Source organism: Pogona vitticeps, chromosome 5, assembly GCF_051106095.1.
Source record: "Pogona vitticeps strain Pit_001003342236 chromosome 5, PviZW2.1, whole genome shotgun sequence".
In the NCBI taxonomy this organism is placed as follows: Eukaryota; Metazoa; Chordata; class Lepidosauria; order Squamata; family Agamidae; genus Pogona; species Pogona vitticeps.
This window is the reverse complement of record NC_135787.1, coordinates 62218663-62340619: the sequence shown is the minus strand read 5'-3', so window position 1 is coordinate 62340619 and position 121957 is coordinate 62218663. Positions and strand designations below refer to the sequence as shown.

Here is a 121957-nt window from a genome sequence, read left to right as displayed (position 1 = left end):
CTTAATAAGTTTGTTTTATGAAGGGAAACCCATCAGTTTGCTCTCATAAACAATCAGCTAAGTACATGCAAACTTAACAATAACTTACCAATACTTATACATACCTTATAAGACAATTTTCTCTCTACAGTGTATTACCATGTTTAGTAAATAAAACTTACCACTTTAAACAGTTAAGACAATTGATAGTTAAAATATTTGCATTTAACATGTTTTTTCCCCCTCTAATCATTAGGTCTTCAGGACAAAGTGTCCGCAACCACATTCAGGGACCTTTTGATGCTTCTGCTTTCAAAATCAGTGTCCTGTAGAATCAGGGCGCATCGGGTCAATTTACTACTGTTAGATTGCATAGTCCTCATCCATTTTAAAGGTGTGATAAGTGCAGAGAATGAATTTCCATCTCCATATGTAGGGCTTTAGTTTCTGCAGTGTCCAAACAATGGGTAAACATTCCCTCTCAATGGTCGATGAATGAATTTCACTAAGTTGGAGCTTTTTGCTCACATACATTACCAGATGTAAAGTCGCACTGTCATCTGATTGGCACAGTACAGCTCCAAGTCCGACGTTGAACGCATCAGTGTAGATGAATTCCTTGGTGAAGTTCAGTGCAACAAGAACAAATTTTGATGTCAGCCCTGTCTTAAGATGGTCGAAGGCATCCTGGAACTCTGGAGTCCACGAGATGTTTTCCACTTCTTTTTTGTTAAATTGGACAATGGTGCAGTGATTTTGCTAAAATTTGGTACAAAGCGCCTATAATATCCGACTAGTCCAAGGAAAGCTCAGATTTTCTTTTTGGAATTTGGGATGAGCCATGTATCAATAGCCTCTATCTTTCCATCTAGGGGTTTGATCGTCCCTTGTCCCACTAAATGTCTTTCAGTTAACAGAAGCTTATTCCTTTTTATAAGTCTTAACTTTAATACTTCCTCTCCAGGATTGAAAGTTCCTCCAGCATTTCTGTCATCCAAAGTTTTCTTGGATCCAAAGTTTTTTGGACACCCTTCAAATTTTCCCCTGCTATTTCTAGGGATCTTTGTATGGTATTCATCAGATTGTCCCAATCATTAGGGTTTTCTACCACATATGCCCGTATCATCCTCATTAAAGTTCCATTGAACTTTTCTATTAGCCTATTTGCTTATGGATGGTAAGGGGACGATGTTACATGAGAAATACCACAGACTTGTCACAACCCCTTCATTAATTTAAAGGTGAAGGAGGTTCCTAGATCCATAACTATCTCGGATGCAAATCCCATTCTACACATGTAACTGATCAAAGTGTCTGCCACTGTCTCAGTCTCAATGTTACGTGAAGGGTACCTAGTGGCAAAATCAATAATGGACAGAATACTTGTTTCCCCTTTTGGTGGCTCGTAGTAAGGGTCCTACTAGATCCAAACCTAAATGTTGAAACGGGGTTCAAATAATGGGTAATGGGCACAGCTTAGCTTTAGTTTTGTCATTTCTGGTACATCTCCTTTGGCACATATCACATGTCTGACAGTACTGCCTAATTTGCTGCCACATTCCTGGCCAATAAAAGTTTTGTGCAACCCTTTGTTTCATGTGGGAGGCACCCATGTGTGCTCCAAACACATCTTTATGAGTTTTCTCTAAGATCTTCTCTCTATACTTTATAGGGACAAGTAATTGTTTGAGTTGTCTATCTCCACTCCTATGAGGTGCTAGTAAAACGTGTCTATATATCAGGTTTTTATCAACTATAAATTTCATTAAGTGTTCAGGTGTCAACGGGAAGGGAGATTCCATGGCTTTTTCCAAACACGGAATCAGGGTGGTATCTTCCTTCTGTTCTATAATAAAGGAGGTGTTACTAGGATTTTTCAACAATACTACTTCAGCCATTTCTGTCACATCAGGGTTTCCCTCTAAACTGGGACATTCCAGGTTAGTTTCAGAGGTCAGGGATCCCAGTTCTTCCTCAGAGACTATAAATTGCTTGCCCTGGGAGTGGGTTACCACTAAAACACTCTGCACATTCTTGGAGAGATCTAAAGTGATCAAACAAGGAACAGGGGTTTGGTCTGACACTGCTACCTTCCGTGTATCAGACCACCCCTGGTATTTCACTGCCACTCTAGCCATTGGCAGAACCACTGTGTCTGAGCTAATGCCTTTGAGGGTGATGTTTTGTTTCAACATATTCTCTTTAGAAATTTTGTCTAAGTGACAAATAGTCTAGGAACAAGTATATTTTAAACCCAAATACTTTACATTGTCAATAGAAATAGACTCTCTAGAGTTATTCAATAAATCCTGATCACACTTGATAGGAAACATTGTAACACTATCACTTCAGGAATGTCTGGGCTCTCTTAACAACCGTGCTGTGGCGGGAAGAGTCCTCGGCTTCAACTGCTGATTGCTGTGCCTTATTATGCTGCACGCAAAATACCTTTTTAGGCTGAATGTAATTTCCACCTTTAGGTTAACTAAAATCCCTTTTCTTTTGAGTTTCACACTGTGCTCAAAAATGGCCTTTCTCCCCACACACATATTATTTACTGGCCTTGGGTTTAAAATAAAGGGCCTTATTAACCTTTCCCTCAGGACTATTAGGTTTCAGGGGACTGTGCTCTGGGTATGAGGGTTTATCTCCAAAATGGCTTCCATTAGCTTTGGTATTTCTGAGGTAATCTCTACTGGATGGGGGCACTCTCCTCCTGTCATCTCAACCTTTTCTACCAATTTTACCTCAGAGAATCGAGGATCTCTGACCTCACTAATGGAATCAGCATATTCAGATGCCTGCAGCACATTTTTAGGATCCTTGTCTTTGACCAAATAACGTAATGTTTTTGGTTTTATTGTTTTTAAATTTGTAAACAGCCCAGAGTAGACCTTTGGTCTAGATGGGTGGGATAGAAATCCAATAAATAAATAAGCACATTTTTCATTTGGTCTAAGGAGGTGACACATTCCTGTTCCAGCCATTTATTGAAAAATTACATCAAACGTGCTCCAAGCTGGGCAAAAGACTCCTCAGCTTTCTTGCAAATGGATCTAAACTTCCTTCTGAGGTGCTCTGAATTAATTCTAAATATGGAATACACCATTTTTCCATATGCCTCAACATCTCTAGCTTGCTCCAGAGGCATCTGAGCTCAGCCAAAACTCCACTTATTTGTGATCTCAAATTGATCCATCTTCTCATCATCTTTGATCTCAAAATCCCAACAAGCTCTCTCAAATGAAATCAGGAAAGATTCAGGACAGTCTCCATTCCTATATTAGGAAATTTCTTTAGGTCGATTTTTCAGAGACTTCCCACACTATAATTGTTGTTGTCATTTTGAGTAGCTAATTCCAGTTTCTTCATCTCTATTTGAAATTGCATTTTCCTTTCTCTTTGCCTGTTTTCCTGCTCAAATTCCTTAGCTCTCTCTTCAGCTCTGGCTTTAATTTCTAGTTCCCTTGCTCTTTTATTTCTAGTTCCTTTTCCTTAAGTTTAAATTTTTGCTCTAGTTTCCATCTTTCAAAGTCTTGGGAACTTTGAATATATTCTCCTTTTGAAGCAATCACTACAGGTCCCTCAGTTTCTTCCTCACTCTGAATTTGAGGGCTTCCATTCCTCTCAGCCTTCTGAAGTTCAACTCCATCCATAGCTGATTATTTTGTTCTTTTGGATGGCATATTAGAGTTAAAGTGGACTTTCTTATACTATTTTTAAAAGGGCCTTCTTTCAGCTGTATTTCCCAGTAATTCTGTTGTGCTTTACTCAGCAGCTCTCTTCAGCTCTCTAGCTCACAACCTCTGTTACTGAGTTTCTTTGTCTAAGCAATTCCTGCGTCCAGACACCAGAATAAATTTCTTTTTAACTTATTATTTACCTATCCCCTTGGATCTGTTTTGACCCTGATTTCTACTCTTATCCACTGAGGCTCCCTTTCTCTCAGAGCCTTGGATTTCGAGCCAGCCCACTGGCTCAAATCCTGAGGTAAAATAAATTTTCTTTAGAGTCGGTTCCCTATCTTAAGTTTCTCCAGACCTGGGTTCAGAAACCCCGCCACTAAGCCTTTCCATAAAACCTCTATCAGGTAACCCACTTCTTCACCGCAGATCCTAACTAAAAAGGTACCAATGGCTCCAGAAAATTCATTTTTAAACTTTGGCTTCACTGGATTTCTTCATATCCTGCCACTGTACAACAATTCTGATGGGCCCCTCACGTGTCCCCAAATTATTTCATTAGCCTGAGGCCCACAACACATTCTCTCCTTTACGCTGCCACCAGTTGACCTCTGTCAACACCCTTTAATTAGAAAGATTGAGGTCCATGCTGAGTATAAAGTTGAACAAAACAGGTTTATTGGTTACAGTTCGCTTAAATAGGTTCTTCACAGACTTTAAAGTATTAATTAGATTAGTACATGCAAATAATCTCCTACATGAGCCAAAGCAGGGTGATCACCACGGCTAGGAAAAGTTGAAGGCAGCATTATTCAACCACTCCATGCAGTGGATCTACTGTTTCCTTGTTCGTTCTCTTACCTCAAGCATATTTGAAACTCCCTTTGTTCTTTTTAACCTTTCTTGCAAGTCTGAATAAGATATGTATTTTTAAAAATGACAGCAAAGCATGTGGAAAACTATTGTTTTTTCATATTCTACCCTCACAATTCCTTCAGAGTACAGATTATGCATCAGGACAGTCATATTTTGTGGCACACCCATTTCATTTATGGGTGTATGACCACCACCACACTATTCCATGTGGGGGCAGCAGGAATTATCTCCTTCACCATGGGTTACATGAAATCAAAACTTTCATTGCTTGAACTGGTTTTATTAATGTAGGGGAACCAGGTATTTAAAAAAAGTTTGGGCACTTGATGAAGCCTATTCTAGCAGTCCACATGGAGGCTGAGTTGGTTCCACTAGCCCTCTGCCTCATCATTCTTTGCCCAACTCCAGGTTCCATTTACTAGGCTAGAACTATCTGTAGTTCATGACTGGGATAGGGTTCTCAACACTGACCCCAGCCAGTTAACTCTCCTTAGGGAGGGTTTATATTGAAGGACACAGACTGGCTGCTACATCCCCAAAGTTTTTCTTGCTGCCACTACAGGTGCTTATTTTAGTGCTTCCTTCTCTAGTGTCTTCATCAGGTTGACGTGGTTCCTGGGTACTTAGCCAGCCTCTGTGGCCTCCAGGAAGTTGATCATGGCAGCACGCTGAAGGTCGGCACCTCTCCCACACCTTCATCCTTCAACGACCTCAACCTGATACCATACGGTGGTCCAGAAGTTTTCAACAGGCAGCACAGTCTTCTCCCTGGTAGCAAAATATGGGATCCAACTTCTCTGTTGTCAACTCCTCTTCGTCTAACTCTCCTGAGGACACCAAATCCTCTCTTCCTCCTTCTCCTCCTCTAAACTGGGTTCCTGCTGACTGGGCTTGGCCTTTGCCCCCTCACCCAACTGTGGCCCCTCTGCTTTAAGCTCACTCTCTCCACTGGAACCTACAACTCCCTTTCTGCACCCTCCTAGCACCCAGCTGCTAGTATCAGATGCTATTATTATTATTATTATTATTATTATTATTATTATTATTATTATTATTATTATTATTATTATTATTATTATTATTATTATTATTATTATTATTATTATTATTATTATTATTATTATTATTATAGCTTTGTGTAAGGACCTTGCAACGCAGATAGGAATAGCTCCATTTTTGGGACTACAATTCTAGCCAGCATGGATATCAGCAAATGTTATAATCCAAAGTAAATTTTCATATCTCACATGCACAGATGCATGCACACACAGGCTGAAGGGAATGGACTTAATCCTGCAAACCTGAGCCTGTGGTGTTAACCACACCAATAAAAAGGCAAGATGGGCCAGGTGTGGCCTGCGGGCCGTGGTTTGGAGACCGCCGCTCTAGACCACTGGTTCTCAACCTTGGCTTACTCAGGAGTTGTGGACTGCAACTCCCAGAAGCCTTCACCACCAACTGTGTTGGCTGGGGTTTCTGGGAGTTGCAGTTCAAAAACATCCGAGTAACAAAGGTTGGGAACCTAGGTTCTAGACCATGGAAGGAAGCTCAGAATTTTTGTAAGGAGCAAAATTTTATCTGCTCAATTTCTCTTAGGTGGTTGTTAAACCTAAAGAAAGAAGCCCACCTGAAGAAAATGTGACAGTGGTATTGTTGCCACACTTATAAAATGTAATCTGTCCAGTATTACATAACTCCCCTTCTTTTTGTATAAATCATTTCAACATTGTTAGCACCATCTCAGTTCCAGGAAGCAAGCAGAGGATGTGCTGCCAATATTACTCAAATACAAAGTCTCTTTGAGATCTTATCTGTGCATAAGACTTAATCTCTATCGTAAGGTTTTCTTCTATGATACTGGGCCAAAGTATTGACCTACATCAAAGTGAGACTGTAAAGACTAGTACTAATTAAAGTAAATCCATAGCACGCAGAATTTGTTGCTGTTGTAATACTACAGCTGTTTTGTGTGAAGCACTACTCCAAACAGGCAGGAATCATGTTAGCTGCTCTATGACATCAGAGCAGCTAGCCCCTTAAGCACCATCCAAAACATAAGACAAAAGAAGAACACAGACCGGCAAATTTTCATATGCTAATCTACACATATAGGTGCAATATTTAGAAACTATCACTGTAATCTACAAAAATAAAAACAAATTATATCTTACTTAAGTAGGGAAGACTGTGACCAGCTGACTTATATTCCTGCCATTCCTCTGTCCCGATGCTAAAGGCTAATGACCTGATGTCAGTTCTTATGGTTCTCTGTCCTTAAGCAGTTTTGGTGAAAGACTGAGACAGCTTTTCAGACAGAGGACACATTCAAAATACAGAGTGTACTCTGTCAAGTTAACCTCAGGTCAGGGAGGCCCACACTAACCACTCCACCACAATACCCTGACTTTCCTTGTGCAAGTAAAATCTAGGAGAGAAAATGTGCTGGTGTCTGAAGAAAATCTTCATGTCTTGCACCCTCCCAGCATCTTAGTCCACCCTGACTAAGCAGTGCTTCCAGGGAGTTACCAAAAATCCAGAAGAATAAACACTGACTTTTAGACCAATCCTGCAAGGTAGGGATACAAAATATACCCATAAAACACAGGTTCCTAACAAATAGTCAAGGCAAACCTGGTTTCAGCACCACCAATCCTTTCACTCCAAAATGCCTAAACTGTTGTAAAAAATTTAGTTTATTAAAGGTGGTGAAAAAGTCAAAAGGGCAAAACTCCAAAAGCAGTTCCAACAATTACAGAATAGTCAAAGAACTGTGGAGCAAAATTTAAGCAATTGAAAGGCTTTAGGTATGAACAATTATGAATGAAACCCAAAAGAAAATAAGAAAACTACCTAACCTAGATTAAAATTTACATCCTAGCATAGCTTATACCCTTCATGGATTGCTGCCTTGTCATGGCGAAGGGGCTTAAGTAATTCAGAGAAGCTATGGGCTATGCCATTCAGGGACAGCCAAGATGGACAGGTCATAGTGGAGAGTTCTGACTAAATGCGATCCACCTGGAGCAGGAACTGGCAAGTCACTCCAGTATCTTTGCCAAGAAAACTCCATGAACAGAAACAAAAGGCTAAAAGATATGACGCTGGAAGATGAGCCCCTCAGGTCGGAAGGCGACCAACATACTACTGAGGAAGAGTGGAAGACAAGTATAAGTAGCTCGGGAGCTAATAAAGTGGTTGGGCCAAAGCCGAAAGGACGCTCAGCTGTGGACAGGCCTGGCAGTGAAAGGAAAGTCTGATGCTGCAAAGAAAAATACTGCATAGGAACCTGGAATGTAAGATCTATGAACCTTGGGAAGCTGGATGTGGTCAAACAAGAGATGGCAAGAATAAACATTGACATCCTGGGCATCATTGAACTAAAATGGACAGGAATGGGCAAATTCAATTCAGACGACTATCATATCTACTATTGTGGGCAAGAATCCCGTAGAAGAAATGGAGTAGCCCTCGTAGTCAACAAAAGAGTGGGAAAAGCTGTACTGGGATACAATCTCAAAAATGATAGAATGATTTCAATACGAATCCAAGGCAGATCTTTTGATATCACAGTAATCCAACTTCATGCACCAACCACCGATGCTGAAGAAACTGAAATTAACCAATTCTATGAAGACGTACAACACCTTCTAGAACTGACACCAAAGAAAGATGTTCTCTTCATAGGGGATTGGAATGCTAAAGTAGGGAGTCAAGAGATAAAAGGAATAACAGGTAAGTTTGGCCTTGGAGTTCAAAACGAAGCAGGGCAAAGGCTAACAGAGTTTTATCAAGAGAACAAGCTGGTCATCACAAACACTCTTTTTGAACAGCACAAGAGGTGACTCTACACATGGACATCACCAGATGGGCAATACCGGAATCAGATTGATTATATTCTTTGCAGCCAAAGATGGAGAAGCTCTATACAGTCAGCCAAAAAAAACCTGGAGCTTATTGTGGCTCTGATCATCAGCTTCTCGTAGCAAAATTCAAGCTTAAACAGAAGAGAGTAGGAAAAACTACTGGGTTAGTCCGGTATAATCTAAACCAAATCCCTTATGAATACACAGTGTAAGTGATGAACAGATTTAAGGAACTAGATTTGGTGGACAGAGTGCCTGAAGGACTTTAGGTATAGGCTCGTAACACTGTACAGGAGGCAACAACAAAAACCATCCTATAGCAAAAGAAATGTGAGAAAACAAAGTGGCTGTCCAATGAGGCCTTACAAATAGCAGAGAAGAGAAGGGAAACAAAATGCAAGAGAAATAGTGAAAATTACAGAAAACTGAATGCAGACTTCCAAAGAATAGCAAGGAGTGACAAGAGGGCCTTCTTAAATGAACAGTGCAAAGATACTGAGGAAAAGAATAGAAAGGACAAAACCTGAGATCTGTTCAAGAAAACTGGAGATATTAAAGGAACATCTGTGCAAAGATGGGCATGATAAAGGACAAAAATGGCAGGGGCCTCACAGAAGCTGAAAACATCAAAAAGAGGTGGCAAGAATACACAAAGGAATTATACCAAAAAGATCTGGATGTCCCGGACAACCCAGATAGTGTGGTTGCTGACCTTGAGCCAGACATCTTGGAGAACGAAGTCAAGTGGGCCTTAGAAAGCATGGGTAACAACAAGACCAGTGGAGGTGATGGCATTCCACTCAAACTATTTAAAATCTTACAAGATTAAGCTGTTAAGGTGCTACGCTCAATATGCCAGCAGTAGCCAGAGGACTGGAAAAGATCAGTCTACATCCCAATCCCAGAGAAGAGCAGTACCAAAGAATGCACCAACTACCGTACAATTGCACTCATTTCACACGCTAGCACAATTATGCTCAAAATCCTACAAGGTAGGCTTCAGCAGTATGTGGAACAAGAACTCCCAGAAGTACAAGCTGGATTTCAAAGGGGTAGAGGAACTAGAGACCACATTGCTAACATGTGCTGGATTATGGAGAAAGCCAGAGAGTTCCAGAAAAACATCTACTTCTGCTTCATTGACTACACAAAAGCCTTTGACTGTGGGGACCACAGCAAACTATGGTAAGATCTTAAAGAAATGGGAGTGCCTGACCACCTTATCTACCTCCTGAGAAATCTCTATGTGGGACAGGAAACAACAGTCAGAATGAATAAGGAACAAGTGAATGGTTCAAACTTGGGAAAGGAGTACAACAAGGCTGTATATTGTCTCCCTGAAATTTAACTTATATGCAGAATACATCATGCGATAGGCAGGACTGGAGCGCAAAAAATGGTCTGAAGCTCAGCACCAAAAAAACTAAGATCATAGCCGCTATCCCATCACCTCCTGGCAAATAGAAGAAGATATGGAGGCAGTGACAGATTTTACCTTTTTGGGCTCTATGATCCCTGCAGATGGTGACAGCAGCCACGAAATTAAAAGACGCCTTCTTCTTGGGAAGAAAGTGACGACAAACTTAGATGGCATCTTAAAAAGCAGAGACATCACCTTGCCAACAAAGGTCTGCATAGTTAAAGCTATGGTTTTTCCAGTAGCGATGTATGGAAGTGAGAGCTGGACCATAAAGAAGGCGGACCACCGCAGAAATGATGCTTTTGAATTGTGGTGCTGGAGGAGATTCTTGAGAGTCCCCTGGACTGCAAGGAGAACAAACCTATCCATTCTGAAGGAAATCAAGCCTGAGTGCTCACTGGAAGGACAGATGCTGAAGCTGAGGCTCCAATACTTTGTCCATCTAATGAGAAGACTCCCTGGAAAAGACCCTGATGTTGGAAAAGTGTGAAAGCAAGAGAAGAAGGGGATGACAGAGGACAAGATAGAGGGACAGTGTCATTGAAGCTACCAACATGAATTTGACCCAACTCTGGGAGAGAGTGGAAGACAGGAGGGCCTGGCGTGCTCTGGTCCATGGGTTCACAAAGAGTAGGACATGACTTAAAGACTAAACAAGTCTACATATGCAATGTGCAAGTCATGTAGCAGAGCAGCATATGAGCACAGTGTTCTCCTAAGAGGTACCTAAGCTAATAAAGTAACTCATGTCCTCATTTTTGTACCCCAAATTTCAGTTTCCAGACTATTCCAGAAAATCCATCAATCAGGCATAGAATTTACCCAAACTTTCATGAAGGGAGTAATTTCTCCCCACCTCCCCTCTTTCAGCTGAAACCATTCTAATGAACTCTGTAACAAGAAGCGAGTGCAGTCTTGAAGTTTCCTTTCTCACAAAGGTAAGATGCAGGTGTTAGTTGCCTTTCAATTACCAGTGGGCACCTTCTCCCCCTCCTCTCAGTCACCTAATCCCAGAAACAAACTACAAGGTCTGATTTTCTAGAAGAGCAACAGAAACTGTGACCTCTTGTTTCACAATCTCTTCACATCCTTTTCAACAGAGGAATGTCCTCTGCAAACTTCTTTACATACACATGCAGACTATAATAGGGGAGGAGGCTCATTGGTGCAATTGATGGTGAATGTGGGTAGAACATGTTGGAGCTTTAAACCTCCCCTAGATTTTCATCTGAATTAGGCAGCTGCATGAGCTGAGTGATCAGTGGGCTGAAAGGGGCACTAAGCTGAGCCCAAAGGTTATCTACTGTCTGCAGTAACCTAACGGAATGTCTCCCCCCCCACAAAAAATTACTCCAGAATGCCCGAGAAATAGATTTCATGGTCATTTCTCCTAGAAAGCAGAAACCTAGCCTTTTGCATACAGGAATGATTTATTGAGAAATAAAACCTAAAGACACTCTGGCACCAAGGGTAGTGGGGGCAGAGAACGTGATTTCTCCTGATTGGGATTGCCATGGGTTTCCTAAGGGAGGGGGCTGCGGTGAGAGCAAAGCCTATAAATGATTTCTCAATGACCAAGGAAATCAAGAAGGCACAGACACCAGATGCATCGTTTATTTCCAACTGAAAGATGGGCAGAGTGGCTTATAAATCATGAGCATTTGCTCTTAGGATAAGCTCTGGTACAAACCTGCACTGCAGCATTTTCTTCTGTGTTGTTTTCTGACCCGTCAGCTTGCACTGATATTTTCTACATCTCATTGTACATTTTTTACTTAATATAGTTAGGAATAAGATTTAGGATTAGTAGATTCACAATACATTATAAATCAACAGGTTAAAAAAACAGTAGGTTTACACTCCTTTGGGGTATATCAGACAGGAGAATAATTTTTGTTCTCTATAGATAACATATATTAACTTTCTGTGTGTGAGAGAGAGTGAGTGAGAGATAGACAGAAAGAAAGATTTTCATTGGAAGGGTTTGTGTTCTGCTGTAGCAGAATCAGATACTGTTCTTCTTTGGGTAGAATCCACGAGCAGTATGAAATGGGGGGTGTGGTAGAAGTAGGCACTGGTGGGAGGTTGCCTAAATGTTTGCCTGCATTGATTACAGCAGCTTCTACTGAGAGGAGTGGCAGAGGGAGAGGAAAAAGGCAGCCTACAACTGCTATTATAAGCCCTCAAACAAAATCTGCCACCCAGCTACCTTGTTCATCACTGATACAATGAAAGAGTGGTAGGCAGCAATAGAGAGTGTGTGTGGGTCTCTGCCAAGAAGGTGGCAGAGAAGGCTCTGGATCAAGGTAGCACAGATATGAATGGACCTCAGACATCTTCCTGTGGAATTGCCCCTGCCCCTCCAGCTGCACTTGCCGGAATTAGCAGTAAAGACAAGTTAGCAATCCCTGTTAGGAACATGCAGTAGAAAACGAGCTCCCAAGGAGTCTATAATCTGAAAGCATTTTTACCAGTGTACAGCAGTGCTTGCATGGCTGAAGGGATGCACTACAAAAAGGTGCTCCAAGCTTGAGCCACTTCTCCAGTAGCGCATCCTCAGCCACCTGAAGACTCAGCATGGACTTTGCTGCTGGCAAATGAAGTGGGTATTGCTTTCCACCTTCCAAAGGTTTTGGGCTACAACTCCCATAATCCCTTGTCACTTGCCATCTGGGGTAGGGCTGCTGGGGGTTATGGGGTGAAATATCTAGAACATTGAAACTTCCCACAGGAATGTGTGTCTAGGGCAGTGGTTCTTAACCTTTTTGAAAGAAACGCCCCCTTGAGCCATTGAGGAAGTTATCATCGCCCCCCTCCCCGCGGTGACGATATCTTTATTTATTTATTTATTTATTTATTTATTTATTTATTTATTTATTTATTTATTTATTTATTTATTTATTTAAGACAGTTAAATCCAATGACCCCTGAAAACAAAATTAAATTCCAAGAAAATGAAATGCCCCCCCCAAAAAGTAACATTTAATGATTTAGTTGCAAGTGAATTTTAAGACGCAAAAAGAAATATAAAAAGGGCATAAAAACAAATGCAGGAACTAAAAATTTCAAGACAAAAAGTCTGAAACTAAATTAAAATTGGAGGAAAATATATATTCATGCACACTGTAAAAAGGCTGCAGCCATCTTCACAGGTTTGGCTTGCTCCAGCGCCCCCCTACCGCCCCCTTCTGCTCCAGCGCCCCCATGCCGCCCCTTTTTGTTCTACCGCCCCCCTGAAAAATGAAATCGCCCACTGGGGGGCATTATCGCCCACGTTAAGAACCGCTGGTCTAGGGTACACTAGTTCATTTCATTTGTATAAAAGCCACAAAATACAACCACAGAGGTTGCTTCCCATCTGCATAGCCTAGACAGGAAGGAGGAAATGGCAAGATGTGTGATGCAGTCTTTGCTATCAGAAGGCTGGAATTGGTAATGAGAGAAAAAATTGTTTTGTTTTTTCTCACCATAGCGTATCCAGCTCATACCTCCCAACACCAAATACAGATCTGCTTGCAGGTTGCAATTGGAAATCCATGCTAATCAGCTTAGAATTCTATTCACAGATCCAAAAATGTGTGTTTGATAAATGTGTATATATGAAAAATGTACAAACTCCATTTAGTCACTGGAAGAAAAATAAATAACTTCAAAAATACACATAAAATGCATATATGTTTAGAAAATAATGCATAGAAATCCATATTTTGATATTATGGGTTGGGGAAAGCTTGCATTCTCATGTGCACCCACTTCAGAATCAGCTTCAAAGTGGAAACATAAGACTTATCAATGAAGTCAAATGTTGCTCATTTGTTACTCACTTCTAGATTCCCACCAGTAGTATTTTCATGTCTTTTCCTCCTCTCACCACTATACCTTGTCCAAAAGTATTTACTTTGTGTTGGAAGGCTATAAAAACAGTCAACTTATAACCAATCATTTGTCCAGGTAACTGAGTTTACCTGACTATGGAGCCACAGATCAGGGGTTTGATTTCTCCAACTGTGCTTCTATAGGCTCTATAGTCTGCAAGGTGAACAGTCCGCAAGTGCTCCTGGCAGAACGGAATGGTAAACCACTTCTGAATACTCTATATTTAGAAAATCCTCGAACGGGTCACCTTATGTCAGAATTGACTTGATAGCACACAATAGTTATGATAACCAGCCAGGAGCAGACCAAGCAGCACATAGCCCTGAACATTTGGATTTCCAATGTGAAATTTATATCTAAGTCAAATCACAGTCTCCAAATCAGTTTAAGTAAAACTGGTCTATCTTCTGAAAAATTGAACTGGGGTCTGCATTTAATATTGTGATTAGGGCACATCTCTAGTGTATACTTACAGGTTTGTGTATATTTAAGGATGAAGACATTCAATAGCACCCCTTAGAAAAGAAGACTAAAGAAAACTCCACACCACAATACACAAGGACTGTGAATGGTAAAATTATTTTCCTCACTTCCAGTTTGAAAACTTTAATGCTCAGGATTTACCTAGTGAAACTTACTGGCAACCTGGGTCTGTTTGTCTCCCTCTCATTTTTCATATACTGTAGTAGTTGTCATAACCCAAAATACAAGAGCATACGATAATGGAGAACAAGCCCCTGAATACCTTCGGTATCTAAAAATGAAAAGACCATGTTGAGAGTTTGTGGACTTCACTATTTATCTTTAAATAGTAAAAACAGGGAAAAGATAGTAAAAACAGGGGAAAAAACATTGGAGCAAAAACTTATGTTGTGCAGATTTATGCTTATGCAAGCTGATGATGAAATTAGCTGTGGATTTTTATTGCTCTTTGAAAGTTTCTTCAGAATTTGAGGGTGGTGGAATAATAAACATTTTATGAGCTTTAAAAGCCCTTGGTTGATGATGCCATCAGATTGCATGGGTTTAAACTTATGCAATAGGATGCTGACCACAGTTGTGACAACAACAAATTATTCCTCAAACAAGAATGGATAATGGGGATAAATTATATCTATAAAGTAACATTCCAAGCTCTGAACTTTGTCTCTGAAATCTAACCCAGGGATCATGGATGGGAGGGAAAAGATTAAATCTCTTGTATATGTGCACTGTGAATCAAATAAGACATCTATTTATTCTGATTTTTACCCTGCCCATCTAGGTAAAGGTTCCCCTTAACAAATAGTCCAGTAGTGTCCGACTCCAGGGTGCGGTGCTTATCCCCATTTCCAAGCCGTAGAGCTAGCATTTTGTTCATAGATATTTTCCGTGGTCACGTGGCGAGTGCGACCAGACACAGAACACCATTACCTTCTGAGGTGATACCTATTTATCTGCTTGCATTTTACATGCTTTCAAACTGCTAGGTTGGCATGTGGATTTGAACAGCTGATCTTTTGACCTTGCAGCCAAGGCTTTGTGGTTTAACTTGCACTGCCACCCCCGTCCCCTGCCCATTTAGTGGCCTGTTATGTAGTACACTGTGTGTCAAGTTACTTGAAAACAGAGGGTTCCATATAGGTCTGAGAAATATCTTTTGTAGATCCTTGAATTTTGTAGATCCATATAATTTATCCCCATTATGATGTTCTCAGTGAAGTATATATTTAAACACTGATAACCAGTCAAAAAAATTAATTTAAAATACAGTGGTGCCTCGCACAACGATTGCTTCATACAACGATGAATTCACACAGCGATGGGTTTTTTTGAGGAATTTCCCCCATCATTTAACGATGTTCTCTATGGGGGAATTTCACTTAACGATGTCCCTTTTTGCTCATTTAAAAGTGTCTTAAAATGTTTGAAACCTGTTTTAAATGCTTGGATTCCATAGTGCACCTTGTGAAACATGTGCAAACTTAATTTGGTTTTGTTCTGAGTCTTCATTAATTTTTGGTGATTTTTTTATTTTCCCCATTTAAATCAATTGAATGGACAGTTCAATGCATTTAAATAGGGAAAACAAAAAATCACCAAAAATTAAGGACGACTCAGAACAACACCAAATTAAGTTTGCATGGGGTTCACGAGGTGGGCTAACGATTGCAAGCATTTAAAACCTGTTCCAAACATTGTAAGACACTTAAAAATGAACGATAAGTGACATCCCAAAAGACTTCAAAAGCACTGAAGCCGGCTTCAGTGCTTTTTAAGCTCTTCCGTTTTCGCTCATTTTTAAGGGTCTTACAATGTTTGGAACAGGTTTTAAATGCTTGCAATCGTTATCCCATCTCCTGAACCCTATGCAAACTTAATTTGGTGTTGTTCTGAGTCGTCCTTAATTTTTAGTGATTTTTTGAATTTTCTCTCATTGGAATGTATTGAACTTTCCGTCCAATGCATTCCAATGAGAGAAAATTCAAAAAATCACCAAAAATTAAAGACGACTCAGAACAACACCAAATAAAGTTTGCATAGGGTTCAGGAGGTGGGCTAACGATTGCAAGCATTTAAAACCTGTTCCAAACATTGTAAGGCACTTTTAAATGAGCGAAAACGGACATCGGAAACAGCTTCAAAGGCAGGGAAACGGAGATCAAAGATCCCTTTCCAATGTCCGTTTTCGCTCATTTAAAAGTGCCTTACAATGTTTGGAACAGGTTTTAAATGCTTGCAATCGTTAGCCCACCTCCTGAACCCTATGCAAACTTTATTTGGTGTTGTTCTGAGTCGTCCTTAATTTTTGGTGATTTTTTGAATTTTCTCTCATTGAAATGCATTGGACGGAAAGTTCAATACATTCCAATGAGAGAAAAATAAAAAAATCACTAAAAATTAAGGACGACTCAGAACAACATCAAATTAAGTTTGCATAGGGTTCAGGAGGTGGGCTAACGATTGCAAGCATTTAAAACCTGTTCCAAACACTGTAAGGCACTTTTACAGGAGCGAAAAAGGACTTCGCAAAGCCATTGAAATGTATTGAGTCGGCTTCAATACATTCCAATGGAGGAAACATTGTTTCACTCAACGATGTTTCCTATGGGTTTTTTCACTTAAAGACGGCAATCTGTTCCAATTGGAACAGATTAACCGGTTTTCAATTCATTCCTATGGGAAATGGTGTTTCACAGAACGATGTTTCACACAACGTTGATTTTTTTGGAACCAATTAACATCGTTGTGTGAGGCACCACTGTAAATACTTATCATGGTTCAAGAGCTCCTCTTTGAATCAACGAACTGAGAGCATTATGGTAACATTCCTCTGGACAAGGTTCTGAACATATCCTAGATTCGAATCTCTACTTAGCAACAAAGCTCTTTGATGGCCAGCTATTATTCCTTAGCCCACACTTTCTCACTGTGTTGGTATAAGGACAGAAGGGGACAATCCCTAAGTACAGCACTTGGAAATCTCGGGATGAAGTGCTGGATACAGATGTGAGGAACCAATAATTTTCTTGCTGGTCGTCATCCACAAATTTCTTGGTTTCCAACAACCTTTCTTATGCATCTGTATACCTGTCCTGTGGAGTTAGTGGAGCTTGTACAGGAGAAATCTTAAGAAAGAGTTTTCCATGGATGTACAGTGCAACAAAATCCATGCCCTTGGTTTTGGCTGTCTACTCTGAAATCTGCCTTTAAAAATATAGCAAACAAAATAATTATGCACATATTTCTCATATTCCATTGACTTATGGAGTAAATTTTATTTGTTCATATGAATTCTTAATTAAAATAATTGATTTTACATTAGCATGTGATGTTTTAAAAGTTTTAGGAATTTTAAAAATCCTAGTAAACAGTTTATTATTCAATGTCCAGTAAGCAGGCTGAGTTCTTGAGGGCCTATTTATAGGATAGGGTATGTTCTGGATACCATGATTCTGTCTTTCTGGGACAAAATATTCTTCCATAGCTATTTATAAGAATAATTATATGCCATCAAGTCAATTCTGACTTATAGCAACCCCTTTAAGGTTTTTTTTAGATACAGATTACTCGGAAGTGTTTCACAATTCCCTTCTGTCAGGGACACTTTGGGGCTATGCAGGTTGCCCAAAGCTACACAGGCCACCCTTTTTTTTTTTTTTTTTTTTTGGTGGCACAGTGGGGAATCAAATTCCCAACCTCTGGCACTGTAACCAGATTCCTAGTTCACTGAGCCCGCCAGCCAGCTGGCTGCTTGGCTATCAATTACTGGCAATAAGAGAATATTAGCAATCTAGTCATATCTCAAGGTCTGACATGCCAAACTAATGACAAAGAAAAGCTATGGAGAAGAAACAAAACCTACTTCAGTAGGAAGAGCTGTTACAGTAAATAAAAGTATTTTACATATGTAGTATATAGTCAGGAATAGAGATGGGCACAAATTAAAAAAACAAACAGCAAAATTAATCAAAAAGGGCTAATTCATTGATTCGTATTCATCCGAATCAATAGCCCCCAACAAATATGAACAGATTAATTTTTAACAATTTTTGATTTGTTGATTCATTAGGCTATAAAACAGCTCCCCAGGCACCTAGGGACACCAAAATAGCAGAGAGGTTTTCCCTGGCTCTCTTTGGTGAAGATTGGATTTCCTCCAAGTCAGCTGCTAAAGGGTACTTTCCTGGGGGGGGGGGGTTAACTTTGTGGCCATATAACTCAGGTGTCCAAACCTCAATTTTCACCAGATTTGGAGGGTTTGTAGAGGAGTCAGGGGAAGCTTCTATTTGATTCTGGTGTCTCCCAGTGCTTGGGGAGAACTTTCCAGGGGGGTGCTTTTTGTGGATGTATACCTTGGATGTCCAAAACTCAAACTTCACCAAATTTACAGGGCCTGTAGACAACTCAGGGAAAGTTTCTCTGCAATTTTGGTGTCTCTCGGTGGACATTTCATTGGGCTTTAAATGCAAAACAAATCAATAAATCAATTTGCAAAATCATCAGAAAAAATCGTTAATTTGTTATTCATTATTCGTTGACCTTGTTGAATCACAAACTGAAATGAATTGCCATTTTCTCAATTCATGCCCATCTCTAGGCAGGAATATTTTGCAGACATGTACCATGGAAACTTTATGCACCTCTCATACCCCAATTTTGAAGTTCTTGTTTACAAAATGGCACCATTTGAGATCTGCTCTGCTTTCATCCCCTCCCCCCATTGGTTCAGACCTCTCCACATTCCAGGTTTCTCCAAACATATGTAGGCACAGTAGTGAATATTTGCATTGATTAAGTCATAATGTTTCATAAACACATACTCTCTATTTGTACACACTGATGACAAGTAATGGGAGAAGGGGAGTGACAACAAAATTGGTCACATCCCAGTCCAAAATTATGACACAGTCCAGGTTAAGCTACAAAACCAGTAGGGCATAATGGGAGATGTATTTGATCCATGAAACTTTTCACAAAATGTAATGTAGTGTGGAACATCTCCTCATTTCTAGCATGAACTCCAAAGATAGACGGCAGTCTTCAGAGCAGCTGAGTTGAAATCATTTGTGTCAAAATGTGGTGTAATTTTCCCCCCTGTAAATTTAAGTACTCTCTAAAATGTCATCTATACTTCAGCGCAAGTACTGGACCCTGGCAAGATGTGAGTGAAACTTTCCAAAGGTTCTATGCTCCAGAAGCTTTAGGAACAAGAGAGCTCTCTGACCAACCTCAGGGATGCTTCTCTCCAGGAAAAAGATAAAAGCTTAGCTCATGGTGGGGAATATTTGGCTCTCAAAATGTTTTGACTTACAATTCCCATCAATCCCAACAACCATGATCAATTTTAAAGGGTTATGGGAATTGTACTCCAAACTTGTTGGTGGGCCCATAGTTCTCCACTCCTGCCTTATCTAAAGGCTCTTTAAATATCTACAAAGGAGCATTGTAACTCCCAAAATCTTGCAGTCTTATGGATTAGTTCTCAGACTGCATAGATAATGCTACAATAATGAGCCTTTTGAGACTCTTATACAGTGGTTTCGTTGTGTCCTAAACTTGGTTTAGAAGCAGGGGGAGACATTCAATTTTCTTAACTGTTTGAGGAAGGTCCTCCATTCATCACAAAACAAATGGATACAGCTTTTGGCAATTTGGCTTAACTCCAGTTGTCATCTGAACACAATGAAGAGAGAGAATCAGGATGGGATTTTCCTACTGAACCGAATAGATATCTTTATAAAACAAATGGCACTAATTCTTGCTCTACATTTTAGATGTACAGCTTTGATATCCTTAATGACAATCCTTCTTTCCAACAAGTCTCCAGTGAAAACAACTTTCAAGCAGGCCATGTACAGAGAAACAGAACACTTAGCCACTAACTTCAATACTGTTATGTCATCTGATGAGAGGTGGAGTGCTGTGGCTTCCCATCATGTATAAATCATAATTTTGTTTTTAGGTTTTGCCTTCTGTGCAGCATTATGAAGCAACTTGAAATCTTCTTCTAGAGATAGATGTATTATTTCTCTGGAATGATTTGATGTGGAATTGTGAACCTATAAACAAAAACAATATCAGGAATGCAAAATACAAAACAATACAAAACAAAATGACCTAATTTCAAATCATTTGAATGTATGACTTTTCTTCTGGCCTCAGCTTCCTTCTAAAATGGGAACAGCAGTGTCTTACATCACAGAAAGAAGAACACTTAAGAACCTTTAGATAAACAATGCTACGTACACTGCATGCTATATAAAGTAGTTTCACCTCATGGATCCAACTAGGATATTAAATTTAATCCTCCACCCATCCAGATGCAATGTACTCTCAACTCCAAAGCATTCCTACTGCTTCCACTCCCTTTTTAATTCTTGTCAGAAGGCCTTTTTCAGAGCTGGTCCCTTCTTAACCCACTGATTTTCTCATTTCCGCATAACCTTACTGGCCACTCCTCCAGTAGCATTTTCTCTACTGTGCAGGTGTAACTCTTCACTTATTTGGTTGCTGCAAGTGAAAATGAAAAGCTTCAGAAGCCTCTCCCTTCTGGGCAAGGTAATAAGGAGCTTTTATGCCAGTTTTGCATTTCACTACTACTCCCCTCCTCCAAATTTGCAGCTGTATTTTAGTAACAAACGAAGCAAAATACTGTATTTTTAATACCAAATAGAACATCTGTAATTTATTTGCTAATGTCATTCCTCTCTCTCTCTCTCTCTCTCTCTCTCTCTCTCTCTCTCTCTCTCACACACACACACACACACACACACACACCTCTAACCTTCTTTGAAGCAGTGAAAAATGTTGCAGTGGCTGCCCATTTTTTCAATGGAATATCTCAATGTGTCAATATAGGAGCAAATTGCAAGTATTCATTACATTCTTACTCTAGGTCTTTGGTGATCTTTTCCTTGTAATTCTGTTCTAGTGAGCCTGCTGCCTAGTGAGCCTGCCAATGTACACCCACCCCCACGAACTTCCTTGAAATTATCCTCTGGATCTACTCTATTGCTTTCTAGAATCTTACCCTTGGACTCACTTTCCAGTTTTCAGCATCTTTGCCTATCCACACAAATCCCTCTCAGACTATGTGTGAGAGATTCCCCCCCAAACCTACAAAATATATACACAGACAACACTCAGTAAAATTATTACTACTAGTATTTTGCTATTGAAAACAATTTTTGGAACCATATCTACACCTCTGACAGAATAGGTCATTTCATTTCTCCTTAATTATTTTTGCCAACTCATCCAAGTGAAAGAAATTATATAGTCTATGCTAGATAACTGGAGAGGATGAACTGAAAGTGGCCTGGTTGTCTGTGACTGTCCTTGAGAATGTGATTCATGGTTCAGAAGTGGTTTATTTAGACATTTATTTCACAATGCCTCATCAGACAAACAAAATTACAGAAGAAATTTTCCAGGTCATTCACTTCTCTGATGGATAAACAGTTTTCATTGTATGCAGTTCACCATCAGTAGAACAACAGTGGGGAATACATATGCTTGGACTATGAAGTATTATAAGTGGCTATGAACAGTCATGCTTCACTGACACATGACTGAGTTTATGAGATCTTAAAATAGCAATAAGCAGTCTGAGAGAAGAAACAGCGGGGAAGGGAGGAATGGTTCATCCTTGCTTTCCAATGTGGCCCTCTGTTGGTTCTTCAGTAATACTGCAGGACTATGTCTACAGCTCCACAAGCACTAAAGATAATTCATTTAACTGTCTGCTGTCAAGTATAGTGACCCCTCCTTGGGTGTTCTAGGTATAAAATTCTCAGAAGTAGTTTACAGTATCTTCTTCTGGGGATGCTCTGCAAACTATATAGCTTGCCCAAGGCCACCCACATTGGTTCTTCTCCCATGAGGTACAGTGGAAAATCAAACTCCCCAAACTTTGGCTCCTCTGGTAAGTGCCCAACTCTTTGAGCTGTCAAGCTAGCTACTACTATTATTAGATCTGCCCAAATTATACATGGATACAAAAATCAGCTGAGTACAATCCTCAGAATGATAACTTAGAACACCTCTTGAGAAAGGAGGTTTGCTCTCCAGCAAATGGGTTTAGGAATTCAGCCTAGGTGGATCATGAGTTTCCATAAGTGGTTAATTCAGTGACAATCATTTATACAATCTACCTTAAATCCATGTTCCAGTGGAAAATACACTCAGATTATTTTAGAACTGAAGGAATGATGGTAAGCATGAAGCCTGTGAAGGATACATCATACCTGCTGCTCCTTCTCTTTCATACAGAGACAATTTAGTATGCAATGCTTTGCACAAGTTTTTATTTGAGCTTAGCATAGATGTGGAATTAAAAAACAACGTTTCCTCATTTTACTCCAACTTCCCCCAAATGTCATCATGTGGAAACTAAGAATCTCCACTTTGAGAAAGTGGTATTTTGTTGTTTCTTCTTCTTTTCTTAATAAAATGGGCACCTTACCTGTCAATATCCCTGGGCCCATCCACAGGTTGTTAGCAAAATCCACAGAAGTCAATGATCGTTTCTGCGGCGTGTCTGACTGAAAGAGATATATAGATTTCTATGTGCTACAGGCTCTCATCCCACCCTCAATACCTCAAGGGTAAACTGTGATTCTAAAGCTAAACCCTGGTATAGCAAGGAGAGGCAGCCATGGAGAGTCTGGGATCTCATCTGCACCACTTAAAACAACCCCAAACTATTCAGTGCTGGATCCACCCCTTCTGTCAAATCCTGTGACTGGAGGAAGTGTAGTTTTGCTGCCCATTAAGCTACATATAAGTTAGCCTTGGAAGAACTACTCTTCCCACAACATCCTAAGCCTCCTAGGAAGCACTGGGGCTGGATGTAAGCCCCAGACAGCCTACTGTCCTACTCAGCTAGCCAGCATGACAGCAGTAGAGGCCCAGAACAAGTAAGGTAGGTGCTGGAGACCATGAAGGGGGACATTGAGTAGGAAACCCATGAAAGGGGGGGCAGCTTTCTATGAAGCTGAGCTACACAGAAAGCCCCCTTCATTTAGAGATGGGCCAGAACCAAAGAAAGCAGTTCATTTTTAAAATAATTCAGCATGGTTGGTGGTTCATGGTTCACAGACACTGATGAATCATGAATATCATTGTGTCCCTTTGTGCCTATCTCTGTTCATGATCTTACAATGTTTCAAGAAATTCACAAAAAACATTCATTCATTCCCAGCTTTCATATTCATATCAGAGGTTTTCAAACTCTCAAATACCTACCCGAAATGTGTGAGTAGTATTTGGTCTTGAAAACTGGTCTGTTGTGACTGTTCTCTCTTTGAGTGGCCACCGTTCCATACCATGAGGTACTGCGCTGGATATCCTATTGTGCGGATGCCTTCCTCTGTGCTGGATGGGAAGAGAGGGGAGAAAAACAAACCCATCCCAGCGAAAATAAATGTATTCTGAGTCATTCAAAAAAAAAAACTTTTGCTTTAACTGGACCTTCTCATTTCCTTCCCTTTAACAAATAATTTTCATCTAGCCTCTGATCATGTATGTAACAGCTTCTAAACTTGCTCACCTGACTTTTTTCAACTGGCTTTGAAATTCATTAAAATGAAGATGTTGTGTAATGTAAGATGAAAACAGGTAAGTAAAATTGTGTGATGCCCTACTCAAAACCAGAGGTAACAGTTTGCATTAAATCAGGATTCAAAAGTATATAAAATTTCAAACATATTTAGTGGGAAATCCAGGATCCTTGATGGATTTCTTAAAAGATGAAATCATTCTTTATACAAGGTAACAGTGCCTCACTGACATATAAATGCTATTTTATATCACAGAACTTGTTTCTCTCTTATTCTGACCCACCTAACCTGAAAGAATTCTACCTCGATAGTCACAGAGATAGTGAAGGTAACAGAGTGGGATGGGGTACCCTATTTCATGATAATTAACTAATGCAGAATGTTCAATACATTATAGGCCAGAATCCTATTTTCAACTACAACCTGTAACATGAGACCCACTGATTTTTATTCTACAGTATTTGTTTTAGGAAGACGAGAAGCAAAACAAGAACTTGGTTCTTGCAAAAGATGGTTTCAGGAAGATGTAGGTTTTCATAGCTATGCAGGTTTTGTTGCAGTTGCCACAATCCCACTTTGAAAGTAGCCATAGAAGCTAAAGGAATTTTCTTTTCCTTCTCCTGAGTTTGGAAAAGTTACTCCCAAGGTCTTTCAGATGGCATGGCCACTGGGAATTATAATACAATAAAGAACCTTTTCCAAATGTTGTTTCCATCTACTTTTCACCCCCAACATAAGCAGATGCATACAAGTGTGCGTGCACGCACACACACACCATCTTTCTGTCCAACATATACTGTATGGCTGGCTCATGGACTGAGCAAGGGGCACCTCACCTCAAAATCTGGGGGAGTCATACCCTCCACTTGGTCATGAATGGCCTAAAAAACGGTGGTGATGCCACAAGTGTGGCCCACCTTAGATGATGCCAGTTTCAACTGTGGCTCCCAACAATATCACTTAAAAGTCCAACATACCTGTTTTGAAAAATTCTCAAAAAAAATGAACATTGTAAACTACTAAAGCATAATCCACTCCTATCAGCAGACTCACATTCTGATTCAAGAAACAAGGCAGAAGGAAAAGGAGAAGTGGAAGGTAAACATTACTAGTTACCAGTTTGGAACAAAAGGTATACTAGGCAATTTCTGCTAGACCATCTACAATCTACCATTCGATCGTCTTGATGTAGTCAATAAGTACATTTTCAAGGTCACAATAATATTTAGTCATGCTTTTAACAATTAAGAGATCAGGGTAGTCCTCTTGCTTTGCAGATTGGAATTTACTAAAAGACTTAACAGATAAGCTGAGCACCTGAGACTGAATGACGTCACCTCTGAACAATCCTCACGATCAGCCATCAGCTCTTGGGAGGTGTCAGTGAGGAAATATCCAACTCCCAAGTTTCTAACCTTTCCATTAACCTTAAGAACTCATTATAGGATATCTACAACTCTTCATTTTCTTGTAATTGTTCTATCACTACCACCACAAGACTGAAAAGTGAATAATTCTATCTTTTATTTTGTCCTGATTTTCAGTTCACAAGCCTGATGCAGATATTTGCCTAATTTCTGTTAGACGTCCTATGATAACATGTGACTGTCCGTCACCTATATTCATGAGCTGGTATAGCTCAGTGGGATGTGGTGGCTGCCTGTAGAGCCAGGGTGTGTAGGTATCCTTCAGTCTCGAGAGACTATGGTAATGTACTCTGAATAGAGGTCTTGGAACAACGTCTAGTGTGGCCGAGAAGGCCAATTCAAGAGTGACAATCCCACACTGAAAACAAATACAATCTGTCTCCTGTCCAGCTCCCTGATTTTGCTGGTTTCAGGACTGCCTCTTTGCTGAACAAGTATCTCTTCAAATTGGGAGAGGCCATGCTGCACCGCCTGCCTCCAGGCTGAACGCTCAGATGTCAAGAGTTTCTCATCTGTAGAGGTCCATTCCTAAGGCCTTCAAATCCTGCTTGCAGATATCCTTGTATCTCAGCTGTGGTCTCCCTCTGGGGTGCTTTCCCTGCACTAATTCTCCATACAGGAGATCCAGGGATCAGGTGCTCTAATGCCCACTGTGCCTTCCACAAGGGCCAACCAAGGTCACACACAACATGTGGAACTAATGGGGTTACGTGCTCTGCCACCTGTGCAGCCTTGAACAAAGCCATATGATCCCAGTATGCTACCAGATCATGGAGATGGTAAACCATTTCTGAGTATTCTATACATAGCAAGGGTCATTGTAAGTTGGAATCTATTTGATGACACATTTTTATTATCTATTTTATCTGCATTAGCTAGACTATATTATCTAAAGCGCTGGCCACATGATTCTAATGCAAAAGAACATAGGCTAATTACATGGTTTTACCAATCAAGAAAATAAAAACAAGTAAGGGTGAAATCTGTCTTTAAAAAAACAGATACAGATAGTGGATGTATGTGTGAACTACTGAAAACAACAGGAAACCCAATAGAATGGAGTTAACTGCAAAGTGAAAAGAGGAAGTGTCATGCAGCTATAACTAGCCTAAAGTTCCTTGAAAAACAGGTGGTGAAGAGACACTTTAAATGTCATTGTTCACTACACATTTCAAAATATCTTTGCATGCCTAACTATTTCATATATTAAAATATATGTCTACGTGTTAGTCTCACAACAACTCTATTGGGTATTTTAGATAGAGAAATACTGACTTTAAAAAAACATTCAGCAAGCTGAAAGCAGGAGTGAACCTAAGTATTATGCCAGCCATTCTCATTAACCTATGTTTAAAAACATCACAGTGATAATTCTTTGTCAATATCAACCAAAGCTGTTGTTGTGTATTTTAAAAGATAAAATTATCTTACAATACCTACCCGGGATGCGGGAACTGAAAGATATTGATCAACACTGTCGGAACCTATTGGTGGCAACTTGTTCCGGGGCATGGTTGGAAGTGGAGAGGATGAGCGATCCTGGGCAGTGCACCTGTGAATAGTAATATGGATACACAAGATCACACATAGAGAAAAATATTTGGTGGTGTTTTGTTTTTTTTGTTTTTTGCATGACCAGATAGCCAATTAAAATCTGACATTCTCCTAAGAATGGATCACAACTTCCTACTTTTTATGTTTCATTCTTTGTCACATAAAATCTAATCTATAAATGCACAAATCTGACCTTTATTTATTATAAAGATGTATACCTTACATGAATACACCTATAGTAGGACACAGAACACAGGGTATGCATGCTATGAATGTAAAAGCAAAAAAATGCAAACTTACAGCCACACCAAGAGATATATCTAATGTTAAGAAAGGTTGAGATCTGAGACATCAATTATTCTTCTCATATATGCTTCTAGTTTCAGAGATTTTACTAGGTATTATCCAAACACAGCCAATTCAAATACAGTGGTGCCTCGCACAACAGGTGCCTCACACAATGATGAATTCACACAACGATGCCTTTTTCTGTTAAATTTGCCGCCTCACACAGCGATGTTTCCTATGGGGGATTTTCACACAACGATGTCTCTTTTTCGTTCCTGTAAAAGTGTCTTACAATGTTTGGAAGCCGTTTTAAATGGTTGCAATGGTTAGCCCACCTCCTGAAACCTATGCAAACTGATTTTGGTGTTGTTCTGACACTTCGTTAATTTATGGTAATTGTTTGTTTTTCCCCCTCATTGAACTCCATGCATTTCAATGAGGGGGGAAAACAAAAAAATACCATAAATTAACGAAGTGTCAGAACAACACCAAAATCAGTTTGCATAGGTTTCAGGAGGTGGGCTAACCATTGCAACCATTTAAAACGGCCTCCAAACATTGTAAGACACTTTTACTGGAGCGAAAAAGGACTTCGCAAAGCCATTGAAATGTATTGAGTTGGCTTCAATACATTCCAATGGAGGAAACATTGTTTCACACAGCGATGTTTCCTATGGGGATTTTCACTCAGCGATGGCAATCCGTTCCAATTGGAACGGATTAACCGATTTTCAATGCATTCCTATGGGAAATGGTGTTTCACAGAACGATGTTTCACACAACGTTGATTTTTTTGGAACCAATTAACATCGTTGTGTGAGGCACCACTGTAACATAGCAAGTCTCAAAGCAATATAAAACAAGGCTTAATAAAGCACAAATTGCATGAGACGTGATAAACAGAATTTTAAAGCAATGCCAGCTAAATCCTATCACTTGGATTCAATATGTTGGTAAGGTTGGTAAAGTGAAGAAAAGAAACAGCATCTCACAGTTTTCTCCCCCTAAGGACTTCATCACTGTAAACATTTGGGGTCTTTGAGCGTAGTTGGTCTGTAGCTATGGAAGGTAGCCTGCGATGGCCCACTGTTTTCCTAGACCCAGGCAATACTCGAGATGAAGAGAAAACACTGCTGTCAGTGATTCGCCCCAGGCGATTTCGTGCCAAGTTAATGCTGGAACTTACACCTGGTGATTTCTCTTCCTGTTCATTCCTGAAAAATAAAAACTATTTAAGCACATGTCACTGCCTAGTATATAAAGTCTACTTAAGGACAGGAAAATCCCTACTGTGCTCAAAATTTATTTTCTTCTTTATTTTAATGTTTAAACCCGAGGCTCTTTCAGTCCAGAATATATCATTAAATTTTGGTAAATTCATGAAAAATGCACTAAAACAAGATTTCTGCGGATCTGCACAGGTAAAATTCAATAGGTACAGCAATTCTTAGACTGCAACTGAAGCTGCTATATTTGCCTGTCATCTATGGGCTGAGGATTCTCTCAGGAAAAAAACCACAGGTAGCAGCCACTGATATGGTTGGCTTCTGGGCAGCTTGTTCACTATCCAGAATAGTGCATTTGCAGTAATGGGGCAGTATAGAAATGAATGAAATAAATAAAATAAAAAGCATGGTTGAATACTCAGATATTTAAACCTAGACTTCTATGAATTAAACACTCAAAACTCTGAGCCTTGATGAACACATCTGTCAGTTTATGTTTTTCTCCATATTACATTTTTATCACTCCACCCTGAATACAGAGAAATTTGTAAGAATTCTTATAAAAACAAAGTGAAATGAAAGCTTCCCTATTCACACACTATTTAAAGGTAAAGGTAAAGGTTCCCCTTGACAATTTTTGTCCAGTCGTGTTCGACTCTAGGGGTGGTGCTCAACCCCGTTTTCCAAGCCATAGAGCCAGCGTTTGTCCGAAGACAATCTTCCGTGGTCACATGGCCAGTGCGACTTAGACACGGAACGCTGTTACCTTCCCACAAAGTGGTCCCTATTTATCTACTCGCATTTGCATGCTTTCAAACTGCTAGGTTGGCGGAAGCTGAGACAAGCGACGGGAGCTCACTCCGTCGCGTGGATTCGATCTTACGACTGCTTGGTCTTCTGACCCTGCAGCACAGGCTTCTGCGGTTTAGCCTGCAGCACCACCACATCCCTTACACACTAGTTAACCATATATAAAATAATGGGTGAAATCCTGATGTGCAGGATTTCACCCATTATGGTTTGCATGCACAACAGGAGTAGTGTCATCAGCAGCAGAAAATTGCTTTCAATTAAAGGCTTCCTTTGGCAATTTGAGGGTTCATGTGACTCATACGATATGCAAGAAAATCACCAAATAAAGTCTTTAATCAGTGGTAATTTGCCACTGCTGATTACATCATCCCTATTATACATGCAAAGTTGCACAGGAAGATTACAACCAATATATATTTTCTTCCACAAAAGAAAATATGCACCTTCATAGTTTTAAAATAAATTAACAAATTCCAGAAACCTCAAAATCAGGAAGTAGAGCATGAGACACAGAATATTTCTCTTAACATGCTTTATAGGATGGAGAATCTCCAGAAGTCTGGGGGGCTGCACGCACACTCAGGCCCAAAGATTTGGAAGGCTGTACTCACTTCTGTGAAACTTTTGTTTTTTCTTACAAATGTTAAAGGGGAAATAGTTTGGGCAAAAATCCCCCTTACATCATCTAATGACTAAAAGACTTTTTTTAAAAAAAAATTGGGTCTAGGAGGGTTCCAAATATGTGTAGAGGGGGTTGCAAAGAAAGTAAAAATGCCCCCATGTCTCCTTTTGACTTTTTCTTAACCTAAAAAGATTGTTAAACATTAGACTGTTAGGGGTGTGCAGAAGTGCTAGGAAGCAACATATGGCCCAACTCTGCTCTGTAGACTTAGGTTACAAATAACAGAAAAATGAAGCATGCACTGTGATAGTAGAATGTGGTCTTATAAGTAAATATTTGCAATACATACTGTATCTTCTCTGGCAGCCCTGAATGCCTCTGTTGAAGGGGTTTAGCTTGAATTGTCATGACACCATTTAAATTGCTACGCAAACTGCTGGGAAAACGATGAATCTAAGAGAGCAACAGAATTCAGCACATTAATTCCCACAGGGAAAATTATGAAAATTTTAAGAAAAAAATGAGAGGCTTACAAAAATATGTAGAAGATGCTGAAATATTTTGCCCCTACATATTGATTTATTTATTCAGTAATTTGCATAGCTGCCCTAGAGGTTCTCTACTCAAGTTGTAAGTCATATAAAATAATTAATATCCAGTCATTGAAATCCTGTTCACATAAGTTCCCTAGGGCAAGCAAGGCTCATGACATCAGCAGATAATTCTTGGAATTTTTTTGGAAATTAAACACATTCTCCTCTCATCCCCGTGCTCTCTCAGGTCCCTAGTGATCCCTTTCATTGTTGGGAACCAAGAGAAGGGCTGCAGAACAGCAGGGAGAAGTCTTCAACTACTGAAAATAAAAAAAAAATTTAAAAATGCCCTGCTGCAGGATTTAAACAAACAGTATTTCAGGCAATGTAACATAGGAATGGGCAAGCTCTACTGCCTCAAAGGATTTATGTGGTGTTGGATGGTCAATTGGGATCCATAAACACGCATATACGCACATGTTACTCCAAATCACTGGGATGGGAAGGAACTTTTAACCTTGCCCCATATCTAAAGAATCGTACCTTATTCCAAGATTTTGCTATTAAGAAATTTCTCTACTCCAGATGATGAGATGTGATTGACCAATTTTTAAATATCAGCTTTAGACAACTTGACTATACAGTACTATAATTTGTTGTTTTCGGGAGAGGCTGTTTCATATCATACAAAATTCACTTTAATATATTTTAACTGTAAAAGGATATGTGTGTGTTTTTGTGTGTGTCTGTGTTTAAGAAAAAGGCATTCAAGTAATAGAATAAATCATCATTATTCAATTGCTTTTCAATACATTTGCTGATGTGTTGAAAATCTTTCTTTCATTCCAGCAGTACTAATGTAAATCAATGGTGCAGGGGCTTTTATCTCACTCTCTCCTTCCAGTGAAAGGGAGCAGGATTACTAACATAAGGACATCCCAGAAGGAAATCCTTCCCATACCAGAAATACTGTTCTAGATCCAACGGAGACAAAAGGATTTAATATCCTCCTGCAGGATAGTCTACTGGAAAAGAAGACACACATGGATGTGTCTCCTCATATGCCAATTCTTCCAGCATTTTTTGTTCTGTAGGGAAGCAAAGGTGCATAAGGAGATTTGTCCTCATGCATGCCTGATTTCCTAGCATTGTCAAGCTTCCCCTAGGTTTCAAATCACTATTTGGTGAGCTGGAGGGGACCAATCTGTTGGAAACCAGTTCACATCATACACCCTGTGTGGCACAGCAATGGCAGCAGGGCAAAAGACAAAAAACCCACAGCAACCTGCACAGCCACAATTATCAATCCCTATGTAAAAGTAAGAACACAAACAAGAAGCTAAATTCAAAACGCATACTTCTTTAAAAACAAAGAGACCCCACCTTCAAAGCAGAAGGTATTTAAAGACCCCATATAAACAGAAGAGTCTTTAGACTACAGAGATCATGCCAGACAAACCTAATGTAGCTCAGACGCTGGGTAATACTACAGTCGGTCTCTACCAAGAGGATAGTTTTTACTGTTCTTAGTTTCCTTTAAAAAATGAGGCAGTTGGTTTACCACTATGTAAAAGCCCTATCCACAGATTTAAAGAAGTTGGAATGTAAATAGGAACTGATACCTACTTCCGTCTATTTCCACTTTTGTACATTATGATTCTGGTGCTGATTATTATATACAATGTAGTCTTTAAACATGTGACAGGAAATGTCAGATGTCTGAGCTGGATTCAAAAAAAGGAAGAGGTGCTACATATCATTTTGCAAATATACACTGACTACCAGAGATAAGCAAAGGATTTCAGAAAACTAGCCTATGCTTTATAGTTTACAGAAGATGCCTCTGACTGTGCACATCATGAAAAGCTATAATTCATTCTAAATGAAACAGGTGTGCCACAACCCTTGATTGCCCCATTGAGAAGAAACTATTGTCAAGACAGCATATGGAGAAACAAAATGGTTTCTCACTGGCACAGCTGACAGGCAAGGGTGTCTATAGGTAGATGACACATATCACTGGCAGAAAGCAGCAATATTTTGAAATGATTAAAGATGAAGGTTAAAGAAGTGCAAAAGCAGAATTACAGATTAACATTAAGAACAGAAAATGCATGACTACAGAAAGATTATATAACTTTAATGTTAACCGTGAAGAAATCAAGCAATTTAAAGACGTCTCGTACCATATTTGAATCATCAATCCACGTGGAGACTGCAGCCAAGAAATTAAGAGACTGAGATTTGGAAGGGCAACTATGAAGGAATTATAAAACATCTTAAGGGTAATGATGTGTCACTGGGAACCAAGGCCAAAAGCATTCATATTACACTATTTCCTATTACTATGTACAAATGTGAAAGCTGAAGAAAGCAGAAAGCTGAAAGAGTAAAAATGGATTCATTCAAAATATGATGTGGGAATGGAACTATGGTGTTGGAGGAATGATTTAGAGATGCCATGGACTGCCAGAAAGACTTATAAATAAGTTCTAGATCAGAGGTTTTAAACTCAATTTACCTGGGGGCCGCTAGAGGCAGAGGCTGGGTGAGGCTGGGCCGCATCAGATTTTCCGCCAAGCGGAGCAAGAGCCCAAGGAAGCTGCCCAGGAGTTTCCTTAGCCGACAGACAGGTGGGCCAGCTGGCAGGCTGCAGTTCCAGATGGAGGGTACAAGAGGTGCTGTCTTGGGAGAGAGCCGGCGAGCGAGGCAAGGCTTTTTTTTAACTCTTGACAGCAGAGGATGTATGGGCGCTTTGGGGGGGCAGGCAAGGCGAGGGCCACAAACTATCATCTGGGGGGCCGCAAATGGCCCCCGGGCTGCATGTTTGAGACCCCTGTTCTAGATTAAATCAATCCTGAATTCTCTCTAAAAGCAAAACCCATTAAACAGAGGCTATCAACCTTCAAGGGACGTGGTGGCGCTGCGGGCTAAACCGCAGAAGCCTGTGCTGCAAGGTCAGAAGACCAAGCAGTCGTAAGATCGAATCCACGCAATGGAGTGAGCTCCCGTCGCTTGTCCCAGCTCCCGCCAACCTAGCGGTTCGAAAGCATGCAAATGCAAGTAGATAAATAGGGACCACTTCGGTGGGAAGGTAACGGCGTTCCGTGTCTAAGTCGCACTGGCCATGTGACCACGGAAGATTGTCTTTGGACAAACGCTGGCTCTATGGCTTGGAAACGGGGATGAGCACCGCCCCCTAGAGTCGAACACGACTGGACAAAAATTGTCAAGGGGAACCTTTACCTTTACCTTTTTTTATCAACCTTCAGGAATATCACAAGAAGACAAGACTCACTGGAAAAGACAATAATGCTAGGAAAAGTGAAAGTTAGCAAGAATAGAGGAAGACCAAACGTAAGATGGATTGACTCCATAAAGGAAGCCATGAACTTGAGTTTGTCAAACCTGAGCATATATGTTACTGATAGGCTTTTTGGGAATCACTAAATCACAGCTCTGCTGTTAACTTGAAAGTGACATGACAGCATGTATCAATAAAAACCCTTGAAGTAATTAATAATTAATAATCATTAATTATAATTTTACCTATAATTATTGTGGCTTTACTTAACTGAAACAGTTCTAAGGTGCACAGATCCAATGGACATGTTCAAATGAAACTGGAACAGCAACAATAGTAAGAAATTTCACAGTAATTTACATTTCACTAAAAGTGTAACAACATTACCAGCAGAAATGGTTTTAAATAACCTTGAACACAGGGTTCAGATATAAGTAATTATATTTCTTACTACAATTAGGAAAAAAGACATGTGCATAGAGGAGGATGTTCCATCAAACATCAATGCATGTAACTATTTTTGTCCTAGAAATGACTATCAAACCAAATTATGTGAATTATTCTGATTACATTAATTTTTCCCATGCCAACAGCAACCAGCCCAGCCTTAACAGACATGTAGAAACCCCCAATGGCAAGTGAACTGATTCATGAAAAGAACTGCCCAAGCCTCATTATGGTGGCAATCATATTATGGAGGTCACGTTTCAACTGGGCCTTGAGGACTGGTGCTTTATGAGAAGTATGTTGAGAAGAGACAACTTGCAAAGAGTAGAAGCATCTTGAAAAAAAAAGAAGTTAATGAAAATCCCCACTATTCTCAGAGATTTGCCAGTGGGGGAAAAATTATTTAAAAATAAATTTAAATAAGGTTTGATCGAGAAGTGAATGCAAAGCAATTTCCATACATAAGAAAGAGCTCCTTTTGATATCTATGTAGGCTTTTGACTGACTCCATGTATTTTAACAAACTATAGATGTCAACGTAATTTCATTTCTGAACACATTCAAATCTGCCAAATTTAGTTAAGCATAGAACATTGCAACCTTTAACAATTCTGGAAAACATCAAGCAGAATGAGAATTTCTTTGTCTTCTATGGATGAAATCAGATTCATAGTCCCAATTACAGAACGCCACAGTAATTAGACTTATGCAAGTGTTGTGTGCTGTTAATTTGAGAAGCTGGGTTTTATATGCCACTATTGATAGGAAGTCAGAATTTATTTTACCTGGGATGGGACAAAATGCAAGCCAAGAGACACGCCTCGAGCCTCCGACCCTCTTGATGGGGGCACACTTGGTGTATCCACTGCAACACGAGAAACTGGCAGATGGGGTAACCTATTTCCAGGAGCTTTCATTTTCTCCATTTGCTTGTAAGGCTCGTCTAGACCATTGTTAAAAACAATCCCAAAATAAATGAAGCATACAAAAATATGTTTATTTTACTTATGAAAACTGGTGATGATGTGTAGAGTTTATACAAATCTAGTGCAAAGCTAATGCTGGCTCCTTGAAAATAATTGTTTGCAAACTTGAACCAGACTTAGGTGCGCCCCAGATTTTTCCTCCCCTCTCTGGAGCAATGTTATATTTTCTTCCCTTCCTCCTAGCACTGACTATGGATTTGTCCATGAACAGAAACTGTAGTTAATAGAAAGTATCTAAAATGCTGTTGCAAATCCTGTATGCATTTCTAAACCACATAAATTGCACTGGAATAAGCCCACTGAATCATTGGAGATTTGTGAGTCATCTCGTCAGTAAATTCCATTGATTCCTGCTCTAGTGGAATTTAATATGCTAAACAATGCTTCTGGCCATAGTGATTATATGTGCACTGGACCACAAACATTGATACAGAAACCATACCCAATTTTGGCTTTCTAATTGACTAAGGATACACCATAGCATAGAGAATTTACGGTAAAACCACGGTATCTATGGTGGATCAGTTCCAAGCCCCTGCAGATGCCAGAAATTGCGGATAATAGCAAATTCTCTATATAGTATAACCTCTGGTTCCCTCTAGTGGCCAGTTCTGGTAATTACATCATGGAAATACCATCTTTTTCTGTTTATAGGATGACCCAATGTGTAAGACGACCCCCCCCCTTCAAACCCCCAAATTTTCTATCTGCATGATCACACTCCTTTGGTTCTGAAGTCCTTTCATGGCTGCTTTACCCTGTGGCTTCGCAAAAGACAGGGAAAGTGGCTGCCTTCCGTGTATAAAACGACCCTCATTTTTTCCCCTAATTATTTAAGTTAAAAAGTATCATTTTATACACGAAAAAATATGGTACATATTTCTTAATTTTTTTCATTTAATATTTTAAATATTTTCAGATCTGGATAAATAAATAAAAAGAGTGGTCTTTTAGACCAGATGGGCGGGGTATAAATCAAATAAATAAATGAAACCATGGATGCCGATTGCAGAAATAAAGGGTCCTACTGTACACATTTTTGAAGCACATTTACAATGAGCAAAATCTCTAAACTACTGTTTCCCAAACTGGGGGATAGGTGCTTAGACATTCCACACAGGAAGAGCAAGGAAGTGAAAGAAAATACAGTGGTGCCTCGCTTAACGAGCGCACCGTATAACGATGAAATCACATAGCGATCCGGTTTTTTGGATCACTAATGCGATCGCTCAACGAGCTTCAGATAGGGAGAAATTCGCTTTGCCAAGATCAGTAAGCGTTTCGCTTACCGATCTTCGCAAAATGAAGCTCCGACGATCAGCTGTTTGGCGGACAAAATGGCCGCCGGAAGCCCCAAAATGGCCGCGCGCAGCGTTTTCGCACCCTCCCCTCGCTTAACGAGGGCGCGAAAATGGCTGCCGGCCATAGGAAACCTCGCTGAACGATGAGTAAAGGAGCCTTTTGGAACGCATTAAACGATGTTTAATGCGTTCCAATAGCTTTCCCTGTCCCGTTCAGCGATGTTTCGCTATAGCGAAGGTTAATCCGGAACGGATTAACCTCGCTATGCGAGGCACCACTGTATAAGAGAATGCCTGTATGCCAAGAAATGGTAATTTCGTAATATTCATATGCATGCATTCACATAGTCTAGTTATACGAATCACAGAATTCACTTTGGCCTCTAAAGGCCAAGATTAATGTGATGACTTAGGAACTTAGAAAGACAGCTGACCTGGGGAAGAGGTATAATACAAGAAGGAAAATGACATCAGATGACAATTGTAATCATTGTAGTATTTCACATTTGGTAATGGCTTAAACAGATATTGATATTTAATCCATTGTTATCTATTCTCATTTTCCTTCCCAACTAACCACAGCCCTCTTTACAGTAGGTACAAAGATAAATTCAGTGATCCTTGACTCATTGCCACATGTTGTTTCTGCTGTTCTTTTCTTTAGCCACTAATCATTGTTAGGATTTACAGAACAAAACTTCAAAATAAAAGAACTGAATACCAAACAGGGCTCATAAATCATTACTTAGTGTGAAATGCAACTTGAGGCTATCAACCACCACTATCCTTTTTATTTTAGAGCCCCGTATTAATGTTTTGCTATGTAGTCTCTGTATTTTTTTCTCTCGTCTGAAGAAGTGGACTTGTTCCATGAATGCTCACAGTAAAATGTAGCAGTTGGTCTTTAAAATGCCACATCTTTCTCTCCTTTATTTTATGGTTTTTTTATTTTTGTATTGTGTTGTATTTTTTGTTGATCTGCTTGCACAGACTAACACTTAAACACTTTTGCCAATTCCTTGCCCTCGTCCCTTTTGAAACCTTGCTATCCTAGAGGTAAGACAGCAAGCCTTAAAAGAAGAGGGAAGGGAAGGGAAGGGAGATCATTCAAATAGCTAACATGCTGCAAATAAGGCTGGTTTCTTAGGTGTGACTTTGCAGCAGATCCATCTGCATTTTCCCTGCTATGTAGTCATACCCTAGATTTCAAGGCACGGACAGTACTCAGACCTGTATCTCCTTAATCCCAGTCCAACATCCACTAAAGTTTACTAAAGTCAACATAATCAAATATTTTTAACTGGTGATCCAGTTAGGTCCTAACATGATTGATTAAAAACAAAAAGCAATGCCTTTCCATTTCACAATGGATCATCAGGCTGAAAATAAGACTTTGCATCCCTCCCACCTCATGCCTGAAAAGACATTTCAAGGAACTTGGGCATCTTCTCTTTTGAACCATCTGACTTTGTCCTAATTAAAAACAAACAAACAAACAAAAACAGGGGCAGCCAGAACAAAACAAAGTCTAACATCCATAAGGGAACAGAAATTTTAGGATGAACTATAATTCCACAATACTCTGCTTTATTTTATTTTTCCACCTACCTGGATGAACAGTTCTGGAGGATTCAAAACCTTACACAGCACTGCTGGATTGCTGTTAATTCTAACAATGACAGTATATTGGTGGCAGGGGAATACTTGAAAAAAATCATTCAACTAGTTAGCACTAGTAAGCATCCACAGTAACTTACCAGTTTTATCCATTAATTTGAGTGTTTATCCAGATGTGGTATGTGTTCCACAAAACATACCTGATTGGTCTCTAAAGTTCCTAGTTTTTCTCCCACCATTCAAATGGTGTGGGAATTTGGCCAATTTCCCATAACTTTTTGTCTTTCCTCAACTCCATTTTGTTTAGGCTTTGGTTTTTTGTTCTGTGTTGTGTTCCACTTAGTTGTGCTTCCTTTTCCTACCTGAAATGTAGCCTTTGAAAATAAAAATTCCTTTCAGAAATACCCAGTACTGTATGTTATGGTGCAGGGGAGGATTTTGTACTGTGACCCTTCCACAGCATCAAGAGGCAGTGACAGGATAGGGAGCATGGAGACCAGAAAGGACCAATGTGAGTACTTGCAACAGCAGGAAAGGAAAAGAAAAACAGAAAAAGAAGATGCTAGGAAGCTGCAGCACTTCATCATCAGAGGCAGTGACAACAATCATAAAAGAGGTTTCAAGAGGCAGCAACATAGCTAACTAAGGAGCAAGTAGACCAGGAGGACATGAGAATGCAAAGCTAGAAGAACGCCAATATACAGTACAAAAACTATCAGTACCACAGGAACAAAGGCCTAACTAGAGACCCTATTCAAAAAAATATATATAAGGACCTAAATTTATATATATATAAAATATGGCCATATGTTAGAAAAGGAAGTATAATAGTATTTGTGCTTATTTTTGAAACTGAGAATAAAGGAAAGATGGGGATGTGAAGGTTTCTCAAAAATCAAAGGTGGTGTAATACCCAAAAAGAAACAATGGTATAACATCCATAAACTATACAAATAAACCACATCTAAACAAACCATGAACATGTCTTCAAATGTTTCTATAAACATTCCACCTACCTATAACAGATGATTCCCAGTGTTTCCTTATTAATTCTTCCAGTACCCGAATTACATTTTTCCAAACATGATCAAACACTTCAGCAGCCACAGTGTCTCTGATACAAGCATTGGGGGACACTGGAGGAATGCCATGTTTAATCCTCTTTTGGGCAAGGTAAGAACTCTTTTGCTCCAAACTCTCATCATCTCTAATGATCAAAAGAATAAAAGATTAATTACAAAGCACTACTAGTAATTAATAACAAAACATTCTTTAATCACTTTTTCAGCCTTCAGGGTTGGGTAATGGTGGCTCAGCACATGCACAAACAGAGAGAGAGAGAGAGATTCATATATATATTCGAGCAGTCCTGACATCATTTACTATTTATTAACAGCAGCTGAGAAAGAACAATCTGCATAAGGATCACTGGGAAAGAGAGTGCAAAGCTTTTCCTATAACTGTGGCACAGCAATCTTAATTAAGACCACTCTTCCTTTGTTGGCATCACAATAGGAAATGAGCTACCTAATCCCCATGCCACAGCTCCAAGCTAGACAATGGAAAAAAGGTATTTGGACCATCCTGTGGCTCAGTAGGCTGCAGAACAAGCATGAGGACTTCAAGGGCTATGATGTTTCTACTGGATCAAAGACAAGGACCCACCGTTTTATTACAATACTTGCTAAACAATGAGCAATAACTTCATTACACTTTAAAACTCTAGCTAGATTTAGGGAAACGTCACATATTGCATACCAAATGTTCTACATGTGCATGGGAAAGCTTTAATTTATGTACAGTGGAACCTCAACTTATAAACGTCCCTAGCTACGAACATTTCGACTTACAAACTGCTCCGTTTGCAAAATTTTGCTTCGACTTGCGAACGGAGCTTCGACTTACGAACACAAAAAAGCAGAGGGAAAGGGCGGGAAATTTGAATTTACTGTACTAACTGTTGGTGGCAAAGAGGCTGCTTCTTTGTAGCTCTATCACCCCAACAGTTAGGGAAAGGGATGCAGTGGGGATAGCCCAGAGCCAGGAGGCTTGAGCCTCCTGGGTGCTCTAGCGGGGGCAGTGGGGGTGGAGGTGACCCAGAGCCAGGAGGCTTGAGCTTCCTGGGTGCTCTGGCGGCAGCGGCAGGGGTGCCGGAGGCAGCGATCGCCCAGGGCCGGGAGGTTTGAGCTGGCTGGGTTTCTACGGCTGCTCTCCCCTGGCCGAGTTGGAGACAGCAGTCGCCCAGCACCAGGAGGCTTGACCTGGCCGGGTTTCTTCGGCTGCTTGCCTCCTGCTCGCTCCTCGCCACCCTCCGCCATTTGAATTTCCCGCCATCAGCTCACGGAGGGTGGCATGGAGCAAGTGGAAGGCGAGCCGGGAGGCAAGTGTAGCGGAACTCAAAAGATGATGTCATTCCTGCATGTCAATCAGAGGACAGAGCAGGAGGGGCGGAATCAGAATGACAGTTGGGAGTTGGGACAAGAGAAACACCAATGAATAAATACATGAAACAGTTATATATTTAATCCTCCTTATGATTTTGTAGAGCCCAAAGATATAAAGGGCACAAAGGGGGATCGCCACAAGTGGTGGCAGCGGAAGTGGGATCGAAAGACAATCCAGTGATCCAAAAAGATTCCAGTAAACCAAAGAAAAACGTGAATTTCCTGAGCTTAGGGAACCTAGTACTCTGGTGCTGCAAGGGCAGGAGTGGGACCCTTGGAAGTAGCTTGGTGAAAAGCTTAAAAGGGACTCCTGAGGCAGACCAGGAAAGGACTACAGAAAAGGGGATGCTCTGAGGGAAAAATCAACAGTTTAAGGTTTACCTCAAGATTGTGAAAGACCAGAGTGAGCTAGCTTTGGGGTGCTAGGCTCTAAGAAGAGAGTGCTGAGAGGACAAGAAGCGGAAGCCAGGGTCAAACAGGTCTGAGGGGAACAAGAACAAGCAGAGAAGCTTGGAAACTGAAAAATAAACAGTAATAAGTGTGTGGCTGAAAGCCAAAAACAAAAAGAAACAGTGTATCCCACAAGGAGCTCAGGCAGGGTGCCTGGAATAACAAAGTAGCAAAGCAAGCCTAGAGCAGGTTCTCTCTCCCTAGCACAGAGAAAAAGAAAATTTAGGTCCTTTTTAAAAACAAGGCTTGTGTTTTGATTCTGCCAGAAAACAAATAAGCCATGCCTCCTAAGAGAGGGAAGAAGTTAATAATGGAGGTTCCTGAAGGACAGGGGTTACCTCACGAAGAGGAAAGTACTCTTGAGGTAGCTGAGCAGGAGGATGCTACTCAGGAGGAGGAGGATGCCTCAAAGGGAGGAGGAGAAGGAGAAGCTACTTTAATCTCCCAAGAGTTTCTAAAGTGGAAATGGGAAAGGGAATTTCAGCTACGACAGGCTGAGTTAGAAGCAAAAGAAAGGGCTGAAGCCAGAAAATTGGCCATAGAGCAAGAAAGAGAAAAGATGAGGGCTGAGCTAGAAGCAAAGGAAAGAGCTGAAGCCAGACAATTAGCCATGGAAAAGATGAGGGCAGAGGCAGAAGCCAGAGAAAGAGAAATGGCCATGAGGGAAAAGCAGATGGAACACGAGTTCAAAATGAAACAATTAGAATTGAAAATCCAAAACGAGAATAAGAAGAAATCCCATCCTGAAGGGAATCTATCCAAACCAGCTGAATATATAAAAGTAGTACAGAACTCAAATTATTCTGAGGTAAAATTTGAAGAGAAAGAGTGGGATGACAGAAAGATGGAACCTAAAATGTACCTCAGAGCCCAACCGACTGTTGGAAGCCATTTTAAGGGCAAGCCCTCAGAGCATAGTCAGCAGAGACTAAAAAACTGTGAAGGAAAGGGAGATAAATCTCCAAGTTTTGAAAGAAAAGCTTCTATATGTTTTGCTAGTGGAGAACAAGGCCACTTTACATCCCTATGCGTTCAGAATAGAGATTTTGGGCAACAAAAAGAGAATTTGAATTTGCCTAAGGAGGTAGATTGCGTAGAGCAGAATGAGGAACTCACAGGAGCAGATGAAGTGGGCGCCATAGCAACCACAGTTAGTGCTATAGCAGAGAACCCAGAACAACAAGAACAACTCCCAATAGCTCAAATTTGCCAGGGTTATTTGACTGAAAGTAACCAGAAACATGTCAAGAGTGCTTTAGGGAATACAGTGGGGTCTTGACTTGAGAACTTAATCCGTATTGGAAGGCGGTTCTCAAGTCAAAAAGTTCTCAGGTCAAATCTGCATTTCCCATAGGAATGCATTGAGAACCATTTGATCCGTATCTGCTCTTTTCCGTCCATAGAAACTAATGGGAAGCTGCTATTCTGCCCTCGACCACTAGAGGGGGATATTTTGTTTCTTTTTTTCTTAGGTCAAGAAAGGTTCAGGGAAGGCAGGGAAAATACAGTCCAGGCAGTACAGTACCAGGCAGTCCGAAGACTGTCTCCCAATCCACTCTCTAAACGCTGGGAGGAGTGAGGAAGCAGACAGGCACCCTTTTCACTGGCCAACAGTTAACTGAAAGTTCAAATTTTGCACTTTCCCTGCCTCCCACGTGGGTTTTTTCAGTTTGTAACTCAAATCTAAGTATGTAAGTCAAGTCAATATTTTCCTATGAGAGTGGTTTGTAAGTCAAAATGTTCTTAACTCAAGCCGTTCTTAAGTCAAGACCCCACTGTACTCATTCCCAGAAAGAAAATAAAGAAATGTCTGAGGAAAAATTTGAGTCCCCTAATGAAATAATAGGAGAGAATGATGAAATAGCTGATTTGGTAACAATGAGAAATCCAAATGAAATTACATTTAAACAGGAGCAAGAAACTGATCCAACGTTAGGACAGTGCTTTAAACTGGCCGGTCAGATCGTGAGAGGCGTAGAGTCCCAGAAGGAGTTCCATGCTGAGGTGTCCAGATTCGAACCCAGCGCCAAGCAGAGCCAAGCAGACGACAAGAAAGGTCTGATCGCGAGAGACTTAGAGTACCGGAAGGAGTTCCATGCTGAGGTGTCCAGATTCAAAACCAGAGCCGTGCTGAGCCATATGGAGAACAAGGAAGATCATCAGCCAGCTGCGTTCCAGAGTGGAAAGATGCAGACGGGTGAGAGACACTGTACATCAATGGTACGTAAGTGTAACAAAAGAGGGTGGTTGTTACAGGAAATCCAACTGTGCAAGGGGAATGGACAATTTGGACTATGCACAGACTCAGTACCGTTAATGGACTTACGAACTGGGAAAGCCCACAAGAACAAGCTTGCAAACTGGAAGAAAAACTTGCAAGGTTTGGACTTTAAATACTGTAAGAAAAGAAAGACTCAAAAGACAGCTGCTGAAGCTTGGGCATGAAGACTGAAGGAAGAAAAGAAGGATTACTGAAAATAAAAGTAGAATGTGATAAACTTCAAGTTATGTATAAATAAAAATAAGTAATAGCAAAGGTAATTGTCTTTTAAAGAATGGTAAGACATGTAGAATGTAATACAGTGGGGTCTTGACTTGAGAACTTAATCCGTATTGGAAGGCGGTTCTCAAGTCAAAAAGTCTGTAAGTCAAGTCTCCATTGACCTACAGTTCATTGAAAACCTATTAATCCCGTAACAGGCCGTTTTTGTTCCATTTGGGGTTTTTTTTTCTGGTCTGTAAGTCAAATCTCAGTCTGCAAGTCAAAACTAAATTTTGCGGCCAGAGAAGTCTGTAACTCAAAAAGTCTGTAAGTCAAGCTGTCTGTAAGTCAAGGGTCCACTGTAAACTGTTCTAGTTATGTAAAATGAAAAAGAAGTAACTGCAAGTGTAATGGTACTTTAAAATAAAAGAATGGTAAGAAATGTAGAATGTAATAGACCGTTCCAGTTACAGTATGTATAAGTAGAAATAAGTAAATGCAAATGTAATTGCATTAAAGATGAAAGAATGGTAAGCAATGGAAAAGTGTAATAACAAACAAATTGAAAGTGTTGATTTAAAATGTTAATTTATAAAAGTACTGTAAATGAAAAAATTGGTAAGCAATGGAAAAGTATAATAACAAAGGAATTGAAATTGTTGATTGCAAATGTTAATTGAGTGAAGTTAAATATGTGGAGTAAGTATTAAGGATCGCCACAGCAAGCAACCAAAGAAACCCGGCCAGCTCAAGCCTCCTGGCGGTGGAGGTCACAGCAGCAGTGGAAGCCTGGGAGGCTTCCGAGGCTTCGAATGGGTCAGGTGCTCCTTTTTCCTTTTAAAAAAGTTGTTCTGGGTGGGTTTTGGAGGGTGGGTTTGGACTGGGGGGTTATGTTTCTGTGCTATGTTGTTTTTTATTTATTTATTTGCAGTCCCAGCGTGGGACTTGCTCTGTTAATTTTTATTTTTGGTAATTTTTTGAAATGCTGAAACGGATTCTGTTCCCATGCATTTAAATAGAAAATGTTGCTTTGACTTACGAACATTTCGACTTACGAACACCATGCCAATATGGATTAAGTTCGTAAGTTGAGGTACCACCATATATGGCTGGTGTCTTTGTGTCTAATTATAAACACAGATCACGATGCCCTTGCATCTGATAACATTTTTATGGTCAAGTTACTCAAGATGTCTGATTACTATAATTTTGTAGGAAGGCACCTAAATAAAGTTTAGGGCCCATTTTCTGATGAAAAGAGGTTTTTTTTTCCTTGGTGTTTGGGCCCTGAATGTCCTGTGCACTGTTTCCCTCAAGTAGCAAACCTCAGGCATTTAGAAGCAATTATTATCAGAAAATTCATGCTGGGCTCTGATCCCAATCACATTCCAGTTTCGTGGTCCACAACTGATTTTATTTGTTTATTTGTTTAGCGAACTAGAAGCAAAAAAGATTGTGTGTGCTTCTTTAATTATACAGTATGTATTTAAATACATGTATTTTGGCCTTGCACAAAGAGAACAACCCTTAGAGAAAAGTTTTGGACCCAGAACCTCTGAGTTAAACTGCTCATGCAATGAACATAACAAAAACATGGTTTATTATTTATTTTATTTTATTAGATTTATACCCCGCCCATCTAGACCAAACGTCTACTCTGGGCAGCATTACAAGTTTAAAAACAGTAAAACTAATAAAACCAATAAACATGCAATAAATCCAAGATGTTTAAGATACAGCAGGAGGGAAAGCCTGCCCAAATAACCAAGTCTGAAGTTTACTTCTGAAGACACCCAGAGAGGGAGCTAGGAGGATCTCCACGGCAAGTTATTCCAGAGGCAAGGATAAAATTTAAAAAATAATAAAATAAATGGTTGTTGTAGGTGTTTTGGGCTCTTTGGCCGTGTTCTGGAAACAGTCCTAAAAATCTACAACAGCCATTGGATCCCAGCCATGAAAGCCTTTGAGAATACATAACAAAAACAGTTTGAACGTTTCACTAGTTGTGCAACGAGCTTTCCTGGACCTTTTGGAAACATATTTTTTAAATTTGTATTTATTTATTTATTTGATTTATACCCCGCCCATCTGGCCTATAAGGCCACTCTCGGCGGCTATGCCAGAAAACATATGCCAGAAAACAGTAATTATGACCCATACTTCTGTTATGGGGCTACAATTACTTGCACTCACAGATGGTCCCATGTTACCATGCTGCCAGGGCTTTATGCTTCATCACAGTTCAACAGGATCTTGGCCTTAAACTTTTCTAACTTGATCATGTTACATTACTACCATTAGAAACTGAATATTTACAGCTCCTTGTCGAATGCAAGGTACTCTTCAATCTTGCCTTCTGCATCATAGATTTCTTCTTCCAAAAATGAATATATAGATGATTCGGATAAAGAAATTCCTGGTAATTCAGAGCTGAATGCTTTGTGCAATGGAAAAGTAGCAGGAACCAATTTAGATCCTGAGATGCATAACCTAAAGATTGAATTTTAACACATGAGAAAAAAGGGGGAAATAATGATACACTAACATTTTAAATAAAATATTGTAAGAGTACTATTATTATTACAAATTACCTAACAATTAAATAGACAGAACAAAATAACTTATGACATAAAATCTTAATAAAAGTTGACCTTTCAGAGGAGGCACAAGCTGAAGGCACATCAGCATCTAGTTCTCCTGGTGATTTTCAGTAGATCTACAGATAAGCAGCATTTCTAACTTAGCTGATTAATTATTTTATTTATTGTTTTGACTTATATATTACTCCACAATGCTAGAGCACTCTCTGGGTGGTTTACAACATAATTATGCAAGGAAAACTCCCCCCCCCCCCGGCAAGCTGGGTACTCATTTTACTGACCTCATTAGGATGGAAGGATATGACAATCATGAGCGGGCTACCTGAGCCTATCAGGATCAAACTTAGGTTGTGAGTAGAAGCTTGACTGCAATACTGCAGTTTAACCGCTGTGCCACAGAGCTCCTTTACGAGAAGCAATAAAAAAATCATTCATTCTTCTAGATTAATTCTGTAAATTTTATTTTGGTCTTAATATTTATTTTGGTGCTTTCCTCTGAAGCTTCTTATTCTCCCTATTATTATCATCATTATCATTATCATTAGTAGTAGTAGTAGTAGCAGCAGCAGCAGTAGAAGTAGCAGTAGTAGTAGTAGTGTATACACAAATTGGTTAATATAACTTATTACCGTGTTTCCTTGAAAATAAGACAGGGTCTTATATTAATTTTTGCTTCAAAAATGCATTAGGGCTTATTTTCAGGGGATGTTTTATTTTTTTATTTACAACCATCTATGTTTATTCAAATATAGTCATGTCACATTCTTCTGGTTGTTGCACAATGGTGGAGGGCGGGCTTTCACTTAACTAGGGCTTATTTTTGGGGTAGGGCTTATATAACGAGCATCCTGAAAAATCATACTAGGGCTTATTTTCAGGTTAGGTCTTCTTTTCAGGGAAACGGTATCATTTGGATAAATTAATTTGTACTATATTTTGGTGGTATATAAAATATATACTGTATTTTTTAAAAGAAATAGAGTTATTCAAATAATTTTGCTTTAAAGAAGTAACTTACTCTTTCATATTGCTGGTGATTTCACTCAGGCTAGGTAAGGATCTGGAGTATAGGGAGCTGGGATTTCTGCTCTGATAATGCTGAAAACCCTCATCCTTTGGGAAAAGTAGCTGTCTTCCCAAGATCCTGCAAAAAAGAACAAATATAGGATTACTAATGAAATTAAGAAAATGCAAATACAAGCACTACACTTATATTAATAACTCTGAAACACAGAAGTATTATATCAGGACTTATAAATGAGAGAGGTCAGTTAACTGCAACACATTTAAAAAAGGCAATTCAGGCTCACTGTTTGGGCTGTAAATTTTGCAGCCCCTTCTGCTCAAAAAGAAACCAAGGGAAAACATACTTTTTTCTTCTAGCAGTAAGATTTTGCTGCATGAAATCTTTCTGAGAAATATTGAAGGCCATCTCTGAAGTTTTGTGGTCAAATAATGTCAAACTATGCAAGATTATTGTAATTCTTATGCATCCTCTCTTCTATGCATGAGTCACCAGAAAGAGTACCTAGCTGTACAGTATATAGTAGTTTCCTCTGCAGAACAACAAGCAAGGTGGGGGAAGAATGAGATCGGAGCTCCATTTTCATAGGAAGCTAGGACATCTCACTAATTCTGTGGGAAGTTTCAGCAAGGATTCTTATTGTGCAATACTTGGAAAATTGCTAAGAACAAGACATTTTGCAAGTATTCAACCCATCCCTACTCATGTCTTTGCCCAAAATCCAATAAAACTCATTTCAAGCAAAACTATTTCCAGAAAACAACATAACTCAAAATCTACAACAGGCCAAAAAAGCAAATTATATGTATACTTGCCTTAAGTGAAGTGATCTGGTGGTCCAATCTTCGCATTCTGCCTTTAGATTCTCTGTCTGTGAACTCACTTTTCCTTCAAACAACATTTCATCCACATCCCAGAACAACTGATGCACTCTCTGAGTGTTAACTTTATCAAACTCCTAAGGATGTTAAGATGAAGTTTTTTTAAAGTAATATTTCTACGTACCATTGAAGCTGAATAAAATTATATTAGAAGAAGTTAGAAAACAAAGAGAAAAATTAGCAATGTTCACAAATTATCTTTGCAGAAAGAATAGAATTATTTTAAAACAAAATTCTCAGCAGAAGAAACTCCCCTATGGGCAGTGGCACAAACAGTGACCTGCATTGGCATGACAGCTGCCACAGCATCCCTGATTAGACAATGGACTCAAAACTGCTTTTGAAGAAATGATTGTTTCAAAGGTTAAGGGAAAGTAGGCCAAATGGTCCTCTACTGCACCTGTTGCATCTCCAGGAACATCAGATGACATGTTTAGAATGACTAAACATGCCATCTGATGTGCTTGGAGATGTAGGAATAACAATTTACACAACCATGGTGGCTTTTCTATGACATGTTGTGGTAACACTGGCAACTAAATTCTTGCCACATCACCCAAATGACTATATCCTTGAGGACACATCACACAGAGATGATTCTGGGTATAAAAATAGTGAGGTTTGTAGAGTGACATTACTCTCAACTGCTTCTAATCTCACCATAGGTGCAGCCTTCTCTAGTAGTGAAATGCTGGGTAATGGCCCAGTTGCTAACTCAGCTCCACTGGCATGTGTTTGCAGTACTGATACAATGCTGGATGCTATGCATGCTTAATATCATATTGATCTTAACTCAACATGTTCCAGGACAATGACATCTTCTCCCATTTATACCAGTGGTACCTAACCTTGGTAACCCAGGTGTTCTTGGACTGCGATTCCCAGAATCCTTCATCACCAGCTGTGTTGGCTGGGGTTTCTGGGTGAAGGGAACCACTGATCTGTACAGAATCAAGTTATTCCTCTCATTTTGAGGTTGTTCAAGGTATTTCAAAATGAAAGGCAATAGAGAACAGGGAACAACAATGAAGAAGAGGGAAAAAAGGTCAAGAGGTTTCCTCAGCATACACGAAACAACAGAAGACTTATACTAAAAAGATAACAGAAAAGGGTGAAAAGTTAAAATAGGCAACAGACAACGGTATGCGGTAAGATATAGGCAACTTAATTTAGATTAGAGCCACACACTCTTCAGTCCTCAAGGCCACACTAGAGTCATCTAAGAATTCAGGCATTCACAGTTATACATGCAGAGGCACAAACTAGCGCTCACATTTGCTAGGGTAGAGAGAAGGTTTAACTTTGTCTCAATCACAGCCATGCCGTACAGTGGTTAAACTGCAGTACTGCAATCAAGCCTCTACTCACAACCTGAGCTGGATCCCAATGGATTCAGGTTCAAGGTTGACTTAGCCTCCCACTCTTGAGGTTGATAAAATGAGTACCCAGCCCACTAGGGGGCAAAGGGATGTTTGCACAATTATGTTGTAAGCCACCCAGTGAGTAATTTAGCACTGTGGTGAAGTAAGGTGAATAAGCTGAAGTAAGACGAATAAGCTGAAATGGCAACAACGCCAACAATCCTATGTGAGACTGCTGGGATGAAGGCTTGGTCCTTTCATGTCATTGAGGAAGTCTAACATTTCTTCCCCCACTTAGTAACCTCAATCAGATAGTTGCTTCTAGATCAATGAAGGAAGGAGAAAAAGAAGGCTTAGCTCTCCAGATTTATTTATTGGATTTCTATCCCGCCCATCTAGACCAAAGGTCTACTCTGGGCGGTTTACAAATTTGAAAACAATAAAACCAAAACCACATATTATAGGTTCAGGATCCACAGATTAATGCTAGCTTACTAACTGCTGTGATTTCAGATGCTGGTTAATAAAATCACATTAAACCAGAGTTCATCATTCAGACATAATGGGAAATTCTGGTTTAAACCAGCTGTTCTCAAACTTTTTTGGCGGGGGCACAGGCATAAACACAGTACACAAAACACAATATGAAACAAAGGCCAAATCAGGATTGTATAAGTCATATAATGAACCTTATAAAGTGGTGTGTGGAAAACTGTTTCCAATATGTGGCCCCTTCAAACATTGCGGGGGATAGGAGCACCAAAGCCAGCACATGAGGAGAGGCAGTGTGAGTCTAATTCTCATTCCCAACTTACTAAACTGCAATTTAGCAAGGAGGAATATGGTTAAATATAAAAAGCTTATGACTTTACACCCCAGTTAGTGTAATGTAATGGAGGCCAGGATACAAACATTCTAAGGTAGGGGAAGAAATACAGACTTTTAATTTTTAATGCAAAACCTGTTAATAAAAAGTAACCCACATCATCTCTCCAGGAGTAAACAGAGCTTCTTTCCGTAGATGGACCAGTGGTGCAACTCCGTATCCCTGACCAAGAATTATTCAAGTCTGTGGGTGTGGTTTGCCTGCTAGATGAGAGTGATGAAACTGAAACACTGTGGACAGAAACAAATTAATAGGTAATAGTTCATATTATGATTCACTGCCACATTTTTGTGGCAGAAGCTCTTAAAATTTAAGAGCTGCAGAAACTATTAGTAAATATGAAATGCCATTATTTGATACCAGGATAGGAAGCTGTGTACCAAGACATTACTTGGGTAATGGTAGGATGTCTGGGGGCGAGGGGAGAGGAGAGGCAAGAATAACTTTTCCACCCCATAAGACAAAACATGATGAACACATACTCCTACCCGGTAAACAAATGGGAGCCGGGGGATGAACGGGTGACAAGGAAGACATGCATAACATGTTTTTGTGCTCCAACCTATCACACAAACTGCTGTTTATACTAAACTACATCTCAGAGTCAAACTAAATGTTAAGACACATATTCCCTGAAATGAGCATGTTTGCCCTCTAGTGACTGAATTCTGTCAATCACAAACAAGGCAAGGCTAAATGCATGGTACAGAGGTGAGGAAAAAACATGCTGTGATAAACAAATATCTTTCATTGCTTCACAGAACATCACTTCTAAATATCTTGGAAATATATTGTGTAGTAGGACCGCCAGAACGTGCCCTTGTCTGCATTTTGTTTCTTAGTTTTTTCTTATGCAAAATCTGGTAGGAGGTTTTAAAAATACAGATTTTCATGAAATACTGTTTTCCTTTCTGATCATTTCCCTTTCCCCATTCACCTGCATCATATGTTAAGGGCAGTGGATAACCCAGTATCTGCTTGGGTTCACAGAAGGGAACCAAAGAACTTGCCTTTGAAACAGGGATGTGCACTAGCGCCAAAATTCAGATTCAGAATTTGTATTCGGAATTACAGCCCTTCAGAACTGGAATTCAGAATTTTGAAAAATCTGGATATCTGGACCTCTGTTATACAGTAGTCAACATATAGTCATTATGCATGCTTCTACCTCTACTCTGCCATGTCCCTCCTCTGGAGGATAGATCCCTCTCATGCTTGTCAAGAGAACTTCCCAGAATGCTCGCCCTGTTGTTGCAGGGGCGAGGGACTTGAACTGTAGAATACAACTGCTGGTACTTCTGTCTGGGGTACTATAGACATTGCCAGTTTCTTCCTACTCTGCCAGCTGGACCTTTTTCGCTGTTTAATTCAGGGTCCAAGAGCATTGCCAGAATGGTCACCTTAGCCCTTCTCCCTTGAGAAACTCATGGCAACCTCAATTAGAAGATACTAAATTCTCTACCCCCACACTACCCTTGGTGCAAGAATGTCTTAAGTTTAATTTCTGAAGAAATCACTCCACAATGCTTCAGAAATAGGTTCCACTTTTACTTCTTCCTCTAGCAGGCAGAAAACTAACCTTTTGCTTTCATCTATAGGGAATAAATAGCAGGATTCCAAATATTAGGAATCATTATTACAAATATTTAGAACTATCAAATTTGGATTTGGATATATTCAGAACTATCTGAATATGGCATTATCTAGTGTATTCTGAATATTTTTGAATTCAAATGCACATCCCTGCTTTGAACAGTGGCTCTCAGCTTGCACTACACATTGTTTAAAAACTGCTACTCTGTTTTATACTGCCGTGCAAAGTGGAACTGCTGCAGAACATATTTTATTCTGATGCAGAAATACTACAGATCACATTTACATTGTCCTATTCACAACTTTTAAATCATACTTATTTTGTTTTACTGTCAAGCATATCTGTTTTTAAAAGTTCATACATACAAGGTATAGTTGTCAATTGCCTCCTGTACACTTTTGGTGAACAGTGTTGGAAGGCAACCTTCAGTCTTCCCTTGGAAGCAATGCTCTCCTTTCGACAACCCTTTTCTGGATGAAGGAGAAAGGAGAAGGAAAACAACAAGATGTAATCAGTTCAAGTTTCTTTTGTTATCACTATTTCCTCTCTTCCTCATCATATAACGTATCCTTTCCAGTGTCAGCTACACTACACAATAGTTAAAGACCGAAGTAAGACATAAAGATTTCACAAACGGCTACAGCTCCAGGTTCTATCCAAATGCATTCAGGCCTGGCTTATACGCCACATTTGTGATTAAAGTTGCTTCTCATATATAAAAGTGGCTGCAGCACAAGACTGGGGTCATATTTAAAACTGGGCCTTTAGCCTATGAAAGTCGTCTTTTGCCCCAAAATGTTCTCCCCAAGCCTATTAGTGCTACATGTAGAAAAAGCTCAGGGAGTCATGTTTAAACACAGAACTGTCCACAGGATAAGAAACAAAATTACACATGATCTTAGCCTTAAGAGTCTGAGAAGCAATTTGTACTAGATGTCAAATACTATCCTTTCAGTGTGGTTTATGTGCACAGTCTGATTAGCTATGAAGCAATGAATCATTCATATTTCTAAGAAACAAAATTCTCGTTTACACAATATCTTTATTGAAGCAATATAAACAAGGCATGTTTACAAATTCTCCAGAAGTTTCTTCAGATTTAGACAGTACAGTGGTGCCTCGCATAACGAGCGCACTGTTTAAGGACGAATCCACACAGCGATGCGGATTTTGCGATCGAAAAAGCGATCACATTGCGATGTTTGAATAGGCAAAACATTGCATTGCGATGATCAGTAAGCGTTTCGCTTACTGATCTCCGCATCGCGATGTTTGCAGAACAGCTGATCGGTGGTTCCAAACTGGCCGTCGGATGAAGAAAATGGCCGCCCGCAGCGTTTTCGCGACGATTCCTCACTTACCGGGCCGCGAAAATGGCGGCCGTATGGAGGATTTCCGCATAGCGGTGAGTTTATCCCCCATAGGAACACATTGAAGGGGTTTCAATGCGTTCCTATGGGTTTTTTTGTTCCGCATAGCGACAATTCCGGATAGCGACGATTTATCCGGAACGGATTATTGTCGCTATGTGGGGCACCACTGTATGCTGAAGTACAGATTTATAGTCTCCTACCTCTCTTTAGACAAAAGTCAAGGTATGATCCTAACAAATCTGTTTTGGACAAGGTATATAAGCCCCTTCTGTTCACTGAGAGTAGAAACACAGAAAGAAGCACAGTAGTGTGTATTTCAGCAAAACAGACCAAATGTAGCTGCCATATACATTAAAAAGTCTATTGAGGCCAAATTAGTAGTCATGCAGATTGGTTGGAAGAGATGGAATCCTAATTAAAACGCAATTTATGAGAAAAATCCTCAGCCTGGCCCAAGCTCTGAACCTGTCTGGCTGCACATTTGAATTTCAGCCTATATGTTAACATTGTTTGGTTAGCAGCTAGTTTCCTATGGAGGAGGCAATTAAGAGATAGACAGCTAATATCATAATCCCTATCTCTATGCCCTCATGCTGCATACAGCAACTTTTTTCTTTTTGCAATTTATTACAGCATTCTTCGTTCTAAAAAAGCTAAAAAGAAATATGCAAAATGAAAGCTTTAATAAAAGAATACCAGATCAGATTCTGTCACCAGTGCTATGCAGTTACATTTTCTCAAATCATGGCTTTGCCACCTGGTACAAATATTTTTGACAGCACTTCCTTTAATCTTTTACCACTGGCTATGCTGATAAAAAAAGGAGCCAATCTGTTAAAATCCAAACGCCTAGGTCAAAAGGTGTATCTTAAGTAAATGGAAACATTAAAATTACTGAAGATGTTTTATGCCCTTTCAAAGGCAGATCATTAAATAACAAGAGTGCTAGAACCAAGAAGGCCTTTGCTTATGTCATCATTCATCAAGCATCACCCACAGTTATGACCATAAGATCTGCCAATTCCAGAGCTCTTAAATGCCAGCTGAAACTGGTGTTCTGGAAATTTAAAGTCTTATAAATCAGCACTGATATCCTGACATTTTGGAATTGAACAGACAGGCAGTGAAAACTTTTTAAATGATTTATATAACAGTATAAGTGCTGTCAAATCGATTCCAACATACAGTGACTCTCTCTGGAGTTTTCTAGGTATAGAAAACCTATAGGTATAGCCGCCCAGAGTGGTCAGTTGATTAGATGGGCGGGATATAAATACAATAAATAAATAAATAGAAAATTGAAAAGTGATTAACCATACTTCTGGGGTGCCCTGGGACTGTGAAGCTTGCCCAAGGCTACACAAGCTTGCTCTTCTCATTAACGCACAATGGAAAACTGAACTCCCAACCTCCATTCAGATACAGTGGTGCCTCGCTAGACTATGATAATCCGTTCCACTGAAATCGCTGTTTAGTGAAATCGTTGTCTAGCGAAAAGCATTTCCCCATTGGAATGCATTGAAACCTGTTTAATGTGTTCCAATGGGGAAGAATTGTCGTTGTCTAGTGAAGATAGGCCATAGGAAAGCCACTTTGCAAACCGCCAATCAGCAGTTTAAATCGCTGTCTTGAGAAGCTTAGGTCCCCAAAAACATCTGTTTGCGAGCGCGGAGGGAGTTGTCAAAATTGTCTAACGAAAATTGATTTGCGAAGCAGGGACTAAATGTCCAGCGAAATTCCCCCATAGGAATCACTGTTTTGCAAATCGCTATAGCGATTGCAAAAAGCCAATGTCTAGCGAAAAAACTGTCATGCGGGGTAACTGTCTAGCGAGGCACCACTGTATCTAACTCACTGTGCTATCCAGCCAGCATTGAAATTTATATGAATATCTATTTGTATAAGATACTGTTATAAAAGAAATGACTTCTCCACAGAAGCAAATAATCAGACATTTGCAACAATTATATCAGAAAAATATAAACTGCTGTTCATGCCAGTATGCTGTTCATACTGATTCCACTTCCGCGCTATTCTGGTGTTTTTTCAATTGCAGGAGCAAAGAATCTGGGTATGTCTGCAAGACACAAAATAGGAACAGGACTCTGCATATTCAATAGCTGAGCAGAAATGAGAATTTTTACAGTTTGTAATGGTTTGCATTACAAGTCATGACCTATGAACAGCCCTGAATAGTCTAATGTTTTGGGTTGTGTTGGAATCAACTTGATGGGATGTAATTATTTAAAGTCCCTGTCACTGACAGCCTCACTCAAGTCTTGGAAACTCCAAATCATGTCTCTCTTTACCTAGGCAACCCATCTCATCTTCAGTCTTCCTGTATTCTTGCTGCCATCCACTTTTCCTAGCATTACAGTGGGGTCTTGACTTGAGAACTTAATCCGTATTGGAAGGCGGTTCTCAAGTCAAAAAGTTCTCAGGTCAAATCTGCATTTCCCATAGGAATGCATTGAGAACCATTTGATCCGTATCTGCTGTTTTACATCCATAGAAACTAATGGGAAGCTGCTATTCTGCCCTCGACCACTAGAGGGGGATATTTTGTTTCTTTTTTTCTTAGGTCAAGAAAGGTTCAGGGAAGGCAGGGAAAATACAGTCCAGGCAGTACAGTACCAGGCAGTCCGAAGACTGTCTCCCAATCCACTCTCTAAACGCTGGGAGGAGTGAGGAAGCAGACAGGCACCCCTTTCACTGGCCAACATTTAACTGAAAGTTCAAATTTTGCACTTTCCCTGCCTCCCACGTGGTTTTTTTCCAGTTCTTAACTCAAATCTAAGTATGCAAGTCAAGTCAATATTTTCCTATGAGAGTGGTTCTTAAGTCAAAATGTTCTTAACTCGAGCTGTTCTTAAGTCAAGACCCCACTGTATTAGAAGTCCATGAAACTTTTAGTGGTGCATGGTTTAAGGTTATTATCGGTGCAAAGTCAATTTTATCTAACAGCAGTGCTAAAGATTCTGATATAATTATATGATCTATCCTTAGATTCTGCTTCTCAGCTATTTTTCCCCCTGCTCTATTCCATCATAGTTGTCTTCCTTCTTCCTAAGCATTTTGATTACATTCAGTTTGCTCTTTTCCAGCCTCTGGCATTTGAATCTTCATCTCTCTCAAGAGATCTTGTAGCTGTATTGTTCTTGTTACAGTTTTAGGTCTCTGTGCATGCCAGACAATTAGTTTAAAGGGAAATCCCCAGGCATATCTCACTTTTTGGTTCTGAAGCATTTCTGTGAACATTCTCCATTCTTTACGTTTCTGGATTGTCCCCACAGCCAAATCCTGATAGATTTCTATATTTTCTCCTTGGTATGACAGATCCTCCATTTTGTTTAATGCACAAGGTACAGCCACTTTCGCTGTGTAGAAGGCAAACTTGATGATTATGTCTCTCGGTTGTTGTGGTTCATGACCCATGCAATGAACTCATTCCAATGTATTCTCTGTAATTTGCAAGCTGGGGCAGAGATTCTGGATCCATTTTAAAACTATACTCTTAAGTCCTCTGTCTTCCTCTCCTCTTTAAAAAATCTTAAGCGTAAATTTTATTTACGGTCGCGATTTTCCTGGTATTTGCTCTTATCTCTTAATAGTTTTAATTCCTTTTCCAGAGCATCACTCCTTGTTTATTGGTTTTTGCAGCAATTCAAAAGACTCACTGGCAGTCTTTTCTATCTTTTCAATACTGACTTTCAGCTCTGCTAATGTTTCCTTCAGTGGTGCTATAACAGCTTTCATGTCTGTTTGTACATCTTTTCTTAATTGTTTTAAGAGCTGTCTCATATCGCTCTGCTCACTAGCAGATTTCTTTCGTCCTTTCCCTTTCATCTTACCGGATCTTTCAATACCCGTATCTTCAGAAGAATCGGCTTCTTTTTCGTCTTCTGAGGAACCATCCGGTTTGTTTTCTTGAGCCATCTTCTTTGATTTCCCTGTATCAATATTTATTTATGAATATTTTCAATTAACTGCCAGTTTTGTTTGTTTGTTTAGTCGTTCAGTCGTGTCCGACTCTTCGTGACCCCATGAACCAGAGCACACCAGGCCCTCCTGTCTTCCACTGCCTCCCGGAGCTGGGTCAAATTCATGTTGGACGCTTCGATGACACTGTCCAACCATCTCATCCTCTGTCGTCCCCTTCTCCTCTTGCCCTCACGCTTTCCTAACATCAGGGTCTTTTCCAGAGAGTCTTCTCTTCTCATGAGATGGCCAAAGTATTGGAGCCTCAGCTTCAGGATCTGTCCTTCCAGTGAGCACTTAGGCTTGATTTCCTTTAGAATGGATCGATTTGTTCTCCTTGCAGTCCAGGGGACTCTCAAGAGCCTCCTCCAGCACCACAATCCAAAAGCATCAATTCTTCGGCGGTCAGCTTTCTTTATGGTCCAGCTCTCACTTCCGTACATCACTACAGGAAAAAACATAGCTTTGACTATTCAGACTTTTGTTGGCAAGGTGATGTCTCTGCTTTTTAAGATGCTGTCGAGGTTTGTCATGGCTTTCCTCCCAAGAAGAAGGCGTCTTTTAATTTCGGGGCTGCTGTCACCATCTGCAGTGATCATGGAGCCCAAGAAAGTAAAATCTGTCACTACCTCCATATGTTCCCCTTCTATTTGCCAGGAGGTGATGGAGCCAGTGGCCATGATCTTAGTTTTTTTGATGTTGAGCTTCAGACCATTTTTTGCGCTCTCCTCTTTCACCCTCATTACAAGGTTCCTTAATTCCTCCTCACTTTCTACCATCAGAGTGGTATCATCTGCATATCTGAGGTTGTTGATATTTCTTCCAGCAATCTTAATTCCAGCTTGGGATTCCTCCAGTCCAGCCTTTCGTATGATGTATTCTGCATATAAGTTAAATAAGCAGGGAGACAATATACAGCCTTGTCGTACTCCTTTCCCAATTTTGAACCAATCAGTGTTTCCGTATCCAGTTCTAACTGTTGCTTCCTGTCCCACGTATAGATTTCTCAGGAGATAGATAAGGTGGTCAGGCACTCCCATTTCTTTAAGGACTTGCCATAGTTTGCTGTGGCCCACACAGTCAAAGGCTTTTACACATTTAATTAGTTTATAATAGGCAGGCTTGGAGTGCAGCTAGTCTTTCATGCTGCTATCTTCCAAGGCAGCAGAGCACGACCCCTCCTCGAAAAAGCATCTTATGAGAATTAAATTCTCTTGCTAGAAATCCTGATATAACTGTAAAATAATAACATTATTGTTGTATATATAATGACCATACGTAGCACCCAATAAATGAACTGTGAATAAGGCAGGGGTGGAGGACAGTCATTCTAATGAACTTAAACATTCAAGGATGCTCTCATTCAGCACTCCCCAACCTTTTTGGGACTGCGGACCAGCTGAGCATCTGAGGAAGGACGGGGCCCCCATGCTCGCTTGGGCGCATGCACGAAACGGTGGGGGAGCATGCATGTGCCCACCAGATGCAAACATTGGCTGAAATCCTGTTGCTTAATGGAAGAAGTTACACTAGAGGAGCCCTACTGAATCAGTAGCGATCTGGTGAGTTAATTGCTCTGTAAGTTCCATTGATTCAAATCAGCCTATTCTAGTTGTGACTGACTACATTAAAGTAGGTCACACTAGAGTAGGCCCATTCAAATCAGTGCGTCAACACTTCTCTAAATTCTATTAATTCAAATGGGTTTATTCTAATTGTGACTTATTTTAGTGTAGTAAGTCATAACCAGAGTAGGCCCATTTGACTCAATGGAACTTACAGAGCAGTTTACTCACCAATCCCCACTGATTCAATGGGCCTTCTCTAGTATAACTTACTACATTAAATAACAGGATTTCAACCCGTTTCCTATTAAAGAGCACTGGCAGAATCGTAAGTGGCAGGGGGTTTTTTTGGGAGGGGATAATTATTCCAAAGCAGTATGTACATGCTGGGTATTATGGTTATGTAGCCATCATAAAATCCTGTTCCATCTTTTTAAGTGTAGGGGGACAAAAATATGCACTGTTCATTCAACAGATGATCAGCAGGGCTTGAAAAATGCACTCGTCCACTCGTCTGTGACGAGTGAAAAATGCTACTCAATGTGTCACCACTCCCTCCCTGCCTGCCTCCTTCCCCTCTGCCTCTCTCTCTCTAATCCTGCAGTCCTCCTCTCCCCCTCCCATTGCAAAAGGAAAACTGCCCTTTTCTCATGAGAAGAGGGTTCAAGTGGCATATAGAAATATAGCTCTGCAAGAGAATGTAGAGTAGTTCCACGCTGGAGAATCCAGAGTTTCTCTGCTCCCAATTTGAACCCAATGGGGTGGGAGGGAACTGTTGCTCCTTAAGTGGCTGGGCGCTTTTGCTTTCAGTTTTATTTTTGCTGGAGACATTCAAAAGAAAGGCATTCAAAATACAAGCTCCATGACCCCACAGGCACGCAGGTAAATAAGCAAAATTTGTTAACATAAATTGCAAGGCTACAGTCCGGTCATGCTGACTGGTGAAATTTTTGACTGACTGGTGAGACATTCTAAAAATTTTTTTCAAGCCCTGATGATCAGCTATAAACAACATTTACAAATACCATGGAAGGAGCCAGAAAAATGAGCAACCTGAAAATTAAAGTAGTTTCTTCTTCCTTTTTTTCCTAGTTAGAGATGGGCATGAATCATACTATGGAGACTTGACCCAGTTCGGCACAGCACCTGCACAGGTGTTCCACAAGCACTGTGCACCATCCTCCTCCACCTGCTTGGGCCATCACCCAGTCATTGGAGGTGGGGCTGGGAAGCTCACATTGCTACCAGTGACTGGGCCTGAGTCAGAAGTGCAGGAAAGCATGCTCAAAGAGTGTGGCCCCCGCAGAAAACCTGTGCAGGCACTGTGTGGTTCATGCCCATTTTTATTCCTAATTCATATGTAAAACAAACACTTGTACTATTTAAATTGTGCATGAAACAGAACAGCCAGTCAATCACCAGCTTCTCAAGCTAAGAAGACATTTTATATATCCAGAGTGGAGACCATATCCCCCCCCCGATATTGTTAAACTCCAGTTCCCATCATCTCTCATCACTGACATTCCGTATACTCTTGCTGGGAGCTGAGATCCAATAAAATAGCTTCCAGGCTTTCACTTACTGCTTAGTATTTGCTGCATATGCCACAGAGATCTTTCTCCCCACTTCCATGTTTTTCTTCCAGGATACAAATATGTTACTTATCCAGCATGTATATGCTCTTGTACATGAAAAATGTGAAACTGTAACATTTTTAAAGGAAGTTTCTTTTCTTAAATACAATACTGCACAATACAACACATATTTAATAAAATATTTTCACACAACTGTATTTCCTTCCATTTAGGTAAAAGCATCTTAAGCTGTTTTTCTTCTGTGAAATGCAAGCTTGCTTACTCATTTACCCACAGTGTAGTTACTGATTAAAAGGTTCTGCCAGCTGACATTTTAACAGAAAATGTTGGATCCAACACTTCCGTATAAAAGAAACATATTACTTGAGATTGGAAAATGAGCTTCAAATTGTGATATTAAAATGCTCGAAAGTGATTGCTATGTGTTGCTTTGTTTGTAACAGTTCATTAAGAGATCCTCCCAGTTGTGAAACATATACAAAGTACAGAAATACAGCTTCATTAAACATTTTCAAACATGCAATCAGAAATTCTCCAGTGTAGACTTTCAAGCACCTAGATATTATTTATTTAATCATACGGTCTTTATTAGCAATTGTTCAAGGTGACTTCATTACAAGAAAAAAAATCCCACACTTGGCTGCACCTTAGAGTCAACAGTCTTAGTACTGTATATTAAAAGCACAATATACAGGAAACGTATTGCAAACCATTTTGCCTAGTATTATTAAAATCATATTAAACCATTTTACTATTTGTATTCTCAAATTCAACACTCCACTATGATATTTACCTCCCCAGTTCAAATTTTAACAAGCAGGCAGCATATAAACACAGAACAACAGATTCAAGATAAGCTAGCACCACAGAATTCATCTTCAGAAACCCCTTCCCCTGCCACTCCCTTCACAAACCATGTGTAAGAATGGTTCACATTCTAGCTGAGATTACTGCTCTGAATATATGTCAGTGTGCCCCCGTGCAGTTAGACATCCAAGAGCTGAGAACACACACCTAACATGCAGTATATCTTCAATTCACACCCATCTTGAGCATAATGCCATTTGAGGCTCCCCACTCCTGACTTACCCTATGACAACCAGCTCTGGTGCCGGCTCTTGATGCTGAGAACTGGAAGCCACAGGGAGATGGCAGGGACACGGAACTCCACCAACAATGCGCATGAAAAGCACGGCCTGAGAAGGCTCCCAGCTGCCCCTCCTTTTTCACAAGCTCTGCTTGTTTTCTTACACAGACACACAGTGTGCTTCATTTCAGGACACTGCCCTTCGTCTTCTTCCAGGAGGCATCTGTGTGTCTGTGTGTGTACATATATCTTGGTGTAACACTCTGTGCATTTGTGTGTGTGCGTGCCCGTGTGTGCCTGTGTGAGAGAGACTGAGAGAAAGAATGGGAGGGGAAGAGAAAGAAGGGACAGCTGCAGTGCTAGGCTTCCCCCAGAGGCTTCTCCCGTTCTGCTTCTCTCATATGGTATTCTGAATGCTTTTCAAAGCACTCTTAACAGATGTAAACACATTGTGAGCTGAACAGAAAGCAAAAATTGCTGCATTAAAGAAAGGGAAAATATATCAACAAAAGCTGCAAAACTCATGGTTTCTGCAAGCAGGGTGTAAGAGCCTAGCAGTTTGCTGAGCACTATTCCTTTTATGTTATCTCTGCTTCCTTAAGGTCTTCTTTTTCTTATATTGTAAGCATACAAAGTTGTATCTAGCACGGTATTACATTTCATTTCTGTACAGCACCCTTGCTTTTAAGGAACTTCCTTATTTCCACTTCTGCTACAGCTGCTACATATTTGAAATCATCATCATTACTGCCATCATAATCTGTCTGTGGAGTTTTACCATGTGCAATATTACCTCCTAGTCTGTTTTTGTGCCAAAGTATAATAATTAAAATTAACAATTTCTCTTCTTTCATTTCTCTGGAGAATAAATTGGTGTATCTGGCTTGGCTCAAGAGAGAAGCAAGATTCTCATGTCTCCTTTGGGAAATCAAATTACAAAATGTATTCACAGCAACCAGAGAGATGAAAGTTTCCTGTGCATTTTGATTGCTTCAGACATGTATACCATTTGCATAATTTCAGCCACAGAAAGCTTGTGGCCAAGGCAGGTGAGATGCTAACTGTCTCAGTCTAGGAACTGTCCCAGATGTCAACAGACACAAATCATCACCAAGAACAATGAGGAAAGCATTCTGTGCTACTGTTAAAATAAATGCCATACTATCTTTGTCAAAAAACTGAAATATATGGAATACCAAGCTGCATGGCTGTGCGAGCATGTGTGACTCTGCCCCCCCCCTCCACACACCTGCAGTGAGTGTCTCCAGCCCCTTTGGTTCTGCTTGGGGTGGAACACCACATGGCGGGGGGTCCCACATGTGAGGGGTGGAGCCTCTATGTGTCCCTCTATGTGGCAAATGCATAGAAACAAACAGCGTCTTAGACTTCCGAAAGGAGGCAGTTCTTTTGACATAGAACATGGGAGCCTTTCTCACATCCAGAAGGTGGAGGGATTGCTCGATGTCTGTTGTTGGGGATGGAAAGAAGGTAGGGAGGACAATAGGCTGACAGACATGAAATTCAGAAACAACCTTAGGGAGGAAGGAGATGTCTGGATACATTGTGACTATCTGGTTGAAACTGCAGGAACAGAGGGTCTACTCATAGGGCTGCACGTTCGGATGCCCTACAGGTCAATATAATAGCGACTCGTCGTCGTTTAGTCGTGTCCGACTCTTCGTGACCCCATGGACCAGAGCACGCCAGGCCCTCCTGTCTTCCACTGCCTCCCGGAGTTGACTCAAATTCATGTTGGTTGCTTCGCAGACACTGTCCAGCCATCTCATCCTCTGTCGTCCCCTTCTCCTCTTGCCTTTACACTTTCCTAACATCAAAGTCTTTTCCAAGGAGTCTTCTCTTCTCATGAGATGGCCAAAGTACTGGAGCCTCAGCTTCAAGATCTGTCCTTCCAGTGAGCACTCAGGATTGATTTCCTTTAGAATTGATAGGTTTGTTCTCCTTGCAGACCAGGGGACTCTCAAGCGGCTCCTCCAGCACCACAATTCAAAAGCATCAATTCTTCGATGGTCTGCTTTCTTTATGGTCCAGCTCTCACTTCCATACATCACGACAGGAAAAACCATAGCTTTGACTATTCAGACTTTTGTTGGCAAGGTGATGTCTCTGCTTTTTAAGATGCTGTCGAGGTTTGTCATGGCTTTCTTCCCAAGAAGAAGGCGTCTTTTAATTCCGTGGCTGCTGTCTCCATCTGCAGTGATCATGGAGCCCAAGAAAGTAAAATTTGTCACTGCCTCCATATCTTACCCTTCTATTTGCCAGGAGGTGATGGGACCAGTAGCCATGATCTTAGTTTTTTTGATGTTGAGCTTCAGACCATTTTTTGCACTCTCCTCTTTCACCCTCATTACAAGATTCTTTAATTCCTCCTCATTTTCTGCCATCAGAGTGGTATCATCTGCATATCGGAGGTTGTTGATATTTTTTCCGGCAATCTTAATTCCGGTTTGGGATTCCTCCAGTCCAGCCTTCCGCATGATGTATTCTGCATATAAGTTAAATAAGCAGGGAGACAATATACAGCCATGTAGTACTCCTTTCCCAATTTTGATAGCGACTAGAAACAGCAATTTAAAGAAGACAGGACGCTCAGAAGAAGTGGGAAGAGGCTCAAAGGGTGGTAATGAAAGGCAATGGAGAACAGTGTGCAGGGACCACTGTGGTGGAGGTGAAAGTCAGGATGGATGCAGGTTAGCGACACCTCAAAGGAACTGCTTCAGAGTAGGATGTCTGAAGAATAAGGCAGCATCTGAATCCTTCAGTTGGTAGGCTATAAGAGTGGACATATAAACTTTAATCATAGACAATGAGAGATGACAGTCAAAGAGATAAGAAAGAAAGGCCAAAACCACAGGGAGGGTACTTGAAGCCGTATGGAGATTATTTTGGCGGGCAAATGTCTGGAGGGCAGAACATTTATAAGCGTAGTCAATTTGTGGCAAGTTTTCTCGCGTGAGAGAGGGTGGTGTTTAGCGAGGGTGGATCTTCCAAGCCGTGAGATGGAGAGATTGTAGGTTGGTATGGTAAGTTTGCCCCTGATGCTGGGTGAGAAGGTGTGGGAGCAGGTGTAGAGAGATGGATTGGGAAGCTATCAACCTGAGCATCATGAACCATGGTTGTCTTGGCCATCAAGGTGCTATCAGAATGGCGTTTGAACAGTCGTGTCACAATTTGACAATGGTCCACAGGAGAAGTGGAATTGGTGGAAAGAGGTAAAGGAAATGCATACAGTATTCCAGTTTGCCATGACAGCATCGCCAAGGAAGCCTTGGCCCAGGCCTGCTCTGGAGAAGTACTGGAAGCATTTGGCGTTGATTGCTGTGCCGCTCTTGCGAGGTAGTGATCAAGTTGAGTGATCTGACTTACGCTTCTGAGGTTTCTACGGTGCTGGGCGAAGGGCCGGTATAAGTCATGGTGACCTGTAGGGATGATGAATGGACTTGAGAAAGAGTAGCCATATCGGCCGTCAGTATGGAGGGCTTGGTCGCCGGTTTTGGCTTCTTCGGTACCCAGGTTACCGGAACTGGAGCTGCTTGAGTATGCTGTTTATGAGGTTTCTTATGTGGCTTTGGTACCAGAGGGGGAGAAGCACCTTCATCATCTGATGACTGATTGTAATAGTAGCCAGACTGGTACCGAGGAGGTGAGGGGGACTCTGAATAATCCAAAGAGTAGTAGTATGCATACCAAAGGCACTTGGGTTCAGCGTAACGTTCAGTATCATGCTGCCAGTACTGGTGTGGATGATGCCCATACTGACTAGGCTGTGGTTCATAGTAAGCCGGAGGCTCATAAATGGTGACTCGCTTGGGCTGGTGTTGTCGAGCCCAAGAGTCCTGTGACACCAACAGTCTCAAAAATCTCAGAGGCTGTGAGAGAGCGATATCGGAACAGCCAGTGTCCTCAATGTGGTGAAGTTTAGCTCTCTTTTTCTGCAAAGGCACTGGATCAGCAGAGACAGATGCTGATTTAGACTCACACCTGGACACAGAGCAACCCAAAGATTTTGGGCTTGAACAGGCCGAATAAGGCAATACAGTTACCTCAGCTGAGGTGTCTGCCCAGGAGGGAGATTGAGCCAACAGAGGAGAAGGCGGTTGTCCAGATGAAGACAGAATGGATTCGTGGTCAGTATCAAGATCAATAGGCGGTTGATCCTGTATGGGAGGGTGTTGTACCGGTGACTGAGCATCGATGGAAGACTTCTTCGGTTTCTTTGGTTTGGTACTGGCCGGTTTTGAAGTGGATTTCAATGTCGGAATCGACTGAGATGCTGATCCAGAGGACTTAGACTTAGGCATTTTTGGCTTAGATTTAGGTGTTGGCAACGGAGAGTTGGTAGCAGAAGGGACCGGTGGTGATTGTGAACCCTGTGTCTCATCCATCTTGGATGGGGGATGAAGAGATTGCTCCCACAAGAAAGATTTAAGGCACTATTGGCAGAGTTTGATGGCTTGTTTAGTAAAATTTTTACAATGGGAGCAGGAGGCCGGTTGATGCGATTCTCCAGACAAAACAGGCAAGAACGGTGGCCATCAGACACAGGCAACTTATTCATGCACAAAGTGCACCTCAAACAGCCTTGTGGGGGCCATATATGGTGGGAACAGAAAGGAAGAGGGGAAGGGGGAAATAGTGGAAGGAAAGGGGCGAATCCAAATCTCACAAAATAATAACAAAGAGAGTCTATTCTAAATAACAACAATACGATTATTATGTTTCCTTGGGAAAAAGAACCAGATTGCGTGAACAGAGAGCTCAACAGAAGATGAGACCTCAGCGGCGGCAAAAAGGAATTGAGGCAGTTGTAAGGCCAGGTGAACCATGTGTACTAAGGGGGCTGTCCTAGCGAATGCATGTTTGAGCTCTAGAATATTCCAGAGACCTCTGCGCAGGCGCAGATTAAACCCATTAGTGTGCATTCACAGAGACCATGAAGAAGAACCTATCACTATTGACCAGGCAGACCGGTATTAAAGGGAACTGGAGTTCAACAGTAGTGATGGTACGCTCCCACTGCTGCAATATAATTAGCAGCACAAAGGTTGAACAATGCAAGAGAGTACAGTCTGCGGGCTGCAATGTCCAGTTTTCTTCCTTCTTTATTATTGGGTGTTGTAGAGAAGCGGTTGCGTGCTCTGTTTTTAGTTGCATCAGCTATTAATGAATTAGGTGGTGGGTGTTGTAGAGGAATGTGGTGTCAGTCCCATGAGTTCTGTAAAGGTTTTGACTTTACATGAGATTTGTGGGACAGACAATGGTTTAGATTGTGTTTGTTTGATCAAGTCTAAAAGAGATGGTATGAAACTCAAACTTGGAGGAAGAGATTGCTGATTGGTTGTTCTGGGTTTTTCGGGCTCTTTGGCAGTGTTCTGAAGGTTGTTCTTCCTGATGTTTCGCCAGTCTCTGTGGCCGACATCTTCAGAGGACAGCACCCTGTGCTCTGGTGTAGTTGGCTTGGGAGTGCAGTATTTATGGCTGTGAGATAGGCTTCTGTCTTTTCCTGTAAATGGGTGATTAGTGTGTATTGTTGTGGGTGTATTGTTGTGCTAAGGGGAAGAGATTATCTGTTCCTGTGGTTGATGGGTGTCATTAGCTGGTCTTTTGTATGCAGTGATCCCCTGTCCTTGTGGGTGGATAGAGTTTGTTGACCTTTTGCACGTACTATGTTTGATAGCTGGGAGCCAAGTTTTGTTGAGCTTCATACTTTCCTCTTTTTTGTTGAAACTGTGCTTGTGGATTTCAATGGCCTCCCTGTGCAGTCAGACGTAATGATTGCTGGTGTTGTCCAGTATTTCAGTATTTTGAAATAGAATTTCATGTCCAGTTTGTTTCAGGTCATGTTCAGCTGCTGCAGATTTTTCTCGTTGTTTTAGCCTGCAGTGTCTCTCATGTTCTGTACAGAAAAAAGAGCCCGAAAAACCCAGAACAACCATTAGATCCTGGCCGTGAAAGCCTTCGCGAATACATTGTTGATTACTAATGTCCTCGTATACTTTGTCAGTTTGTACCTGTAAAGGTTGTTTGATTTAGGTGTTCTAAAGTCCATTGATTTAGCCACAGATGAGTTGTGAATATGACAAAAAAAATTATCTGAAGGTGATGGTGGGTCATTACCATTACTGTCAGAGTCAGGCATTGGCACATTAGGTATAGATGCTTGGTTTGGAACAGAGAGGGAGGAGCGCGAAGAGGTAGAATGTGATGAGGGAGCAGAAGATGGACCATAAAATGGTGGTGTCGAAGTCGGTACGGTATGGTGAGATTTAGGTAGAGATGGAGTTGGTACCGCTGGATTATGATGAGTTCTAGACGACTGATGTTGGTTCGGTACCGAGGTTTGCTTGGGATGGTCCTTGGTAGGTTGTTTGGTACCAGGAGGTAATGGGTGAGGACCAGACAAGATTGTGGTCGATTGTACCGACTTCTGAAGCAATGGTACCGAGTCGCGATACTTTTTTGCTACCATAGTATGAGACTTTGAGACGTCCGTATACTGTCTCCTTCTGGAGGTATGTGTCAGTACCAGAGAATCTGGTATCAAGTCGATGTCCAACGAGGACCAGGATCAGTAGATATCACGGTACTGGTACCTGTATTGGGGGTATGGAGATGAGGACAAAGTGTCTGATTCATAGTAGTAATGACGTTGGTGCCGGCGATCTTGGTAGTAGTCAAGTTCGGAAAGGTGGTACTGATGTGCTCGAAACCAGGAACGTTTGTAAATCAGGTCGTAGTACTCCTTAGGTTCATAAAGTTTGACCCTCTTCGAGGCCTATGCCTTCCAGATGGCTCTCGGGACAGGATGGACCCAGTCAGTGTCGTGGGTCTATCCAAATCGGTACCGTGAGAGGTATGTCACTCTTTTCTCTGCCTCTTTTGCGGAAGAGGATGTTGCAGTCCGAATCCCCCATGGAGGTGGAGCAATGGGTAGAAGGTGGACTCGAATGTGGAGACATCAGTCTCATAGTCATATCTGCCTCAACCGGTGAGACCGGGAGTTGAGCCAAAAAGAAAGGTTACTTACCTGTAACCATGGTTCTTCGAGTGGACCTCTGTGAATTCACACATATGGGTTTAGTCTGCGCCTGCGCTGACATTCTCGGAGCATTCCAGAGCTAAAAGTAACAATTTTATGGTATGATCCCCCATGAGGCACAAGCTCCTCCCACCCAAGATTCCCCTCAGTTCCTGCAATTTGTCCGCCGGGCACAAGAGTTATACAACAATAAGATACCCGTGACGGACAGAGGGGAGGATGGGCGGGTAGTGTGAATTCACAGAGGTCCACTCGAAGAACCATGGTTACAGGTAAGTAACCTTTCTTTCTTCTTCGTGGCCTCTGTGAATACACACATATGGGTGACTGGCAAGCTTACGTATTGGCAGGTGGGACGTCATGGTAGGAAGGATGCCAACACATTTCTGCCAAATCCAGTGTTACTGCGTGTACCTACATGTAGCCAGTAGTGCCCCACAAAGGTAGATGGCATGGATCATATTGCTGCACGGTAATGTCAAGAATCTCGATTCTACTCTGGATGCAGCCAAGGTAGACAGGACTCCATGGAGCGAGGCTAAAGCTGATTAGACAGTGACTCGTCTGACCACTGGCAAGCCATAGATACAGTGTGGACCATTGATCTAGAGATGGATAGGATGAAACTGGACTTTTGAAATTAAAAGAATGAAAGCATAAAAAGAGCCTGTCATCTGTTTAGAAGCTCTGGCACTGTCCAGACAAAATGCTGGTGAGCGTCTTACATAATTATTGTGGAGCATGTGCTCTAGAGGAGATGATGGTGATCTGAAGAATGATGGTAAGATGAAGCACAGATAAACATGAAAACTAGTCGAATAGGTCAGAAATGAGACATTAAGGTAGGAAGTCACGTTATCAGGAAAATTGAATAAAAGGTGGATCGAATCACAATCCAGCTATTTCCCATGTTCCCTAGGCAGATATGACAGCCACTAGGAAGGCTGTTCAAAGTAAGCAATTTCGCATTTGAAGAGAAAATGGGCTCGAATGGTGGGCACATGAGTGAATTTAGAATGATCTATAGACCATTAAGGAACAATGGGTTTACATGGAGGACAGGTGGTACTGAGTCCTGTGAAAAGATGTTTGACCCTAGAATGAGACAAAAGTCCTACGTACCAGAATCATCTGGTTAATGGGCAGCAGTAGCAGATATATAACATTTTAAAGCATAAATAGAAAGCCAAATAGGCAACTGCTTCAAAGAAAGTTGGTAAGGTAGTTCTTTGTTTCATTATATTTAATAAAGATTTCATTTATTTACAAATCGACATCGAGTTTATGGTTTTCTGCTCGATCGAGCACTGATGCCAAAGTGGGAGTATTTTCCAGGTTGGCAAGTTCATGGCCGATAGATGCGGATGGTAGACCATCCTTCCCTCCAAAGATAGGAGGTAAGTCACCAGAGGGAACTCACATGTGCCTGTCTATATCGATCTGAGACAGGCGAACTAGGACTACCTTGGTCATCAAAGAGGTATTTGGATCATGTTTGATTAGGAATTATGGTTATGGAAAATCCGTAGAATAAAAGGTATCGGAGGGAAGAGTTATGGCAGATTCCCTGTCCACTGCCATATGAAAATGTCCCCGACAGTGTTTCCATCCGCACCTGCACAGGAGCAATAAAACCTGTAGTCGGCGTACGGACCCCAGTGAATACATCGAAGGTCGGTACTTCCCAATGGTGACAGAACCGAACTTGCAGTTACTTGGATTAGGGATCCTCTACTTGGTCAAACAGCAAAAGATACCACTATTGGAGTGGTTCGAGGCTGAGTCTGTATTGCTTTAGCACTGAAGCCGTGGAGGTCATAAATCTGGGGAGATGTTTGCTAGTATTTTTTTTTTTTTTAAAGAAAAATATACGCCATAGTACCAGTACAGGTAGATGTCCATATTTTGCAGGGGAAGGTTATTATCAAACTGATGCCCTGTACCATCTGAAAGACCTTGCAGATGTTGAAAAATCAAATGGTAGTGAAACCTTAGGAATTACTGATTAGATAATAGTGTTGAGGGTGGAATCTGAAACCTACGGTAGAATACACATGAAAAGATTTCTGAGACCAAGGTCGGGACGGATGCCTCTGTTCTTTCTATGTACATAATAGCACAGAAGTAGAAGCCATTGCATAAGCCAGATGTAGGAACTTGGAATATGGCATGTTTGTTCAGGAGGCAGAGGTCTCTTCCTGGAGGATATAGACAAAAGAGTAAGTCTAGTTACTCAAAGAGGAACAAAGACAATTATATAATGTAACCTTGAGAGATGTGGTGACATTTTTTATGAACCAAAATGTCTAGGAGGCTGAAGCTCCAGATATAGTTGAATGGACTATGGGTAGAACCGAAAGAAGGACGAAAGGGCTGTTGGCCCGTATATAATTTAGCTGTTTTCCTATTCTGTGTAAAAAAATTTTCTAGTGTCACCAGTCTAAGACTGAAGAGACTGGTACCATGTAATGGAAGACATTCAATTCTGTCCTTTGCCTTCTTGATGAGCCAGTGGATCCTGACTAGGCGAGCCTTCTATAGATACTAAGGATGCGACAGCAGCTGAAGCTCTTTGCGTGTCTAGCAGCAATCCTGTGTTGCTTTGCTAGAGTCATGGTCTCAGAGTGAGAATTTCTAAGCTGTTTTAATGGATTCCAAGTGAGGTAGAATCTTAGACCATAATTGCTCTAGGTAGGCGCCTATCGTGATTGATAGTTGGCCACATGGAGCAGAAGTGATTGAAGTGTAAGTGCTCAGCTAAGTGATGGCCGGATCTGGAAAAGGCGGTTCCTACATTCCCAATCGACGGGATGCGGTGAACCGAGAAGTGACCTGTGCAAATGAAAAGAAGCACACTGAAGGTGACAGAGGGTGATAATGGATCACATCATATTGGATGGAGATTCGTTCAAGGGGTGAGATCCGAGCTTATGCCCAGAATTGGCAGATAGTCAATTCGAAGCTGGGACCGGTCGTGCTCGATCATAATGGGCCTCGACACGAGATGGATTGGAATTTGGAAAGCATCTTTTCCTGCCGAAGTGTAGATATGGTAGAGAAAAAACAAGAACAAAAATCTTCTCCATGTTGAGGTCGATCCTAATGGATTCAACATAAATCGAAGATCGTGGCAAAGCTGGTAGCTATAATAGAAATGAGTCAAACAGATTGATTAGTCAACAACATAGAAGTAAAAAGACCGCTCAGTTTTGCAGTCCTACCTGCAGTTCTGCCGGTCAAGGCACTGCCTCCCACATGTCTAGGGGCGGCGGCTGGTAACTTTGGGGTTGAGGCTTTTAATGTTCCCGGAATGCCGTAGGCGGATGGGAACATCTTCAGGCTCTTGCAGATGTCACAGCGCAATGACTGTGTCACCTTCTAGAGCCTGAGCAGGTTATAAAGAATAACAACTTTTTTTTTTTTTTCTGGCTAAAAAGCCATACACCAACAAATGGCAGGTCCTAACCTGTCAGTTGCTAGACACTGGTTTTCAGGCATATAGAGCAGCAGTGCACTCGTGATGCACCTGCAACAGTGCCTCCTAGTGATGTGGGAGGCCTGAATTGTAAGGGTGCACAGGAGCTACCCACAGGGTTGGCACCACCAAACTCCATAAGTGGTGATGATAATCCCCCATGGCAGAGGAGTAAATGGCTACATGGCACCCCAAAACAAGTAACAACGCCAATTAAAGAACTCCTCATCTGTTAACAGTAAAAGAGTGCGACCATCTGCGACAACCAAGAGGGGTATAGGAAGATTGCTTGGAAACTCTTCCACCCCCACCTGTGACTCATGTAAGTCCCAATCCTGAATAAGGAAAAACCTCCTGATGAACAGGGGAGAAGACTGACCTAGCACGAGCCTGACCAAGCACAGGCTCAACAGTCATAGAACGGAGAAGGCCGAATGGATTAACAGCAGGTTCGGTCAAAGCTGCAAACATTGTGCTACCGAGTTTGAGGGAGCACTACACCTGTGAAGCCTATGTGGAGGCATAAAGCACTCCATAGCCCATGGGTCAGGACGATGCCAGGTAGAGCGGGATGGTGATGGTGGCCAACAGCTCATAGCTCCTATCCCAAACAAAAGGAACTGGTCCTACGCAACCTTGTCAGTGTGTCAGGACCTACCTGAGGAAAATTCTCCAGACTTACCAGACAGCAGCAGGGTTCTCGGGTGGACCCTTGTGAGTCCTTTCCTTATGAGTCTATGTGGGCACTGGCAGCTGAGACAGGGCCGCAGGCTACTTTGTGAGCCAGCCCATTGATAAAGAGGGCTGTTTTGTGCCAAATTAACAGCCACCTGCAGGTGCTACCCCAGGCAGGAATATCACCGACTAGCAGGGCTAGTGGTGGGAGTTGCAGCCCCCCCTTCCAGAGGCAAACTAGGGCTGTGAAATGCTGCCAGAAAGCTTTTGCCTCGTCACTTGGTTTTGGAAATAGCAGCCACGTGAACAAGGCCTCTGATAAATCAGGCCCAATATACCAAACACCCAAGGGCGTTATCCCAGACAGGCAAAGCACTGACATGCAGGGCTAGCAGCAGGAGCTGAAGGGGCACATTGCATCCCCAAAGGGAAACCCAGGCCTTACCTTATGTCGCAGGCACATCTGCAGACTCGGCGTGCAGCTCCCTCCAGAAGTCGCAGCTACATGAGCAGGCGCACGAAGGAGGGTTGGTGTGCAGTACTCACACACAGAGGCGCTTCCCATGTCAGGAGGAATCACTGACAGTCAGGGAAGGTGACCGGGGCAACAGGAGGCCCTTCTTCTCCAAGGGACAGGGCGACAGAGCCCTAACTCCTGCAGGGTCCCTTGAACAAGCCCCTTGAAACAATCATCCATCACCAGTCTCTCTCATGGTTGCTCATAGAGAGGGTGTGGTGAGACATGCCTCCTTTTCACTCTCCTCTCCTCATGAGATAGAGAGACTTAAGCTCCAACTCTGGAACGTCAAATGCCCGCCCTCATGTAGGGCTAAAAGGGCCATGGCCGGACTGGACGGTAGCGCAGTCACTGAATGGCCAGTTGGAGCAGAGGCTATAAGGCGATCCCGGAGTCTGTGCAGGTAGAGCTGGCACGTCGTCTCCTCAGAGGCAAATTCGCTAGCCTCTGGCGAGGATTCCTCTGTTGATGTAGACTTAGATTTTAAGGACTCCTTGGTATTGTCGGGTCCCCTACTGCGGCCTGCACCTATCTGGGTAAGATGTAGCTTACTCAGGCAGAAAATCATTAATGTGCCTGAGAGTCAAAATGAGTAGGCCGAAAAAGGCGGGAAAGGAGAAAGAAGCAAACAGTTGAAGTGTGTGTGTGGGGGAGGGGGGTAAGCCAAGTAGCTGGCAAGCAAAAAAGAAAACAACTCACGGGGGATCATAGATTAGATAATTGAGAAGGGAAAGAATCCAATTTAGAGGGAACTGATCAATAAGCTAAGGGGAAAAAAACCCTGTGGAAATAGCTCTATGCTCTGTAGAACTTTACAGCACGGCGGAAAAAAGGAACTGAGGGGAATCTTGGGTGGGAGGAGCTTGTGCCTCATGGGGGATCATACCATAAAATTGTTACTTTTAGCTCTGGAATGCTCCGAGAATGTCAGCGCAGGCGCAGACTAAACCCATATGTGTGTATTCACAGAGGCCACGAAGAAGAACAGGTGATTCTGGCTGAGCAGAAGGAAACATGAGTGCATCTTCCCAAGAATCGATACAGGTCGTGGGTTGATCCTGTATCGGGAAGTCTGGTACTGTGGTCGGTTGGACCCGAGAAGATTTTTTTTTCTTTTGCTTGGTAGAATCAGAAGGTGGAAGTGATGGTGGGGCTGAAGAAGACTTGGTGGAAGGAGGGGCTTTAGATTTATGTTTACAGTGGGGTCTCTACTTAAGAACTTAATCTGTATTGGAAGGTGGTTCTCAAGTTGAAAAGTTCTTATGTTGAATCTGCATTTCCCATAGGAATGCATTGAAAACCATTTAATCCGTATCTGCTCTTTTCCATCCATAGAAACTACAGTGGAACCTCTACTTAAGAACTTAATCCGTTTTGGAATGATGCTCTTAAGTTGAAACGTTCTTAAGTTGAAGCAAAATTTCCCATAGGAATGGACTGAAAACCAATTAATCTGTTCTGGCTGTTTTTTTTGTTATGTAGAGGTGTGTTTGTACATTGAAGCATTAGTTCCCATAGGAACTAATGCAAAGCTGGTTAATACGTACTCTACCACTAGGGGGAGAATTTTTTTAAAACCTAAGATGACCTAAGGTTAAAAAAAGAGCAGGAAAGGTTTTTTTTCCTGTTCTTATCTTGGATTTCTGTTCTCAAGTAGAAGCAAAATTTAGCAAATGGAGCTGTTCTTAAGTTGGATTGTTCTTAAGTAGGGACGTTCTTAAGTAGAGACCCCACTGTAGATCTTTGAGGAGCCTTAGAAGGGGTAGGGGAGGCGGCAGGCAGAGCCAAGGATTGTGAAGAGAGTTCTGTAACAGGAGGAGCATCCATGGTTGGAGGCTGGAGTGATTTTTCCCAAAGGAAAGACCTCAAGTGTTGTTCTTTCAACTTTAGAGCCTGTTGTGTAAAATGTCTGCAAAACTAGCAGGAGGAGGTCTGATGGGTTTCCTCCAAGCAGAAGAGGCAGTATTTATGGTCATCTGAGAGGGATATTTTGTTAGAGCATGTAGTGCATTTTTTGAATGGGGGGTGGTTTCCTTGCCATAAATGGCCGGAAGGGAAGAACTTGGGGGGGAAGAGGGGGAGCAGTATAGAACAAGTCTGTTACTATTGGAGATAAAACAGATAATACAGGAAAAGGCAATCTGTTCTTCTCTTAAAAATTGCGACAGTAAAGAGGAGCAGGTCAAAGAGGAGTCCTCATGCGGCAGTGGTAAAAAAAGAAATGATGTACTTTGGAGGGCGGGCGGACCTCGTGGATGGGGGGGCAGTCCTGCCCAGATTAGAATAAAGCTCTAGAATATTCCGGAGATCTCTGTGCAGGCGCAGAATTAACCGATTAGTGTGCATTCACAGAGACCACAAAGTACTCCCTGAATGAGCCCCCTTCCCCCCCTCCCACTCATATTACAGCACCTATTTGAAAATCAGGTTTCCTTATTGGGGGGGGGGGAGCAAAAAAAAAAAGGCCACACAAAATCTCAGCCATCCTCATCCTAAAGCTGGGATAAACTTTAGTTAACTCAACAGGTTAATCATCAAAAATCATGTTTGTTTTAAACTTTCCTGATGAAGTAATACAACAATAAGAGCACTAGATGTCACCGTTTATTAGACTGCTACGAACGTGCCCCTCCCAAGCCATTTTCTTTTCCCTCTCTCTTTTTTTCCTAATAAAATGACCTTACATATATTTTATCTTTTTAGCCATTCAATAATTCTTTTTATGGAAAATTTAGAGAAGTATAATTTTTTTCTCTATATAGAGCAGCAAATATGGTTTACAGTATTTTGTCAAAACTGGCAAAACTTTGTTTGTTGATTCAACCATGCAACTTGAAACAATGAATGTCTGCTTGAAAAACATTCATGTGTAAGTAGGTAAGGTAAAGGTTCCCCTTGACATTTAGTCCAGTCGTGTCCGACTCTAGGGTGCGGTGCTCATCCCCGTTTCCAAGCCATAGAGCCAGCATTTGTCCGAAGACAGTTTCCGTGGTCATGTGTCCAGCGCGACTCAACATGGAACGCCGTAACCTTCCTAACGTAGTGGTACCTATTTATCTACTTGCAATTTACATGCTTTCGAACTGCTAGGTTGGCAGGAGCTGGGACAAGCAACGGGAGCTCACTCTGTCACGTGGATTCGATCTTATGACTGCTGGTCTTCTGACCCTGCAGCACAGAGGCTTCTGCAGTTTAACCCGCAGTGCCACCACATAAGTAGTTCTACGCAAATAGCCACCTGAAAATACAGTGATGATCCTATGAGGAATATTATGGTAAGTGAGTGAGAAAGAGAAAGAAAAATAAAATTTTCTGGGTATAAGTCTTCTATGAAAACTTTTTAAAGAACTGGGAGATGCAACATCTGCAACATTTAAAAAAATTTAAAAGAGAGAATTTTATACATTTCCAAACATTTCTTCCAGAGAGCTATCAAAGCACAATTTCAGCTTAATAACAGTGTGAGACAAAATGACTGGGAGACAGACTGCCACTCATAAAAAACTATCTTGACATCTCCTGTTTATGGTTTTCCCATAGGTACACAGCTTAAGAAAAGAATATAACATAAAGCAATATTTTGGTCTGTCTCAGTAGCTTTCTTCTTATCCAGGCAATTCCACTGCCACAAACTGTGTACAAGGTACAGTATAGTTATTTTATTCTTACACAATTTTTCATACTTAAAAAAACAATAAAGCCTGAAATGTTCATTGCATTACCTGCACTTAAAAATCCATTTGGTACCTAAGACTACAGTACTAGCTCAATTTTACTAAGAAACTTAATAAAATCATTAAAATGCATGGAATATATATTACATAAGGAATAAAAGATCAAATATAAGATGATTTCAGGGTCGCTAATCATAACAAACCTAGTAAGAAAATATGGCTGAATGATGCTTTGCATGAAAAATATAATTTTGCAGGACATTTCTAATTATGATGTGCTATACTTCAACTCTGTCAGTGACATATACTTATTGGGAATCCAATGTGTTAGTGGAAAAAATGCCATACATATATAAATAATTGATAAAAGTCAAGAAAAATGCAATCAGCTTAATTAATTGTCACAAAAAGAAGACTAATTAGTAGCTTCATAGAGGTGTTTTATTTCTTTGGGATCAGATAGGAAGCATTTGCTGCAGCTGGATCAAATGTCCTTGAAGTAGAAGGGATAAAAGATTGAATAAAATTTTTGGAAATGGTCCATGTGCCTCTAAGAATAGATAAGAACACAATCTTATAACACAAGACCTAGGTATCAAGGATCTGTTCATAATATGAGATCCAGGGAACAACTGTGTCTTGTTTAGAGGCTCTCCCTTATGAGGAGCACAGCTTGCTAGAACTAGGACCAGGGTCCTTTCCACCACAGTGCCTCTTGAATGAAACACACCTCTATACTGATAAACATCTAGAACCAATAAATAATCATTATATTTATATTATTTGAAATAATTATGTTTATTTCCTTAAAAGAACACAGGAGACTTGTGGCAGCTCAAGGACTAACCGATGTTTTAGAAAATGTCTTCATGAAAGGGAGTACATAAAATATCTTGCAATCATAGTACAGTGGTGCCTCAACTTACGAATGTCCCTACTTGTAAAAATTTCGAGATATGAAAAGCTCCAGCCGCAAAATATTGCTTCAACTTGCAGCCGGAGCTTCAAGTTACAGGGAAAAAAGTGGTGGAGGTGGGTAAAGCGCGAAATTTGAACTTTCTGTTAACCGTTGGCCAGCGAAGAGGCTGCTTGTCTGCTTATTCGCTCGTCCCAGTGGTTAGAGAGTGGATAGGGAGAGAGTCTTCAGACTGCCTGGTACTGCCTGGTATTGCCTGGCACTGTACTGTACAGACTGATTTTTATTTTGGCTTTTTAAAAAATTTTTGATTTTCTGATTTTTGAATTTTTTTAAAAACAGAGAGGCTGCCTGTTCTGGATGAGTACATACACTATACATGGTTTTTTGCAGCGGGGGGGGTAGGGCTAGTTGGGGGGTTATGTTTCTGTGCTCTGATGGGTCTTGCAGTGTGGATTTAAAATGTGAAAAGTAGACTGTAATATTAAATTAAAATTAAATGTGAAAATTAGACTGTAATTTTAAAATGTAAAATTTATTTGTGTTTGCATTCTGTGGCTTCTAGGGTGTGTGTACTGTGACCTCTCTGTTGTTTTAAAATGTGTGGGTTTACAATGTGATTCCAAAGTCTTTTTTTTTAATTTGGGGATTTGTTTGCTGTAATAATGATTGCTGGTTGTTGATGCAGGCAGGTTGTAAAATGCAGTTTAGACTCTACGGTCTTTTTTTCCCCTTAAAATCAGAAAATATTCTGTGAGGGGATGTGCTGGCTGTTGATGCAGGCAGACTGTAAAATGCAGTTTAGACTCTCTTTTTGAGATGAGGAGTTCTGTGCTGGAATAATGCTTGCTGGATTCTGTGGCTTTTTTAAAGGTGTTCTGTTTAAAAGGTGTTCTTCTGCCCTTTTTTTAACCTAAAAGGTGCTTGGTTTTGTTTAAAAGGTGCTTGTTTTTAAAGATGTTCTGTTTAAAAGGTGTTCCCTCCCTCCCTCATTCCTGCCCTTTTCAACCTATAGGTGCTTGGTTTTATTTAACAGGTGCTTGTTTTTAAAGGTGTTCTGTTTAGAATAGTGGTCCTCAACCTTCGGCCTCCAGATGTTCTTGGACTACAACTCCCAGAAGCCTTCACCACCACCTCTGTTCACCAGGATTTCTGGGAGTTGAAGTCCAAGAACATCTGGAGGCCCAAGGTTGGGGACCACTGGTTTAGAAGGTGTCCCCCCCCTTCCCCTGCCCTTTTTTTGACCTAAGTTCATCTTGGGTCAAAAGAAGAAAAATTCTTCCCCTAGTGGTATAGTACGGATTAACCGGCTTTGCATTAGTTCCTATGGGAACTAATGCTTTGACTTAAGAACGGCGCCTCTACATAAGAACGAAAAACAGCCAGAACGGATGAAATGGTTTTCAATGCATTCCTATGGGAAATGGTGATTCGACATATGAAAATTTTGAGATGTGGCCACCGTTTCAATACAGATTAATTTCATAAGGTGAGGCACCACTGTATGTTGTTATGTGTCATTAGGTCATTTCTGACTTATGGCAACCTTATCAATTAGCAACCTCCCAAAACTCCTATAGTCAACAACCCTGCTTAGCAGGGCTAAGCAAAAATCACTGTAAACTCAGCTTCCTCTGTACATGCACAGCAAGTTTATGGTAAAGTAAAAGTTTAATAGAAAGAAATAACAACCTCAGATAGGCAGATGATACCACTTTGATGGTAGAAAATGAGGAAGAATTAAAGAACCTCTTAAAGAGGGTGAAATAGGAGAGCACAAAAATGGTCTGAAGCTCAACATTTAAAAAAGCTAAGATCATGGCCACAGATCCCATCAGCTCCTGGCAAATAGAAGGGGAAGATATGGAGGCAGTGACAGATTTTACCTTCTTGGGTCCATGATCACTGCAGATAGTGACAGAAGCCACGAAATTAAAAGACACCTGCTTCTTCGGAGGAAAGCAAAGATAGCATCTTAAAAAGCAGAGAATCACCTTGCCAAGGTCCACATAGTCAAAGCGATGGTTTTTCCGGTAGCCATCTATGGAAGTGAAAGCTGGACCATAAAGAAGGCTGATCACCGAAGAACTGATGCTTGTGAATTGTGGTGCTGGAGGAGACTCTTGAGAGTCCCCTGGACTGCAAGGAGAACAAACATCTATTTTGAAGGAAATCAACCCTGAGTGCTCACTGGAAGGACAGATCCTGAAGTTGAGGCTCCAATACTTTGGCCATCTCATGAGAAGACTCCTTGGGAAAGACCCTGATTTTGGGAAAGTGTGAAGGCAAGAGAAGGGAACAACAGAGGATGAGATGATTGGACAGTGTCATTGAAGTGACCAGCATGAATTTGACCTGACTCCGGAAGGCAGTGGAAGACAGGAGGGCCTGGTGTGCTCTGGTCCATGGGGTCACAAAGAGTCGGACATGACTTAACAACTAAACAACAACAAAAGGTAAAGGTTCCGCTTGACAATTAGTCCAGTCGTGTCCGACTCTGGTGTGTGTGTGTGTGTGTGTGCGCGCATCCCCGTTTCCAAGCCGTGGAGCCAGCGTTTTGTCCACAGACAATCACCACTGAAGAATGCCATATAGTTTGAACTGCTTTTAAAGAAATTGGTGAGATGGAAGCTACTAACTAAAGGGAAAATAGCCCCAATTATTCTCAATAGCATTTTGCAATTCAGGAAGGATGACACTACAACATTTTAATTCCTGAAAGAAAGGAGCCCAACGTAAATACCAATCATTCTTTCTGGAAACTTAGCAAATTACACCCATTATAAGTTTGCAACTAAATCCCAAGCTAGTGTGAACGCAATCTCAGCCTCAGAACAATTCTGATATTCAGTTAAAGCAGATAATTTGTAGACAACAGGTTTCAATACAAGAGTCTGACAGATCTGTTTCTCACTCTTGCAATAATGGAGCTAGAGTAACAGGTCTTGCTGGGGCTTTTCAAGAGAATTTATCATTCTCTTTCAATGAAATCCAAGCTGCCCTTTCCAAACAGTTCAAATGTAGTTCTCTGCCACTTCCTTCTTTGCAATCAGTAATAGCAGAAGATAACAATTTAAATCTCATTGGTATGTTTAGAAAGGATGGTGGCGTTCTTCTGGAACCTCTGAGGTCAAGTTCTAATCAAGGTGGGCGGGAAATCTTTGCTCAAAAATACTTCCTGAATTTTTCTTCCTTCACGATAGGAAATGCCACTATGCTGTACTTACTATCTTATCATTTAGGATCAATACATGCTGTAACCCAGAGATTGACCACAACAGGCTAATTTCAAAAGCCCTCTTTAACTGATCAGTAACTCCCCCCCCAACGTATATGTATGAAAGACTGAATTATGACCTAGCATTATATGAACAAAGCTTTGGGATTATGCACTCCTCCCACTTTTCCATCAATGCTACTATTTCAATCTAATTCAGTTAAATATTTCCAAAACAGGCTATATCTACCTATCTGGATATGTAAAGTCAATTCTGACTTATGACAAACTTTTCCAGGATTTTCTAAGTAGAAATACTTGATCTAAAACAGCATAATCTCTCTCTCTCTCTCTCTCTCAAATACCCCCACATGCATGCACACACATAGGTGTGCATCTGCTGCCATATCAATTCAAACTTATAATGACTCATCCCAGCATCTCCTAAATATAAAATGAACAAGTGGGGTGCCTGTCCATACCTGCACAGGATCCCTCTACTCTTCAGAAGCACAGTAAGGATTCAAACTGTGAACCTCTGGTTCTGCAAACATGTACACCAACCCACTGTGTTGCAGTTAAGCTTCACTACCAAATCAACTTCAAACCATGATTTATGAACAGATGGAAAATTTATTTTTCTTGGACTACAATTCCAAAAACATCCCAGCCAATGTGGCCATTCTAGAAGGGAGGGGAGGTAATTTTTCCCACCTCTAAATTTAGGAAATTGCCTTGTTTCATAAAATCATTCTGAAGATTAATGAAAGTTTAAGATTCAGACACAGCATACACTAGATAAGCCATTCTCAAATTTTATTTTATTTTTTATTTTTTGGCCACAGCCATTTTAGGTGTTCTTCCCAGGTTCCAGGGCCCCCTGTCAAACAAGGATACAACACAAACAGATAAACAAAAACAAAAAAGCAACATTTTCAGTCTGTGGCCTCCTACAAATGTGCCCGCCCCCACTGTAAATGGCTACACTAGATTATAGTTAAATGAAAACAAAAGTGGAAGAATCTGATCTCCTTGAGGTTATGATGATGAAGAAGAGGTCAGTTGTTGGGGGATGAACAAGCTAAAGCCCATCCAGCTTTATTCACATATCAAGAGAGAGGTTACTTACCTGTAACTCTGGTTCTTCGAGTGGTCATCTGTGAATTTACACCAGTGGTTCTTAACCTTTGTCACTCAGATGCTTTTGAACTGCGACTCCCAGAAACCCCAGTCAGCACAGCTAGAGGTGAAGGCTTCTGGGAATTGCAGTCCAAAACTCCCGAGTAACCCAAGGTTAAGAACCAGTGATTTACACTGTTGGTTTGAGGTTGCGCAGAGGTTTCTGGAATATTCTAAGCTTTGTCACACGTTCACCAGGACTGTCACCCTAGTACATATGGTCCACCCGTCCTGGCGACTGCCTCAGTTCTTAAGAACAGCCTGCCACTATGCGTATGAGACAGACGTGACGGACAGAGGGGATGACGGGCAGGAAGTGTGAATTCACAGATGACCACTTGAAAAACCAGAGTTACAGGTAAATAACCTCTCTTTCTTCTTCGTGGTCTCTGTGAATGCACACTATAGCATATAGTGTGCATCTATAGCAACAAAAAAAATCTTGCCATATGTCCGAGTTCACTGATCATCAAAGGTAGAGAGACTAAATCACCCATCTTGTTTCCCAGACACATACTATCTGTCACCTTGGTTCAAATATGCATGAAGATTATTTAACGAATTTCAGACCAATATCTGTAATGGCTTCACTGAGAAATACAGCATCTGAAGCAATGCAAAAACTAGATGGCTATTCTGCCTATGCAGTATGATTCGTGGTAGGCCATAGTTGCAGGAGGAGTAGTGGTTGGACAGTGTCATTGAAGTGACCAACATGAATTTAACCCAACTCCAGGAGGCAGTGGAAGACGGGAGGGCCTGGCCTGCTGTGGTCCATGGGGTCATGAAGAGTCGGACACAACTAAACGACTAAACAACAATAGTTGCAGTGATACTGCAGGAAGAATGTGAAAGCACAAAATGGCCCATTGCTTTTAACACCTGCTGAGGGTCGATTCACTTAATAGCCAACACACTATTGCAGCACAGAGGTGCACTGGCATACAGCCAGGGCTTTCTCTGAAATATTTTTAAGATATTTTAACAAATATATTTGTTTCACGCTCCCTGTGAATCCAGAAATCTAATAAATTAGTCTGATTATGTTTATTTTATATGCCAATAAAAGTTTATTATTATTATTTAAGGTATTTTGGTCTTCCAGTATTTTGACAGTACATTAATTCAGGAAAACTATTCATTGATGCAACCTGAATTTATCTTCCTTTTTTTAATCAAGTGCAAGAGAACTTGCCAAACAGTTTCTTAACCAGGTGCATACATGGCTGATTAACAATTGAAATAAATTGCATATTCGGGAGACCAGGTAAAACATGAATTGGAACTCAGGGTAAGGAGGACTGTGATGATCAATTTTTCATTAGGGTGTTTCTTCTAAAAGCTTAAGTGGAATTGTCTAATTAAAAAAATGCTAATGGGAAAGTATAGCCTTTCTTCCTTCAAGAGGCATATCTTATTCCTCCTCAGGCATCTTTTTTCTTTTTAAGAAGCAGACAATGCAGGTTTACTAGAGATCTTCATAATTTGAATAAAATGCTGGGTGTACTGTTAAAATACAGGCAAAAGAACTTAAAACAGAAGCATTATGACAGTAATAATATATCAATGACAGTATATCTGAAGGTCACTTTAACAGACCTGAACAAAAGCACAGGCATTTTCAGAATTATGTAGAGAAACTCAAACTTGAAAATGAACAAACAAGAGTTTTAGTTTGCTTGCCAATTTACAGATTAAATATTAGAACTAGCTTTGATGCTATAGTATCTGAATAACAGATCGCTCTACAGTACAGTATTTATCATACAGGGTGGGGGGGAATTCAAAATGAATGGAAAATGGACGTAACTCACTATGTTCACAAAATTAGGTGACATAGGATTAGCAAGGAGAGAACTGAGCCCAGCCTGACTCACAGAGTTGCCAAAGAAGAGTCAAATGAGGTGGGCAAAAGAGCAAGTTTGTGCCGTTGAAACTTTCTGCAAGTTGATGGCCATGTTCAGACAATCACATCTTATCTTAATGAGCAAAGATAGCAATAAGATTTCTGCCAGTGCAAACATCTTTACTCCTCACACCATGGAATCTGCAATCACAGCAAAAAGCACATATGACTGTCTAAACCAAGATGGTAAAATACTGGAGACTAGAACTCAAGAGAGGGAAAAAGGCTTAACCTAACTGCTGACTAGGGCAATAGCAACAGTTTCCTTACATAATTAAACATATTATTCAAAGCTGTTTTGCACTCCAATTTATTCAGCTTTGCTAGAATAAGTCAAGAGATTGTCATTCAATAGACCTAGATCCATTCAGGCTTTATCCCTACATACCAGAATAGTTTTCAAAGACAGAAATGGCGTATTATGCCCCATTAGCTGACATTAGGAGATGTCAACAGAACCTATTCAGTTTGCCTGTGAGAGAGCGCATGCCAAGGGGGAAGATGGCAGCATTACCCCCTTTCTCATCTCTCTCACCATGCAAATGTGACAGTCTGATGAGGGAGAAGCTAATGTATCTATGCAGGCTTCTCATGAGGCCAAAACATACAACTGTGGCCTGGTTCATGTGGAGATCCTACACAGATAAAACAGCCTCTTCGGAGTACCACTTCTGCATCATGAAAGCAAATGACAGAAGGATGGGGTTGGTGGATTCCATTCACCATATATGCTGTCCACATGCTTTAAGAATGACTAGATAGAGCTCTCTCTCTCTCTCTCTCTCTCTCTCTCTCTCTCTCTCTCTCTCTCTCTGTGTGTGTGTGTGTGTGTGTGTGTGTGTGTGTGTGTGTGTGTGTGTGTGTGTGTGTGTGTGTGTGTGTGTGTGTGTACACACACATATATACAGCTAATGGTGTGTCCTATGAAGGGATAAAACCTCGATTCAAAACTCAGGGCTAGACTTGCTCCTAAACAGGGCTCAGGAGATATTACACCTGGTCACAATCAGATGTCATCGTTAGATATTCTCCCCTAAACTGCATAATTCAGTAGTTCAGTTTACTATTCACAACAACAGCTAATTGCAACAAATACACTTTTTATTCTCATTGTCTCTCTTTTTCCTTGAGAATTACAGTTCCTTTCACCATCTTGACACATATCATCCACTCACCATAGAATCCATCACAATCTTTCCCTGAAAGATTACCTCAGGAGCACCTTTATTATTAAACACCCACTTTCTTCCAGATAAACAGGTACTCCTTTGTATCAACACTCACCATTTTCCACAAGCAAACAACTTTGGTCATTCCATGTTGCATAGCCATTTGCTTAATTAATATGTAAAAACCCAAATAGAAATACCTTTGGAACAATTTGCAAATATAAAAATAAAACATTCAAGAGAAACAGAAATATTTCAGTAAAACCAAATCAACTGAATGTTGTCAAAATATAAAATAATACAATGTTAAATATCAGCAGTACTGTAAATCCTAAACAATAAAAACAGAGTTGGGAATGTCGTTGTTTGCATAATTATACTGCAAACTGCCCAGAAAGTGTTCTAGAAGGGCAGGGAATATATAAGTCAAAACAACTACAGCTTGTATCAAGGATTCCCTCCTTGGCATCTAAATGTTACCCATGAGGATGGCAAATGGCTCTCTCTTAGGAGGGTAATCCATGGACAAGGGACCATTACTAGAAGGTTCTTTCTTTAGTAACCACGCATCAAGTCACTGACAGAAGACAATTCAAAAATGACTTCTATAATCATGCAGGCCATACAGGAGCAGGCATTACTTCAAGCAGAGTGGGTTTCCACAATTTACCATTTCAAGTTTATCACCAGCATTTTAAAATGGGCTAAGAAATTAGCCAGTAAAAGAGTCTGACTAGATGGGGAAATTTGGAGTGATCCGGTTTTTTATTCGGTGCAATCTATTTTATCTTGCATTTGAGCTATGCTTCCATTCACATGGGAGACATTTCTTCTCCAGGAGGAAGATCCAGACCGCATTTCAGATCATTCCAATTTCTCCCCCTTTCAATTACTGTTGCCCCCCTTCCTTTCCCTGCCTTTTGTCATGGCTATCATTCTAAAGGCCATGGTGACTTCCCTTTTTTATTCTTTCATATATTAAGTGGCATACAGCACCACAACAATACATCAAACTACCATGGTACTGTACTCCCTTTCATCTGAAATAGAACTGCAGCCCTCAGGATAATATTTTTAAAAACTGTAGGAATAGGAAAATACAAGAGTTTCTCTATCATCCTTTCTATGTCACTACCAAATTTTTATGTCACATGGTTGTCACTACCCACAGTTCTATTTTGAAACAAATTAAGCAACCACACAGGCTGCAGAATGGAATAATCAGGAGCGCTCCCAATTGCACCAACTGAACTGCAGCCCTAGTGCTGTGCCAAAAAGGAGTGGAACAATTTTCAAAAGAAGTGGGATGGATTGCCCCTAATTAGAACACACGTGGCCAATGGAAATAGGATGAACAAAACGATACCAAAAGCGAGCCAAATACTGAGCCATATGTTCATCTGATTGCTTCCTAAAACAGTCCAATTTTATTTGATATATGTTTTCATGCATTGTACCCCACTTCTTCAGATGACTGGTAACTGGGGTGATGTGTTTGAAATGAGCAGTTCTAATAAGCAGTAGTGTGCCTCTGTTTTGCACATACTGATACAGTACTTCCGTACTGACTTCACAAGTAATCACCCCAGAGAGCCTCTGTGTATCTCTCTCATTCTCTCTCTATCTGTTTGCTTGTTGAAAATAATTTATATACTCCTCCAGAGTGCACTGCATTATTGGGCAGTACAGTATATAAGTTTAAATAAGGAAGGAAGGAAGGAAGGAAGGAAGGAAGGAAGGAAGGAAGGAAGGAAGGAAGGAAGGAAGGAAGGAAGGAAGGAAGGAATATTTATACCCTGCCTTCATCTTCAAGAGGACCCAAGCTGTCTTAAATATAGTGGATGGAGTGATGGACCTGGGTTCAAATACCCCCTCTGTCATGGAAACTCACTGTGGGTAGCAATGGTAAAATGACTCCTTAAACATCTCTCACACCTTGAAATCCCTATCAGGGTTGCCATAAATTGGATATGAGCATAAACCTCACAATAACAGTAGCCCATGATAAAAAAAAGAGTTCTGTACCATTGAGGTCAACTGGGCCTCAAACACAAAAAACAGGATCAATCAGTATGCCAAAACTATGAACCTGATCCCTCCAAAGGGGTGCAACCCCAGTTAGAGCAGGCAGATTACCACTTAGTTCAGCAGATGGATCACCTATTTGTAGCACCTGTCTTGTGAAAATTATCTCATAAAACCCTCACTTTAAAGGACACATGCACTATCTGCAGAATAATCTACTTGGCTCAGTAGAAATAATATGAATTGGAAATGCCAACAAGTGCTCTGAAAAACAGTGAAAGCTTATTCGTAAACTGGGGCAGGAAAGCAAATTGGAACCAAATATTCTATTTTCCTCACAGGGAAGGCAACAGTATGTGCATATGTTAGTTTAAATGACTATGTTTTTCCTGCATGGTAGTAGCTTCACAATAGGACCTTCATGGCTGATAGAAGTAAAAGTTTGACTTATTCAATTAAGGCAATTGCCTCATAAAAGATTGTTCTTACTTGAAAAAGAAAACCAAGCTGTTTGTGTGTGTATTCAGAAGAGATTAGCCAGCCTTGTAAAAACAGGCTCCTCGACCCCCCCTTTCTCCTTGCCTTTTCTTCTCTGTTCAAGGTCTCACGCTTTTCTGAGATAAGCATGGAATGTTGGGACAAAGGCCCAATTTAGGGAAAGTGAATTGTTCTGCGCATGTCTAAAATGTGTTTTCACTAATCCAATGAATTGTTGCTAACTAACTTAATGACCTCAAAGGCCCACCCCTCTCGCCCTGAGGGGACAGCTATAAGACTGTACCAATTCCTTTGTTCTTTGAAGAAACCCTAATCACCCACAAATTAAGGTGAAATGGTATTTCTTCCCGCCAAACTGCAGTGGCGTTCTGTTTTTGTTTTTCCTTTTTATGTAAATAAAATGAACTTCAATAGAAAAGCCTTCGTGTCTCAGTCTTTTGTTTAAGGTAAATTGTTTGGCATAACAATTTGGGGGCTCGTCCGGGATCTCTAAACGCCCCGATTGGGGCTGGATTTTTATCCAGTTGAGGTCAGGCAGAACAGGCGGCGGTGAAGTGAATCGGAAGGCGCCTCTGCCTTCTTTTAAGGCAGCCGCTTCCTTGCCGACGCTTTGGCTGCTTGGCATCAAGAACTCGGAAAGAGGCACGAACGCGAGAGTTTTTTTAAGCCGGCCGGCCAACGAATCAACGAGCCAGCAGACCAACAGACCTGGTAAGTTGCAGTGGGAAACTCTGAAAGGGTTGGTTGTTGTTGTGTGAATGAAGAGTGAGTGTCCTTGCGGTTCCCAGAGGTGGCCGTTGAAGTAGTCCGGGACCCTGGGCCAAGGTGTGCGACTGTTGTCTGTACCCTCCTTGTGTCTGCGTCAGAGAGACCCCTTACTCTCTACGCAACCTCCCTATCCTTGTGTCTTTGTCTCCCGTGGGATGGGAATACAGACTTCCAGAAAGGGCCCGCGGGGGTCCAGAAGGTCCGGTGGGGACCATAGGAATTCCGAGGGGGACGCCCCGACTCCAGGCCTTCTTGTGGGGGGTGGTAATGAGTTAGGAATTCCTGGCAACAGTGCGGTGGGCAAGCTGTTGCTGCATTGGGAGTCTGTAAAAAGGTACAGGAGTTTCAGACAGAGAAGGGAATGGTCCATGTGCTCTGGAGTTTAGACACAATTTGATATTCGTTCTAAAAGGGCCAAAATTTGGCCCATCCGCCCCGTGTCCCTTATGTAGATTTTTGGATATGGTACCTAATCAAATTTGGAGAAGAAATAAAACTGGCAGTAAGTAGAGACTTGATAGGCTCTAAGTTACAAGGTGAGGAAATGACAAAATTGGAGTTTGTAAATTGGACTGCTCCACCTCAGTAAAAGAAAAGGAGGGGGATGGCGAAAATAAAGACGGGACGCTGTCCGAGGGACCGGTGACCCGCTCTAAGGCACGGCAGATGAAAGAGCAGGGAGTTAGTGCCCAGTATCCACTCAGAGAAGTCTCAGAGATGCTTTAGGGACTATGATTTACAAGCCCACAGAGCTGCTGCACATTTGTAAGCAGCTGACCGGAGTCACCTAGGAGACTCTGGCAATTGCCGCTCGAACAGAACAGGCGGCCGGGGAAGCACTTCCAGAAGTAACCCCTGGAGATTGGGATTTCCAGGATGAAAATATCAGAGGGCGAAGTGCAGAAATGAAAGAGTTCTTGTTGAAAGGGTTGGAGGCAACAGTCCCTAAGACTGTTAGCATGAAATTGGCTTTTTGGTCAACCGAAAGGAAAAGAATGAAAGTTCAGTTGGATATCTGGAAAGGCTAAAACGCAATATGCGAAGGAACACTGGGCTGGACCCAGAAGATTCAGGAAATGAAAATATTCTGAGATTGGAATTTGTGTCAGGGTGTTACCCAGATATAAAGTCCAAGTTACAGAAAATGGATGACATGACAACCAAACCCATAGGACAGTTGCTAGCGAAAAGCTCAAAAGTGGTAGCAAGAAGAGAAAACAGGAGGAGTTTTTCTCTGCCCTACCCGCTCAGAAGAGAAGGGAATGAAGAAGCGGGGGGGGGGGGGAGAGAAAGGAGGGGCAAGGGGCCCTGACTGTGTTCACTTTTAAGGTGGCTCAGGAAATGCTTAGGTGAAGCTAGGCAAAGAAAGAGAGAGAGAGTATATTGTAAAGAAGGCAAGGAAAGTTGTTGCAAGATCAGGTAAAGAGTTTTGAGGGGAAATGGGAAAGGAAAGGCTATAAAGGAGGGAAAAATAAGTGTGTATCAACTAGCGATGCAGCTAGAGGAGGAAGGAGATTCAGGAAAGGAGTCCTTAATAGTGCATGCCAGCTCGGACAGCAGAACTGTTTGCTCTAAGCTGAGCACTACAGTTAGCTGAAAGGAAAAAGGATTAAAAAGAGAAGAAGGAACGTAACTTTCTCAAAGTTCATGAAAAACACAGAGAATGTTATCCAAAAGTGTATATGAAATGGAATCCTCAGGAAGAGTCCTAAGAGAAATAGGAGCGAATGGAGAACAGGGAATGAGAAAAAGCTCTTTTGGCTTGTTAAACTTACTGGGGTATAAAGGGTTAAGAGTAGGCACAGAGTAGGAAAAAAAAAAATCGCCTGGTGTTGAGGGAGGGAGATCCCGGCCAGCGTTAGGACTGTATAAACACATGCAGATCTGTAAAATTTGTAGTTAGAAAATGGGGAAAATCACACACACACACAAAAGACACTAGGGGAATTGTTGACTATGGAATCCCACAGAAAAACATGCAGGAAAATGACAGATGCAGTATGTGGATTGATTGGCAGAAGTACGTGTTTAAAAAGCCTGAATTGAAAAGGAGGCTTTGGAGGTGTGATAGAATAAATAAATAAAATGCAAGGGAAGAGAATTTGGAGACAGGAGAAAGAAATAGGTTAGTAGATAAGAGATAGCAAGCAGAATTGCTGGGAATGTTCAGATCCCCCTCCTTGCTTCTCCAGATGCACAAAGTGGGAGCTGGAGAGACAAGGGGGGTTGATTTCACACCAGGAATGGTTTGCCTGTTTTACATAGGCACTTTCTGTGGGAATTCCTTAGAAGTCACTTTTGCATTCAGGGGTCACTACCAGTTTTAAGAGATTAAAATGTGTGGTATTTTTATTGAGAGTGAATTATCTAGAAGCCACAGAGGATCTAATCATTGGCATGGATGCCTTGCAAACTATGGGTTATGGTTTAATTCCTATAACAAACAACTACATCGAGCCTAAACCCGGAAATCGTTAGGAGAAAATATATTCCAGTTTTAAGGTGAAGAATTTGAGAACAGGAGTAAATGCAACATAGGAAGCGATTGTCCTGCATTCTTCACACCAGCATAGGACTATCCTTGGCGGTGGATGATGGTCAGTAGGCTGCTACAGATCGAGGCTATTCTCCTTGAAAAAAAACTCGATCTAATACTGAGGGTTTATCAGAAACTGTCAGGAAGGAACTGTGTAATGAACATGATGGTATTGCCCTGACTGGTCTACAGATAAAGTTTAGGGAAGACCTACAGGAAGAGGCAATAGGGGGAATATGGAACCTGTACACTGACGGTTCCTCTAGAGTAGTGAATGGGAAAAGAATAACGGGATATGCAGTGGTAGACAGGATAAGGGGTTCGAAGTTGAATCTGGACCCCTTCCCCCGTCCATGTCAGCTTAGACAGCAGAATTATATGCCCTAAAAGAGCTTTAGACATAAGCACAGGAAAATCTGTAAATATCTGGACAGACTCTAAGTATGCATGTGGAGTAGTCCACGTTTTTGGAAAAATTTGGAGTGAAAGAGGACTACTTACATCCCAGGGAAAGAATCTGGCCCACCATCAGTTGATACTGGACACCCTGGAAGCGTTGAGCCTCCAGTCTGAGGTAGCTATTATCCACATTCCAGGGCACCAGAAGGGAAACTCCCCGGAGGTAGTAGGAAACCGGCTGGCTGACGAAGTGGCAAGAAAGGTGGCAGGAAAAGAATTGAATCCCGCCCTCTTAGCAGCCCTTATTCCTACCAGTAAAGAGATCACTGCCCCTTTGGTGTATTCACAAAGGAGCTTGAATTGACAGAGGAGCAGGGAGCTACAATGGTGAACGGCACGCTAAAGTTGAGAGATGGAAGACAATGGCTGCCCGAGGGGGTGGTCAGGAAAGTCCTCAAGGCATTGCACGAGGGAGGACACTGGGGAGTTAAGGCTCTGGTCTCAGCCTTTCTGCAAAAATATACAGGGAAGAAAAGTGTGGTCACACGCCAACACCATTTTAGCCCACTGCATTCCTTGCCAGAGAGTAAATAAGAATAACCCGAGAAAAACAGAAATGGGAGGACGACCTCTGGCCATCCACCCCTTCGAACATTTGCAATGTGATTTTATTGATATGCCAAAGTCAGGACTTTGGAATCAGTGTTTGATAATAACTGATCAGCTCACTGGCTGGGTAAAAGCATACCCTACGGCTCGGGCAACGGCAGGGACAGTTTGTAAAATCTTATTGGAACAAATTATTTGTAGATATGGGTTAATCCAATCAATGGTTAGCAACAGGGGTAAAAACTGAAAGGATGAACCAGACTTTGAAAGAGCAAATTAATAAGTTGATGCAACAAGCGCAGTTGCCCTGACCGAAGGGTTTTGCCCCTAGCTTTATAAGCTGCATAGCATTACAGGACTCTCGCCCTTTGAAGCCTGTGCAGAATGGAGATTTGGGATGTTAATACACAGAGAGTGAGCCTTAATTTAGATTTGTTCAAGGATGCCTTTATAAGAAAGTATTTGCTGGCCCTATTCTCTATTTTCTCCGATAACAGGGAGCGAGGCATTTCAGTGCAACGGACGCTATTGGAGGTAGCAGTGCATTCCTTCCACCCCGGGGATTGGGCTTATATCAAGGCATGGGAGAGTGAACCGCTCGCCCCAAGATGGCTTGGTCTGTTCCAGATTCTGTTGACAACAGAGACTGTCATCCAAACTGAGGAAGCTGGTTGGACTCACTATACCAGAGCCAAGCGCGCAGTCGACCCTGAGGGACGGTGAAAAGTTGTGCCTGTGTCCAAGGACGGACTAAAAGACTATTTTTAAATGACATATGTAATGTCCATTAGTCGGTTAGCGCATAAATATTGTCCTTTCTTTAGTGTGTATATAGAAGTAAGAAAAGTTAATAATCTGATCCAAACTTGGCAGGTACATTTGAGAATAGACAGGAGTCTTAGGGGACTCTATTTCTTAAAAAAAATATTCAATAGAAAAAAAAAAATATATTCAATTGGTGATCAAGTAGTGTTGGAGGACGAGGGGACCACTGATTGGGAGGAGGAAAGGAAAATCTTTAACGGAGTTTTTACAGATTTGTGATGGTACGCAAAGAGGTACGAGGTAAGGGCCGTGGAACTTTGTATACCAGCACTGAGTTGGCTTCAAGTCTAGAGTTCTGGCATAACCGAGATTGCAAGCAGTGCCCCCTCATTAAAATCAGAGATAGCAATATCTGCCCTGGATCAGAGTCAGACTCCGACTAGGTCATTTCCCCAGGAAAGTGATCTTTCTACTCTCATACTTTCACCTCCCGGCAGTTTACTCGGAGTATCAGGTAATATCTGAAACTTAAAGACCCCCTGATAGGATTGGATCCTTTTGAGCCTTACTGTTATTTGTATTGCCATTTTTGCCCTCACCATTGGAGTGCCAGAATAACTAAATTTGACGAAAACCCGGCTTTGAGGTGGTATGTGCTTAAGGTGAGATATCCTGAAGGGTTGTGGACTGAAGCTTGTAGGCTGTAAAAACGCCAATTGCAAGCTGTCTGTGGAGAATTCAATCTGATAGCTCGGCGCAGGCAAAGACCAATTCCCAAGGGATGGCTCCGTTACGCATCTTCGGTGCACCACGAAACGTGTTAGAAGTGCAAGAACGCAAGCCCCTGGTCAGTGCCCAGTCTAGATTCAGAGGACGAGGAATGGAATTCCCACTACAAGCGGAGGTAAAGCCCACCCCTCTAATGTCTTGGAGAAATATCAGGCAATTGTTTATTGGCAGACCACGGGTTGATGGCAAAATAATGATAGTGTGAGGGCTCTTCTTGAGCCTTGTGCTACAAGCTACAGGATCCACCTGCCCCTGTGTAATAACGACAAGGCAGGGAAGCAGGAAACAGCAGACCTTAACCTATAAGTCCATCTTCAATTGTGTTGATAATGTTACCTCCTGTGCATTTGACAAGGTAAAGTACAAAGTTTGTCAGGACTCCCTTGGAACTCAAACTTGTTATGACCCTAGAGAAAACCCCGAGAGAATTTGGATTGAATTCCGTGTTACAGTAATTGGTAATGGAGGCTGGACTAGAATTAAATGTGGTGGAATAGGCTGGGTTCAGCACAACATGGTAATAGCAGCAAGTGCAGGTTAGAAACTCACCTGTTTGTTTCTGTATGAAACTGTGTGAAGTTAGCCACCTGATCTACCACGCCCTGCAAGCCTCAGGAAGGTGCCTGTAAAGTTCGATTGTACCTGGGGCTCCTATGAAAATTGTCCAAGTGAAAGACACCTTAGGTTGGTCTGGGGGAGGGGAGGAAATTTTCATAATAATGAATAAGTCAAAAGAAATTATAAAAAGAAAAACGGGGGAATAATTGATAGAAGTAAAAGTTTGACTTATTCAATTAAGGCAATTGCCTCATAAAAGATTGTTCTTACTTGAAAAAGAAAACCAAGCTGTTTGTGTGTGTATTCAGAAGAGATTAGCCAGCCTTGTAAAAACAGGCTCCTCGACCCCCCCTTTCTCCTTGCCTTTTCTTCTCTGTTCAAGGTCTCACGCTTTTCTGAGATAAGCATGGAATGTTGGGACAAAGGCCCAATTTAGGGAAAGTGAATTGTTCTGCGCATGTCTAAAATGTGTTTTCACTAATCCAATGAATTGTTGCTAACTAACTTAATGACCTCAAAGGCCCACCCCTCTCGCCCTGAGGGGACAGCTATAAGACTGTACCAATTCCTTTGTTCTTTGAAGAAACCCTAATCACCCACAAATTAAGGTGAAATGGTATTTCTTCCCGCCAAACTGCAGTGGCGTTCTGTTTTTGTTTTTCCTTTTTATGTAAATAAAATGAACTTCAATAGAAAAGCCTTCGTGTCTCAGTCTTTTGTTTAAGGTAAATTGTTTGGCATAACAATGGCTATCCTTAGAGAACTACAAAATAAATAAAAGGACGGACTGCAGATACTTTCAGTAGATTCTGCCTTTGCCCTGCAGATGTTGTTTACAGCAGTGGTCCCAACCTTTTCCCAACTGCAGACCAGTTGGGGGGGTCGTGGCACGCTCACGCAGGGGGGGTGTAGCATGCTCATGGTGGTGTGGTGTGCCTGCAGGGGGACATGGCATGCCTCTGTGGTGTGGCACAGCCGCAGGGGGCGTGGCGCACTTGCACGCATGCACACGGCGCACTTGCAGGGGGCAGAGTGTGCTTGCACGGATCCTGCTCACAAGGTGGTGCTCGCGGTGGGAAGGAGATTTGTGTCCGCAGCCCAGTCCTGCCTAGGCCGCAGACTGCTGCCAGATCACAGACTGAGGTTTGGTGACCCCTGGTTTACAGGTTCACAGCTGTCCAAGTTGGATACTCATTACTAATGTTGATTAATTACCCTGTCAAATACACACACAAACACACAATTTGATCAGTGTTTTTCTTCACCTGAATATGCAAACCTATAATTTTAGGGTTTAGTTGCCCCTTCCTGAATGCACACTTTAACATGGTGAAGGGTTTGAGTGTATTAGTGAAGCTGAGAGCAATGCCATCAGGAGACCAGACATAATTATAAGCCTGGACTCCTAGCAGGGTAACCCTCGGTGGAATGGTCACAGCTAAGACACCGGAGTATATTGTGCCCACCCTCTTCAAGACAGCTACAAAATAGGTGACATTGGTGGAGGAGGCAACAGCAGTGACACTCACGCTGACTTCTGTTAGTACTGTGCAATATGTGGGAATGGTAAACCCCTGCTGAAATTTCTTTACCATGAAAAAACCCTATGGTGAGACAGTCCAAAATGAAACAAGTGATAGTTCTGGTAGATGAGATTCTCAGCTCAGAAAGCACTCAGGTAGGTACTAGGAATGAGCAAAGGGCAAGTACAGATAGCTGTGTCACTAAGGGCACAACGTGATTAAGGCCAAAAGGACAGCTACTGGCTGATGTGCACAGAAGTGAAAGGAAACTCTGATGTTAAACAACACATACAATTGGAACACTAAACATGAAAAGTATGAATCAAAGTAAACTAGAAATCATAAGGCAAGAAATGGAATGTATAAACAAGCAGTGCTTGGTATCAGTGAACTAAAGTGGCCTGGGACAGGATACAAAGTGGTCTACTCTGGAAATGACAAATCCAGAAGTGGTTCTATTGAGGCAAGATGTAGCACAGACAGTTAGGAACTATCAAGCAAGGTCTGACGGAGTAAGATCAATCAGATTCCAGGAAACCCTATCAACATAACCATCATTCGAGTCTATGCTTCAACTACAGATGCTGAAGAAGATGGAATTGAAATCTTTTACACAAGCATTCAAGAAGAAATTGATTGCACACCAAATTCAAAAGTAGAGGGGAAAAAAAGCTGAACAAAATGCTCCTGGAAAGTTTGGCCCAGGGGATGAGAAATGAAGTAGAAGAATGACTCACAGAGTTCTGTGAAGCCACTAATGCGTTTATTGCAAATACATGCTTTAAGCCATGGGTCCCCAACCCTCCAGTCCGCAGACTGTGGCCTGAGCTGAACCGGGCCACGGAGAGAGACCTCCCCGCCCCCACACGCACTCCCCCCATACAGCCTCTTTGCACCTGCGTGCACACGCCTACGCCCTCATGAACACTCCCCCACCCCTTTGCACATGCATATGAGCGCACAAGTCAGCACAAACACCCTCCTGCTTCTTCATGCATGCACATGAGTAAGGGGGATGCCACAGGGTTAAAAAGGTTGGGGACCACTGCTTTAGACAACCAAGTACTGTAACCACCTCACAAGAGAAAAAAAACTACAGTGTCCTTCGTTCCAGACAAACAATTTCAAACAAACATATGGGTCAACCTGCAGAAGATCATGTAGACCTCTTCCCTTACACTTCATAAAGGCCACACAAACTGACACTGTGATTATTATGATTTTCGATACACAGAGACGATCAGACCTTAGAAAAGTTATGTTCTACTAGACTACAACTCCCAGAATTCCCTAGCTGGTCCGAGATTCTGGAAGTCAAAGAAACTTTTCCCAGCTCTCTATAACCATTAGCGTCTCCTTCCAAGCGGTGCGGGGAAAATGTCACCCAGGAAGGTGAGGGGAGATTCTCCCCACTTGGTAAAGTCACCGCACACAAACAATGCGTGTGTCCAACACACTCGCTCCTGTCACCTCTCCGCAAACCGTCCCTTATTTCCCCCCTAAATGACGCCGAGAAGCCTCACCCCGGGCGCCCGGGCAGGTCGTCCCCCTGGCCCCACTTGCCTGGGCTCCAACTCTTCTTCCTGAGGGTCCGTGTCGGGAGCGCCCTCCTCGCCGATGTCGGGGAGCGTGACGAAGAGAAGCGGTTTGCCCGCCGGCGGTGCTGCCCAAGTCCCGGACTCTCTCGCTAAGGAAGGCGCCGGCGGGCGAGGGGAACTGCTGCTGCCGCTGACGCCGCCGAGGGGTTTCGTCGCGGTCCCGGCCCCGCTTCCAGCGGGAACCCCTCGACTGGCGGCGGCTGCCGCCATCGGAGCCGACGGGGCCCCGGCGGGCGGCAAAGCAGCGCCTCGGGCTGGGAACGACGGGGCGCCCAGCGGGGATGGAGGAGGAAGAAGGAGCGGCGGCGCCTTGGGCGGAGCGGCGGAGACGGCGGGCGAGTAAGGGGGGGAGGTGGAGGAGGAGGTGGCGGCGGCGGCGGGGGAGGGCTTGAAGAGCTTAGCAAACGCGGTGCCCAAGTCCAGCACCGCCACTTTCATGGTGCCGCCGCCTGGCCCGCGGAGGGTCCTTCTGCGTCTTCTGGGAAAAGAGAGGAAGAGTCCCCGGGAAGGCGCAGGGCGACGAGGGGGGACCTTTCCTACGCCGCTTGCCGAGCGTTACCACGCTCCCAAATCCCCTTCAGGACTCCTGCCGCTGCGCTCCCGCTTCCCTGTCGCGCGTAAGAAAGGTGCAGGATGCGATGCCCCGCCGTCAGAAGGCGAGCCCGCTCACGAGAGATACGGAGCGAGCGCCGAGCTCGACGGTTGCCAGGGCCTGCCTTTTAGCTTCTTTCCCCCCCCCCTTCGGGTGCCCGCGCAGGCAGGCAGACAAGGGCCGGCGGGCGCGCGGGAGAGAGGCAGAAGCGGTTGCTAAGCTAAACAAAAAAGCGAGCGCGCCGCTGGCCGTTGGGCGCTCCGCAGCCGCGGGAGCCACCCCCAACCCCACCCCTGGCGTCGAGAAGGAGGCGAAAAGGGAAGGCGTCGGCGTAAATGCCGCTTTCGAACGCTGGCGTTGGAAACCGAGTGGCGGGATTTTTTTTACCTCAGGCTTCTTCATATGAACCCCACGACGGACCATTCCTCCTTTGCCACTCTTTAGGTGTATGCATACTTGCTGCAACCCTGCCCTGTGGATGCTTATAACTAGGAAATGAAGCCCTGCCGACCTTGACAAAGATGAATTTGGCCTAGCTCTCACAAAAAGCAGCAGCGAGAATTCTCGTCCATTTGCTTCTGGGGGGCTCACGTGCCTGCTCCTTCACACAATTACCGTACTTTTAAAAGAAATCTTCACCTGTACAGAAAATTTGGTGTGGGAAGTTTCTAACAAAGCCTTTTCTCAGCTGCAAGAAGTTTGCGTGTACGGACATACGGCCCCTGGCATGTCAGACAAGTGGCACAAGCTGGTTTAGCACCTGGCTTGCGGGGTTTTGCCATTTTAGTGTATACAAGGGAACAAAACTGCAGTCTTTAAAACAATTAAAGGATGGAGCTGACAAACATGGTGGCAGAGGTATTACCAGGGTACATCTGCAAGAAGCCTGGGTTACTGGCCTCATGGATGTCCACATAGGAGGCAAGGAGAGCTTCTCCCCGACCAAAAACCAAACATATATTTAACATACACAGATTAATACATTGTGTTATGGGGGAGCATGCTGAGCACATACTAACAAATCATGCATTGTTGCCCTCACCTCCCCAAACCTGGCACACACACACACTCCCAACTCTTCTCTATTTTTTCCCACTGCTATGATGGGAAAAATCCATGAAGCAAAAAATAAAATAAAAAATAAAAAAAATAAACCCAAAAACACAACAACCCAAAAACCTAAAAATCCACTTTTTAAGTAGTAATTGTTTTTCACCTGATCATGTTATTTCTTACACTAAAGAGAGTGTGTATGTGTATCCTGTATTAATGGAGGAATTGTATAACATTTTTAAAAAGAGCACTTGGGATATTATGGCCACATGGTCTGGATTATAATTATTCTTTTTTTTTACTGATTGTAGTTCCAAGTACATGCAGTCCTGCTATATTCTGTAGTTCTTTAACCTCAAGAAGTGTAATTCTTAGCATCTTACTCAGTGGAGAATCTCACTGAGATCAGCATATTCATTTGTTAGGAAGTGCATTCTAATCCAGATTTATCAAAAGTTATGACCAGCTGGCTGAAATTCTGTTGGGCTGCTACACAAAAAGTGTAACTTTTTAGATGAACTTCCTAGGGTTGAAAAATATCTCTGGAGACATTATCTATTATACACTGAGACATATGACTCAGCATGCAACACACATGGTCTACAGAGATTTCTTGTTGCTGTTTAGTCGTTTAGTCATGTCCGACTATTCGTGACCCCATGGACCAGAGCACACCAGGCCCTCCTGTCTTCCACTGCTTCCCAGAGTTGGGTCGAATTCATGTTGGTAGCTTCAATGACACTGTCCAACCATCTCATCCTCTGTCGTCCCCTTCTCCTCCTGCCTTCACACTTTCCTAACATCAGCATCTTTTCCAGGTAGTCTTCTCATGAGATGGCCAAAGTATTGGAGCCTCAGCTTCAGGATCTGTGCTTCCAGTGAGCACTCAGGCTTCATTTCCTTTAGAATGGAGAGGTTTGTTCTCCTTGCAGTCCAGGGGACTCAACAGTCTCCTCCAGCACCACAATTCACAAGCATCAGTTCTTCGGTGATCAGCCTTCTTTATGGTCCAGCTCTCACTTCCGTACCAGTGGCTCTCAAATTGGGGTCCCCAGATGTTCTTGGATTACAATTCCCAGAAGCCTTCACAACTTGCACTGTTGGCCAGGATTCTGGGAGTTGCAGTCCAAGAACATCTGGGGACCCCTGTTTGAGAATCATTGCTGTAGATTATTCCAGCTGCTGCTGCTTGTATTGTCAACATTCAGCTATGTAAACATTTTTCCTGCTGGCAACACGGGCACAATATTGTGTAGCAATATCAGGCCTTTTCCTGTATTTTTGAATTGTGGGTACAGAAGTACAATATGCCACATTCATAAAACAGAAGGGTTTTTAAATAAAATAATTGAATTTTCAATTTGTATCATATACTGTAGATAAATGTGCAAATTTATGTTCAGTTTAAGACTCTTATGTTGTTCCCTACATTTTGGATTCAAAGGGCAACCTTATCCATCGACAAGGCCTTAAGGATGTGCAGCAGAATTTTCTTGACCTAGACATCCTATTTCATTATATGCAAGCTCTCTAACTTTTTAACTAAAAAAGAAAAAAATACATGGAGTACTGAAGCAACTTTTAATGAAACACATAGCTAAACTTTCCTTGGCTACCTGGACCTAGTCAAATAGCCCCCTGAACACATGTTGCTTGATTTACTTTACTAGAGATACTTACAGAATGATTCATTAGCTTGTTTTTAAATAGGTGAAAGTGTAATTTACCTGGGGAGAAACCTGTCATTACCACCTCGAAGCCTCCTCAGCTTTCATGGCTTAAACTAGGCAGGAGAATTTGTCACTTAGACTGAAAAGAAGATCAGAAAGATGAGATGAAAGCATCACAATGAAGATAATCCAATTACTGTAATTAAGGAACCATCACATACCAGTTCATCTGTAAACAAGATCCTTTATTTTCACTTTGTATCTTTTCAACTCTTCCCTTTATAGCCATTCCTATATTGTAATTTCCCACTAAAAACACATAGTTGGTTCTTTAGATTTTTTTCTCCCTAAATATAGTTTTACAGATTCAATAGCAAAAAAAAATTATTTGAAAAATTAAACTTAGTTTAAATGAACATATTTACAACTTTCTACTATATAGGTACTTTTATATATACATATGGAAGTATTATATTGGCCAAAATCCTGTTGAACAGGGTCCACATGTGCAACAGATGCCATCAGCAGTGGCAGATTGCCAAAGGCTTCCTTCTGTGATTTTGGGGCGCACAGAGTTTCATGATATTATGTGCAAGCTCTATGTACCCCAAATTGCAAAAGGAAGCCTTTAATCATCTGCAATCCACCACTGCCAATGACATCATTCTCCTTGCACATGTGGAGAATGCCATTGTTTGACACCTATACTTTTCTAAATTCGATTGTACACTTTGATAACACATGTGAATACATATATTTACTCCTGGAAATTAGGATATATTCAGCATTAAGTTTGCACCTGGATCCGCATTGAACAAAAAAAGAAAAAAAAAAACACAGAGAAGGGCAATATGTTACTGTTTTGGTGAAGGTTCCAGAACCACAACAAGGAAATTGATTTTGCTGTTCTCGAAACTTAAATCAGCTATATGAAAATAATTTTTATTACTACCAGGAAACATGAGGTGAACATTTACATATTCCCATTGACAAAAATAAAAATCCCTGATGTGAAAATGTCCATTTCCCCCAAATCTGTTTACCTGCAGTTAGATCCAGGTTATGATTTAGCAACATTCTAAGGGTACTAGAGAGTGCAGAGCTGATACAGTCGTGCCCCCCTGGACGATTAGCCCGTATAACGACAAATCCACTCCACGTTTTTGCAATCGCTTTTGCGATCGCAAAAGATGTTTTAAATGTTTTTTTTTCGCTGTGCGATGATCGGTTCCCTGTTTCAGAAACCGAATTTCACTTTACAACAATCAGCAAACAGCTGATCGTCGGGTTTCAAAATGACCGCCGGCTGAAGAAAATGGCCCCCCGCTGTTTTCTAGGATGGATTCCTTGCTTTACAGGCACCAAAAATGGCCGCCATATGTAGGATCTTCGCTGGATGAGCAGGTATTCAGCCCATTGGAACACATCGAACGGTTTTCAATGTGTTTCAGTGGATTTTTTTATTTCATTTGACATTTTCGCTCTACAGCTATTTCGCTGGAACGAATTAACATCGTCAAGCGAGGCACCACTGTATTTGAGATTCTTTTCTCCTGCAGCATCCAACCGCACCATGATTATACCAACTGAAAAGCCACTCTGGAGGAACCTTTACATATGTGCAAACTGCGTGGCAGTTGAAATTGATTTAGCAATCTCAGGGCAAGGCTTGATTTTCAGTCCATTCCCAATGATTGCATGTGCTGGGAACCGACTAAACTAGAGCACACCAATTTGCACCAGACATTTAGAAGCCTCTGACAAGGGCTCAAGAAGGTGTGGGATGGGGTGCTCATCCTGTCCTTGCCTGAAAAAAGAGCAAATCAATCCACGGCCGCAGTGCACCAAACAGCAGAACAAATCCTGTCTGAATGAGTCCTGTGTCTGTTTTCTACCAACTATTGCCTGTAATCCACAAACATTTAATTAATCGAGTGCATTAAACTGAAAAAATTTACATTTTAAAAGTATTAAACCTTTTGATCGTAATAAAGAACATAAAACTATTCTTTGTAAATGACGATTATCAAAGAATTATCCACCTTAGGTATCAAGTCATATCCACTGAATCTATGTCCAAGCTCCACCTTCTTCTGCAAGAAACTTCCCCTTCTTATGCATTTACTTTTTCCCCTCTCATGGAAACAACAGAATGAGTTTTCATCCCAGAAGGGACATGATAAATGCATCTTTTCCTCTTCAAATTCCATGTCTTTTCCCACTTGGAGCAGGGGAAGCAGGGAATGGATGTTGATTCACTGTACGCTAATTTAACTTTTGACATCCATACGATTCACTATTTTGTGTCTATTATTTCACAATACTTTGCTACTAGACTGAAGTGCTGTTTTTAACTGCTGGTAAAATGCATTCAGACGTTCTTTCTGAACAGGCCACTCCAAGACACAGCATGATTTGAACATTGCTCTCCGTAAACAAAGTGCATTATTTAGTTTGTAATCAGGAATGTCCTGTCGAAAAATTAAAATGATGGAATCTCGACTTTGTTCAATGGCTTGCTGTATAGCATGATATACTTTGAACCTGGACAAAAAGCAAAAGGAATATGAACTGTATAGGCAAATGCAATATTCACTTAACCACAAACATTTTCACATATATTAAAACCTTTATGTGTCCATTAAATATCATGACCCATTTGCTGAAATCTTCTTGCATAATTACACAAAAGGTGAAACTTTCAGAGGTGAACTGTTGCAAATGCAGCAGATAGTATCTATGGTGATTTCTTAACATAGGATTAATGCCTTCTGTGTACAATTATGCAACAGGATTTTGGCCACTGACTCAGTAGCAGGACATTCTTTTTTAAAAAGAACTAGATTCCTCACCAATTGAATAAAGACAACATAGCATTTTTTTTCCAGCCAGGTTCTGGGACAGGGCAATAAGCACCAGAATTCCAAGCAGAAACTTAAAACTGCAGATGCTGCCCTCAATCCAACACAAAATTTATTTATTCATTCATTCATTTATTAGATTTTTATCCCGCCCCTCTAGACAATATCTACTCAGGGTGGCTTACAATAAAATTATTCATAAAACAGTTAAAACAGCAATTAAATCAACAATAAAATATTAATCAAGATGGGAAAATATAAATAAAAAGCTAAGTAAGAAATAAAAGTCAAGTACAGTATTGACAGGAGGGAAGCACCAGTATAGTTGGAATTCCTGTTCTTCCCTTTCCCACTACAACCCTCACAGGTGTCCAAAAACGGGCTTGTGAATACAGTGGTGACTCGCAAGATGAGCGCCCTGTTTAATGACAAAATCGCATTACGACAAACTTTTTCCTATCGCAAAAGCGATCGCTTTACAATGGTTTCAATAGGGGAATTTTGCTTTGCGATGATCGGTTCCCTGCTTCGGGAACCGATTCTCGCAAAATGACGATTTTCGGCCAGCTGATCGGCAGTTTCAAAATGGCCACCGGGTTAAAAAAATGGCTCCCCGCTCTTTTCTGGGACGGATTCCTCGCTGCGAAAATGGCCACGCTATGGAGGATCTTCGCTGGATGGTGAGTTTCAAGCCCATAAGAACGCATTAATCGGGTTTTAATGTGTTTCTATGGGCTTTTTTTATTTCGCATTACGATATTTTCGCTGTACAGTGATTTCGCTGGAACAAATTAACGTCGTAATGCGAGGCACCACTGTAATTTCCTGACCTCATACATTGGAGCTCCCTCGTACAGGGACTCAAGTGGAAAATGGAGAGTCTTCCATTTTGGTTGGCTTCTGCTATTCCTGCCCATTGTTCTCACTGGAGAAAGAGACTCAAGAGGGCCTCTTTCACAGTGGAAGTAACATAAGCATAGCTTGTTTCCCATTGAATTTTTGAGGATATATAGTCCAAATCCCTGAGAAAAACTAACACCGGGTCAACAAGTAATGCCCCCCTCTGCCTCAAAGGTAAATGTATGGATCTGGCAGCAAGGAAGTCATCTGCCTTTGGCTCAATCCTGCTTGAAAGCATTCAAATTGGTATAATTTATGCCGAAGACCTTGCTCAAATGCTTATGAAAGATACCATTAATATTTTATAACAATCAAGACACTCTGGAATGTATTTAACCGGAATCTTTATATTAGTATGCGAGGGACACTCCAACTCTTCCCAGCAGGACATGTACCTCAGAGGCATACACCCCAGGGGGACGTCTTGGAAACCCTGGGAGCAAGGCACCCTGAGAATGCAGAAGGCAGGAGCAAACACTCAGCTGGGAATTCAGAGAGGGAATGAGCCACATGTAGAAGGTGGGAGCAGATTGGTGGCAGAACAGAGGGCTTAAGGGAAGATGAGAAGGAGAGTGAGGGGACCAGCACATCAACGTCATCCAACATGGGTTGGAGGACAGTGGTCAGAAGAGTTCCCGCCTATCTTCTTTGCCCTTGACAAGAACCAGCTCTTAAAGCTCTGAGACCAGTGGGCTGGTGAGGGGGCCAGCTCTGGCCTAGGTGGGATAGCATTACCCCACCTGGGTCCCCACAGCAGTGGCCCAGGTGCCTTGCTGAGCCATCACCCAGAAGACCAACAGCTACGCAAATGAGGCACTGACAGAGGAAGACATACAGTGGTTGTGGCAGTTGATATAGCAGCAAGACAAGCTGCTGAGACATGGGGATCTCCATCAGCCCAGCATTACCAGCCCTCCCTAAAAGACATTGGCCGACTGAGGCCAGTGTCTTAAACTTAACCACAGGTGAACCAGTGCAGGGAACTGGGATCCAGTTAAGGACAGCGGACAAAGGAGGTTAGCGATGGAAGCTAAGGGCCCCCTGTGGACAGGACAGTTCAGACAGAGTTCAAGTGTGCAACTAGATGGTGTAATCTGCTCAATTCTAAAAAAGGCAATTTTTGCCAACACGAAGGGTCTGTAGTTCACGGGCCCTCTGGTTGAAGAAACACAGCTAGTCACCTCCACCTTGGGTGGTGGTGATAATTGTCACAATGAGTTAAGAGCCTAATCTAAAACCTACAGCTCTCATGCAGAATTTATATTTGCTTAGATCAAGGGTGAATAATGTTAGCAGGTTTGGGCCCCCAATTTTCTGGCCCCCCCCAGCTTTATATATCATGAAAAACACTAAAAACAAAAAGTGACATCAGACATTTTTCTGTCTCTTTCCAGTTTTCAGAAAATGGCATTTGGGGATATAAATGGGGGGGGGCACCTGTGACATACAGCTATTATGAAAAAAAAAGCACCATACCTAGAGGAGATGAGAAGGAGCTATAGCTTACCTTGTTCACCTGAAAAAGAGGGGGACGGGAGGGCTAGAGAGCCCAAAAACAACCTTGGGTGTCACATATGACTTCACTTCACCCACCTGGACTTAGATACAGCAATTACGAAATAAAGAATTTGTTTCCATCTTTGACTTGCAAGTCCAATAAAAAACATTGTTTACCAGAACATGAAGTACCGAGAACGTTCCAAAGACAAGCCTAATACTTACCTGGTGTACATATCTTGGAACATGAAACATAAATGCACCCCTCTTGCTTGACTGGTAAAGCCTACAGATTCATACAGTGGACCCTCTACTTACAGAATTAATCCGTATTGGAATGTTGTCTGCAGGTTGAAAAGTCTGTAGGTCGAGTCTCCATTGACCTACAATGCATTGAAAACCGATTAATCCCGTAAATGGCCATTTTTGTTCCATTTTTGTTCCATTTTGGTTTTTTTCTGGTCTGTAAGTCGATTCTCTGGCTGCAAGTCGAACCTAAATTTTGTGGCCAGAGAAGTCTGTAACTCGAAAAGTCTGTAAGTCGAGCCGTCTGTAAGTCGAGGGTCCACTGTAATTTACATATAACATGCAATGCATGTCTAATTGTCAGGCAGTTTTCATTCTGCTTTGTTCTTTTACACAAAATGCTATGATACCCAGGATTCTTTGGCTGGGAAGCATGGTTTTTTTTTTTACAGATTTTTACCTTTATCTTTCAGGTGGGACATTTTAGTCCCCTAAATCCATGTTTTGTGGCAGGATTTCTGTGGAGCCATATCATAATACTTTAATGATACTGTACTGTAGTGGAATGCAAAAAGGTGATGTCATTCCTGCCTGTCCATTACAACAGCTAAGGGGGAGGAGCCAAGGATAGAGCAGGAGGGGCGGAGCTAGAATGAGAGTTAAGGGAGATGAAGAGACAGACAGTTGGAGAATTGGGGAGAGTTAGAAAGAGTCAGGGACCAGAAGATGTAGAGAGTGTGTTAGGGTTTAGGAATAGAGCTAAGGGAGTTAGGAGAGGAAACTGAAAAGTTTAAAACACATTGAACAAGCAGGAATGAATGTATAAACACTACCTGAGAGATACTGATTCAAAGCATACAACAGTTCAGAATAAAAGTGATTGAATACATGATCTAATATACTTTAACATCTATTGTGATTTTCCTTTTGATTTGTTCAATAATAAAAAATACTTAATTAAAGCCCCTGCTTCCTAAGTTATATAACCCTTTCAGGAGGCAGCTCCTGGGTGGGACATAAATTGGTATTAGGAGAATACCTGGTGGCAGCGAAAAGGGCATGTGTACGTTTGTGAGGCCCAAGGAAATAGGGGCCACAAAGGGTTGATCGGCACAGACTTTCACAGAAGACTGGCAATTTGGAAGCAATATAAATTTAACCCCTCCTCTAATACTAAACCCTAATGATAATCATCTTTTTTATTTATCTGAATGCAGATTAAATGCATCCCAACTTATAGTAAAGACATGATCTTCATATAAACAGGAACATTTCTTTGAATTCTAACTTACCTCTTGCACCAGGGATCTTTCAGGAGATGTTCAGTGACAACAAATATAATCTTTCTGCTCCTCTTTATGCTGTCGACAACAGCTTCAAATTCAGATATTCCAGCCTCAAAGTCTCGTTCTTCCAAACAAAACCTTATAATTGGATGATTGTTTTCTTCAAGAGGAATAAAGTTCCTGGATACCCAATTTTTGTCCTTTTTCGCATGAATGATGTAAGCGTCATAATTAAAATATTGCTGTGATCTGTCGATTTCCCTTTGGCCAAGGACTCTGTTTACTGTCACGCTCCAGAGAAATCTGATTCTCCACCCTTCAAAGTGGATAAGTAGGACTACAGAGATGAAGATCAATATGGATACAGTGCTCACAATGTGCATCAGTTTAAAAGGAGCACTATCACATGGTGAGGTATCAAACTGGGATACCATATTCCTGTGATATTTAGAGGGAGTGTTGCACAGATAAGTATTGAATTGTGGGATGTATATTTTGCTGCTGTTAAGCCAGTTAACAAACCAAGCTATACTTTCACAAGTGCAGTCAAAGGGATTGAATCCCATATTTAACACTTTTAAATGTGTAAAAACTGTACCAAACACTTTTTCATCCACTGCTGTAATTAGGTTCTTCTCAAGAAGGAGATAGTTCAGTGATGTCAGGTTGTCAAAGACAAACTGTGGGATCAAGTTCAAATTATTGTATCTCAGATTTAGGCTTCTTAACTGAGATAGGTCATGGAAAGCTCTACTTGGAATTTCATCAAACCCATTAGATTCCAAATCAAGGAGATGCAAGTTTTGAAGTCCTTTTAAGAACAGAACAGGCCCCTCTGGGTTGGCATTTTTCCAAAGCCGAGCCAGGTTATTATGCTGCATATCAAGAATTTCAAGCTGGTGGAGTCCATCAAACACATCGTCTCTCATATTAGCAATGTTGTTGTTGCCTAGATCTAGAATTGTCAAATTGTTTAACTTATGGAATGGTGAGGGTGAGATTTTAAGATTACTGCAATGTACCCGCCTCATCCTCAGTGTTCTCAAGCTTGGGGTATAAATGAAGGATTCACTTGTCAAATTCACCTGATAGTTGTAGGACAGATAAAGAGTCTCAATATTACTAAGACCTTGAAATTCCTGCCCTGTGAGATTCTGCTTAATGTTATTTAAACCTAAATCCAGGCTTCTTAGTTGCCCCAACCAAGAAAAAGCCCCAGCCTTGATAGAAGTGACAGCACTTTTTGTAAGATTGAGAAACTGCAATGAAGAATTAGCAAGTGATGAGAAAGTTGTCTCTGTTATTGAGGCAATATTGCACTGGCTTAAACTCAAATTTTTCAGATTATCTAAACCTTTAAATGTGTTAGGTGTAATCTCCAGAAATTTATTACCATCCATAATAAGATTCTCTAAATGTTTCAGCCACTGAAGACCAGAGCCAATTTCTCTGACATGCGAATTTCCCAAATTTAGATAAATCACATTGTTTAGTCCATAGAAGGAATGAGAAGACAAGTGTGTAATATTATTATTCATTAGATTTAAACTCTCTAAACTCCTAAAATAGACAAGAGAATAATTTTCAATCGCAGACAAAACATTGTTAGATAGATCTAATATGGTGAGGTTTGTATTATTCATTCCAAGGAAGGTTGAACTGGAAATTCTTGAAAGCTGTACTTGGCTCATTGAGAGATTCTGAATTCTTGTACCCAATAATTCTGAACAAAGTTTCTCTGTACCATCACACCCCAATGGAACGCTGTTCAGGACAAGACTGTATAGATTTCCAATAGCACGGAAACAACCTGGGTAGAACTAGAAAGACAGATTTAAAAAGAAAAAAATTTGAGAACACTACATGAAATTAGTGTTTTGCCAAAATGCTCACCCTACATTTTTTGACACTCGGGGTGCAGCCATACAATGACACTGAATGATGTCCACTAATTTTCAGAGTTAGGGTCATGGCATAGGATTTTTCACATTCTGCCACTCTGCAGGACAACCTTTCTCATCCTGGTGCCCTTCAGACATATTGGGATGAAAGCTCCCATCATGCCTAGCTAGCACGGCCATGAGTAAAATGGAGTAGAACATGCTGTGAAGTGCTCTTTCAAGTCATAGAAATGTTGACTGCTCACTGCAACTCAAATATCACAGAAGCCGATTTTCTTTTTGTAATGATTAAAGATGGGGGCATCCAGAACCCGCTGCTGCTTCATATATAAATGGCAATATTAGGCGCCCAGCTACCAAGCTCAATTATATTTTAGACTTACTGATTGTCTTGTCTTAACATATTTATAAACCAATGGTTCTTGACTATTTATGAGAAGGTGGATTCAGGATATCCAGCAAAGTCATTGGCAGACAGTGTTATGGGGGTGGGTGAGATAATTACTGAATTGTTCTCAATGCAATACTGTGCAAATGCCATATTCTAATGCTATAGAATCTGCATTATTACAAGAATGGCCTGACACTTCTAATCACTCACATTCACTGTGCAACTCTTATACATTCTCCTCTAAGTGCAACTTTATACAAGCAGTGTTCCCTTTTATATAAATGGTGCACAGAGACAGTACCAATATTATCATCAGATTATCAGTTCTCAGTCTCAATAAACAAACATGCTTTACAAGACTGCAGACATGTCCATGCAATATCAGTGTTTACCTCTTTCAAAGGGTTTGACGATAAGTCCAGTCTCTTTAATGAAGAGCTACTAAGAAAGCTTAGATCTTCTTTCTTTAATTCAGTAATTTTGTTCTGAGACATCAGAAGCTCTTGCAGACCCTCTAATTGTTGCTGAGATCCTAGTTTTGCAGAGCTTAGATGATTCTGAGAGACATCTAGTGACTCCAAATTCTGAGGAAAAGGAAGGAAAATATCTGAGATTTCCCCCCCATCATAACAAGATGCATTTCCCCCTTTATTTTTCTCTTTCAGTTTGCTATTATAGCTAAGAGGCTGAATGGTAAGATAATCTTTTAAAAATACTGTACAGCAAAAAATTAAAACTCCAGTTTTAGAACTGTGCTTGAAGTTAGAAAGAGAAACAATGGATGAGAATCATGCTACCTTTTGTTTAAAAGAAAAATGCTTTAAGCGTTACAGAAAGGAGAATATATCCTACCATTCTATGAGTTATGAATATACTCTTGCTCAAACTCATGGCATATTCTTATGCAAACATTTAAGCAACCTAAGAACACGTTTCTTTCTAACAACTCGTTTTCTCATACAGTACTTATTTGAAAACTGCTTCCTTGTTTGTTTCTGCCTTTCTGCAGAGTGCTGCCTCCCGCACCCCGTATTTTCAATTTAAAACTTTTTAAGAAGAGAATTCTTTTGATTCTCATTCTACAAAACACCATGATTGCATTTATGGCAGCACAAAGAAAAGAAAAAGGCAGAACGGGTTGAGATTTCTAACTACCATTTTCCTGTATAAGAAGTTGCACTGGGAAGTTTTCCCTTTTTTAAAGATCCAAATATGGCTACGGTGACAATCCCACTGCCTTACAAAACAGCAAGCAAATTCTAGTATCTTACCTTCAGATTTCTAAAAGGTTCATTTTTCACATCAAGTATGTTGGACCTCAAATTCAGCTCTTTCAGGTGGGTACAGTTAGCAAAAGCATTATCAGGAAATGCATGCAACTGATTGTGTTCCAGTTTCAAAATGTTTAACATGGGCAAATTCAAGCACAAGTGTGGCTGCAGTTTAGAGATGGAATTGAATCCCGCATCTAAGTAAATAAGCTGGCTATACTTCGTAAGGTTTGCAGGTGGCAGTGTTCTTAGCCGGTTATGAGAAATATCCAGAGCTGTTATATTGGTCGGGAGATTGGAGGGAATCTGAGTCAACTGTAAGTGACTACAATCTGCCGTGTCTCCTCTGATTTTACACAAGTCCCCAACCAACACACAGTGAACATGAACGGTCACAAGGCTGAACAACACACATGTCCAGCAGACAAATTTGATCTTCATTTTCCTGGAAGAGAGAAAAGTTTAAATTTCACATAATTTTTTCCTTTTCAAAAAATACGTACAGATGAACAATAAGTAGGACTGCCTGAAAGACTGAAGGATGACCTAAATCAAAGGTGGACACCACACAGCTTACAAGCTCTATGCAGCTTAGGCCCTCTCAGATGCCCCACCTTTTAAAAGTTGTGGTGTGGGAGAGAGAATTCCACTCCTGAAATGAACATCTGACATAATGTTTGGAACTTGTATTTCATATCTATGGCCTCTATATTATGTATACTTCTGTCACTGTAAAAATAGACATTTTCTGCTCATTCAACTTCAGCAATCAAAAGTATTGTTGTTTTTTTTAAAAAAAGAAGCTACTTCTGCAAATAAAATAAAATAGCTATTATGCTACCCAGTTGCTTTTTTTACTTACACAAATCGTGCTCATAGCTGTTTTGTTTTTGTTTTGTTTTTTTGGACTGGTTAGTTTGCCAGCTACATCATCTGCAGCTTGAACGACAGGACAATGGGTTGAGGCTGAACCCGGATAAGACAGAGGTTCTGAGGGTGGGTGGCCCCTCCATTGGTGGCTTGGGAAATTCCCTCTTTTCTGGGGGGTGTGACTCTCGCTGCAGAAGAGTGAGGTTCGCAGCTTGGGAGTACATCTGGACCCAGCGCTCACCATGGAAACCCAGGTGGGGTCAGTGGTCCACTCAGCCAACTACCATCTGTGGCACATTGCCCAGCTGCGTCCCTATCTTGATGGTGGGGCCCTCACCACTCTGGTCCATGCACTCGTAATCTCAAGATTAGACCACTGTAATGCACTCTACGTGGGGTTATCTTTGAGGTTGATGCGGAAGCTTCAAATGGTGCAGAATGCGGCGGCCAGATTACTGAGTGGAACAAGAAAATTCCAACATATCTCCCCCATTCTGGCTGCTTTGCATTGGCTGCCCATTTGCTTCCGCATTGACTTCAAAGTGTTAATGATGACATATAAAGCCCTAAACGGTTTAGGGCCTTGATACCTGGCAGAACGCCTTCTCCCACCTAGATCTACTCGAATCACTCGGCATAGCCTGGAAAGACGAGGGGCCTGACGCCGAGAGGGACCTGGAAAGAAAAAACAAGAAACCAGGCCTTCTCGCCGATGGCCCCTTGACTTTGGAATAGCTTGCCACCAGAGATCTGCCTGGCACCCTCGGTGGGCATTTTTAAGAGCCAATTAAAAACTTGGCTCTTTAGACTGGCCTTCCCTCCTGCCAATACATGATTTTTATTTTTCTTGGTTTCTGCCATTCACTCCCATCTTGACTATATTATTATTGTAGATTTTAACTGTTGTTTTTAAATCTGTTTTTGTGTGTAATATATTGTGAGCCACCCTGAGTAGACTCCTGTCTAGAAGGGCAGGATAAAAATCCAATAATAAATAAAATAAATAAAATAAATAAATAAAGTAACTTCTACCAAGCAGTTCCTTACTATTCAAATATCCATGGTATAATTACATTTCATGTTTCCAGGATTACAATTCTTATTTGTTTTAATACTTTATTTATACAAAATATTGAACTTTGACTGCCCCTTCCATCACATTTATATCCCCTCCATCTAGAGATCTCAGGGTGAGGTACAGACAATAAAACAACTTAAGCAATCAGGAAACAATTATGAAACAATTCAAGATGCTAAAACAGTGGGTGGAAACCTACAGACCAGTAGGTCAGAGCAAACATTTGCTGGACTCCAAAGTCATAAGTGAAGAGCTTTAGGGAAATTAGTACAGTAGCTGGAAGGGACTTCCATATGTACATAACTCCCTATTTGGATCAGAGCCCCGCATGCTGAAAGTTAAAGACAGACAGAAACCTTTAATGGCATACTGTACAAAATTAAAACACACTAAGATGCAAACATTCAGCAGCTAACATGTGGCAAGGAACAGACAAATAACATCGTTAGGGCTCAGCATTCTGCGACAGCACAATGCATCGTCTCTGCATGATGGAGTACAGTAGATGTATCTGGCTGTTTATCAGGGTAAGTTTCTTAGTAGTGCCACCTAGGAGGTGCTGAATTTTTCTCAGGTCATCCCATCCAGAATGGAAGGAAAGGAAAGTGCTCAGATAAGATAGGCGGATATCCTTATACAAGATGCAGTAAAACAACATATGCTGCAAGGATTCAACCACTCACTGACCACAAGGGCAGACTCTCAGTTCTGTGGGTAAACCCATATATCTGCCCTGCACTAAGTTTGAAGGTACAACATTGCACCTAGCAAGGGTGAAAGCCCATTGGTCTTGGGGATGCTCTAAGTGATAGAGGTAATTCGGTCTTCTGCCATAGGAGAGGGGCAACTGAAAATATAACAGGGAACAGAGCCTTTGTGCAGCACTATGCAGGGTTTGCCCCTCAATATCCAGAACTCTATTTTGGATTGTATGGAATACCTGGGATAGGGGTATTGAACCCAGCAGATCTGGTGACAATCTCAGGGTCTTGATTTTCTTGAGGAATAGGGCCAAACCTTTTGGAAATACACTATCAGAAAGCAGCACTTGGAATAGGGTTAAAGGAAAAGAGAGGGATCATTAAACAGTGTGGCCAGAATCCCATTGCTTAGTCCCAACCTGAGCAGACATACTGAATCAATTAGTACATGACAATTAGATGAAATCCACTGAGTCAGTTCATAAAATTATAGATTAATGAAGCTGGAAGGAGCCTATAAGGCCATCGAGTCCAACCCCATGCTCAGTGCAGGAATACAAATCAAAGCAGATCTGGCAGATGGTTGTCTAATTTTCTCTTCAATGTCTCCATCACTGAAGTGCTCTCTATCTCCCAAGGTAATTTGTCCATTGTACTGCTCTAACAGTTGTGCCGACTGCCCATGTCACTCATGCCATTCATATTCATGAGCTTATTTGCATGAGCCTATGAGAGGACTGGAGAGGTGGAGTCAGCAGCTACATGAGATGGGAGAAGGAGGGGTCAGATAGGGCTGGTTAGTCAGAGAGAGAGAGGATACTGAGAGATGGTTAAGAAAATAGGTAGAGAAGGTGGCAATGATATAGCAAGAGAAAAGAAGTACGTACAGTACTGAGGGAAATGTTGATTTGCTTGTGTATGTTTATCTGAGAAACCTCTGTTATTATTCAATCTGCTTCACTTCAATAAATAAGTTCTGTTTCTGTTTACAAGACAAGTGTTCTGATATACGTCATTTGTATTGTGGATTGAGGTAATCCACTGGAGGCAATGAGAGGAAAACACGACATGAGCCTTTGTGACAGAAGGACAAGCAGGGACCACAAGAGTGAATGCCACAACAGTTAAGACGTTTCCCCTGATATTCAACTTAAATGTGACTTCATGTAGTTTTAGCCCATTATTATGTGTCCTGAGTTCTGGAATAATAGAGAACAGATCCTGCCCCTCCCCTGTATGACTACCTTTCAAGTACTGTATTTGAAAAGTGCTATCACTCAGTCTTCTTTCTTTCCAGCCCAGTTCTTTCAGTGTTTGCTCATAGGTCTTGGTTTCCAGTTCCCTGATCATCCTTGTTATCGCCTCTGAACTTGCTCCAGTTTGTTGGCATCCTTCTTAAAGTGCCGTGTCCAAAACTGGACACAGTATGCTAGATGAGGCCTAATCAGTGCTGAATACAGGGGGACTAGTACCTCGTGGAATTTGGAGATGATACTTCTGTTAATGCATCTTAAAACAGCATTTGCTTTTTTTGCAATCACATTGCACTGTTGACCCCTGTAACTATGCATTTGGAATTCTGCTGTTTTCAAGTCTATCAAGATCTTCTTGAATTTTGTTCCTATTTTCCAAGGTATTGACTGTTCCACCCAACTTTGTGTCATCCACAGATTTGATAAGTATTCCCTGCATCCCCTCATCCAAGTCATTAATAAAAATGTTGATGAGGCCCAGGACTGAACCTTCTGGTACACCATTTGTTGCCTCCTCCTAGTTTGAGAAGGAGCTATTGATAAGCACTATCTAATTATGATTCCATAACCACCTGTGCATCCACCTGATAATTGTTCTATCCAGTCCATACCTAATTAGCTTGCTAATTAGAATATCACGGGGCACTTTATCAAAGGCTTTGCTGAAGTCAAGATATATTACATCTACAACATTCCCACCATCTACCAGGGATTTACCTGATCAAAAAATGAAATAAGATTAATCTAGTAGGATTTATTCTTGACAAATCCATGTTGGCTTCTAGTTATTATTGCATTGTTTTCAAGGTGCTTGCAGAGTGACAGCTTTATAATCTGCTCCAAATTTTCCCTGGGATTAATGCCAAGGTGGCTGGTTTGTAGTTCCCTGCTTTCTCCCTTTTGCCCTTTCTGAACATAGGGACAACATTAGCTCTCCTCCAATCATCTGGCACTTCACTCATCCTCCATGACTTCAAGGAAATTACAGAGTGGTTCTCTGATCTCTTCAGTCACCCTTCAATATATTTGGATGCAGTTCATCCAGCCCTGGGGATTTGAATTCATTTAAAGATAGGGAGTGTCTTGCTGTTTCATAATTGCTTTATTTCTTGTCTAAATCCAGCAGCAATAGGATACTACCGTGTTTCCCCTAAAATAAAACAGGATATTATATTAATTATTGCTCCAAAAATCCATTACGGCTTATTTTCAGGGGATGTTTTATTTTACAGTCATGTCATTTTCTGTTTCACTTAACTGGGGCTTATTTTTGGAGTAGGACTTATATTACAAGCTTCCTGAAAAATCATACTAGGGGTGATTTTCAGGTTAGGTCTTATTTTCAGGGAAACAGGGTACCATGTTGGTTTAACTCACTATTTTTAGATGTAGAACACAACAGTATTAGTCATTTTGTCTTCATCCATTCTTTGCTTTAAACACTTCTGCTTATAGGTTGTTAGGACCATAGTCTTTAGCCTAATGGACTGTTCCTGCATTGGGGCTGTCTTGGAGTGTTGCTTCTTCAAATGATCACAGAAGCACACATCCAATGCACATATGCTTGAAAGAACACATGTTCATTAGACTTGCCATTCAGCAGGCATATTCCATGCTCACTATTAATCATACAAACAACCTGGATTAAAGAAAATAACATTTCCTTTGGGGCCCTTCTGTACAGCTTCTGATGGCGTGCTAGCCTTTGTCATGCATTCGGGTAAATTTTCTGGTTGAGAGGCACAGTGGTAGCAAGGGAGGTAGAATATGGCAATATAAATGTAAAGGGTAGAGGAAGAGATTTTATTAAGTTGCAGAAATGTAATGCAATGACAATATAATTATACAGGGAATTTATGCTAAACGAGAGTTCAGTTCTTCAAAAACCCTCCATTTTATGAACATGGAATATTATGCTTCCGTATCCATGATTTAAAACACCAGGAAATTGCACAATATTGTGCTTGCATTGCCAGCAGGAAAAAGGAGACCAAGCTTTACATAGCAAAGAGTAGGCCGGATGTTGGCAACACCAATGGCAGCAGTCAAGATGGTCTACAGGATGCCCTCTTCTGCTCAATACCATTCACACTTGCTGAAAACCAGCCATGACCATTGCTTTGTGTTTGGGTGAGAAGTGGTTAACTGATGAAAAAAAGGAGTCAGCTTCTAGAATTTTTCCTTGTGTGTCTCTTTGTGAATGGTACAAGTTATAGCAGATCCAATGAATACCCAACATATCTGTTGTTTCAGATATGTAACTATACCTGAGTCATGTGGCCAGCAGGTGACAACACATTTGCACACTGGACGGCGGAAAAAAGGAACTGAGGGGAATATTGGGTGGGAGGAGCATGTGCCTCTTGGGGGATCGTCCCACAAGATTGTTACTTTTAGCTCTAGAATACTCCAAGAACGTCAGCGCAGGCGCAGACTAAACCCATATGTGTGAATTCACAGAAGACCACGATGAAGAACCTTTGTTACTCAGATGTTTCTGGACTGCAACTCCCAGAAGCCTTCACCATCAGCTCTGCTGGCTGGGGTTTCTGGGAGTTGCAGTTCAAAAACACCTGAGTAACAAAGGTTAAGAAGAGCACAGCAGAAAGAATGAGTGGAAGAAAAAAGTCAATAGAAGTGAACATACCAAGCAGATAGAGAACTGCTCTCAGCATCCTCCCATACTGGAAAGCAGAGAGAGGATGCCCAGGTGGCCCTCAGTGAGAGAGGAAGGGTATTAAAACATAATACATAAGAGCACCCCAAAACATTGGGAAGCCAAGATTCAAGGTAAAACCTGAACTAAACGACGTTCAGTTTGGAGTGGATCTTCAGGAGACTTTCCCCCTGACAGGCCAAAGAAGTTGCTCCTAGAAATACCACAAAGCAAAGGAACAGGACTCTAGCAACAGATGATGATTATTTTACAATAACATTCTAGCTAGAACATAGAGCGGCCTCAACGATAACGGACGCCTTGCCCTGAGAAAACAAAGATCCCGTTAAAAGCGAGGCATGGCAGAGAAAAACAGTTACTGCTTCTCCCTCTTTGGAATCCAGCCCAGTTGTTAAAAACTTCCTCGATCCTAAACTATGAGCCGCCGGAAACGCCAACCCTTTTGGGGGGAAAAGAAAAGAAAGAATTACAAGGCTGCAGTTGAGTTCCTGCTGAATTTCAGGGTCTGGAAGGGGAGCGAAAGCGCCTCACATTTCTGAAAACTTGCCCTCCTCGTCGCTTTTTCCCCCCACACCGGAAGTAAAAAAAAAAATCTGACTGAAGGCAACTCTGTTCTGCCCCCCTCTGCAAGTGAAACACCCCCCCCCATTAAGGTCTTGCTCCTGAGTAGTCGCGCACAGGACAGGCATTGGGGCGCTTACCCGACAGGTCCCCTGGGATGATCTTCAACTCCCGAGGTAGCGCCGCCTCCTCCGCGATCCTTTGCACGCGTCCCGCTCCCAGCCCTGCCAGCTGGAAAGGGCTCCCGCTGGGCACGGCGAGGGGTGGGTATAAGGGAGCGAAGGAGCCCCGTTCAACAACCCCGCTCCTCCCGCTCGCTCACTTCCTCGCCCTGCCAGTCCCCCGGCTTGAAACAGAATCCCGCCGCTTGGATCACTTCCTCTTTCCCAGGCACGCACGTTGATTTCATTTCTTCTACTGTACTGTACTGTACTCCATGGAAAATAAACAATGAAAAGAGAGAGAGAGAAGAAGGGAGAGTGATAAGAGTGTATATGTGACCGTACAAGAAAAAAAATATCAAAATTGTTCCACTGATTCTTGTATGTGAAAAATAAAAGAAACGAAACAAGCTATTTGAACCCCCAAAAAAGAGGCAACTATTGAACTTCACTGGGGAGCTGCACTTTATTCGGACTGAGCCCTCGGTCCAGGCCTCTGAGGCGACAAAAAGACCTCCACAGAATCCTTCACTGAAGCCAGATGAGGCAGGGATGAAGGAAAAGAGCACCTTGCATTGCTGGGGGAATGCCAGAAGGCACCTCTGGGTGGAGAATGGGAAGCCGGTGTTGCTGCTTGTCTATACACCTCAACCGCTCTTCAACCACGACTGTCCTAGGCCGGTTTATAACAAAATAAATGACAGCACAAAGAACAGAAAATCACCACAATATATAAATTACCAATGTTTCACTGGGAGAGCCAGTTGCCAAGTTAAACAAGGCATGCTCTGTAAAATTCTCATAAGAAGGGGGTGGTGGGATTTTCTTTATCTGTTTTACTAAACTGACTACAGATTTTAGTAGATGCCAACAATTTAATATTGAGTTATCAACAATCATGTTCTGATGTACGGCCACAGCCATCTAAGTGTGTATAGCACAATATCAGAGGACCCAACATTAGGAGCCACTGGTGCAGAAATTATAATGCTGACATTCCACATACAGTACTATATATCATCTTGAATATCCTGTTTTTAAAAAGGAATCGGTGACTAGGATCCTGTTGCTTATTGTTTTTACATGATGTCGCATTGAATCTGACTTATGGCAGCCATATGAATGAGCAGTCTCCAAAAATATCCAGTCCTCAGCTGTCCTGCTCAACTCTTGTAAACTCAAGCCTGTGGCTTCCTTTAGGGAGTCAGTCTATCTTATATTTGGTCTTCTTTTCCTGCCACCTTCCACCTTTCCCAGCCTTATTGTCTTTTCCAGACAATCTTGCCTTCTCATGATGTGTTCAAAATAGGAGAGCCTCAGTTTCAACATTTTTGCCTCCAGAGATAGTTCAGGATTAATTTGCTCTAGGACCCACTTATTCCTCTTTCTAGCAGTCCAAGGTATCTACAAAGCTCTCTTCCAACACCACATTTCAAACAATTCATTTTTCCCCTGTCAGCTTTCAGAGTGTGGATGATCTTTGTGTAGGACTGCAGCAACACATCCTTACACTAGATTATCTTTTCTAATTTCTTCATTGCTGTCCTTTCTAGTCTTCTGATTTCTTGGCTGCAGTCTCTGGATTGATGATTGAATCGAGGTATACAAAATCTCTAGCTATTTCAGTTTCTTCATTGAAACGATGTTGCTGAGCATAAGCCAAATCATTCAGAGTATTCCTCCCTGATAAACAAACTATCCCTGTCACGATTCTTGGGGAGGGCATGCACACATGCTGGCTTGGTGCATGCACACCAGTGCCCCCACTCCCAGAGCTACAGTGAGCATGCTTTGTTTGCTAGGGAAGAAAACATTAAAAATTATGATTTGTTTTACACTAAGCAACAGACTTTTGGTCAGTGCATGTTAAGATCTGGCCCACTTTACATCATATTAGGGAATTAATATTGATCTGCTTCATAGCTAGGACTGCAACAAGATAATGTTTTCAGGACTGCAACGATATAGTGTGTGGAAATCCACTTTACCACTTATTACAAAGAAGAAAAGCAAGTTGTTAGCAAAATATATTAATTCTATATCTGCTTATGAAAGCATGGGACAGGTGTGCAGGAACATTGGCAAGTCTTTGAGTCCAAGTCTATGTCTGAGTCTTTGGTACCAAATACCAAGTCTGAATCCCTATTAAAAACAAGCTTCCCCCCCCAGAAAAAAAGGAGGGGTGAGTGGGCTGTGAGTCAAATCCGAGTCATGGGAAAAAACTCAAGAGTTGAATCCGAGTTGAGTCATTGGTGCAACTTACCCTGTTTCCTCTAAAATAGGACTTAACCTGAAAATAAGCCCTATTATGATTTTTCAGGATGCTCGTAATATAAGCCCTACTTCTAAGTTAAGCCCCAGTTAAGTGCAACCCTGTTCCCCACCATTGTGCAGCAACCAGAAGAAGATGACATGGCTATATTTGAATAAATGTAGATTGTTGTACATGAAAAAAAACATTCCCTGATAATAAGCTCTAATGCATTTTTGGAGCAAAAAATAATACGTATATTTTCGGGGAAACAGGGCATATCTGACTTGCAAAGAGTCCCACAATTCAAGTCCCCATCACTGCAAGTGTGCAGGAGCCCCTGTGCTGCAATCCTTACTTACTCAAAGTAATCTCATTGAGTTCAGTGGAAGATATTTTCAGAAAAGTAGGATAATAAGTGCAGCCTTATTATCATGAATTTCTTATTTAAATGTACACCACAGAATAATGCACATAACCCTAAAGCACATATAATGTTCATAAGCATAATATAATTTTCAAAAATGGACAGGACAGAGACTTTGCAGGCTCAGAGTCCTGATGAAATGTGGAACTGTGACTAATTCATAGGAGGAACTGTTAAGTTACATGTCTCCTTTTGTATCTAATATTTACAAATCTGGTCTTTGGTAAATGGTTTCTTTGCTGGCATAACCACATGGGATAAGAGAACTTTGCAAAACAGAACAGCTACTGACAAAAGAGAAACAAATTGGACGTCAAGCAAGAAAGAACCATGCCCTGTGTTTTTTAATTAGTACCAATTGTGAATTATTGCTTTTCAAGAAGTGATGCTGTCTCCAGTGTTGTGCAAAAGCAGAAAAGCTGGGGTGGGAAAAACAATTGGCACAGTCCCTCAGACAGCAGGACCTCTTTTCTCATCTCTTCCTGTGGTCCAATCCAGCTTGCAGGGGGGGTGAGGGCATACAAGTTGCAGGGAAATTACTGTCCTTTCTTCTCACTACTGCCAGTCCTATAAACAAGCAGCAAGAGCAGACAGGAGCAGCACCAAGGCCGAGATGCACCAGAGATTGGCCCTCAGCTAAAATAAAAGCTTTGGAGGTGCTCTGTGCTGCTGGGCCACAACCCTGACTTGGTCAACAGAGACTAACCCCTGATATCAGGGAAGTATAGGTAGCTATTAAAATTGGCAGGAATTTGCCCCCCCCCCCCCAAGGTTCGAGAAATATAGACGAGGGAGGAGGATCAGTTTTGGATGATCTACAGCTGGTAAAAGATTCCAAATAAAATTTTATTGTATACATTATTTATTTTTATTTTATTTTATTGGAAGTTTGTCATTAATGCTGGCTTCAGCAGAGTTACTTTCCCATACAGTACTGTATCTAGATATTGGGATGTGATTGTCAAAGTGGTATATAAAATCACTTCTCATGAAGTTAGAAGAGTGATTTTACTAGGGGTCTTTCCATTTGGGTGTCATTACAATTATTGGTTGTTAATAATATGAAGGGGGGGGGATACTTGTTATGAATCCTCTAATGGGTGCCCAACACCTAAAAGTGTGCGTATCAGATGTTGTAGATTAAGTATTGTGTTCAAACGGAGAAGATTTCAGGGAAAATCTAGAAGATTAACTTTTAGAAAAGGAGGGATTGGCAGAATCACTTAATGGTTCACATTATAACAGTTGATTAAAGACAATAATTTTCTAGAAAAATATA

At 41.4% G+C, this 121957-nt stretch overlaps 2 protein-coding genes across 7 annotated transcripts; both read right to left on the bottom strand.

Moving 5' to 3' along the window:
- Positions 1 to 17421: 17421 nt before the first annotated feature.
- On the bottom strand, positions 17422 to 97600 carry FAM149A (family with sequence similarity 149 member A). 4 transcript variants are annotated; one of them, XM_020802191.3, is made up of 14 exons: positions 96997 to 97596; positions 51946 to 52050; positions 50084 to 50216; positions 47674 to 47816; positions 46853 to 46978; positions 45551 to 45724; positions 38875 to 39065; positions 34740 to 34897; positions 30020 to 30123; positions 28002 to 28223; positions 26608 to 26719; positions 23427 to 23555; positions 22645 to 22723; positions 17422 to 20239 (listed from the first exon to the last, which is right to left on the bottom strand). In XM_020802191.3, exons 1-14 carry the CDS (start codon positions 97467 to 97469, stop codon positions 20163 to 20165), a joined length of 2226 nt encoding a protein of 741 aa, XP_020657850.2. In that variant the 5' UTR covers positions 97470 to 97596; the 3' UTR covers positions 17422 to 20162. The 4 variants fall into 4 exon arrangements, with proteins under 4 accessions (XP_020657850.2, XP_020657867.3, XP_078250087.1 ...); XM_020802208.3 differs by lacking the exon at positions 96997 to 97596 and adding an exon at positions 61181 to 61573; XM_078393961.1 differs by lacking the exons at positions 22645 to 22723; positions 96997 to 97596 and adding an exon at positions 61181 to 61573.
- Positions 97601 to 100401: 2801 nt separating this feature from the next.
- On the bottom strand, positions 100402 to 118131 carry TLR3 (toll like receptor 3). Of its 3 annotated transcripts, none has more exons than XR_012087658.2 (6): positions 117980 to 118109; positions 110700 to 111144; positions 109821 to 110012; positions 107143 to 108956; positions 102389 to 102890; positions 100402 to 100485 (listed from the first exon to the last, which is right to left on the bottom strand). XR_012087658.2 is itself a non-coding variant. In XM_073001355.2 (6 exons), exons 2-5 carry the CDS (start codon positions 111138 to 111140, stop codon positions 105927 to 105929), a joined length of 2508 nt encoding a protein of 835 aa, XP_072857456.2. In that variant the 5' UTR covers positions 111141 to 111144; positions 117980 to 118109; the 3' UTR covers positions 102815 to 102890; positions 105923 to 105926. The 3 variants fall into 3 exon arrangements, 2 of the variants coding, with proteins under 2 accessions (XP_020657834.3, XP_072857456.2); XM_073001355.2 differs by lacking the exon at positions 100402 to 100485 and adding an exon at positions 105923 to 105987 and having other exon boundaries at positions 102815 to 102890; XM_020802175.3 differs by lacking the exon at positions 100402 to 100485 and having other exon boundaries at positions 100571 to 102890; positions 117980 to 118131.
- Between the last annotated feature and the right edge of the window lie 3826 nt (positions 118132 to 121957).

Coding starts and splice junctions, on each gene's coding strand:
- FAM149A (XM_020802191.3), bottom strand. CDS start 97,469: ATGAAAGTGGCGGTGCTGGACTTGGGCACCGCGTTTGCTAAGCTCTTC. Junction 47,817..50,083: donor TTTACTCCTGGAGAGATGAT/GTGGGTTACTTT, acceptor TAACATCCTTAG/GAGTTTGATAAAGTTAACAC. Junction 22,724..23,426: donor ATACTACTCACACATTTCGG/GTAGGTATTTGA, acceptor TATCTCTTTCAG/TCAGACACGCCGCAGAAACG.
- TLR3 (XM_020802175.3), bottom strand. CDS start 111,140: ATGAAGATCAAATTTGTCTGCTGGACATGTGTGTTGTTCAGCCTTGTG. Junction 110,013..110,699: donor AACCTTTTAGAAATCTGAAG/GTAAGATACTAG, acceptor CCTTTTCCTCAG/AATTTGGAGTCACTAGATGT. Junction 108,957..109,820: donor CGTCAAACCCTTTGAAAGAG/GTAAACACTGAT, acceptor CTGTCTTTCTAG/TTCTACCCAGGTTGTTTCCG.